Source organism: Uloborus diversus, chromosome 7 (genome assembly GCF_026930045.1).
Source record: "Uloborus diversus isolate 005 chromosome 7, Udiv.v.3.1, whole genome shotgun sequence".
In the NCBI taxonomy this organism is placed as follows: domain Eukaryota; kingdom Metazoa; phylum Arthropoda; class Arachnida; order Araneae; family Uloboridae; genus Uloborus; species Uloborus diversus.
This window is the reverse complement of record NC_072737.1, coordinates 149,805,035-149,949,213: the sequence shown is the minus strand read 5'-3', so window position 1 is coordinate 149,949,213 and position 144,179 is coordinate 149,805,035. Positions and strand designations below refer to the sequence as shown.

The window sequence follows — 144,179 nt, the reverse complement described above, 5'->3', positions numbered from 1 at the left end:
TAGAAGAAAGTTTCGTGATGGCCACAACATACTAGTTTAATATGTTGTTTGGGTCAGTTAGGTCAGTGTAAATCTAAGTTTGCAGTTTTCAAAAACCTGTGCGCGCTGCGTAATTCGCGAAAAACTGCGAACTTTTCGGACTTTTTTTTAGTTTTTCCTTTATAACTCCTAAACTATCCAACTTTTGATGTTAAATGTGCATACTCATTTAAAGCACATTAAAGTTTGAACAATTTAAGCTCAAGTGGCGTTCTGTACGACCAATAGTTTAGGATATTTTCAAACATATTTTTTAAATACTTTAAGCTGATTTCTAGGAATAAAATATTCCTCAATCATCTAAAAAAATTAAATGCGTAAAAAAAAATAGCAACAACTTTTAAACAAAGCAACTAATTCGCAACTCCAACGAACTATAGGGGGCACTGCAGTCACTGTTTAATGGCGGACGAAAAAACTAAAACAAACGCAAGGGTTACGAAGAAAATCCTAAAAGTGTTGTGATTTTTGTTCGTATGTATGATTTTTTTGTTTTATCCTTTTTAAATCAATATTTTAAGTCCTGAGGATATTTTGGCCCACGACGTAGAAAGAGATTAGAATTCAAGAAGCATTACTAAACGTCAAACATTAATGCAAACTACGTAGCTCGTAGTTCTAAGCAGCCATTTCCACAATTCGATAATTATAAATTCCTGATAAAACTAAATAATAATTGTAGCCTGACAAGAATAACAACTAATGCTAGAAAATTTAATATGGCATTACGAATTATTATCAAAAGAAGATAATACTTCTTTGCCTTGCTTGGCTAGCGCTTATTGTTTTGCATTTGTAGCTGAGTTATTTCTCTCTAATTCCCGAATCGGTTAATTTAAAAATTTTCTGTTTCGATGTTTCTAATTTCTGAGTTACGATTTAATTATGTCATGTTATGCAAATCATCAACAAAATTCTCACGGAAATATGGTAGTAGTTTTCTTTTCAGTTGAATGACCATCATTTCTTTTAACTTATCGAATTCTGTAATCTTACTACCATTTTATTCCACTCATGATAAAAATTAAAAATGGTTTAACTAAAAACGCGAAATCTCGCCACGGCTACTTTGCTCGCACAATGTTAAAACTATAACCCTAAACAAATTTGGCGAAACCTTTCAGCTGAGAATAAAAGGAATAAAGTAAATTCTTCCTCGGTTAAACATTTTTCATTTTGTTCTACGATACTATATTCAAGAAAATATTTTGCATACTGTCCATTCCAACTGAATGCTACTGTAAAATATGGTTAGTTAAATTAATTTAAGATTTAAAAAAAAAAACCATATTCTTACAAATTCATACACAACAATAAAAATTTTTACCTTGTATAACGTTATCCAAGTTTGTTAATCCAGAGTTTTCGCTTTAACCATTTCTCAATCAACTCACATTTTAGAAGGAAATAAGGAAAACTAACATTATTCTGAGAAGCTCGAGAATACTACTAAGGGACGAAACAATTTCTGTAGCTGAAAACTACAGAAATCGAACTTAATAAATACTCAGAACAAACTACCTGTGTTTACGTCAACAGACACACATGGAACGCAACGTGGCAAAGTTTTAGTTTTTCCGGCAGTCTTGTAAATCACCGCAAGGTAGCGTATTCGAGCTGCAGTTGCGAATACACTTTTTTCCATTAAAAAAATCTTTAACAGCTTTCAAAACGAAAAAGTAATAATTAAAATTAATAAGCTCATTAAAATAAATACATCATATCAAAAAAAAAAAGTTTCTTTTTCCCCTGTTGCCAAAAACAATTTTTTAAATGAATTAATGCACTTACCGAAATAAATAAAAACAATAAAATGTCAACTTAAAGAAATAATTTTCATTGTCAAAAAAAAAAAAAAAAAAATCGTCTGCGCATATTTTTATGTAGAAACATAAATGACTTCGAGTTTATTCGCCGAAAACTGAATTCGGAACTCCAGCGCTCGAATACGCTACCTTGCGGTGATTTACAAAACTGCCGATGGAACTAAAACATTGCCACGTTGCGTTCCACGTGTGTCTGTTGACGTAAACACAGGCAGTTTGTTCTGAGTATTTATTAACGCAATCGATGTGTCTTAGTTTGCTTTCAGCTACAGAAATTAATTCGTCCCTTAGTAGTATTCTCGAGCTTCTCAAAATAATGTTAGTTTTCCTTATTTCTTTCAAAAAAGTATTAAATGGTGGAAGCGTAAACAAGAAAACTCTGGATTAACAAAATTGAATAACGTTATACCAGGTAAAAATTTTTATTGTTTTGTATGAATTTGTAAGAATATGAGTTTTTTTTTAATCTTAAATTAATTTAACCAATCATACTTTACAGCAGCATTTAGTTGGAATGGACAGTATGCAAAATATTTTCTTGAATTTATTATCGTAGAACAAAATGAAAAATGTTTCACCGAGAAAGAATTTACTTTATTCCTTTTATTCTCAGCTGAAAGGTTTCGCCAAATTTGTTTAGGGTTATACTTTTGGTATTGTGCGAACAAAGTAGCCTTGGCGAGATTTCGCGTTTTTAGTTAAACCATTTTTAATTTTTATCATGAGTGGAATAAAATGATAGTAAGATTACAGAATTCGATAAGTAAAAAGAAATAATGGTCAATCAACTGAAAAGAAAACTACCACCATGTATAAACTGTGAGTACACATTTTATTTATTTTGTTCTGAGTGAATTTGAATAAATATCAGTTTTTCAATTCGATGAAAAAAAAACGAACTTAACAACATTGACTGGACACTTTTCCTTAACCTAATTCCACATAAATGATTTAAATAACCTTTGTTACTACAGTATCCTACTGAAATAGACAGTATGCAAATAAATTTTCTTGAAAATATTTATCGCAGAACAGATTGAAAAATCCAGAAAGAACGTTAAGAATTTGAACAATAAAAAATAAAAGTTCGCCAAAAATCTGTTTATAGGGTTATGGTTTAAAAATTGTGTGAAAGAATAATGTATCTTGACAAGATTTCGCATATCAGGTAAATCATTTCCATGACGAATGAATTAAATGCATGATTTCTTTGGATATCCAATCATATAGTCATAGAAATAAATTATCTAGTGTTAAACGTTACTCTTGACAGTCTGCCACGTGTGTGCACTATGTGACAAAAATGTCAACAAATGCCGGAAATGTCACGAAACTGAACTTAATATGTACTAATGTATAGAAAAAACGGTACAAAATGAAAATGCCGTTCGAAGCGAACCAAAAATTTATGAATTCCGAATTCAGCATCGTGAAAATGGCTGCTTCAGAACAACTTACTGTGTGTTCTGCATTAATTGTTTACTTTCGTAATACTTTTTGGTTTCTAATCTCTTTCTATATGAGTCAGAATAACCAAAAGACTGAAAAATCTTTTTAAATGAATAAAGCCAAAAATTCATACATACGAACAAAAATCACAACACTTTTAGCATTTTCTTCGTTACCACATGCGTTTGTTTTAGTTTTTAAGTCGGCCATTAGAGAGTGACTGCAGTGCCCCCTATAGTTCGTTGGAGTTGCGAATACCTAAATTAAAACTTTAGCGTAAAAATAAAAACAAGTCAGATCAACAATAATTATTTCACAGTCAAAACCATAGCTGCGGAGTCGGAGTCGGAGTCAATTTCATTTTGGGGTAAAGGAGTCGGAGTCGAATATCTAAGAATCGGAGTCAGTCATTTGTCCTCCGTGTATAAATTTTTGCCAAAGCTACGAAGTCGGGGAGTCGGAGTCCGATTAATTATCGGGCATAGGAGTCGGAGTCGGAGTCAAGTGCCCCTAAATTCTCGGAGTCGAAGTCTGTAGTTTGGCGTCAAGAGCTATTTCCAACAAAATTTGTTTGAAGAAAAAATCCGCCTTCAAGTACGGAATCTACATTGACTTTAGTATATGTCTGTTTCAATCTGTACGTCACTTCTTTTTCCTAAGCGCGCATAAGATTATCGTCCTTTGTTAGATTAAATCAAAATATTACAAGCATCTGCAATTAAACAATTCTCTTTTTGAATTAAATTAATTGTAATAACTGTGGATTTTATTTTTTACAATGGTGAAATGGAATTACATTTTACAGTTCACTTGATCAAATATCATTTAGTAATTACCTGAATTATTAAAGATACTCTTTTTAGTTTTTGCCAGTTTCTGCCGGTTTTTACCGGTTATAACCAGTTTCTGCCACCGGCAGGGCAAAAACCAGTTTCTGCGGGCAGAATGCCAACCCTGTCTTCTACTCTACATGTAATATTTTATTCAATACAATAATAATTTATACAGTAGCTCTCTCCCAAAAGTGTACGTAACACTTATCATTTTCAATGAAATATTGCTCTACCCATTAGGTAAGATTAATATTTTGAAATGGGTAAACAATAGATCTTCTATAGTTAATTCTTAACAAAACTACATGAAATATTTTAATAGCAAAATGAAATATGATTTTGAAGAAATTAATAATCAGAACGTATTAAGAACTTTATCTCACAAAAGTGTTCATAAAAATATTTTTTTAATAATTGCTTAGCAACCTTTTAAACAAGCCCACAAAAATCGAGGAAAAATAGCGCTTAATGCAATTAAAAATAAATGCAAACTGGCTATCAGCTTACTGTTTGGAAATGATACCCCCCTTCCTTTTTTTTTTTTTTTTTTTGTTAGGCTCGTTGACCGGACTTATTAAAGTCGCACCCCATGTTGTTTATGTAATGTCATCAGTGGCGTGCAGATCAATATTTTTTAGGGGACTAGTTGGTTACGTTAAATTACGATACACAAAAGTTAAAATATTTATAAATATATTATCTTCCCTATTATTATCAACTTCAGTGTTATGCTTCAAAGTTGATGAGCAACATTGCTCACTAAGATGAAAATCTATTCGAGTTTTACCAAAAGTTTTTAACTGAGTAATGGCTTGGTAGTGTCCTTGGGTTTTCTCGTGACGAATCGTTGCCTTGTGGAAATGGCTCATATCTGAAAATCCATTGGCATTCCAGACGCCTTTTTCCTTTTCAAAAAGGACGCAGGGCCAGCACAATATTTTTTTTCTTGACTTACAAGCAGTCAGCCATTTAATAGTCTCAAAGTAATCTTTTTTAAAATGCCGATTGTAATTTTTTAGCTTCGCAGATATTGCTGGGTCAGGAGTAGGCCTGCTCTGTGAAAGTATTTGAGCTTTCTCTTGGTCAAGTCAAAGCAGACGAAAATCCGGCACTACAGCGTATAATAACACTTGCTTTTGTGTGGCTTATAAACTCTTCTTTCTATTTAAAAATGGGAGGTTTTTTACGTTTTTAACTAAGAAACGTTGTAAAAGAATAATGAACGATTCATTTGATACGAAATACTCTCTTTATTATCGTATTTTCATGGGTTTAAGCCTCTTTGGTTTCTTATCAGAAACATGGTGAAAACTCGAATTCTCTTTTTATTTTCCCTGTTTCTCGGCATTTTCCATGCATTCGTAAGTCTTTTTTAGCCCTTAACATGTTCATTATGCGCATGAAGTCCAGTAATCCTTAAATAAAACGAGTTTTTTTAGCACTACTGACACTACGTAATTGGTCAAAATACCCACAGACGGACAGCTGATGGGACCGTTGCCAAACCGTGAATAAGGTTCATTCTCTTCCGAGCTCCGGGGCAGTCTGTGCTATTGCGCATGCTCCTCAACTACGTCCAGTTGGGGACTTGTTTTTTTGACCGAGTCCCCTTCCATTACAAAAGAAAACACAATGGAAGCAGGAAAATAACTTTGACTAGTGAATTTGTTGTTTCCTGAAGCTCACATAGAAACCTGTACACTAGGTACGGAAACAAAAATTTATCCGTTGGTTTAAAAAATGCATGAACTAATCAAATAAGCTTTCGAGCGAACGCCAAGGATCTAACAAAGCTATATGAGATCTGGGGAACAGGTTCTTAAGAGCTAGTCCCTCGGACAAGTCCATTTAAGACGTCGCACACAGGGGAGAAACGGAGGGAGGGGCAGTAAACGAAGTAGCGCTTTCTAATAAACTTGTTTTTCTGCTCATGTTTTTTCTTAATAAATTATTCTGCAAGGTAATTTTTTTGAAGGGTCAAATATTTAAGGGACCTGCCTAGTCCCTCTGGTACATGGGCGGCACGCCACTGAATGTCATCCCCTTCTGCAACTGTCTCTTGTTTATGTTGTATCAATACTTCACTATTTGTTGAGTCTGTTTCTTTCTTTTTTTCTTTTGAATGGTTTTACTTGCAAAATAAAACATGAAGTAAAGTAAGTATTAATATAAAACAAAGCATTTTAAGTTACAAAGAAAATATTAATTTCTATAAAGAACTATATCTTGGTGCTTTGCAGCTAAATATTTTCAATATTTTTTCAATTTTTCCCAAATTTAAAATAAGTTATTGAAGGTAACCTTGATTTAATTAAAAAAAGGTAAGTTAGCAGCATGTTTGAAAATAATAACAATTATAAAGCGTTCTTTGTTGTTTATTTTCACATTTAGTACGCTAAATTCTATTTTAATTTGTGTTACCTGATTTGTGATAATTATGAATTTTTCCATTATACATAGTTTCTACAGCTGAAATAAATGCAGCATTAATTTTATTGCCATATTTGCTGCCTCAAGGAATTATCTACAAAATAAAGGAAATTCTCTTCAGAAGCATTTCATAGATGAACTACTAGTAAGTCCAAATTTAAGTTAGAGTGATGGTTTTTGCTGCAGACAAAGTAAAATGTCTATGTAAAATTTCAATTGAAAAATTGAAAGAAAAATAAAAAGTATATGATAAAAACTAGTAAACTTTTCTACGCTAGTCACTATTTTCATTACATACCTTTGAATCTCTTACTTGCAGTTCTGTCTTAGCGTTGGCCATGGTTGCATTAATGCTTATGGAGCTATCTTAGTAAATCAGTAAAGTTCTAATCAATTATGTTATATAAAGGTACCTAATTTCCCTTGAAGTTCCAGACAGGTAAATATGAAGTATGTACCAAAGTACTTCAAAGTATAAAGTATGTACTGCATGCAATAATAAACTTCCTGTATTAAACATAAATTTTGCCAAACAAGCATTCTACATAGAAGCAAAATTAATAAGACAAATAATCGATTGAAAAAAGAAAAAGGTAAGCTTTTTTTTTTTCAAGATTATCTAATTTCATTTTCTGTATCTAATTTTCGAGCAAAGATATACAAATTTAAAGCTGTACATTTTATTGCACTATTTCTTTAAAATTTATGGTATTAGTTTTAAAAAAATCTTTTTTTTTTCTGGAATTTTTTATTCGATGCAATGAAGAAGTAAATCCAAAGCAATTTTCTCTTGAGCAAATATTGATGTAACTCTGCATAAAAGTAACCTATGTCTTATTCTTCCAGAACCCAATGTCTGCTGAGGAAGTAGCACTTCTATATTCCCAGTAGGACTGGACGATGTAGGAATTTTTACGTCGTGATGCATCGCCAAACTTACATCGCAAGTAGTTGAAGCAGTTTGAATTATTCTTCCCGCTATAGGTGGCAAACCCCCGATTAGGGGAGTTTTCCTTGCAAAAATCGAAGCTTTTGTCAGAATTTTCCAAAATTTGGCACGAAAACTACCCTATGGGAATTCACAAACATCAAAGGACAAATGTACCAAACTTGGAATAGATCCGACAAAAACCCACGCGGGGGATTCCCCATGCATAGCGGGACTAAAATGGGGGAACTCTCGAGCATCAAAGGAATTCTGTGCCAAATTGTTAAAAGATCTTATAAAAACTGGTTTTTGAAAAAAAAAAAAAAATAGACCCCAATAGCTGGAATAAAACTCCCCAATGAGAATTCCTGAGCATCAAAGAAGTTCTGTGCCAAATTCAGAAAAGATCCCACAAAAACTTGCTTTTTATAAGGAGAACCCTAATGGGGTTGCCCCCCCCCCCCCCCATAGAGGAAGGAAAACTAATCTGCTTGAATTCCCGAGCATCAAACGACATCTGTGCCAAATTTAGAAGAAATCCGACAAAGAAATTGGTTTTTATAAGAATAACCCCAATGAGGGGTTGCCCCCCCCCCCCTCCCATAGAAGAACGAAGATTATCCTGCTTGAATTCCCGAGCATTAAAAGACCTCTGTGTAAAATTTGGAAAAGATTCGACAAAAACGTGGTTTTTATAAGAAGCACCCCAATGGAGTTCCCCCCCCCCCACAATAGAGTTACGATAACTACTTTTTGAATTCCCGAGCATCAAACGACCACTGTGCCAAATTTAGAAGAAATCCGACAGAACTTGGTTTTTGTAAGGAGAAACCCCATGGGCGTTGCCCCCCCCCCCCCCCATGGAGGGACTAAAACCATTGTGTGTGCATTCCCGAGCATCAAAGGACCTCTGTGCCAAATTTGGAAAAATCAGACAAAAACTTGGCTTTTATAAGGAGATCCCCTATGAGGGTTGTCCCCCCCACCCCATAGCGGGAAGGAAACTGCTCAATGAGTATTCCTGAGCATCAAGAATGAACCTCTGTGCCAAATATGGAAAAGATCCGGCAAAAAAATAGATTTTTTGCAGGAAAATCCCCCTTATGGGGTTTTAGTTAGATACCATGGGGAGTTTATGGGACCGGACTAACATGCGGGTTTCCGTTTTTTTTTTTTTTTTTTTTGCTTGGATAAAAAAAAAAAAGCTTGGATGTAAGCAAACTTGTGGAGCACACCGATCTATCGGTTTAGAGGTTTTTATTCTAAACCGGTGTAATGATGTAGAGTGTACTGTACATCGGTATTTTACGATGCATCGATGCATCGTAAAGCCCTAATTCCCAGATATCATTTCACATTGCTCTTTAACTTGAATTTGCAATAATTATTTTTACATTTTAAAGAAATTGTCTGCTTGTATTTTTACATTAATAAAAAATTTTTTAACATCCCTTATGTGTCTCTTTTTTCAACAAATACTTACCTTTTGCTTTAGGCGGAGGGGGGGAGTGCAGGCCAGTCATTTCGGTTTTTTTTCCAATTGTGGAAAAAGGTGTACACTCTTCAAAATTTTTATAGAGAACCAACTAAAACCACGGCCTTTCGTACGTAAAGAATAAAAGTTCAAAAATCAAGGGGGGGGGGAAATGTCAACCCCCATAAATGACCCCCCCCCCCCCCCGTAAATGACGGGCCTGTGAGTGTGACTATGCGCATCAAAGTGGGAAATTATGGTGGTAAGATTCTGAAGTAAAGATTTGACTAAATCTTATAAGATACAGTCGAACCTCGTTAAAACGAACTTTAATGGATCATTAAAATCGATTACTCTTAACAGAATTCGTCTTATCCGAAAAACAAAAAACAATGGAACAGAGAATACAAAAAAGTCCGTTTTAGAAGTAATTCTTTTTAAGCGTGTTCGAATTAACGAAGTTCGTCAGTATCGTCAAAAAAAAAAAAAAAAAAAGAAAGAAAGAAAGAAAGAAAACTAATCAGCTCAAAAAAGAAGAAATAAAAATAAAAGAAATAAACTCAAAAAATTACGAAATTAACATGCTCAAATATGACGAAATTAGTTTTGACGAAACTAATGCTCTCAAAACTACGAAAATGATTGTCGATTTGACGAAACTAGAATGAAGAAATATTTCGTTACATTTGACGAAATTCGCATCTTCAAACCAGAGACGAAAGCAGTTTCCTCAATTTAACGAAATGTTCGCTCGGAGCATATCCCTGGAAGCGATTTCGTCAGAAACGAAGAAAATTTCGTCGAATATGAAAGTCCATTTCTGAGAGTGTAGGTGAGACGCTGTGAGTGGACAAACAAACAAAACATACATACGGTATGAACTGATAACCGCCTCCTTTTTGAAGTCGGTTAAAAAGAAATCGATCGGGACAGTCCCTAAGTTCTATCACTTACCCTAAAATCGCGTTTTTAAGGTTTCAATCTCTAGAAATTTCCACTGAGATCGTTGACCTCCCCCCCCCCCCCCAATATCAGCAAAGAAAGTCTAAAATTGCGTTTTTAAGACTACAAATTTTAATTTTTTTCTTGGGGAGAACCCCCTTTCATGTCAGATAAAAAACATTTTCAAATTTTTTTTTTCAATATTCCCCCTCTCTCCCCCCCCCCAAAAATATATTTCTAATTGCTCCACTGTACCAGGTTTATTTCAAATACATCCTGCTACCACAACGATTAAAAATATATATATTTACTCTTTTTTTTTTAATAACATGTTATTTTATTAATTTTAATAAATATTAGCTGATTATTTAAATCAGTATTTGGTTATTTATTTTTTTTAATAAATTGATTAGTTATTCAGTTTTAAATAAATTATGAAATATTTTTATAATTTATGTTTCGGAATATTAATATTTAATTAACGATGAATGTGAGCTTTTATTCTCTTTTTAATTGGAGAAGCGCTGGTCTTCTCTGGATGCCCGAACCGAATTTTATTCCCAGTCCGACCCTGCACTAATGTTACTAAACACGGTCTACATCTCGTTTTTAAAACTTAAATTTCAGAAAAATTTCAGGAAAGAGTCTCAGTACCCTTTCCTCTAATATTATCTAAGATTGTGAAAAACTATGCTTTTAAAACAATTGGATGAGACGCTTAGCACACCGTCCTCTTTAAATTAAACGAGCGGACGCTTCCATATAAAATCTAAAAATGAAAAAAAAATAATAATAATAAATTAAACATTTGAGGTGGAGAGTCTTGAAACCTTTTCCCGTAACATCACTTAAGATAGTCGTAAAACGTCGTGTTTCAGGACTTTTCTTTCGAGATGCTTCTAGGAGAGAGACGCAGAACCTCTCTTCCCGTAACATCATCAAAGTTTGTCTATACTTGCGTTTTTGGAACTTCAATTTCAAGAAGGTGTCTTGAGGGGGATCGATTTTGCTATTTTTCAAAAAATCGATTGGGGACATTTCTTAAGTTACATCTAACGTCAACAAATATGGCCTATAATCGCATTTTTAAGACTTCAATTCCTAAAACTCTTCAGGATCTTTTCTTTCCCCTACTATCACCAGAGACAGCATAAAACTGCATATTCAGGATCACATCAAAATTTTTCCTAGAGAATTTTTCTCCAGCTGCCCGTTATTTGATGGAGAAAACAGTTTTAAACGTGCTCCCCACCATAAAATTATTTTCTGGTCTCACCACTGCCTTGTTGTTCCGGGAATACCCCCCCCCCCTAAGATCCCTGTTATTGTTGCACCCCCAAAATGTTTGGCCTAAATCCACCTATGATGGATTTATAATTTAAAATGCAGTCTTTTTCCATTCTTAGCCAGTGATTCTCAACCGGTGATCCGGAACTGGTTTCCCAGACAATTTTGCTAGTCCGTGTTAAAAAAAAAATAATTACTTGAAATAAAAACAATTAAAAAAAACAAACAAACACACTGTAATAATGCCTTGTATAACGATTTTTGCCATTAATTTTCATTCAGTTTTTTTTTCAAATATTTATCTCAGGGGGTCCCCCCCCCCACACACACTTTGAGCACGGACGCACCCCCTCCCAAATTGCGAAGACCCCTTCCCTAAAAAAGAAAAAAATACCCATCAATACTTTCAATGGCGCAGTCTGCGCCATGACCCCCCCCCCCCCCCTGCCTAGGTGAGCACCCCTGTTTATCTCCTCATGTTTAATTGTTGCATTAATTACTTCTTTTTATGCAACACTTTAAGGGGTGAGGGCGACCTCAGCGGTTTGGAAAAGAAAATCACAAGTTTTTAACTGTCGGTGAGTCGGAAGTTTTTTTTTTTGAAAGAAAAAGGAAAGAAAAAAGTCTTTGGCAAAATTTTGCTTGAAGGTTTTGCTGTCCTGTGGGTCGTAAAAGCTAGAAAAATGTTGTTCTAAAGTTGTTAAAAAATATTTGAAGCTGTTACTTGGGAGTTTTATCAGAATAATTTAAATCATGTAGTTTTTATGATCATTTAAAAGATGGCACTTGAAATTTCCCTGTGCCCCTTAGTCAGAATTGTAATTTATTAGCATGAATATCATGATCATAAAATTCATTTTCCCTCCCTTGTAAATCATGGGTGCAAGTTTGGTGATGTGTTCAAGACGAAAAATATTTTGAGCCACCCTCCTCCCCCCCCCACATGCGAGCTTAAGGAAAAATGTATTAGCAATAATGTTGTAGTGTTTGACTATGGCAGTTTTGGAATATGTTTACTTTGAATTTTTAACCGACTTCAAAAAGGAGGCGGTTATCAGTTCATACCGTATGTATGTTTTTTTTTTTTTTTTTTTTTTTTTTTTTTGTCCACTCACAGCGTCTTACCCAGGGTTGCCAGACGTCCCGGATTTCAAGGGACAGTCCCGTATTTTGAAAAATTGTCCCGCGTCCCGGGGAACTTCCATACGGGACGGCTTAAGTCCCGTATTCTAGCTTATTACAATATTTTACAAAATGAGGCATTATTTTAAGGGAAAAAATTTAGTAAAGCAAAAAATGAAAAAAAAAAGAGCGAAAAGAAAATCATGTGGCAGCAAACGCAAAAATTATTTTCGTTTCAGTTTGGTTTTTGTTTTGGCATGGGCGGCAGACCAATGATTACTTCCTCTTTGCTCATTGACTAATGTTGGAAATATACCCCTGTGCATGTGCATGCGTCGGCAATCGCAATGAAAACGATTTTTCTGCTTTGATCGGCGACATTTTGTAAAGTTTAATGCTTTGATACGATTGAATTTCTCAAATTTTTCATAAAGAAACATTCTACGTCGGAAAGCACCCCTTAAAAATACACCATATCCAGTAATTGCCCTCAACCTTAAAAAAATATCGCCCCCCCCCCCTTAAACTCTTAGAAGCCTGTCCCGTATTTACTGTTCTGAAATCTGGCAACCCTGCTCTCACCTCGTGAACCGATTTTGATGATTCTTTTTTTAATGGATAGAGGATGGCTCAACTTAGGTCCCATTACTTTGCTTGACCATATTTGTTCTTTAGAAAAAAGTTATGGGCAGAAAACAACAAATTTCATGCAATTTCCCTATTAAATGATTAAATATAAAACCCATTGTTATGAAAGTTTGGTGCCATACGACAGTAACATTAATAGTAATTGTAGTGATAATTTTGAATGAAGGCTTCTCTGAAGCAAGCATCAAGGTTCTTCATGGGGATATTTCGATAATCGGGAATCTGGCGCTGTCGTCTCATTTTTGGCATAAATAATTTGATTTTGGTAACCCTGCTGATTTATAGTAAGCCTATGTGAATTATCGAAATCTTCCCTTCTTCAGTGCTATTGCTCCATAGTGGGGGTAAACCTAACCTAGAAGCGAGGTGATGCAGTGATTAGGATCTGCTTAGCCTTCACTATGCTACCATTTGGTTTGCCTCAACTACACAGTAGTATTTTTATCGTTATCATCTACGCCAATAACAGATGATCAGGGATAAGTAAGAAAATACAGGATTGCATAACAAGCAACTTGTATGCTGTGAAATGGAAACTAGTTAGGGAAAAATGGTTATAATTAAATTAACTGCACATGAATTCCAGAGAGGAACAAAGATAAGTTTTAAGTGCCAATCGCCTAAAGTTTAATGCGTGTTTATAGTTTTTTTTTTTTTTTAGTATGGAGCATTTTTATGAACAAAATAAGGCGAAGTTTCGTGATGGTAACTTCTTACTATTTCTGAAATACCTACATTTACACTAAAAAGAATGAAATAAAAAAATTTGAAAAAAAAAAAAAATAGAACCGACTTCAAAATTGCTCTAAAAAGTGAAAAATAATTTTATATTTTAAACACCATCGGTAATGCTTTTAACAGGGTTCATACTCTATTTGGATGAAAGAATTCCATGACTTTTCCAAGACTTTTTCATGACTTCAATGAAAGTTTTCATGACCTTGCTACACGAAGAGAATAGCACTATTCAATCTCAAACTTACTAATTTTTGGAAATGAGCATTAACAAAACATCTACATGAATGCCACAGCCTCATTGAAGCACTTACTTGTAATGGAAAAAATATAAGTGTACAATTAAAAAACTAAACTATTCTTATTTGTCTTCATCATATAAATTTAAGTAACGTAAAAATGAAGTGAAACGAACATGATGCTTAAATATGTAACTTTTTTTTTTTTTTATAAACAGGCAGAATGATATTGAATGCGACAAAGGTTGAATGAGTGAGTCATCACTAAGTTTCAATACATTTGCTTCAAAAGTTGCCTTTTAGTGTCAACAGAACTTTTAATCATAGTTTCGTGCTAGCACGAAACTGCAGTCCTCGGCTGGAAATGACTGAGCTGGCGGTGTATTTCACGTATTTCTGCTTTTGCCCTGGCTAATGGGCGGTAGTTTACTGAATATACCTTGCCTCGCGTTCAATCTTCGAGTTGAACCGAACCATTGCTTCGGTCACTCGTCTGGTCTGCTAATTCGATATTAGCTACCAGTTTGTTTCGCACTCTTGGCTTCCTTAAGAGGTTTTCCATCTCCAGCTCAGTCACTTTCCTATGCCGGGCTGATGAGTGCTAATTAGCACGAAACTACAGTCCTTGGCTGGAAATGACTGAGCTGGCGGTGTATCTCACGTCATTACTGAATGGTTTTTTCAATCTTCTCATTTAAAAGTATACTTGTTTTCAGGGGCGTAGCTAAGGGGGGGGTTTTGGGGACGAAACCCCCCCCCGAAATGTTTGTCCCAAAAAAAAGGAGAGAGAGAGAAAGAAAGAAAAGAGAAGAAAAAGAAAAGAGAAGAGAAAAAAATAGAAGAGAAAAGAAAAAGAAAAGAAAAAAAATCTTTTTTTTTATGAATAAGAGTGGTCAAAAATTCACTTTGCTCCCCCTCCCCCCCCCCCAGTGTCATTGAAAATCAGCTCAATGAGTGACCCTCAAGCGTAAAGACGCCTCACTCCTCACTGTGCTTCAACATTTTTTTGATAATTGAGTGAAATTTCACACTTCGCTTTAGAAATGAGATTGATTTGTTAAATCTACGTATATGTAGCCTTTTTTTGTCATAGATTGTGAAAATTGTTAAGTATGTATAATTTTATGAGCGGCGCAGTGGGAATATTACATACGGTTGAATTTGTATGTTTCGAATTTCATAGGAAGGAAAAACATCGAGATAAAGAGGTTTTAAGATACGGGGGCTTTAAGAAACTTTATAGAAATTTGGAATATGATGGTGAAAATTTGAAATCGATACTATAGACAACATGGGCTCTTGATCAAAATTCCTCTGTATTAGTTTTGTTAGGTCTTTATTCTATTATTACATTATTAAGTGCTTTATTGCCAGTTTAAGGAAACATTTTGACAGTAAAAGAAACTTTGAGCATATCTTTTTGAAGAAAACGTCTTTTATTGCTATTTGGTGCCTGATTTTTTCTTTTTCTTGTTTTTTGATTAATTGTTTATCCTCTTGAGGTTAGCAATTGCTGCAAATCTAACCTGGCCAATATTCTAGGATTTTCCTTTTTTCTTTACTTGAAAAAATCTTAAACTTTCTTTTCCCTCCTATCATCTTGGTTTTCTTTAAGGAATCATAATTTTAAGAAAGAGAGCGATCACAGAACAGTACTAAACCAGATAACAGAGCAAAATGGATTTTAACTTGAATGACCTTTAACCATGAACTTGAAATACTCATCCATAATGCAACTAATACTCAACATGTGAATTTCACCCCTTTACTCTTCTTCCAAGAAAGTGCTCGAAACGACTGTCCTTTCGTTAATCTTTAAAGTTTCACTTTAAATTAAATGGAGAAAAAGGGAAAAAAAGTTAAATTTTCCAAAACATTACAAAAAATAAATAAAAAAAAAATTCTTTGATTTTGTTTTGTTTGACACAAGTATCGAACTTTGGGGCACCCCATTCCAAAGTATGTAAAAGTTCACACACACACACACACACACACACACATATATATATATATATATATATATATATATATATATATATATATATATATAAAATAAAAGTAACCCCCCCCCCCGAAAGTCGGGTCTAGCTACGCCTCTGCTTGTTTTGTTTACTTATTTGCACATTTTCAAATGCATATAAATTAATACGTTCAGAAATTCCAGAACAAGTTAGATTCCTGACATTGAGCGTAGCAGTGGGTCGCATAGATTAGTTTTTGCGGGCCGTATGTTGGGCACTACTCTTTTCAAGTATTAGAATTCCTCTTTTTCTGTATTCTATCGCCTGACTAAAGTTCTTTATTTTCTAAAATCTTCAATAAATTAAGATCAACTCTGATAAATTTAATAATAAAGTTCTTACAAGTGATGGAACCTAACTCGGATGCAATAAAATTGCCTTTTTTGAGTGGGCGTGGCAAAACCAAGAACGTGCAAGTTCGCTAGTACAGAATATGAAACATAAGAAGTGTTGAAAATAACAATTTATTCGAAATCAGTGATGTCCAAGCAGAAAAATCACATCTCAAAAAAAGGCAAGCGGCTGCGACAGAAGTGGATGCAATGAGATTTTAAAATTCAGATATGATTTTGAGATCGTTCAGTTTTCCACTTTTAATAGCATTTATGCGCTACAGTGTTAAATCACTTCAGATTTCTAATGCTCTTTTAGTTACTGTTACTTTCTCTTTGTCCAGGACATTTTTCCATGACTTGAAATAAATTTCCATGACTTTCAATGAAAATTTCAATTTTCCATGACTTTTCCAGGTCCGAAATTTGCTTATTTTTTTCCCATGACTTTCCAGGATTTCCATGACCCGTACTAACCCTGTTTTAAACATAATTTTTGAAATTAGCGCTAAAACGATAGATAAAATCATTCACAGCCGTAACTCAACTATAACTATAAATTTAACCAGGCCCAGTTTCTTTACTATCACATACATAATGCATTGATGACAGCATATTTGAATAACGATATAAATCTTTCATTCGTAACTTTGGATGCTTTTCTGAAAAAAATATGAACGAAGCATGGTTACACTGGATTTCACGTTTTGTTTTTGCGCCAACTTCAAAAATTATGTTTAAAAGCATTATCGATGGTGTTTAAAGAATAAAATTATTTTTCACTTTTTAGAGCAATTTTGAAGTTGGTTCTATTTTTTTTTTTTTTTTTTTTTCAAAATTTTTTTTTTCGCTTTTGACTTTTCTAACATGGACCTAGTTTAAACTGTAATATTGAAGCGTTTTGATATCGTAGTTCCAAAAACCGAAAAAACTGCCAGTAACGGGGGGTCTGGGGCTCTCCCCAGAAATTTTTTCAAATTGAAGTCCAAAAAACGCAATGATAGTCCATTTTGATAGTTCATATTCTCATTAAAATCTTCAAAATCCCTGATAGTTCCCATTTTACCTGATATGTGAACGACCTTTGATGTGGCGTAAACATTTCATCCCGTCAGCAATCACACTCAACCGGCGATTCAGATTCAACTCTAAAGCATTGGTTTCCTAGGAGGGAATCGCCCACCTTCGGCGTCGCTTCTCGCCGAGGAAAACTCGATTCTTCTGCGCATGCGCGCCCGATCAAAACCGACGTTGTGAGTGGCACGCCGGAATCACTTGACTGATTTCAGCGTCACGCCGAGCAGCGACGTCAAAGCTTGGTGATTTCGCTTCTAGGAAACCAGGGCTTAAGACAATTATTTTCTGATTCTTCTAGTGAAAGTGATTTTCCTGAAGAAGAAACTTTAGATGATGCTAAGTCTGTACCAGGTCCGTCAGTAGCATCAAAGATCATTTGGGGGAAGAGAGATGTTGTGAAAAGCGAGTCTCATTTCACAAGTAGAACTGGTACTTCTGATGAAGTACTAGCCCTTGAAAACCCATCACCTGTTTCTTTATTTCTCATGCTGCTAAGCATGGATTTGATTGAAAGAATCGTCTCTCAAACGAATTTGTATGCCTCACAAATGAAGAAACCATTCAAGCCTCTGGAGCTAAATGAATTCCTCAAGTTCTTAGGCATTAATTTATTGATGGGAATGAAGCGTCTCCCTAGCTGTAGAGACTACTGGTCGTCTAATCCCATCCTAAACTGTGCATTTAGTTCAAGACAGGTGTCCGTAAAACATTTCATTTGGATTTCGTCCCACTTTCATATGAATGGCAATACCTTGCAACCAAAGAGTGAAGAAGATGGATATGACAAACTCTACTAATTGCAAACTATGATTTTGACACTGTCTGAAAATTTTTTATCTGTTCTTCACCCACACGAAAAGCAAGCAATTGATGTGTCCATTGTGTAATTTAATGTTCGAAGCAAACTGAAGCAGAGCATACCAGTCAAAAGCAACTTCAAAATTTGGATGTGCTGTGATAAAAGTGGCTTTGCCTGTCAATTCGACATCTACACGGGAAGAACAGAAGAACTGGCAGAAAAAAGCTTGGCTGCAATCAGGGGCGGCAAATAGGGAGGTCAAGAGGGGGTGGTCGCACCCCCAAATTTTATGAGCAGAATGATAGAAAATGGGTGAATTCAATTTATGTAAATCGGAAATCAATGTTCATTTTAATAAATCTCGCTGGTTCTCAGTAACTATTTGATGAAACTCGACGCATTCCCAGGCTAGAAAAAGTTTTTTTTCGTTATTTGGATGACGACTTAAATTCATGTATTTTCCGGCCTTTTCAGAACATAGAAAACTTATAGAGAACCATGGTTAAGTTTAACTAAAGAAGACATTTCCTCATTTTGGCTAAATATTTCATACTTGTGTGCCCAGTGTAACGATGGTATGTCCAATATGTAGGCTCGTGCACAGTGGTGTGGCTGTATGGTTTTCACAAGAACATTCCTTGATATTTTACAATCACTTTTACGCTCATTTTTTAAGTGTATATATATTTGATGAGTGTTTATCGCTTTATTCTGCTAGAAACACGCTTCAGCTGCTCAATGCGTTACAGTGAAACCCGTGTAAGTTGACCACTTGCGGTGCACTACTTTAGTGGTCAACTTACAGAGGTTGAATTACATGATATAGATCTAATTCTGTGACTGAAAATAGCGGTCAACTTAGGCAGGAGGTCGACTTACAAAGGTGGTCAACTTTAGGTTTTACTGTATATGCTTTCATAGAAACTTCTTAAAAATGCATGTGATTATTGAATAAAAAAAAACATATCAACAAATACCTTTTATGGAGCTCTGAAATTATGTGATCTCGGCGTGACAGAAGATGGTCTTCAAGAGTTAAAACCATAAAATTATTTCTCTATAACTTCAAAGCAGTGATTTGACGACTGGAAGAATTATTGCAAAACGATTTTTTCAATGGTGAAAAAGCTCATGCCCTTTACCATGTATGACTTCGTTTGAATTTTTATTAAATTTGTATTGAGGAAAGTTTTTGAAAAATGCTTTACTCTATCAAAACATCTTCAATCCACTACCCTTAGTTTTCGGAATATTCAAACCACAGTTCAATCTACAATTGAAACTGAAACTAGATTTTATATGGATGCATATTTCAATCAATCGTGAAACCTTTCAAAAAAATTCTTCCTTCGAGCAATTTTAAAAAAGCTCAAAAAAAAAAAAAAAAGTGACGAAAACCCACATGATTTAAAGTCAAACATTGTCTTTTTTTAAAATATTTTGTATGAAGTAATCAACTCAGTTTCGAACGAAATTAACACAAGATTTGATAATTATTTTTCTGCATGGTTGGCTCTATATTATCTGGATTGGATGTTGAAAACGAAAAATAAAATGTTTCAGTAATAAGAAATTTTTAGCATGAGGCAAGAAAAATTACATGCAATATACCGACAGACCGATTATCACATCCAGAGACTGCAGTTTCGTCCTCGTTATGGACTCATCAGTCTGGAATAGTTAATAACAGAGCTTAATGCAGATGACATCTCATTGAAGCTGAGAGCGCCGACGAGACTAGATTATTCAATGATGAAAACTTAAGCCCCTCACAATTTTTGAAGTTGCCTGGGTGATTTTGAAGAGCATGATATAAAAAGTGTTTTCATACATAACTTTGTTACTTCAATTATTTTTTAACTATTCTAATCAGCTCAGCTAGGAGAGAAAGATTTTTTTGTCTCAGGAGGTTAGAGAATTATTTTCGAAACACAATGGGCGAAAAAAAAAAAAAAATTCTATTTAGTTGTACTGGCAAAACAGCACGACACTAGGCACTGACAGATTAGTACTAACACGATTTCCTGCTCTTCCGAATTCCAAAAATCATGCATTAAAACTTATCCAAGAGGGATAAAAACTTTAGTATCGATATGATAACTTATTGGAAAATGAATCAAATTTTTAATAGTTTCCAAACACAAATTTTTATTCATAGTAAACCGATTTTATGACCACTCCCTGTTAGCTAATGTGTGTTTTGTACCGCACTGTGGTAATACATATTTAAGAAACTCGACCCCCCAAATGAAATGCTGAAATGCCGCCCCTGGCTGCAATAGTAAAAAATTTGTTTTTACCCATTTTCGGAAAAGGTCACAAACTTTTTATGGACGAATTTTTTACTTCGAATAACCTCTTCCTTGAAACTAAAGATATATCATGTTGTGGAACCCTCAATAGAAATAGAAAACACCTTCCAAGATACTTGAAGTTTAAAGTTATTAGCGTGCATCGTGTTTTTTTTTTTTTTCTTCAAATTGTGGGAGCTTTTGAAGCATGTTTTTACGTAAAATAGCATTTTTTTCGACAGCAATATTATTTTTTATATATATATTTTATTCTGACAACATTTCATTCATGAGAAAAGGTGGTATAAGTTTGAATCTCATCTTGTCAACTTTCACTTATAATTTTGAATTTCAACATCTCCTTGAGTTTTAGTCACAAACGTTACAATTTTTTTTAGATCAAACTTAGATTTCGTATTTTTCTGCTTCAAACTTTCAATATTGTAACACCTCCCCTTATTTTGACCATTTTTGCAATTGGAAGTATGCATCCAAAACAATTACACTGGTTACGAATATAGACGTCTTACAAGTAAAACGGGAGCACACTGTCAACTCTTCACATTTCTAAGTCCCAAAAAAACTGGCTAAAATCTTTGAGTTATGGTCAGATCCAACAATTTCTCAAGACTTTGGAACCAAGTGAAACTTTCTACATAATGGAATATTTGAGTTTAAGGCTTCAAGTAATCGTGAGTCAACTGTAATAGATACAATCCTTCTAAAGTGGGAGGGAAAATAATGACTTGATCATTCTTTGTTAGCTAGCACTACTGTATTGTTTACAAAAAAAAAAAACTTTTTAAAATAAATTTTTAAAACATGTTTCATTAGCATATCAGTTTAAATGTATATAAAAAGTTATCTGAAAGCAAGTGATAGAGGATAGGTAATAAAGACTTTCAACAGACTGAACTGCTAGCCTTTTTTCCCCCATGACACCAAAATTGCTAAGTTCCATTCCCTTCATTGAATGTACTTGATAAGTGTCGGAAAGTGTTGAAGGATTGTTAAGAAAACTGAAATTTCATTTACAAATTTAAGTATTGATGCAGCTTAACTGTAGGCACACATACATGAATATATACCCATTTCTTTTAAGTTATTAAAACTATTTATAATTACTTAATACTAATACAAGGAAACTGAAATCCACATCATGTTTTTTACATCAAATTTTTGTCCAAGTACTTTTTACCTGATGGAGTTGCGTTTTCTACTTTTCACAATGCTTTGTAGTTAAGATGGAACAGAGAATAAATGATGTGTAGAGAAAGTATATATATATATATATATATATATATATATATATATATATATATATATATATATATATATATATATATATAAACTATATACAGAAGCAAAATAAAATATTTCTATCTCATGTATAAAATGATTTATACATAAAATTTACTTCATTCAAAGTCAAAAAATTTATTTGTCAAGAAAAATATCTATACAGCATCACATTGTGACAAATATAATTTCAGATTTATTTACAACGAAGGTACTATAAATAAAAAAAATCCAAAAGTTTTTAACCTTATAAAGTTTACCACTGCAAGTTGAAACCTTTTAGCAACGTAAATGCGACTGAAAATTTTAAGTGTATATTAGTAGAATAGTTTGTACTGCTTTGAAAGCAAAAACTATCGATTGTGAAAAACCTAACATTAATTGTAGATCTGAAGATGTTTAAAATTTTTTTTTTTTTTTTTTAATTGAAATTTTTTTATGCTATGGTAAGAAATATGACACTTGGCCTTCGTATACAGTCGTATACCAGCACAAAATGCAAATTATTTTTTTAAAATCAAGTTATTTTTATTGAAGAATCCTAAAATTTGTTCACACTAGTCCTCTTCTAGAGGAAATACTTCTTCTTTTACAAGGAATTCTACAACTTCCTCCTCCAAATTTCCAGCTTCTGCATCAAGTTCATCAGTATCAACACCTTTAAAAACAAAGTTTATGCAAAATCAACTTTTTGAATTTACAAAGTTTAATAAATGGAAAAAGGAAATTAATAACCAAAAGTTGATAAATAATATAACACATGACTAGTAGTTGTTTTTTAAATTTAATTAAGTTCTCACAATTTTTAACCTACATTTTAAGTCTAAATTTGCAAGAGGGATTGTTCTGGTTTAGATTAGGATGCAAACATTCAACGAATTTATAAATTTATTGATTGAAATCAGAAGTTTCAAAATGAAACTACATTTATACCCATTTCAAAAATGTGAATAGCAATCCACGAACTTCAAAAGAAAAAGGAGACATTTTTTTTTAAGAATCATCTGGGGATCAAAAGTAGAGTTTACTTATAATAATATTTTCTTTGCATTTAAGTACAACAAATTGTTGGTTGTGTTTAGGGATTGCAATACAAGTATTTAGAGCGATTTTGTAATTTCGTAATACCGGTATTTGCTGAGGAAAATACTAGTATTTTCGGTATTAGCTGAAACTAATAAATAGTTTTAATTCAAGAATTTTCAATTTAACTTATTAAGTATCTACTTATATTTTAAATGTACATTTATTTTCCCATGATACAGAGCCAAAATTAATCTACTGATGTAAACGCGACCGCAATCGATCGCTTAAAAATGCTTGGCCGCCGGAAAATGAAAAAAAAAAAACAAAAAGCGGAAAATCGCGATCCGCGGCAGATTTTCATCCCTGATGACTAAAATATACAATATATTTTTTAAACTTAGGTACAGAAAAGTCCCCTCATCTGAATCAACACTGATTGACCTTTCCTTGCTGCCTTGAAAAAACATTATTGCACTTTGTGTTTTGAAGGTGATGAATATACATTGAAACAAGTATTCACACAGAAAAATTGTATGCAAAATTGCTTTTATTTCAATAGACCATAATACTCTCAAGGATTTTGTTATAATATTATTTCTAATAATGAAATTATCCTTTAACTCATGCTCCTGCAGATGTTATGGGACAATATTTGAAGTATTTAACTTTGACCCATGCTGACATCCTTTTCTTTCAGTTGAACTACATTTCCATTTGTGGTAAAATCTCTTTCATAATCAGAAAACAAACTTCACATTCTTTTGCAGTTAGTTTTAAATTCCTAAAAAACAATTCTGAGAAAAGAGCTTTTATGAAAATTGATAGGCAGTTGAATTTGAAACATTTTAATGATTTTATTTGACAGTTGATATTTTACGATAATACAAAAATGCTAAGTGATTCACAAGTAAAAAAAAAGAATATGTTTTACAATTGCCTTGTTATAAACCGCCGTTTTTCTAAATTGATAAATTTTAGAATATTTTGGTAATCCAAAATTCAACTGCAAAACTAGGAGGGGGAGGGGGGGGAGTATATGAAAGACCACAGGAAAGAAAGATCAAAGTCCCTTTTTTGGCCAACTAAGATTACCATGGGAACTGGTAGATCATTAGACAGTATTTAACTGTAATATCATTCAAGCACGAAAGATCATAGTCGCAAAGTAATTACAGGAGAAAATTGGATCTAACACTTAAAAAAGATTGGTGACAGTAAACTTAAAAACATAATACTGAAAATTTGTGTGTGGCAGATAATGATTTTGCTTTGCTATGGCGCCTATCATATATTTTGTGCAGAGATACAAAATTTCATTCATTTTGTGTATTTTAAATAAAACAATACCAGCGACCGAGCTTAGTCTTAGTTGAATCCTTGGAGTACTGGTTGCTTCATTAACATCATTAAAAATTTCATGAAAATGTTAAAAAGAAAAACAAATAATTTACCATTTCTTAGCTCTAGCCGCAACCTCTTTTTATTGTGAAATTCATCTATCCTTTTCTGGCGAATGCTTCTGAATTCATCCATTAATTTTCTCCTTTTTTCTACAATTTCCTAGAAGAAAAATGGTGAAACCATCACTTTCTATGACATCCAAATTTTATTAATATAACATTGGTTTAATTTTAAAAGTATGAAATAGAGCAAAAATAACTGAACAAATCACAGCAATTTACAGCAGAATTGCAATTAAACTTTAAGCTATTATAAAGTGGAAGCATATTTTGATTCAAATTGCTTCATGCATATAATTAAAAAAAAAATAAATAAAAAAAAACCATTAATATTCAAGTAAATAACACAGAAACTGTTATAAAAATGAATAAAGTGTTGCATTTAACTAAATGAATTCCGTTGGCTCTTGTTGTATTAATAATGTCCGAAGACATGAAAAAAAGTGATGAATTTAAAAAACGCCAGATTACTGAAGTCATTGAAAAATCTATTTATCAAAGGCAATTGTAAATCTTATATGCCTCTACAAAGATTTCGTTAATTTTTACATTATGATTGTCTCAGTAGCAAAATATTCTTTAACAGTCTGCGTATCAAGTTAAAAATCCAAAAATAATCTGCAAAATAAACCGACACTATTTCAATCATAAATGCTAAAAAATGAGATCAAGTCCATACAACTTACGGACAGGCCGTGCCAAGCCTGATTGGTGTCGTCGTGCAAATGTTTTTTGAGCGCAGCATGAGCTCAAAACGCTTTATGCAGTGGCGTTTGGGAAAAATCTTGTTAACTCTTGGAGTGCGGTTTTTTAGTCAAATATAATGCAGAAAAAATAAGTTTAAAATTTAATTTATTTAAAACAATGTGTAAATATTTAATTTTGGAATACAGTGCACGTTTTTACTTCACATTTCGAAGTTATTTCAAGTTCAGTAGCTCATCTGATATGCTAATGTGTTTTGGAAAGTAAAAAGATTTCAAATATCAAAGTTAACGTCACCCTATGGATGCAGAGCACTCTAAAATGTCAGCCTAGCTGTCACACACGGCAACAACAATGCCACTCTAAATGTTTCTCTAATCTCTAATTGATGAATAATTAACCAAATTTTATGCCTGTCATAAACAGCAGCAGGGTACTTACTGATTATATTTTCTAATTGAAGTATAATAATGAGGATTCCACCTTAAAACTTGAAACCCCCCTTTTCGGCAAAACCAATAACTCTAAAATGCGGAATTGTTAAAAAGGCATTGAATTTAATACCTAAAACAAATACAGTGAAACCTTCCAATAGCGGACACCACTAGGACCAAAGTTTTTGTCTGTTAATGGGGAGTGTCCGCTATTGGGGAGTCTGAATTTACAATGACATTTTAATTTTGTATTTTAAACCTACACTTAGTGTATAATTCTAAGTTAAATAAATTAGTAGTGTGAATATAAGTGAGCGTACTCTATAAGTAAACAATCCGCTGAATCTTTCAGGAAAATAAAAGAGGAAGGCATTTGTAAATTGTTTCCCTTAGCTGAACAAAACCAGTCAAGCACAACGGAATCAATGTCGTTGATTTTCAGTACCTTCTTTGTTTTAGATGGTAGCAAAATATAACCCAATCGGCTACTTTTTACTTCATCTGGCAATGCTGTGCCAATTCCTCATCAGCGTTTGGAGGGGGAGGACGCAGCGCCGACGCTCATCTCTCAAAATCTAGTGGGGGGGGGGGGGGGGGGGTACGGTTAAGTTGCACAAGAGTATTTTTTGTAATGAATACCTCTCCTATGCAGACTGATTAAGCAAAGTACTGTGTAAAAGAAAGATTTTTTGTCTTCTGTTTTTTGCTGAAATTTCATACATGAGATGGAAACAAAACTTTTCATAAGCTTCGACTTGAAAAGCTCCTGTTTTCGGAGAAAAAGGGGTGTTAAAACTTCTTATGGGTACTGGTTAGTCCCAGAACATCGTAAAGGAGTGGAAAGTGCTGAGCAAAATCTTACCAGACACAGAAAAATAAAACAAAACTCAGCTGATTTACTGTCTGCTAACGAGTGGAATACATTACAGTTGGATCCCGACTTACGCGAGGGATGCGTTACAAGACCCTCATGTAAGTCGGAATTTTGCCTTGTGGAACAACGTATGTTTAGAATTTTTTTATAAGCATACCCAATTATTTCAGACATGTGTTAACACCCCTTAACTTGTTTCAAACCATTTCTTAGCTATATATTACCGTACGTTTTATAAAGAACTGACTTTTTACTGTATTTTAGAAAAAACGTTACTGTTTAACATGATTACTCTGTTATGAAGCACAAAATCAATGATCAATAAGATACATGTACTTTAACAGTAGGGTACTTACAGAAAGAAAATTACTGCATTATAATAGCACTGAACAGTAGAAATCGTAATTTTAATTATAATTTTAAAATAATTGACTGTATTTATATTGATGTGGATGCTACAACATCAATGCTTTACGAGGGAATCCAGATATAAACAATAAAATTTCCTCAACTAATTATTACAACTAGGTGCAGTGTCAGATTTACAATTTTTCTGAACCACAGCAGGTGTTGAACCCTACCCATCTTTTTTTAAGTTTTCATATTGAATTTCAAAAAAAAAAAAAAGCTAAAATAGGGGTGAATAAGTCCCCCCCCCCCCCATATTCGGCTCTAGGTAACAGCAAACGTAGAAAAAATAGAATTCACTTTTATTGCAAAATTTGAAAAACATAAATACTTCTAAATAAATAAAATTTAGAATGGTAGTTAAATAACATTTAAATCAAGTCTTCACATCCCCCCAAAAAAATGTGAAAAAAATATTCAAACGGTGAGTTTTCTTCAAAGCACTATACTAAAAACTGGATTGCAGTTACCTACATGTAGCATTCACTCCCAATATGACGTTTATGATTTTTTAAATTGTTATTTTAATTATGCTTTTTTTTCAATTAAATACATTCATCATTATAACCACTTACTTTGGAAGCTTTAGATAATGACATTCGATCTTTAATATCAAACTGTGCACTGTATTTTTTCAAATTTTTCTTTATTTCCTGCAAAAATAATAAAAATGTTACAAGTTCAACTCTTAGATGTTAGTAATGAACAAGTTGATGTGCGCATCACATGACTTCCTTTTACACCAATTTAATGTCAATTCACCATTAATGGCATTTTTAACGCAATTCAATAGTTTACTCTCTAAATATCACCAACAGTGGCCAACTTGAAACCAGATTTGAAAAAAAAAAAATTCGCCAAATTTGTTGCCAAGTTAGCGACCTAAAGACTGGTGATATATCGCCAAGTGTCCGCTAAATTATTGCACCACTTGAGTTTACATCGAAATTAGCGATTTCCCCCCAAAAAGGGGCAAAAGACCAATTTAGAAACACCCAAGTGCAACCAAAAGAGGAGGTGCACAACTAGACCCCACTAGGAGTCTACGTACCAAATTTCAACTTTCTAGGACATACCGTTCTCGAGTTATGCGACATACATACGCACATACAGACGTCACGAGAAAACTTGTAATTAACTCGGGAATCGTCAAAATGGATATTTCGCATGTCTATACGCCACCGTGGTATCCATACGCACTTATCCATGTGTGGTCAAGTCGAAAAAAAAAACTCCACATTCATTCGGGGGTGAGTAAAATGGAAATTAAGGTCGATTTTTGAGTGAAATTTTTTTCGCAAATAAATACTTCCTTTTTTGTAAAAGGAAGAGAAAATCCTTTTTTGTAAAAGGAAGTGAAAAAGAAAATGACTAAAAATAAAATTTTTGAGTTTCAAATACAATTTTTCCAATATTACATTAATAAAATGGGGAATGGTACAGGAATGAACGCAGCAAAGTAGTTTTGGAGCATCTGGAAGGAGATAGACAAATAGGAGTAAAAGTTAATGGTTTTTAGAAGTAAAGGAAATTTTACAGCAGCAGAGAACAAACTGAAACAAAACGAAATTCCCTATTTAGGAGCCGAATATATTAGCTTTTGAGCAGGCATATCAAAATTTTAAACATTTAAAATTTCAATTATTCAACAAACTAATGAAACAAATATTAAATATTAGAACTAATTGGATTTCCTGAAAAATGCCAAAAAAATATATATTTACTTGAGTTACCTAAATAACAGAATACAAGATTTAAAATTCTTCATGTAAATTTATAAGATAACTTCACATTTACAGATATATAACTACCACAAAATATTAACCATTTTAAACTGAATTAATTGTAAAGTTGCTTTACAAAATGAATGGCTAATTCTTTTATTATTTTTTCCAGTTCAGGTGTTAGAATATTTTGCAGCCCTGCCATGCAGCAAACTTGCAATGGTTGTGAACAGGAAACAGTTATAAAATCACTAATTCTCGTAGGTGTTGGAGTTTGCTTTGAGTTATTTTGAATTTTAAACCAAATCTTTCACAAAAAGATAGAAAATAAGAATGGATCCATTAAAAGTCATAGCTTTCAATAGAATAAAAACAATCTAACAAGTTTCTTGAGCTCCCACTAGAATATCTAAATTGTAAATAGAACCTGAACTGGATGTTTTAAGTTCTTACATAACACAACAAAAAAATTAAATTAAAACAAATTTGTACAAGTAAAGACTTTTTGTTGACTGGTATTAAAATCAAAATATAAAGTTGAATATTGAAAATTCAATTAAAAATGAGAAAAGCATTAGTTTAAAGTATTTTTATCTAATGAGCTGATAAATAAATAAAATTCTAAAGATACAAAAGTTATTTTAAAAGGAAGTGTTGATGTTGAAACTTTGAAACCATTAAATTCAGACAGGAAAAAAATGAACATAAAATGAAAGTTATACTTTAATTTTTTCTTCTGACAGCAATGTTGGTGGCCTAGGTCGCCACAAAAGTTGACAAAATCGTTCTAAATCATATTTTCGTAATAGTCTACCTTGGAATGTCCACATCCAAAATGCATTGTCTACCTGCAAAGGATGAAAGAAAATAAGAAGAAAGAAATAATATTATTACATGGATGTCACAAAGGTTGAAAGTAGAGATGGAATGAAGCTTTGGCTTGGCCGAACCATGATCATGAGCCGCGATTTGACCTCTTCGGTCTCAAACAATTTATGTTGTGAATTTCTTTTTTATAAGATTCCGTCTATTAAATTTAAAATTATACTTATGATAAATCACAACAGAAATGTATGTTTGATTTTAAAATTTGTGTATATTGAACCATTGGAGCCAGAATTCATTCAGCAATTAATAAAATGTTTATTAATAATACATTCTATTGGAAGTTGCATTACCTTATATTTAGTTCATAATTTTATTTAAAAACTTAAGTTGTAAAATCAAGCTATATAAACATACTGGATTAAAAATTCTTCAAACATTTCTAGCTTTGAAAGTCATAACAATAGAGATTTTTTTTTTTTTTTTTTTTTTTGCATGGGCTGATATGCATCTAATGAGCATTCTTAAGTAATTTGTTTTAAAATTATATTTTACTTAACAGTGATAGGTAAAATATTTCAGGTTTTCAAATAGATGCATTAATCTGATAACATATTTTAACTTATTTTGTATTCATTGATCAAGACTATCAACAATAAACGAGGACTAAAACATGCAGATAATTGTCAATACATAAATTAAAGCAATATTTTTATTTATCTTTTTTGCAAATCAAAATATGAGGAAGGCATCCAGTCTATTAGTACTGTCCGACCATCACGAGAAAAGTCACCGCTGAAATGTCTGCACTTGTCTACTGCTATAGTAACGAGGCGCGTCTCATTTCTCCAAGGGAAGCTTAATGTTGGAAAAACCCGTACGACTGCACAAAGGCGAGCAGACGAGTGGCGAAATGCCGCCAAAAAGCCTTCCTGCTAAACCTTGCAGAAAATGAATGAAGTCTGTTTCTATGGTAGTAGACAGGCTCAGACTTGACGGCGGGAGCTTTTCTTGTGAAGGACAGACAGTAGCACATCTACTCTAGATCTACATTCTAAATATTTTTTGCAAATGATTAAAATCCAAAAATTTACTCCAGATTAGTTGATTAAGGCAAAGAAATTCTAGATTAATACTTGAAATAACAGATTAATATTTGATCATATCAGTTGGTTATTATAAACATTAACTTAATTGTAGAGAATGCCTTTAATAATTCTAAATAATACTTCATATTACTTATTCTAAAGAAAAATTAGAAATGTGATTTTCTGGTACTACCAGTGCAAAGCAAAAGTAAAATCTTAATTGGTGTTACGTATTAATTTAAAAACACACAGTAAGCTGAAAATGTTGAAAAGTCTAAGAGTAGCGCAGGATATGGAGAATTATAAGATGTTATATGCATTTATTGAGCACTTAATGCTAAAACTCAACATACAGAGCAGCCGAAGCATTGGTACTCGTTGCTTCGGCCTAATTGCGCTTCGTGCCATCTTTAGTTGAAAGTGTTGACTCTAAACCTTGCAAAATATTACATTTTCTAGACATAATGTGTCTAGGATGATGTGTATGGCTTATTCTACAGCTGAGTTTTACATTAACAGCAAAGTTTTTTGACCAAAAACTTACCTGTAAAAGCAAATTTCCTCAACGTAATAAAAGAGTGGAAAGAGGAAAAAAAAAGGAAGAATTGAAAAAGGTGAAAAAAAAGGTAGTTACTTTATGCATCCACCAGCTTATACCGGAGACCACGTATCGACCGGTTGGATCCCACTCGATGTCGGTAGCCATAAAATGTTCATTTTGTGCCATAATGGTAAAATCAGAAGTATCAATGAATTCCAAACTTCCACTCATTCTAAAATAGAAAAAAAAAGTAAAATGTTGTTTAAATTAGGAAATGCTAAGAGCATGCTCCAGAAATCTGTATTCATTAATTTATTACTAAACAACAATAGTTACTCACGTCCTTAATCCTGCTAACACAATGAATTGACCATTAGGAGACCAAAAGAGGCGATTACACTGCTTTCTTTCAAACTTTTCTACAGATAAAAAATTATTGTAAAAGAATTCTTTTTTCAAAATCTTTTCATAACAAAGTCAAAACTTTAATAACTTACTCAATAAGCTAACAGTTCCACCTGGTTTTATTCCATAAAAACTAACATTTATATGAGGATTATCTCCATGAATGACAGCAAATTTATTTCCAACTGGCTCCCATGCAAAAGCTGTTATATTTTCTGAAAAAAACAGCAAATTCATATCAATATTTTTCTATCAGTTCCATCAAACCTAAGTACTTATTTAAAAATAAATGAAAATTACCTTTGATTTCTGCACTGTCAACAGGAATTTGTTTCTCACGCATATGAAATATTTCAAAATTATAATACATGCCCTAAAATAAAAATGTAAAAAAAAAAATCATTTTCGTAATACACATTCCAACATAAATTCAAAGCAAACAAAATATTTTGAAAAATAATTTTAAGCAATAATTTCTCTTTAAAGAAAATCATGGTGCTATAAATGAAATCTCAATTTGAAAAAAAGAAAATGTTGATCACAGTCCTGGTTGTAATTAACTACAGTATGTTTTGCCCCTCAATAGTACATAATACATTCAATTTCTTATCAGGGTGGCGACAGAAACTGGAAAAAAAGTTCCCCGACTTTTCCGATTAAGTTCACCAAATTTCCCTGATTTACGTTACCAATGATAATAGTTTTCTTCCTTTGCCCTACCTGAAAAGCATTGCATATTAAATAAAATGCAGTGTTTAAAACGGTTTAAGCTGTTAATTAAAAATATATTTTGAAAAGATGTTCCTTTTTTTTGGTAAAAATAGTGTATTAAATTATCGACAGAGAAATATTGTAGGAAATCTAAGACAAATACTCTACTTCCAAGAACCAGTTAATAGAGGTGTAGACTGGTATTTTTCTTTGGTAGCCAGTGGCTACCAACACCAAAAACTTTGGTAGCCACTTCAAATTTTTTCTAGCCAAACATACACCCACACATATATATATATACAGAAAAGCACCCGTTTATACATTTCTCTTTGATACGTTTTTTGAATTGGTCCCTGCAGAATCCAATACATTTTAATGCATATACCTATTGTACGTTTTTCCCCTTATACACTTTTTTCATACAGTCCCTTCAAAAACGTATAAACTCTGCTATGTCTACTCATTTCCAAAATCTGAACAGTGTGGTCATTCCAAGCTCGTTAGCTTGCGAGATCGAGATTTTCGCTCACGTGATTGGTTGTGACGTAGAAATGTCGCAAAGTAGCATTTTAATCTACTCGAACTTAGGTTGCGGCTAGGTTCGAATAGATTAGAATACTACTTTGTGACATTTCTACGTCACAACCAATCGCGTGAGCGAAAATCTCGATCTCGCAAGCTGACGAGCTTGGAATGACCGCCCAGAACAGGAAAAAAATATATTTCAAAGATTTTAAATAATAAAAAAAAACATTTTATATTCTAGATACTACAACTGATCAAAACATTATTCAAATCTCTTGTTAAAGTCATACAGTAAAACCTCAATAAATAGTCAACCGTTTAAGTAGTCACTCCGCTTAAGTCGTCGTTTTCCTTTGGTCCCGAGAAGGTCTAATTCACAGTAATGTAAAATGATCCTCTTTTACTGGTCACCAAATTTAATTTTACCCCGGTTATTTAGTCACTCAAAAATTGTTTTCTAAAATTCTCTTTTCTTATCAGATCTTAGAAACTAGCATTAGACTTAGAATGCTGTGTGATAGTCATTTTTCCTTGAAATCTCGCTTCTCACTTCTGGTCATTAAAAGCATATTTCTTGCTGCGACTCTGTCTAGTACCAATCATATGAATCAAACTCCATCCAGCAAGGCAGACAAAATTTTAATACCTGGAGAACGTTTGTCAGTATTTAACATTCGTTATAGGTACAACAGACGCAGAATTTAAAGCTTGAAGCACGTTAAAAGAGTTATTTTCAGTAAGCAACAACTTCAATCAACACTGATGGATTATTTTAATGAACAGTAAGTACATTAAAATGAGTTATTATGATTAAGTAATGTATAAGTAAAAGAAAATAAAACTAGGTAACTATAATGAGCGTTTTTTCCTTCTTTTTAAAGTTTCCATTAATTCATAGACATAGATTACACAAGCTTTTGGTTTTTCGCACTGATTTTTACAGCTATTCATGAAAGTACTTAAGAGAAGTTTTTTTTCCTTCCTTATTTCCCACTCCACATAAGTGGTCAAAATTTTTTGGTCCCTCGAGTGACGACTTAACGAGGTTTTACTGTATATCTAATTTTCTGAAAGTTTGTAGATTGTACACTAAAATTCATACTATTCAAAAAGCTTAGTCTGACTCATTTTCTGCATCTCAGGGGACATACCAAATCAACAGAACAAACATGAAATAGTTTTCTACGTAATTTTTCCTACAGATTTTCTGTATGTAAAAAAGAAATCTAGAACATTTTTACTAATTCAAGTATTTCTCGTATTAATAGATACCTTGGTAAAGACATTGAGTTTAACTTTTTAAAGAAAAACTTTTAATTTAAAAAACTTATTGTTAAACTTTTAATAAGGACTGAACTAAAATATTAGTCAGCATCAAGATTTATCAATATAAAACAAAATCAAGAAGTACTTGCACAGTTATATGCCGTACCACCTGTCACATTTTAAGCTTGCTTGTAAGTACGCAATGTGACAAGGCCATATCCAGGGGGGGGGATCCTCCCCCCCCCAAAAAAAAATTGGTTTGACATTTAAATGTTCGTTTATATTCAAAATTTTCCAAAAAATATTGTTACAAAACTCAAATGTTTTTTATATGTATATTAATTGCATAAAACGCTTTCATAATAGATAACCCAACGACATGAACATTAGCACAAATAGGGCAAAGCTCTGCATGAAAGTTTTTAAACCCTCTTTTAAATAATTTTCTGGTTACGGCCCTTCAATGTGATAAATCATTGATTGCTATCTTGACAGCAAGATGGCTGCCTGTTCAAGCAACAGTAAATTCAGTTTGTTTCAGTACATTCTGCTCAAGTAGTCTCCCCGAACTCTTAGTTCTCACAATAAAACATAAGTTAAATTGTTAATAAGAGAAATGCTTACAATAGGCAAAAAAAAAAAAAAAAAACTTACACTGTACTTCCATTCATTTTTTTCTTTTTTCGCTTTGGTATACCTATCAACTTTTACACATAAATAACCTCCCGATTTCTGCCAATGCATCATACAATCAGCTACACTGAAAAGATTTTTTGCTCTAAGTTCAGTTCTACTTGGAATTTCAAGCAATGTGACTCTGGCAGGCACATCCTTTTCTTCAGCAACCCAATATGCAACAATATTTTGAGTAGGAGACCATGAAAAATTTCTGAAAGGGAAAATTTTCACATTAACTTAAAAAATTGTTCAATAACAATTAGGATCTTCAAAGCACAAGTTTTGAACAAACATAGAATCTTTAGAAACACATTATCAGTCTAGATGCATAATCTAGATATACAAAACTGTATCCATGAAGGAGGTCCTTTGATGCTCCGGTATTTATAAGGGAAGGAGCGGGAGATTGTAAAAAATTAGATGAGGTCTAAACTTAAATTTTGATGGGAAATTTTATACTTTTTTTCCCTCTCTCTCTTTCATTTAAGTTTGATTGCTGAACATGCCTCACTAGACAACTTTTATTTTCGAGGCAGACCTGCAATACCGGATGATGTAGCTAGCCTATTTATATGTAATGGATAATACATATTGGCTCTTCTGAGGTTTTTTAACAATAAAAAGTAAAGTAAGTATTTTTTAGGACTTTCTAAGAACCAAGGGAACAGTACCAAGACATTTGTATGTTTTGTAGAGCATGTAACAAATGCAACTCACATAAAAAAATAAATGTATTCGTAAATTTTAATGAAAAAAATCCAGTTTAACTTTTTAAATTACTTTTAGAAAAAAGTCAATGTTTAGAAACTTCACTGCAAAGATTTTTTTTCTTTTTTTATCAGATAGAAAAAAAATAAAAGTTATCAAATTATTAAGTAAAGAAAAATAAGTGTTAAAAAAACAAGCACTTACTTGATTCCAGAAATTTTAATGCTTTTTTTCCCCAGCAAACCAAAAGACTAAATAGAAGAAATAAAATTAATATGAAACAACAAAAGTTTAAAACTGTAGAAACTTTTAAAAACAGAACTTACAGGGGTCTCATATATGCTAAGCATATCTTTACCAACTTTAGCAAAGTATTTATCATCGTGACTCCACCTGAAAAAAAAAAGAGAGATCACAAAATGATCTTAATTTTAATTTTGTCCTAAGTGAGAGTTTAACACTGGATTATACATATTTTATTTATTAAAAACATACATTTCAATAACACAAAACAGAAAAATGTTGTAAATATCATCTCAAACAAAGCAATAAAGAAATGTAGTTCAAACTTGATTTTCAGTATTGATGCATAACAGATTGTACTGAAATAAATTTGTCTCAAAATGATCATATGCACAAGATCACAACAAATATTTGACTTAACATTCAAGTGGAATCAAACCCTAGTAATATTATCAAGTAGTTAATATTAGCAACTCGGAATATCTGAATTTTGATTTCAAGTTGAGTATTTTTTCCTCAAAAATATCTCATAAACCATTTTTTATAGTACAGTCGAACCTTGTAAAGGTGAAATTAATTAACATGAAATATTGTTTTTAATAAGATACTTCTTTGCTCTCGTGAGTTAACTATGACTTAATAATTTATTGGATAAGTAGGGCTAAGAAAACGCTTTCAAATTTTACATGCCTTGCCGTTCATGTTAGTCTACAAGATACATGCCCGAATTTTTACATGCAAAGTTTTCCTTATTGTTTATCAATAAAAGCATTTGAATTTGTCGTACAGCATTAATCAAACGAATTGTTTTTACATAAATCATAAAAAATAAATAAAATAGTTTGAATAAATAGAACATAATAAGCCATCATTAAATTTAACAAAATTTAAATTATATAACGGGAAGGATCGCTTCCACACAAATCAGAAACAGCAAACCATCTTAGCAGTAGGGCTTGAAATAAATGTTGAGCTTCAAGTAAGGATACCGTAATTTTTCAATAAAATACGAAATAAAATTTTAGGAAAAAATATTTGATCAAAAAATTACATGCCTGCGGACATGTAAGGGTAAAAGATTTATGCCCAATCAGAATTTTTACATACCCTAGGCATGTCGGGCAGTATAATTTTTAAACCCTGGGATAAGATGAAATTCAATTAACAGGAAATAACTTTCACGGTCCAGTGAACTTTGGGTTAACGAGGTTCGACTGTGTGTATATACATTAGATGGGGTCGAAAAACTGTTTTTTAATCAACTTCTAATAGCACGGAAAACTTGCCCATAGGCATCCTAATAACGGGAAAAAAAATTATAAACAATTTTTGAAACTGTGCAAGAGACCTCAAGTTGAGAAAAAATAGAAAAATCTGCAATTTTTTAAAAACATGTATTTTTTCAAATAATAATTGAAGGGCTTAGTGGATGAAGGTGTTAACTGACAAATCATTTGTTTTGAGAAAAACGCAGTCAAAGTTCAAAGGCTAGTATTTTTTATGCAACGGATAAAATGTTTCTCTTTTGGTAGCAAATGTTAGTTTTTTGTTTGAAATATCTATTATAAAATGATCAGCTGTGAAAACCATTAATTAATGAGTTTTTTATCACTTTTGTGCAGTTAACACCTTCATCCACTAAATTTCAGATCAAACTTTTCATACCATGTCAATGGATGATGGTAATAAAATACACTAACATCTATCGGAATCACATTTTTTGAATTATAAAATTAAGAAAACATCGCAATATTCTGAATTTAATAATCAAATAAAGTAAACAAACTTTTTTATAAGCTTTACTGTCATTTACATATCATTTCCATTTGTAACAGTGCTGTAAAACCATTGATGTTTCTCTGTAACAAACTTTTGTTGCTCTTTAAGATTTTGAGCTTTTTCCTTTGTTATAGTTCCTGTTTTACTCATTTTTCTAGGAAGACGAATACAAGTATTTAGTGGACTTGCTATTTTCTTGTTTCGTAGTAAATCTACTCTTTTAAATGATAAAGATTGATCATAACTTTCTTTGTATAGATAAGATTCATATTCTTCAACTCAAATCCATCTGATATCATCCCTAAACCTAACTTTCTCTTGTAGACAATTTTTCTTCTTGTTTGTCAAATTTAACATTGTTGCAAGCATTTCAGTATGGCGGAAATGGTTTGTCATATCAATCACTTTGTTTTTTCGAGATACACTCCGGATGATATCCCGATACTAGTCAGGTACATATATCGTTTCGTGTTTTCTAAGAACCTTCTCAATTCTTCCAAAATCCCGATCTGAATCTAGATATGTATGTCCCACTTCTGGAAATTTGTGGTCAATTGATTTGAAATAACCTTTCAACATAAGGAATTGATAGAGGCAGATTATTGCCGAGTTTTTGTTCTGACCAGCACTAGAGTCACTCCATACTATTAAACCGTCTTTTGTTTTCAGCTCATCATCTGTTTCTATTGCCGTTAAAATTGAACTACAGACTTCTGAGCTTCCTCGATGGGCAACGTCTTAAGTCCGTGTACAAAATGTGGCTTTGGCTACATTTTTATAAATTATATGTATTCCTAGATTGTAGAGCCACATCTGACGCAAGTAAAAGGCTTTGAAAGCAGCTTTGAAATTCTCTTCCATGTTCTTCATCATTATTCCCGGAATCACATGTGCTACATGTATCGCTTCTTGGTTGTGAAAAGGACAAGTTAAATTCGCTATTAAAAATACTTCTGTATGTCCACTCTTTGATAAAAAAGGCTTCTTGTTGGTGAGTTTCGTTACATCGTTCAATATATAAAGCATACATTTATGAGATACTAAGAAGAGGGGAAAGGTATTTTCTGTAAGGATTGCTGCACCTGGAATAATGTGAACTTTCTGCTGGGAAACTGTTTATATGCTACATTACATGCTAGCATGGAGACGCAATATTTTCATAATTATCTTCATTCTTGTGAAGTATGCTTTTGGCAATTTTGAACTAATAACTTTGCCCTTGACATTATTTCTCTTGACAAAATGTATCTTATATTAATTATCACAATAAAGCGCAAATGGCTATTACAAGAAAATAATAGCTAAATCACGTTCAGAAAGTAATGTAAGCAAACAGATCAGTCAGGAGGAATCAACTCAATAGCTGTTTGCTGCCATCGTTCGAACCAAAAACGGTGCTAACTCTATAAAAAACGGTGCCCTCTAGTGGATGAAGGTGTTAACATACGTAAACACTTTTAACCACTAGAAAATTTACGGTTTTATTTTAGATAACACCTTTATCATCTAGAATCTCTAAAAATACACAGAATAAGACTTTCAATGCTAGCTTATATGAAATACAATCATTTAAAATTTTCATCCATCAACAAAACTCGTTTTTTTAAAAAATGTCAGTTAACGCCTTTATCCATTGATCCCTTCAATTTACTTTATTCCTAATAGTGTCAAAAATACACTTTGTAGCTACTGTAATGTACATTAAAAACTTGGAGGCACATTGTAGATCATTTGAATTCTTGCAGAAAGTAAAAGACATATTATTTCAAAAAATCTTTATATAACATAAAGCTATAAAAATATACTATTAAACATCCGTTTTAATGTTTTACATATATTTCTCTTGCGCTGAAATGACTCAGGACTCACCATGGTGCAGGCCCGCCATTTCAAATTCTTCCAGTGATGGGGTCAAAGGATGCAAATACAATGGAAGTTTCAAAGGAAAACAGCAAAACTCACGACCACCTAAATGTGAATTTATTTCTCAAAGCCGTGGTGGGGGCAACCCTAAATGACGGGCCTAATAAGGTAGCGGTGGCAGCAGTTTAGGTCTGATTAAGGGCTTTTCACAAATAGTCCAACTAAAGAGAAACTCTTTGGTTTATTGAAAATGTCACAAAAACATTAGACTTACACTTTTTTTTTTTAATTCATAAAAAAAAGGTCCTGTGAAAAACCATGGAAAGATCCCTGACTTAAAAATCCAAATCAACCAATAGACAAAAAAAAACCTAATACTTTGATCCAAAAATAAAATATATACTTGAACATAGGCCACGTTGAGAGAGGATGAGATTCAGCATGAAAACTTCGTTTTTTGATGCCTGTTCTTATTTCCCAAATCATAACACAATGTGGATCATCTCTTGATTCTGGAATACTGCTGAATGTTACTAAATACCTGCAAAGAAAAAAATTTCCATTTTCAAACTGTTAGTGATACCTAAAAATACACATAAACCATCCATAATTCAAAATTAAAACAAAACTAGTTATGCACATCTCAAGTTTTACTGCACATTTGGAATTTCCAGAAACTGTAAAAAATAGATTTCTGTAATTTCACAGAAGTGTCTCCTGCCTGCTTGCTCCTGTTAGATTGTTAGGGCAATTCTTTCTGGTTACATTACTTTGACTGAAATATCAGTTCTTGAAGTCAGAAAAGTCATTTTGAATTGGATTATCCTCAGATCATGGTCAACAAGGGAGAATTGCCCCAGGGATGCAAGTGGACTCAAATAAAAAATTCTGAAGATTGTGCGAAGTTTTAGGAAACTGTAAGAAAGCTCCCCCCCCCCCCCAACACACTCTTCATGGTCTAAGGGGAGGAGGTCCAGTAACTTAATTGAGAATGAACCTGCTTCTGCTCTCGACGGCTCTGTCTACGATTTAATGGTTGTTGGTTGATCACATTATTTGGGTATGGTAAACATTAATTTGACTGCAAAACATGCTTTTAATAATCCAAATAATGCCTCATATTACTTATTTTGCAATTAAAAAAGAGAAATAATCGTCTTTTCGGCACTACCCGAACAAAACATGAATATAAATACAGTTAACTCTAAACTCCCCATGGAATAGGATAGAACAATAACCATGGATAAGCGAATTTTGTGGATAATTTGCAAAATAGGTTAAAACAATACTAATGTATGCAATGGCTTAAAAAAAATCAATAACACTCCGTTTACCTATAGCTAAAAACAATAACTGTATCTGTACAATGCATGTAAAACAAAGATTGCTTATTCTTGTAAACCAATTTGACACAAATGTGAGCAAATTGTGCAAACGGATTAACAACAATGCATCAAACTAGATTACAACGAAAAAAATACAGGGGAAGGAATAAAATTGTTTTGAACAAAACTGGTCTGGTCAATAGTTTTGTGCATAAGTAGTGTAGATCTAAAAAATCAGTAAACTGTGATCTTAAGTAAAAGGTAATATAGATCTAAAAACCTGGTTTCAACTAGTCAGGTTTAGATGATTTTGGAATGTTAAGTGTTGTTTGAAGAATGGGAAAAAAGAAATATGAATGTCTAAAAATAGATTTTTTTACTTGTTTTGCTTACATGGGTACATTTTTCTACAGTCAATTAATCATCGCCGGGAAAAAATTTTTTGAAAGCATGAAGGGCTGCAGATAAGCCACCCGTGGATAATTGAGGGTTTTCTGTACCTTAATTGGTGAAATTAGTTTTTCAAAGAGACTGTAAGCTGAAAAAGTATTACAGATTATATCAAATTATATGGTACAATATTATTGTGTTAATGCTAAAAAGATCATTATGCATAGCAGTCGAAGCATCAGCTATAAGTTGGCCACAGTTTCGATATTCAGCATTTTGGCCAAACTGTGCTTGGTGTCATGACTATTATTCCCATCAACAATTCACAGCAAATATTGGAAAAATATTTAAAATTGCTTTTAACAAAAAAGAAACAGATATGAAACAAAATTTTACTTTTCACAGGGAGAAAAACTGATACACTGGACATTGTTGTGACTGAACTTCATAAACTGATCAAATTTTTCACCAACCCAAAGGGCAACACCTCGTGGATGAAATGTTGCTAAGTAGGTACCTAAAGGAGACCACTCTACATATGTTTCTGTCCATGACTATAAAATAAATAGCATTTTAAACAGTTAGATCAGAACATACATTAATACCAAAAATACATGCAAACAAGATCCTTAGTACGTAAAAGAGAGCACACACAGCAGCAAAAATATCAACACAGAATTACTGTAACACAAATATCACTTTGATATGGAACTTTTTTTCACTTAGGGTGATTTAACCTTTTTAGTTAACTTTTTAAAGAAAAATCCAAACTTTTAATATAACTAAAACTCAACACAGAGTATCTTACAGTTCATAACGTAATGTCCCGTGAAGATGCCAAAACAATTTTTTTTCTCCGAAAGTTAAACAATGACATTCTGCCCAAGTGAACAATAAATTAACCAATATTTTTCAATCTAAATCACTATTTATAACATGAAATACACCGGCAGATCAGTCAATTCCAGCCGAGGACTGCAGTTTCATGCTTATTAGCACTCATCAGCCCGGCATAGGACTAACTGAGCTGGAGGTGGAAAACCTCTTAAGGAAGCCAAGAGTGCCAAACAAACTGGTAGTTAACATAGAATTAGCACTGACCAGACGAGTGACCGAAACAATGGTTCGGTTCAACTCGAATATTGCAGGCAAGGCAGGTATATTCAGAAAATTCAGTATTCTGAAAATACTATTTATAACACTTAAAAACACCGAAATAGCAGGGCTGTGGAGTCGGAAGCAGAAGGCTAAAATTCCAAGAATCTGTATTGGTCATTTTTCCTCAAAGTCAGTAACTCTCAGTACTTCCATAGTCTTTCCCTTAGACATCACAGCCCAGCTAATTAGAATTGAATTGAGCAATCCTGGAACAGCTTATAACACTCTACTGGTTGTAAAGCAAAAAGAGATATACTATTAAGGGGGCCTGACCCCTTCTTCCTCAATAAAAAGGTGGAGAGAAGCTTTTTTCTCTTTTGAAAGAAAATTAAAATTAAGGATTGCTGCAAAAGGGAGAAACAAAGGAGACAGAGTTGCAATGTTAAATGAAATCATAATTTTTGGTATGAGTTTTGCTGCATATACCACAATAATGAGCACTTAGCAGTTTTTTTGGGTACTTAAGTATTAACAGCACCACATCAGAAGTTGCGCTTATGTGCTAATAAAGAGCAATCATTTGGCGCAGTTGTTGTTCGCAGAAGTATGCAGTTATCGTTTGGATTCCTTGTTGCGTTTTTCGAAAACAAGAGAAAACTGCCAAACATTATAAAAACCAAACAATGTGGTATAGTGTAGGTTGCTTTGGCACATCTCATAAGAAAATTAACATTTTTAGAACATTATCCTTTTTTTAAATCAAGAAAACTCATACTCTACTTTCATTACCATTTGCTCTCTACAGAGCTCTAAACATTTTTCTTTTTAAATTAATTTTCAGATTTAAAAATATTCATTATTTGAACTTTTATAATTATCAATACTAATTTTAAATATCATCAAAAACATACCTCTCTTTCTTGCAGAAGACCTGGTTCAGGGTTGGAATTTAAGTATATAGCTGTTTTTGCACCACCATCATACATTACACTGTATTGATCACAAGCATCAGGCTCTTGCAACCAATATCTCAAATTACCCTAGAATAGGAATTTTGTTAATTATGCAAAATAGTACATACGAAAAAAAATTAAACATCAAACGTACTATCATACAACAGCTAACATGTTTGTTATTGATATAAAAATTAAGGGGGAAGTATGAACTTTTTTAATGTTCAAAAAATTAATCACTTTAATATTTTGATAATGAGTTTCTAAACTAAAACTACATGATATTCTGAAATGACTCTGAAGGAAAGGAAGAAGGGAAGGGTAATGTTTCCGTACGCAACCACTCATAAGGATAAATAAAAACGTCAAAAATAGCATTTCTCTACACCATGAATGAAACTAATGAAGTGTTTAGTGATGAATTATAAAGATTATCATCACTTTCTTTTCTCCTGCTCTCTCACTATAACATTACTTAAGAAACCAGTGATTTTTAGCTAATATATATTTATTAATTTCACATGAGGTACTAACTGAAGTAGATTGATCCCCACACAAGAACTTATTGTGAATTATGGCAGTTTTGTAGAATACCACTTTTGAGAAAAGTTGCTGGAAATCTTGGGTCAATCAAAGTTCAGCATTGAAAATAACGCGTCAGGTGGAAAAAAATTATATTCAGTATTTTGACTCTCTTGAAAAGAGCTAATTTTAACATTTGGTAGTTTAGCATGATGCTGATGATATGTTGTGCAACCTGTAATATGTTTCTGAAAAAGTCAAGGCTTTAACTTTTAAAGGAGAAAATTTGGTTGGACAGACAGAAATGAAGGGCTAAAGAAAGACAACCAAATCCCAATTCAGATAGTGAAATGTGTTTCAACACATACACAATTAAAAGTTTTGCAAAACATGAAGAAAATATTAGATAAACCTACAGCCCTTAACGATTCTAATTCAAAGAACTGTTTTGGAAAATCTTTTATAAGATTGACCTTACCTTAAATTAAATGCATTCAAAGTGTTTTTCGAGGGGAAAATGTTTTTAAAAAATATATTACTAGCTAATAATTGTAACATATTCAGTAACTTAAATAATTTTTACTTATTCACTAGTTATATATACAGAAGATAGAAATCAACTACTCTATGCTTAAATGAGCGATGTTATTAAAATCAAGACTAAAGATGCTATAGTCAACGCTCTTTAGAACGACCTTCCGGTACTGCAACCCTTCCGTTAGAGAGATTGATGCATGAAGTCCCACTTCCTATTCCATAATGTTATTTTACCGTCCAATAGAACTTCCAAACTGAACCATTCATTCCAATATAACATCCAAAACTAAGTTTTAATTTTTGTATTATCCTCAGGATTACTAATTCGAAAACTAACATTTAAACATTTTATGTTTCTGAAGGTAAAATATTTCCATTGAAAAGAATTATTTGTAGGTATAAGGTCAAACGATGAAAATCGCACACAAATGGTAGACTTTACGAATTACATTTTTTGAAAAAGTCAAGGCTTCTACAATTGCAGCATAATATTTTTAAAAAGAGAAAGAAACTAACAATTTTTTTTAAATTATTGTCACTTTGTTTGTTTCTTGGCTCTTTTAAAATGAACCATAACTGAGTAAATTATTCTTGAATTAAAAAAAAAATTACTTAATAACATGCAATACATCATAATGACCTCTCCTAACAGAGATCGATTTTGTTTGGACCACAGGGTTTGTTATAATAAGTGTCGACTGTATTAAATTTCATAAAAGTAAAATTTAATGAATAATACACTTATCAATCAACATTTGTTTATGAAAAATTATCATAAAAAATTAAATAAAAGAGAAAACTAAATCTTACATGATCTACATATGGTTGAGGTGTTGGGGGCTCCCACTCATCAGGAATATTCTCGTATCTAACAAAAATGATTACATTAAAAAAAATGTAATGGCATAAATTCAAAATTAAGTTAGAGCTGCTTTAACAAAATATATGCATACAGCTCATTTGCGCACAACTGCTATAATTCTTTTTATAATGCAAGATATTTTGATTATAACATTCATCAAAATTTACCTTCCTAACCTGGTGTTATCCGCCACCACTAACTAATGGCAGTATTTATTTTCTTCAATTTATTACCATTACATTTATTGATCGATTTTTAAATATTTATATAATGATAAATATCTTTTTAAATTTAATATGTAATATAATACAATTATACTTGATAGCTTATTCATTTTGTTAAATTTTATTACTTTGACAGCAAAAAAGTGAATAAAATTTGTTGAACTAAAGAACAAGATATTTTTGTTGAGTTATTTGATCATGATTAACCATACATCCTGTTTTTCAACTAAGTGATTTGTTTTAAATTATTTAATTTTTAATAATTAATGCAATCAAATTATGTTATAATTCTGTTACATCATTATAATAAATACTGTCAGCCTCACTTAATCAGGTAACATAAAAACAAATACCCAGCTTATACGATTAAAACCTTCTGGAACCAAATATTTCCTCACAGACGCAATGTTAAATATGCCCACTTAATCGAATAATATTAATCAGCTTTCGCAAACATTTATTCTGAAATTTTTTTTGAATAAATTAAAAATAAAGTAGGAACAATTAGGCCCTGTTTATGCACACTCCGGCTTCACCCCAAGTTGAAGCGGAAGGTGGATAAAAGGGGATTGCAGCCGTGTTGATGGGAAGACCCGTTTTTGTCAAATCAGGGATTTTCCTTTACATTCCCATCAGACCATGCGCTTATGTTCATCAAATTATTGTACAATTTAGTTTTTTTTGTGTGTGTCTTTTTTATATTTAAATTGAGCATTAAAAAAAAATTACAGAACTTTTCTGAAAATAATGTGGGGCATAATGGGTTAATTACTCATCACAACTACACTGTGAGTAATATTATATTTCAATATGAATATCCTATTATTTCATCCTTTTAATTTATTACTTGAATTTCATAAATTTAATAAAAAATAGCTTGACAAATGCAATAGCTTTTACTAATTTCGACAGGGGATCAGCACTGTGAGAACTAGCATTAATCAGTAAATTGTGTAAAAATATGCCTGGATCTTCTGAATCATTTCTAAATTAAAATTTTTGAATTTTGTGATTGTCAATATTATGGCCGCACTTAAGCGCTGGGTTTTTAGGGTTCCAACACCCTAAACAAAACTTTCACAACTGTTCCGAGATATGCTTTTTTTCTGAAAAAATTGTTTCAAATTGATTTATTTTTATTAATTTATTTTATTTCGGTTTTTGATTTCATTTAAAAATAAAATTTTTATTGACGAAACACATATACAGAACTTTATCCGCAGTAATTACTTCAAATTGTACTTCTTGTGGGAAAAAGCCGCCAATAATCCTTCAATGTAGGTGGTGGGAATTACCTCCTGCATATTGAACGCAGCTTGAAGCCGGGTTGGATGCATAAAACGGCCTTATTCCGCAAATCCGGGTTGAATCCAGCTGCATAAACAGAGCCTCATTGATTTAAAATTATTTTTAAATATTTTTTGCCAACAACGGGTAAAAAAACAACATTCCCAATCCATCCCAAAAGATTTCTATTTTTCTAATTTCTCTTAATGTTGCCATTACAAAAGAAAAAATAATAGATAGCGCTATCGATAATTAAACTAAATAATAAAAACAAATATAAACATTATAGAAGATAATAAATTGATGAATATTGAATGTAAAATATAACACACGAGAAGGGAAACAATGAGTTAGAAAAGTTTTCCCAAAAGACCTTGATGGAGCAATATTATATTATGGATCTTTTCAAAAAAAAAAAGTACTTAAAAATTGTGCCAAAAAACAATGATTTTATAACTCAAATTGTAAGCAGAGTAAGATAAAAATATAAAGTATCTGCGCACCAGAGCTCGAAAATTATACTGCCCGACATGCCCAGGCCATGTAAGAATCTCAATCGGTCATGAATCTTTTACCTTTACATGCCCGGCTGGGCATGTAATTATTATAATTTTTTAATTTAGTATTGGTAATTTTAATGACTTATGTTATTTATCTAAGCTTTTTTTTTTATATTTTATATTGAAATAGTTCTTGATTCAGATATATAGCTGTTGAATTAATTTTTTGTCTGATAATGCAATACGATGAATGCAAATATTTTTATTACTATACAAGAAAAAAATCTGAGCATGTAAAAATTTATTTGGGCATATATTTTTTAGAAAACCATGCCTGGCAGAGCATGTAACATTTTAAAGATTTTTCTAGCCCTGCTGCGCGCATAGCTCAAAACTATCTGCAGGAGCGAAAAATTAACACGCAGTGGGTAAATAAAAGTTTTAGTAAGAAAATGCCTTTTGCTTTCAAACATATATTGGTGAAATTATCGCCAAATTTTGAGGATAATAAGTGTTAATTATGGATCATTCTTAATAATTTTCAGCCAATGCACATATCTACAGCAAATGTATCTGCACAGCAGCATATGTATCTGCCCAGGGCGTGGGCATGGGTGCAAGTTTGGTGATGTGTTCAAGACGGAAAATATTTTCAGCTCCCCCCCCCCAAGCAATTGTGCTTAAAGAAAAATTTATGTGTATAAATGTTAAAGATTTTAAATATGCCAGTTTTGGAATCTGATTTGAATTTTAAGCTTTTGACTTTTCTAACATAAACTTAGTTTAAATTGTAATATTTAAGCATTTTGATATCGTAATTCCAAAACCTAAAAACTGCCAATAATGGGGGGTCTTTGGGTCCTCCCCAGGGTTGGCAAAAACCCGGGGTTTTTTAAAAAAGCCCATGGACCCAGGGTTTTTTGGGTTTTTTTAAATAAAACCCAAAAAAACCCAACTAAAGCTGGGTTTTTTGAAAGTAATGTGTTTTTTTTTTTGTCTTTTTTTAAAGAAAATGTGGGGTATTTGTAGCATATTGTAGCGTAAGCATATGGACGAAGTGCAAAAGTTTTCTTGGGGTAAAAAAAGCTAGAAAACTAGTTAAAATTCAGCGATTTCTGAAGAAAAGTATAAAAGACGACGAAACTTAAGAATGGTGAAGTTTTAGATTTTTTAGTTTCCATGATTACCAACAGTTAAGGCCAGGGTTCATACTCTATTTGGATAAAAAAATTCCATGACTTTTTCATGACCTCATTACAGGAAGAGAATAGCACTATTTTCTCTCAAACTTACTAATTTTTGGAAATGAGCATTAGCAAAACGTTTACATGGAATGCTATAGCCTGATTGAAGCATTTACTCATAATGGAAAAAATATAAGTGAACACTTAAAAAACTAAACTATTCTTATTTGTCTTCACCATAAATTTAAGTAAAGTAAAAATGCAGTGAAACGAATATGATGATGCTTAATTTTTTTTTTCTTTTTTTTATAAACAGGCAGAATGATATTGAATGGGGCAAAGGTTGAATGAGTCATCACTAAGTTTCAATAAATTTGCTTCAAAAGTTGCCTTTTAGTGTCAACAGTGCATTATCATCCACGTAACTTGACAGTATTTTGGTTCTTTAAAGTAAAGCCACATAGTTTAGTTTTCTGTTTCTAAACCAGAGCTGTTTTTGAAAAAAAAAACCATTTAGTAATGAATCAATCTTCTGATTCAAAAGTGTACTTGTTTTGTTCACTTTTTTGTACATTTTCAAATGCATATAAATTAATAGGTTCAGAAATTCCAGAACACATTTAATTCCCGACACTGAACGTAGCAGTGGGTTGCATGATTAGTTTTCCAGGTCGTATGTTGGGCACTACTGTTTTAGAGTATTAGAATTCCTCTTTTTCTGTATTCATCGCCTGACTAAAGATCTTTATTTTCTAAAACCTTCAACAAATTAAGATAAACTACGATAAATGTAATAATAAAGTTCCTACGAGTGATGGAATCGAACTCGGATGCAATTGAATTGCTTTTTTTGAGTGGGCGGGACAAAACTAAGAACGTAAATTTCGCTACTACAGAATATGAAACATAAGAAGTGTTGAAAATAAAAGTAAATTCAAAATAAGTGATGTCCAAGCAGTAAAATCACATCGCAAAAAAAGGCAAGCGGCTGCGACAGAAGTGGATGCAATGAGATTTCAAAATTCAGATTTGACTTTCGGATCGTTCAATTTTCCACTTTTAATAGCTTTTATGTGCTATACTGTTAAATCACTCAAGATTTCTAATGCTCCTTCAATTACTGTTACTTTCTCTTTGTAAAGGACATTTTTCCATGACTTGAAATTAATTTCCACGACTTTCAGTGAAAATCTCAATTTTCCATGACTTTTCCAGGTCTGAAATTCGTTATTTTTTTCCCATGACTTTCCAGGATTTCCATGACCCGTACGAACCCTGTAAGGCAGAGTTACTTCTGGAGTGATAAACTTTATTGTTCATTTTTAATTACTACATTTTTTATTTATTTAATTTTTTTTTTTTGCATTTTACTTTATTGTATTTTATTTTGTTATGCAAAACTACTGTAGAAGCTCAAGTAGTTTAAATCCCTATTTACTGAATTCCAGCTTAATCAAGACATTTCTTTGAATTTTATTTTGCCTGTTTTTCTATTTCTGTGCACAGAGTAAGAAATATTAAACTTTTTCATAAGATAATGAAAATACTGTACATCCTATTCCGTTTTCTGTCCGACTGTTTGTAAAACCTGTTAATTTCTAAAAAATATACCTAGTTTATTCGAGATTTGTGACACGTTGGGTTTCCGAAAATAATCCACATGAAAGCCTTTTTGCTAGAGTAGTTTCCTCTGTACAATATACAACTATTGAGAAAATCAGAAGTGACAGGACTTAGTCAAGATAATTTGAGTTATTTATTGACCAGTTAAAGAAAAAGTTAAATATATATTTTTTAATCTTTGAATTATTTTTTTAATGCCATTAAGAGTTAAATACTATTAAAGTTCAAAATTCATTTTTTATGTCCATTGTTTGTGGTGCAGAACAAATAAAAAAGAAGTTTAAATTGTAAAAGTATTTATATTAATTTTTTAAAAAACTTCTCAGAAAATTAAAAAAAACCCAAAAGTGGGCTAAATAATGGGTTTTTTTAAATGGGTTTTTTCAAAAAAAAACCCATTGGGTCCAACCCAATTGGGTCCAATCCGGCCAACCCTGGTCCTCCCCCAGAATTTTTTTTAAATTGAAGTCCAAAAAACGCAATGGTAGGCTATTTTGGTAAAGTTCAGGGAAAGGAGGGGTTCAGGGACTCCTACATCAATTTTTTCAAGCTGATGGTCCCAAAATCACAATATTGGGCGACCTTCAAAAACATTAGAGAAAGGGGGAGGCGCTCTGGACTCTCCCCGAAATTAAAGCTTTAAAAACGAAATTGTACTCCACCTTTCACAACGTTTATATGCTTTTTGAATGCATTATCGAAGGAATGGAGTTCAGGAGGTCTCCTTCGGCAATGTGTCGAAATTAAAGTTCCAAAAACGCAATTTTAGACGATGTTGGATAATGTTAGGGGTAAAAGCGTTCGGGGGCAACCCGCCATTAGTTTTTTGCCGATCGTAAACATTTTTATTGCAGCAATAAAATTGCTTGGGACATAAGATTTTCACTTTTGCAACATAATTCAGTTATGATCGGAAAGTCTGCCCAAGGTAGCGCCAACAAAACCAGAAAAGAAGGAAAGGTGGGGAAGGGTATGCGTGACTAATTAAAAAAAACTACACAGTCTTCATTTGAAAACGAATTCTTTTATAAAATAGCAGGAGGTGAAAATAGCCATAAAAAAATCTCTTCAGTGAAGTAGATACATTTTTTAAACGAGGTACAGTTTCCAATATTCATTAAATAGAAAAGCAAAAGGGGGACTGAATCCTCACTCCAGGTAGGGCCCCCAAATCACATCCCTCTTAAGGCACTCAAATATAGTCTAAAGTGGCGTTTTAAATATTTCAGCGTCAAAAAATTTTTGGAAGAGAACTTCCGAACCTCTTTTTCTGAATTCACCACAAATATCCTAAATTTGAGTTTTAAGGCTTTAGTTTCTAAAAAAAATTTTCTAGGAACAGTACCCTCCTTACCTATAAACATGACTTATGACCGCCTAAAAGTTTTAATACCATAATTTCGGAAACTTTTTGAAAGAAGCTTCCTACTCCCTTCCCCCTTAAGTCATCTAAAGATAGTCCAAAACATAGCTATTAAAATTTCAGAAACGGAAATATTTCGGGTTAGGCGGCGGAATACCCGCGCTCCCCCTCTCTTTGTGTTTATTAAGGGCAGTGCAAGTTTGTGTTTGAGATTTATTTTTCTATTGTAAGAGCAACTCCCCTCCTCACATCACCAAAGACAACCCAAAGTTTTAATACTTCAATTTCGAAAATGTTCCGAGAAAGACTCCCGAATTGCCCAACTCTTAACTCACTCAAATAACGCCAAAATAGCCTTCCAATACTTCAGCATGGAAAAATTTTCGGGGGAGAGAGCCAACCCCTCCCCCCGAACTACTTCCTCTAAGTTCACTAAATTTGACTTAAACTTGCGGTTCCCCCTTTTCATCACCGAAGTTTTAAGAATTTAACATCTAAAACTTATTGAGAGAAAGTCTTTGAATTCCTTCTTAAGTCCCTCAAAGATAATCTAAAGCTGAGTTCTGAATGCTTCAGCTTTGAATTTTTTTCAAGGGGGACCCCGAACCCCTAGATGATCTAAAGGTTCGCTTTTACGACTCCAAATTCGGAGTTTCGCCTAAAGAGAGCCCACTCCCCCCCAATCATTCGGGCCCTGAAGGATGGCGCTTAACCCCCCTCTTGACATTGCCAAAGACAGCCTAAAAGTTTTAAGACTTCAATTACAAACACTTTTCGGGAGAGGGTCCCAAATTCCCTTTCTATTAAGAAATTTAAGTTATAGCCTCAAATAGTTTTTTATACATCAACTACAAAACATTTTCAGGTTAGAGCACCAAAACCATCTCTCATCAATTCACCAAAGATTGCCTAAATTAGTGTTTTTAAGAATCCAGTTTACGATTTTTTTTTTAAATCTCCCACTTTTACATCATTAAAGACAGCCGAAACATTTTTGACTTTTAGCAGAGGGAAACTCCCGAACCATTCCTAGCTTCAAAAATGACTTTCAATTCAGTTTTTCGATATTTTATTATGAAGCCTTTGAGTAGCCCCACCTCCTCCCCCTCTTACATTGTCCAAATGACAAACTTTTTTGACCTCAGCATAATGGGTTAATTTGTGGACTAACCCTCTTTGCAGGAACAGCGTTTTTTCGCAAAATCGTGCTGCCGTTATTTTTCTCATTTCCTTTTCTCTCCCCCCCTCTGCCCCATATTTCCATTTTAGCGAATGTTAGATTGAAAGAAATTGGAATTCAGTGATTCCTCAAGTCTTAGAATATTTTACCAGAAACATGTCAAAAATGCAGGAACAGTTGCCCATCAGAGTTTCAAACCAGCTTGAAATTCCCACTTTTTATTAAAATCTTTAAAGTCCATGATAGTTCCCATTTTGCCTGGTATGTGGACGCCTTTTGCTGTGGCGTTAACATTTCATCCCGTCAGCAATCACTTTCAATCGGTGATTCAAATCCAACTATAAGACATTTTTTGCAAAAAAAAAAAATCCGAAAGGATGATCGAAAATAGAAAGAGAAAAGGCTATATTTTCAAATAGAGACGTTAAATTCGATAAATCAGGGAGAAGAGGGAAGTTGCAACCTATTAAATATTCATATTTTGGCTATTGGATATTGTTAATTGACCCTCAAAACTAAAAAAATCACCATCGCCGAATTTTAAAACACGTGGTTGATTTTTAATGAATTTTTAAAAATCCACGCGCAAAAGTGCGCTTTTCTGAAACGTCACGAGCCTACGTACAGGGCGCGAATGGGCAGCCTTCCGCCGAAGATCCCTTGTTTTCGCTAGGGACATTTTGAGCGCGCTGATATTTTTATTTTTTAGAAATTCAATAATCCTTTTGAACAACTATGGAGACCGGATTCGTTAAAGCACAATCTAAATGATCTTCCTCATGTAACATCAATGATGATATTCGAATATTTCCCAGAGGATGAGAGGTTTAATGTTCTAGAAATGCGAGTTGTTAAAATCGAGAAGATAAGCCTTTTACGTTTCGTCTTCGAAGTCGAATGCGTGACCTTCGGCTTCTCCCCTATCGGAAGAGCGCATGACGTCACTTCCTATGCCATTTGACGTCACAAGCGCTTGAACTTTAAAAATTAATTAAAAAAAAACTACTTATCGTATCGCAAAAATTTTTTCACCTATGATGTTCATACATGTTACTCTATCATATAAAAATAAAATTGAAAAATCGAAAGCAGTGAGTTAGAAATAACAGAGCAACCTAAAAAAAGTTAAACAGCGCGAGTCTAATAGCCACTCCTACAAAAGCACGTTGCAAAAAAAACAAGTCTATGTCCGAAAATCGAAAGAATGTCGATGCAATTTTGTGGTTATGGAACGGCGCAGCATAAAGCATATTTTTCAAACACCATTTTTCTTTTTTGAGTAAAAGCTGAAGGAAAGTCATCGAATTTCTTTCCGTCCTGACCTCCGTCTCGAAAATTTTGTCCAAGACGGAAATCCGTCCTGAGACGGAAGGTCTTGCATCCATGGCGTGCGTCTATATTATCTAGCTATGGTTGTAAGTTTCTTTTTTTATAGTTTTCATGTATATTTTGTACTTAATTGTATTATTTTTTTATTAACTTAGCTTTTTTCTAAAGTATTTTACTAATATATTAATTACCTTTGTTATATACTAGCTATTTATTATTATTAGTTTTAAGAAAAAATGTAGTCAATATGGAATGGTATAGAAAATTTCTCCGCTTAATCAATAATATATCTTCGAACCGACGGTATTCGTTTAAGCAGGGAGGACAGTAATTGTACGTATCAACATATGGTAATCGGAGGGACTTTCATTTCGGACAACTTTTCTGCTGCTCTGGCAGACTTGCTAACTTTTCAAAACTGGCATCAGTAAAACTTTTTGCGAGCATTTAATAAAACCGAGACAAATTGATGGAAAAACATTAGATTATGCATGCACAATGCTAATATATGAATATAAAATTTATTATGTAATTGCAAATTTAAAATAAAGCTAATTACTGCACTTTAAATAGTAAATTCACTTTTAGTTTATGGAAAATATACAAAATCTAATTAAATATAAAAATGAATATTCATATAATTTTGCCAATAGTATTTAATTAAGCCAATATTATAAGCCTTTTAGAAGTATATTATAATAACTTAAACAGTTTCACTTTCTTGAAAGATATTTACTTTTTCAACCTCTCAAAAGTCAAAGTTTGGAGTAAAAATTTGTTACAAGCTCAAGTCCAATTAATAATGCAGCAAATATTGAAATCACACATCAATTTACTATATTTAGCAAAATTTCAAAAAACAAATGCTAGTGTTACATGATACTTCAAATTTTAAAAAATATATTTATTTACAAGGTATACTACTATTTGTAATTTACAAGATAAAAAGATGCTTTCATATTTTAAAAATATTTTCATAATCAGCAACTTCAGCATATGCAGAAAATGCAGCTGAATTTAATAATTTTTTTTTTTTAAATTCATTAAACTCTCTTCTCGGCCACTTCTACATTTTTCAAATGGAGCCCTCTTGTCACATGGCGATCTACATTGTTTCGACTGCCGTGAGAAATCATAAAATCACTCACACAAATCTTGCAATATACATATTCTCCCAATTTCTTTTTCGACTTTTCATACATGGAAATTCAGCAGTATAAGACTTTTTGTCCATTTGAAAATAACTATTCTTCCCTTTGAACCCACTCCATTTGTACAACGAGATTCGAAACAGACACACGTTGTGTTTCAAAACTCGTTCTGCACCGCCTCGTTCTTTACCCATGGATCGAAAACCGTCCTAGAGTAGACCAATGAGCCTACAGAAATAAAGCTGCTAGTGGCTAGGATTGCCAGATTTTTCCAGAGAGCAAGCGGATTGAAACGAAACAGCCACCAGCAAGGGGGGGGGGAAATTACCTAGTGGGCGATTTTGACGCAATCTGGCAACACCGTAGCCGCATAAATGCTCTGAAGAAAAGAAGAGGCAAAACAGCCAGTTACATTTAGGAGATAGCTTGGGGGAACAGAACCTTTATTTGGTTTCTTTTCAAGCAAATCAAATAAATTTTCTGTTTCAAAGATTCTTTTGAACAAATATCTATAACATGATTGAAAACACGGTTTTAAAGCAAATCGTAACTAAAAACCATAAAAATCAGGGGTCTATGGGTAAGCCCATAAAGTTTAAGGGACATCCATAAATTTTACAGATGATCCATAAAAGTTAGCAAGTCTGCTTTGGACATTTTTCAAAAAAGTGGACAATATAGCAACTCTGGCAAAAACATTTCTATCACATTCATGATAAACAAACTGTAAAACACAAATACAAGACATGCTTCAGAAAGAAAGAAAAATATGATTACTTCTCAAAATCTGTAAAAAGATTTACTTCAAACACATGATGCTTGTCTAACTTGTACCCATTTGTTGATTTCACAGCTTCAATAGCATTTTCTGGAGAGGCAAATTCAAAGAAGACGTACCTGAAAACGCGTTATAATGAAATTATCAAAACTAGTGATTTTTAGAAAGTAATGAATTCAAATGAAGAAAAAGTAGAAAATTGTCACAATATTTCAATTAACAGATCAGCATTCATATTTCAGTGATAGTTCTAATGCCTGTTTAATTGTTAAAGCCAAACAGATGAAGAATATTTAGAAACTTTCTTGATTTTGAATCAACTATTTCATTTGTCTGTCTTATGATACTGCAAACTTTTTTTTCTCATTATTTTTTTTCATGTGTTATTATTTAAATCTCTACAAAAATATACAGAAGATTTCAGTACTAATATTAGAGAGCTGAATTTGTTAATCTAAGGACCCTATTCTCAAGGAAAAAAAAAACAGGGTAGCATTCCTATTCCACATCAGATTGACGTCATACCTCCTTGCTAAAATAGTCTCTACTTGTGGAATTTCTATATGGATAAAGGTTAAGATTCACGGTCGCCACTCGCCACGTGGTGACCTAGTTTTAAAAAGTGGCAACCTAAAAAAGCGTCTTCAGTAGCTATTTTCCTCCCTGTTGTTCCTAAGAAAAAAAATCTTGGGATGAACAGGTATTATGCAAACTAAGAGAGTGGAAGAAAATAAATCGCTTTGGAAGCATATGCCTGAGAAAAACACATCAAGGAAGATGGTTTTTTGACCAGAACGGCAATACTTTTCAGTTCGTGAGAAACATAGACGCCATGTTTGGTCACTCACAAGATGGAAGTAGGCAAAGTACTTAAGTGCTTAAGTTTGCAAAAACAAAGCAGAATTTGATGTTTATTCAAATGCAAACTAATAAAAACAACATAAAATGTTTAAACATAAATGTTAAAACATAAAATGTGCTGTAAGGCATTTTATTTATTTTTTATTATTCAAAACAGTTTTCTCAAGAAATGAAAAATTTTGTATTTAAAGTTTCATCTTATCCTTATTGCATTGGATGCTAATGCGCTAAAAGCTCTAACAGTTACATTAAATTGATGTTTAATGAGGATTTTACATTTTATAATTATTTTTATGCTACAAATTCAAAAACCTAAATCTTAAATTTTAGTGCATTCGCTGTGTTTGATCATTTGCAAGGTGGAAGCAGACAAGACTATTTAATTGCTTAGGTTTCCAAAAACAGAATTGGATCCAATCTCAGTGCAAAATACTGAAAATAACATAAAAAGGGCCAGAAAGTAGGTTTTTTAAAAAAATTAGTTATTTTCAAGAAAAGTGCAATTTTATCAGCAAAGTTATATTTTTTGCAAATTTCATCTAAAATGCAATTTTTTACCGACTTTTCATTGATTTACATTTATTTATCTATTTATTTTTGGGCGAAAAAACATGTTTATAGCTTTAAAAATGTAATTCTGTAAAGTTCTATTTGTTTTTTCGTGAAAGTAGTACTTCAACACTCGGCAACAGTGGTGGCTACCAAGTTTTTTGTGTCTAGTGGCCACTGCTCACTTAGAAATTTTCTGAATCTTGACCTTTATATGTGGAGACACTGGTTTTGACATCAACTCGACATGGAATACTACTGATTTTTCCCTCAGTCTTACACAACATGTATTATGAAGTGAATCATTTTCCCATTTCCCACAAGGTTATTTTGGTTTGCTTTAAAATGTTTGCTAATTTTAACTCATAGCATAATTTGCATATGTACCTTTAACTCCTTTGTACAATTCTCACTTTAGTAGAATTTTTATGAACATACAGGCAATGTTTGATAATAAGTATACTCCTGAGACAATGATTATATTCTCAATCACTGGTACTGTCAACCCAAAATTCTCACAACCAGTTTTACCAATATTTAAAACATATCTCGAACAGGGATTCTTCAGCCAAAAGAAAACAAGAGCTCCATAGTCCCCACAACTTATTTTCATGGGGAAATATACCCAATTTTTTTTTCTAAAATACATTTAAAATTGCATAAAATTGAAAAGTAGAGGAGCTCAGCTCCAATGAGCACCTATCGAAACTAAGCCTTGATCAATGCAGGCAAAGATATCAGTAAATACTTAATGTTTAATATAAAATACTTATATCTACATTAAAGTCTCCAAACAGCATCTGTGTGTTTAAACACTCAAAACTCGAGAACTACCCGTCCAATTTCCATGAAATTTTCAGTTTGTTCTTTAACTCCGGAAAAGGAAAAGGTTTGCAGCCTGGTTTGAAAAAAATCGATGATTAGTTTTTTTTTAAAATTCTAATTTAGGCCCAATTTCCACATTAATTACCGAATATGGGGATGAAAAATTACCTGCACATATTAATATTGTATATCATTGGAAAGCGACCGCGTTCTACGCAAATTATTTTAATGTTATAACTTAATTACGGCGAAAGTAATTTGCATTTTTAGCTTGAAATTTTTTAGTCTTAGCTGAAATTTAAGCACTACTTTTTTCATTAAATGTATTGATAAAAAGTGAACGAATTGTCCCACAGTTTTCTTTTTGATACCACAGGAAAAAGCAACATTTTTACTCCAGATGTATCTCCACCTATGGTCGAAAAACTAAACTTCTATCTCCCAAGGAAAAAAGTTACAAGACTTTTTAAATCAAGTTTGAAAAATCTCATCTCCATTCAAGTTAACTATTTTATTTTTGCCCTTCCACTGTTACGCTTTTTTACCTTTCTCATTTTAATTGCTAAAATTTGTTTTATTTCATGTTTTCCATGCTTACGCTTTTTAAATCCATCTTTCTCATAATAATTTCTTAAAAGTATTTTAATATCTCTCGTCATTTTTTGCAAGGGAAATTTTGTATGATTTTTTTTTTCTTTTATTCAAGCCTGATTGTTGAATATAAGTCACTTGATACAGTTTTTATTTTCAAGGTAGATCGCGCAAAGCCAGGCAATGTAGCTAGTGTAACATAATAAAATAGCACTGGAATAGAACAATAATAAAATAATATACCCTTTAGTAATTCCATTTTCATCCAAAGGATAATCAACAGTTACAATTTTCCCAAAATTAGAATAAAGCTTATGGAGCACATTTTTAAGTTTTTCCACTCGTTCTGGTCCAACTTTTGGGACACCATCAACAATTATGACAGATTCGACTCCATCAGTTTCCTGAGGCTTGTTTTTCAATAAATCGCCCAACAATTCTGTGAAAAATAAAAATTATTTTAGCATAAATTACAAAATTTAAAACAAAATTTTATTGCTAACATACTTTTCTGGGTCATTAAAAAACTAAAAACAGAACATGAAAAATAATTTTTTTTCAAGGAAATTTCCTTTTTACTTCCTTTTACAAAAAAGGAAGTATTGTATTCGCAAAAAAAATTTCACTCAAAAATCGGCCTTAATTTCTATTTTGCTCACCCTGAATGAATGTTGGGTTTTTCTTTCGACTCGACAACATGTGGATATATGCCTAAGGACGCACAGACACCCAAAATATCCATTTTGACGATCCCAGAGTTAATTACAACAAGTTTTTTCGTGACGTCTGTATGTATCTTGCATAACTCAAAAACGATATGTCCTAGAAAGTTTAAATTTGGTATGTAGACTCCTAGTGGGGCCTTAGTTGTGCACCTTCCCTTTTGGTTGCATTTGGATGTTTCTAAGGGGGTCTTTTGCCCCTTTTTGGAAATCATTGTTAATTTCAATGTAAACTCAAGTGGTGTTATAATTTGGCGGACACTTAGCAATATATCGGCAGTCTTTTGGTCGGCAAGTTTTGTCACCAACTTGGCGATTTTTTTTTAAAATCTGGTTTTGATTTGGTCACTGTTGGTGATATTTAGAGAGTAAACTATTGAATCACATTAAAACTGCCAATAATGGGCAAATGACATCAAATTGGAGTAAAAGGAAGTCATCTGATGCACACATCAGCTCGTTTCAAAAGAAAATTTTTGAAAAATAGATATAAAAATCTGTATTTTGAGGCCTTATATGCTCATATCGGCATTTAGTGTGGTTTGTTCTTGATCACTTCCCCAACCTCCCCCCTCCCCTTTTCATCAAATGCCCTAAAGTATAAAAAATGTAAAAAATGGTTTAAAAGAAATGGTGTAGAAAATAAGAACGAAAGAGTAATGTTCTGGCTATTTGGACAATTCATACTTTATACCGAGAGCAAAATTACGCATCCAACTATTAAATGTGAGTTGAAAAAGTTGTTGTTAAAATACTTAATGAGCACTAAACGTAAATAAATATCTCGAAGTACACATTACACAAGTTGTAAAAATGTTCTATTATATCTTCCATTTTAAAATTAAACTTTATTGTCGAAACTTATCAAAATTTCGGTTATGGTCCAGAATTTGAATATTCACTAAGTTCAGCTAAGGATTCAGCTCTGAATGATAGAAGAACAATAAAATATATAAACTAGGTACCACTTCAGATAAATCATAAATTAATGTTAACATTTTATATTTTAAAATTAAGACCTTTCACATAATTTCATTGTAAAAACAGTTTATCACTTTTAAGCTCAACCAATTCCTATAAAAGCAAGACATCAGTAGAAAGAAAAAACCTCCAGCTTTCAAGATATTCCAAGATAAGTTCTGAGGCCAAAAGAGTTTCAGATTAGATTTGTGAGAGTTAAATAAATATGCCAGGACAAAATGACAGGATTCTTACAAGAAATATGTTTAAAAACTATATTGTCGACAGATACATGTGTATTAATAAACTAATAATGCAGAGCTGTAGCTAAATGTACGAGAAAGTATTTTTGAAACAGATTTATTCAGCTTTTACCAAATTAAAGCTTGCAAGCATACACTTGTTTATTTACACTTCGTTACGATTGTTTACAAAAACAAGATTTTCAACGAAACACCCTAATATATTTAATTTCAAGTTCATTTGCTTTTAGAATGCAATTGAGGATGAACAGCAATTACTTAGACATGTTCAGCTTAATTCTTGAATACAGATGTTACTGCACAAAATTTTACCAGGATCATCAGACTACGCGGTTTTGTGTGAGCAGATTCAAAAATTGTACAAAATAATGCGCATTTATTCATATACAACACAACATTCAATTTATTCTTCAAACACATAGAACCAAAATATGTCATCCCACAGCCTTCTATAATAGTAGATGAAAAGATAGATTTACCGTGTTTACATAATTTTACCTAGATTTTTTTGAAATACGAATTCAATACGCTTTGACTGACCCACAAAAATGGGAATAGAAATTACACATTTTATTGAACTTAAAAAAAGGCAAGAATATCATCTGGTAAATAGGGTTAAAAATGTGTCACGACTTCACTCGTAATTCAAAACAAATGCCATTTAATTTGATGCACTGAGAGAAATGTCACCTTCATCAGACACATCGTCAACAAAGTCCTCTGGATCACTAAAATTCGGTTCGTCTTCCATTCCGTTTTCAAAAGTTGTTGCATTACTTTTATCTAAAATTTTAGATTCTTCCGCTGGATTCAAATCACTTTCTTCCGCCATGATGGTCATGCTCAAATTTTGTGAACACGTTGGTTGCCGCTACATAGATGATAATATTAAGAGAAAAACTGCGCTGTTCCTAGCGGACAACAGGTCGTACTAAATGACCACGTCTTTTTTGAAACGAAAACTGCCCCCAGTTTCATCAAACTGTAACAGTAATTTTTTTATCGTGTTTATGGAGGGAGGGTTTCTTTATTCTTCGAATTTGTATTGCACCATAAACTGTCTGAAGCCTATGTTTTACTGCAGTGGAAAAACTTGGGAAGGAATATTTTACCTCTTTCGGTAGTTTCTTAAGTCACAGAAGGTATGTAGTTTATTCGCAACTCCAGAGCTCGAATACGCTACCTTGCGAATATTAACAATACTAAAGAAAAAGGTAAAACATTCCATTCCACGTGTTTTTTATGGTTGCGTTCGACGAGCTCAACCGGTCTACCAGGGACTAACCGGTTACTAACCGCAGCGTTCTTGAGAGCTACGTGCCGATTTACACGATTCCCGCTTTCGGACATCTGACGTCATTTTGAGCTCGAAAACCAGTTTTCGCGCCTCCAAAACCTGCCTGACTTCGTCGGGAATGGGTTGTGGATCGTCCACAACTCCAAGTCAGAAAAGCGAAGTCCGACGTGCAATGATTGGCTATTGATGTCACATGCTTTCGTTTCTATAGTAACAATAAACCTTCTAAAATCAGGGAAAAGGTAGCCATCTTTGTGTCTACGGTAATGATTTTGATAAAGTGAATTTCAAAGTGTAACTTCGAAATTGAACAAAGCTACGTAAATCATTGATAATCGCGCGAAATGAATGAGCCTCTTTTTTATGAAGGACCATCATGCACTGGAAAAAAAAAGCGATTTTTAACATGCTAGGAACTGCAGCGTAGCATCTATACGAATTAGTTGGGTAATTCTTATCGGCAGGATCATTTCTGTATATTCTGTCATAAGAATTATCTTGCTGGCAAAAAGAAGATATTATAATTTTATTCTTGCTTATGGAGGCAATGAGAAGATTTACTAGATTTTCAATGTTACACCTGAAACCTTTTCAAGTAAGTACCATTGTGATTGTTTATCATACAAATACTTTGTGATATTACTTAGATTATTATGTAATAAAAATAATGACATTGTTTTCATTAGTAGCTAGAAGTGTTTAAACAATGTTTTACGCAATATTGTAATAGCTTCATTTCATAACAAATGAAGAAATCTTTAAATAATTATCAATCAAATGTTGTAAAGTCACTTTTTTCATAGGAACTTCCAAGTAGGTACATATTCTCAATTATGGGACCGCTTATAGTGCAATGGATTCTTTTAAATTTACTGTGTTTTATTCTAGGGCAGAATTGTTCGTAACTTATTATGGGACATAATACTATGTGTACTAGTTATTGTAAAAAAAATATTCACGACAAATTATTATGTGCTGAATCAGTTCATGATTTGGCTGGGCTGAAGCTCTGTTCCACTCCTATTTTTAATCAACAATTGTACTAAATGTTGAAACAACAACAAATTTTGGCAAAATATTCAGTATTCAGCTTAAGATAAGGACAGAATTTTAACTTAATGTTCGGTATTCAGTGCATCCCTAGTTTTTGGTTTATGCGGTCTTTTAAAAAAAATTTGAGTTTACGGAAAAAACACACACAGGTATAAATTTTACATTTAATGATAATGATAAAAATAAATACAATGTGTACAAGTTAATTACAACTTTTTCTTTAATTTCCTGATAAATATTTTCGATGAGCATTCAACAGGAGTTGAAAAGAAAGTTATTATTCATTAGTTGGCTACATAATAAGAATATTAAATTCAAAAATTTTGTTCGATATCTTTCTTTCCAAAGTTACATCAACATTGGAAAAGGATAGGCATTACTTGCGAGCGTCAAACTATAGTGAAAGGTGGGTGGACGAAAGGAAAACTATCTCAATGCATGTTACGCATGTTCATTTTAAGCTATATTTATCTGATTTTTCTGTTTATATACAGGAGGGGGTATCTTCAAGGGGTTTTTTTTCCTTGCCATCATTGAATAAAAAATGACCATAAACATCTTTCATCTGACTAAAATTTCAATGTTTAAAATAGTTTCCTCTCACATCCTTCACAATTAAACCTCTGGTTTTGCTAATCAACTTTAGCTGAGGGTAAAATATTTATCTTCGTGTTTGTTGTTTCTATATTCATTTCCTTTTGTGCTTGCAAGTAGCGAGAGTCAAAAAAATAATAATAATTTGAATTTTGACATCTTGAATTCAAATTATGTTTTTCGCAATCACGAGTGTGTATGTAGGGGTGTGTGTTTGTGTCCAGGCATGAATGTGGGTATATATGTGTATGTATGCGTGTGTGTATATGTCTGTGTGCAGGCATGAGTGTATGGGTGTGGGTATGTATGTCTGTGTGTGGTGTCTGTGTGCAGGCATGAGTGTGTGGGTATTTGTGTGTGCATGTAGTTGTGTATGTATGTGCGTGTGTGTAGGATATGGATGAAACCTGGAGACGGTTTTGGCTAGGGGAGCAGCATCGTGAAGAGCCGGTCGACGGTGATGCTGCAGAGGGTGCTGGTGGGAAAATAAAATCATAGGACATCAAAACAGTCAAATGAAAGCAATAAGCAATCATGATTGCTCAAAAAAACCGTAAAGATACACTTCTGAACATTTCTATGGTCCAGACTGCGTCATGCCCCCCCCCCCAGTAACTTCCCACCCATAGTCACTTCTTTGACCACCAGACAAGGCGGTTGGTAAAACTAGCATTTGTAAAAACCCCAACTGGATTTTTAAAGGAGCACCTGGATTTTTTCAGGTAACTTTTAAATTTTGGTTTCTTTCAAAATTTAAACTGATTATTTTTCAATTAAATCATGGAAAAAGTTAAATAAACAATAAAAGTAAAATCTATATATCTAAACAAAATATGATGTATGTTAGTGATTGTGTGTGCTATGTAGTTTATACAAATCCACAATTAAGGCCAGATTTTTGCCAAATTTGTCACAAAGGTCCTTTGATACTTGAGAATTTACATGAGGAGTTTCACCCCACGGTGCACAACCATGGGAGGGAGGGGGGTTCCTTACACAAATACAGTTTATCAAATCTTGTGCAGAGGCAGTGGCGTAGCTACATTTTCTGCCGCCCAGGACAATTCCTCAATTTGCTGCCCTTTGGTTGAGGAACAGTCAAAAGTATTTAAAGGAAAAATAAGAACTTAATTACGAAGAAAAATAAAGAATATGCTCTATTCAGAAAAAATTTCTAAATTAGCCCTAAGAATGCATTTTAACCTTTTGGTGACACTAGGCAGGAGCTTAGAGGCCGGCGCTCTGCACAGGAAATTTTCCTAATTTAAAGATCTAGGTATGCAATTTTATGGTTTCTTTGGTCCTTTCAAAGGGGGTAATGACATCCTTTTGGATCCGTGCTGGGGTGCCTGTCTTAATGTTGAAAAACTCGGAAATTGCCGCTTTCCTAGATCCAATACTGCCATATTACAAAATTTGGATGGTTTTCTTTTTCACTGATACAGGGTGATAAGATTAATGAGCCCTATAAGTTCGATTAACCATACTGATTCATGAGAAGGAAAAGTTGTGTATTGAAAATCATTACTTTCCATGTGAATGTGAAAGGTTTACTTAGATATCAATTCACTATTAATTAAAAACCTTCTGCTTAAATGAATGTCTCAGTTTGAAACTTGCTGTTTATAGGAATTTTACTGATATAAAGCAGTAAGATTAGTCGCAGTTATTATTTGAGTTGTGAGTAAGTACTTTTATAAGATAAACATAAAATTAATTCTGGTCTGAATAAAAGTTTTGTAATAAGTGACCAATTAAAGCAATTTCTGAAACAGATAATGCTACCCCAAAGATAAGCAATTAATTGCCCAGACCTCTCATTTCTTACTCTTGTTGTAACTTTCCTCAAAAAAATAGTTTTTTTTTAATAAGGTAGTTTTCGAGTAACTTTCTTAAAATCAAGTGCTAATTTCATATTATAACGAAAAGTTTTTTTTTTTGCCTCCAGTAATTGATCAGAAGCATGATTTCCCTATTAGCAAATGTTGAACTTTTTTCACATCAAGAGCATGAAATTGCCACCCCCCCCCAGCAAAATACTGCTCGGGGCGGACCAACCCCTCCGTCCCACCTTAGTTACGCCACTGTGCAGAGGTCGTGCAATGCTTAGGAATACACATAGGAGGGTATTCGTCTACCTATGGGGAGAACGCCCCATAAGGAGTTTTCCTTATACAGCTCCATAACTTACAACAGATCTTTGCAAAATTTGGCGTCTTTTTGCGATTTTTAATTTGTGGTAATTCCTCTGCTTCATGTTATCATACATAAAAAATAGTTTGCTCATATGTATATTATTTAGATGTGCGTAACATTTACTGTCTGGCCACGGATTGTATGGAAAGACAAACATCCGTTTTACAGCTGGAAATGGACAAATCTATTATTTTTTATCGATGCCAGCTTTTGCAGAAGCAGAGTCTCATTCAAATGAGTGGAATACGGGCATCAAATTTTTACTTTTCCCCCTTATTCACATAGATTCTTCTTATCTGGACGTATAAAAATTCCATGCAATCCGTGGTTGGACAGTATGTACTTCGGACAATAATTTAGGTTAACTTTTTAGTTCTGAAAAGTAATGACTTGACCATAATTATTCAATTCCCCTCCCCCTCCCTTTATTTCTTTTACTATTTGTGTATTAAAAAAAAACTTTGGAAGGACTACATATTTGCTTTAGATATTAAATTCAATGCCTCTTGTAACAGTTCCGTTTTCTTGTAACGGCTGCATATTAGCCATTTCCCATTTTTCAAAAAAGTACTTATCAGACTAAAGTAAGCAAGAATTATTTCAATCAAATTCCAAGACGTTTTTTTTTTTTTTAAATTGTTGGGGGGAAATGTTTTGATTAACTGAAAATGGCCATCTTTCTTTTAACAACAGCTCGATGCAAGGTTTCCAAGAGAAAAAGCCATAATTCAAAAGTCAATTCCGATCACCCCTCCCTTACATCCACCCTTACTCGAAACAACTTCGAGATGAAGAGATAACTAACTCCTGCTCAAAGGTAAAAACGTACACTGTGTTCAAAATGAAATATATATACATTACTTTCCTTTTGATACATCAAATAAATGCCAAACGTATTTTTTCAATACTGCATTTGTCTATAAATCCTCACCCCAGGAGTTAACTAGAATTTTCTCGAACATTAATGCATAAAGGCGCTCAAAAGACATTTGCACGATGGCGCCAATCAGGCTTGGTGCGGGCCTGCATACACGTAGATTTGCACATGTGTTAAATGTAGCCTCCCCCCCCCCGAAAAAATATTTCAACACCACTGTTAGTATTATTCCACAATAACATGCAAAGCAGTTCTAAAAAAATATACATTTTGATACATCACTACAAGCATTTTATTATACAGTGAAACCTCTCCGAGAAGCCACCCCTTCGTTCAGTGAAAATGTGGACACAGAAGGGGTGGCCATACTTAAGAGTTTTCATTATTGAACTCGAGCTGTACTATGAATTATATAATTTAACACTTTTTAATGATGTTTCAAGAAAATAAAGGGATCAACATACACAGGTTTCACTGTATCACTAAATGAAAAAATGCTCCTCATCGAGTTCTGAAAATGTAATAGCAATAACACAGCAAAAATTATCAACTGTTGTTTTCCGAGCGGCTATCAGAAAGAGAAACTTTTGCACACTGAGAACAGTGGTATTCCCATAGGGTACATTCCATGTATGTCGTATATTCTCAAATATTTTTTAGACATATAGCGTATACCTTCAAGTTTCAAAAATTTCCATATAAACACATATTACATATATCGTTGCCTCAGAGCAACACTAAGACATCTAATCCCCGAAATAACATTAAGATATCCTACTGTTGCTCTGAGGCAACGATTTGATCGCATACAAATATTGTGCGTAATGGATTACTGGGAGTATACCCTCAGAAAAATAGATGGGAACATCACTGTATGAGAATAATTTACACAAGCCAAAAACCTCATTTTTGAAATTGATTAAAATAAGCAAATAAATAAATATATGTTTCAGTATTCTAAAAATTATTTTATTTATGAAATCCTTGTGCAATTTCATTTTTTCATGCATACAACAGCAGCATGATGTAATAAGATCCTAGAACATAGACCATTCTATTTTTTAAATTAATCTTTGAATTTCAGGGGGGGGGGCGGGAGGGAATGCTTGTTCGATGAACCCAGAATTATCTTCTATTTATTTTTTTAGCCTGGCTTAATTGTGCACATGTTATGTATTGAATATGCACACAGATTCAAAAAAAAAAAAAAAAAAAACATCGGTAAACCATTATCGCGAAACACGGGAAAGCACTGTTTGGCAAATTTAGAATTTTTTACTTCTATTTTTAGCGTGGCTCAAAAAAAAAAGATTAAAAAAAGCGCTATCCAAGACATGTTTTCTAAAAAATAAACCTTCAACATTTACGGAAAACACTTCAATTCTTTAACAATTAAAAAAAATAGTAGGAAATAACAGAAGATTCAACGGAAGCAAATATAAACAAACAGGTGCAGACGCCCTGTCAAAACATCGAACCGGTTACGAAATTTGCATACGCTTCCCGCTTTCCGCCTTCGTGTAAATGAGCAACGATTTTCCTCTGACTTGTGACGTCACATGTCTGCCGTCCGATGTCCGAAAGCGGGAATCGTAAAAGGGTTTACCGGTTAACTGGTTACTTCCGACGACGTCTTTCTATGAGCCTCACCAGTTGATCTACCGCTCGACCGCAACTTAAGTTGGTTGATGGAACAACGTGACATTTGTGACCAATTATAAGTATTTTTCACCTACGTGTTATTCGTCTGCGTCATGTCTGCGCAAGTAAACGGTGATCAACCGAAAGCGTTTGATGAAATATTAGTTGGTGAACAACCGGTTAATAACCACTGACGTCATTGCTGTCACGTGATCAATGAACCGGTAGCTACCGGTTGTGTTCTTAGAACGTTAGCTTTGGTGTAAACTACAGGCTTCAGACAGTTTATGATGTAATATAATTTCAGAAGAATAGAAAACAAAGTTTCCCACAAGCACATTAAAAAATTACTGCCATTCACTAAGCGTCAAAGCAAGTAATAAGTTACGGCATTTGTTTGTTTTACCTTTTTCATCCGCCATTAGACTGTGGCTGCCGCGCCCCCTATAGTTGATTGCAGTTGCGAGTAAGGCATATATACTTGGATCCACTCCTCTCGGATGAAAAGGCATCTGACAAGGCTAATCGTACCCTCCTGACGGATGGGAATCTAATCCACGACCTCCAGCACAAAAAGGGCTCTATCCTGCACTGTACACAAAGACGACCTTTATTAATTTTCACTTGCGCACACTTTCAAAGGCTACGTTCGCCGATCTCGACCGGTGGTTGATCACATGACAGCTAATGACGTCAGGCGAATAACACGCAGTGAAAAGATACTTATCATTAGTCAAAACAGTCACGTTCTTCAATTTAACCAATCAACAGCTTAAATTACGGTCGACCGGTACAGGGGTGCCCCCCCCCCTAATAAAGGGAAAAATTCCACTCAAAACACCCCCCCCCCCAGAAGCCACCCCTGAACGCCAAATCGTTCTGAATTTCATTGCAGTTTTTTTTTCTCTCCAAAGTTAAGAAACAATTAAACAATTTTTTCTATAAAAAACTTAGGACCTCCCTGTGAGGAGCTTGTAACTAGTACTTTTCCTTCTTCATGCTAAAGGGGCGCCAAATTTAGCCTTATCGTTTTGAATTTCATTGCAGAATTTTTCCCAAAGTTAAGAAACAAGCATGAGTGTGTTTCAATTTTGTTCCGCCGAAAAATTCAGTATCTTCCGATTGTTCAAAGTTTAGAAACAAGCATTTAAATGCTTTAAACATTTGTTTCGCCAAAAAACTTAGGATGTTCCTCTTAGAGCTCGTAACTGGTATTTCCTTTTCCTTTACCACGTCAAAGGTGCCCCAGTTTTTTTTCTTATTCAAAATTGCAGAAAAAAAAATAAATAAAATAAAAATAAATAAATAAAAATAAAAATTAATTTGAATTTTGACATCTGGAATTCAAATTACGTTTTTCACAATCACGAGTGTGTGTGTGAATGTAGGCGTGTGTTTGTGTGTGCAGGCATGAGTGTAAGGGTATGTGTGGGGGGGGGGGGTAGGTGTGTGTATGTTGGTTGGTGTGTATGTGCAAATTGTGAGTGTATATGGGTTGGAGTGTATGTATGTGTGTGTGCGCAGATATATGTATGTATGCATGTCTGTGCATAGGTTATAGCACAACCTGTAGACGGTTTTCGCTAGAGCAGCAGCAACGGCAGGGTCTGGTCGACAGTGGTGCTGCAGTGCAGAGGGAGGCGGGGGGGGGGGGAATTAAAATAAAATCAAAGGAACATCAAAACCATCATGTGAGAACAATAAGCAATGTGATTGCTCAAAAAAAGAAAAGGGAATTTGAATTTTTGCATCTTGAATTCAAATTATGTTTTTCGCAATCACAAGTGCGTAAGGCATGTGCGTGTAATTACGTGCAAGTTTGCATGTATGCGTGTGTGTGTAAGCATTTGTTTGTTTGTAGGTGTTCATGTGTGTGTGTGTAAGCATTCATGCATGTGTGCAGGTGTGTGTGTCTGTAGGCATGTGCATGTAGTGTACACATGCATGATACACTACATACACACACACAGGCCTACATGATGCTAGTGTAGGCCTGTGTGTGTGTAGGATATGGACACTACCTGGAGACTTTGCTCGCTAGAGGAACAGCATTGGGAGGGGCCGGTCGACGGTGGTGCTGTGGAGGAAGGCAGGGGAAAAATCAAAAGACATCATTCAGCAGTCAAATGAAAGCAATAAGCAATTGGTGATTGCTCAAAAAAAAAAGGGGGATATAGCCAAGAAAAGATGAAGGGAAGAGGCAGTCAGAACCTAATGCTTTCCCACTTCTACGTCACCAACATGCCCTACATGAGTATTTAGAGTTCTCAGTTTCTTCCAAAATTCCAGGGAAGAACCACCAACATTACCAAAGATGATCTGCAAATGTGTTTTAGGAATTTTGATTACTTAAAGCTTCCAGAGGAGAGTACCGATCATCATCCCTTCCCCTAACGTCATCAAAGGTTGCCTACAACTGCATTTTTTAAGAGTCCAGTTTCAAAAATATTCTGGAAGAAAGTCCTGACCCTGAACCCAATCTTTTTAACAAACATATCTTGAAAGTAAGAATGAAGGCTTTCACGGCCAGTGTCAATCATGTTGTTTGATTCCAGGCCGTTGTGTCGTGGTCTGAGTGCTGTTTCCCCAAACGTTTCGCCTACATCTGCGGCGTTCATCTTCAGTGTTTACGTGGTCGAAGCTTCCCGGGAAGTGACTTCCTAGTAACAAGTTCTAGATAAGGACACTCTGATTACCTAGCGTTATGAAATATACTTTACGACCTGTTCTCATATCTACCAAATACACATAAAAAATTTGTCGAGCCGTTTCGGAGGAGTTCAAACACTAACACTGTGACAGAAGATTTTCATATATTAGATTAAAAGGTTCAGAAAATTGAGTTAACCTGAGCGCAATATCTTAGGCATGTCGGTTACTGGTGCTGATACCCTACTGAATATTTTGAGTCAAATTTTTTGTCTTCTATAGTTTATAAGTACACTTTTAAGTTTTTAAAAGAGATATTTAAAATAGACAAGATTTTTTTAAACAATAAAATTATACAAACAACTTAACAATGAAATAGCAATAGGATGAGAAAAATATAAAACAAGCTTATTAATTCAATTCTTCATTCTTTAAACATGTGAATCGAACAATTTATAATTTTGAAACCAATTGTTAATTTTGAACTTGAAAAAGTGGAGGGGCATTGCCATTACTTTTGAAAGTGAGGGGGTAGTTGCCCTAGTACGAGCAGCCTATTTGTTCACAGGTTGATAGCTGCTGCTATACTCAATTATTAATGAATACTTGACAACCCAACCCAGACCATATATATTCAGTGTGCAGGATCTTTTATCTTAGCACTGTTTTTGTCTTAATGAGAAATGGAAACCAAGGTTTAGATTCTTGCACCCCTTCAGCATGAAAAGGTGAAATTATGTACCAAAACAAGATTTCTTTTTCTCTCTTCTAAGAGTGTATCAAAAGCGATGTAATATACATTTTGTAATTTCTCCTGCTTCTTTTTCCCCCTTGACTCTTCATTTCGAAAACTGCCTGATTCAATGCGAATTAACTGTTAGTGTGTCTTCTTGCGCTTTTTAATTAATAATGATCTGTGGGTATCTGATCTCAACAATCTCATAATTGAGACCCTTGCTTCGCTGTTTTTGTTTTTGGAGGGGGGAAAAAAGGTTTTTCCCTGATAAGAGAGTGGCAAAGGGGAGTTGAGCGACGGCAAGCAGCCAGCAGCGTGTACAGCAAACTGCTCAGGTGCTCACAAAGAAATCAATTAACATACAATGATATGTGAAATGATTATCTCAGAAGAGATTTTGTAAATACGTACTAAGTATGCTGGGTAGTAAATTAGTTTATTTGTGTTCTTGGAGTATTTCTCATTCATTTGCAAAATCGGTTTAAAAAGACTGCAAGAACTTACAATTGTTTAATGTGAGTTTTACACAACCAAATCTTAAGCTTATATATTTCTATATGCTATAGTTTTACATGATAAAATTTAGTGGAGGGTTGGAATTGCTAATTTGGCTACATTTTTAAATTTGCATTCACATATCGATTTAACTATTTAACAAAAATGTGTAGCACATAAATTATCCCGTATAATTTATTCAGCATCATAATACATTGTTATTACCATTTGACTACAAATCTGCAATCTTTCTTTTAACAAACTTTTATTATTGTGAAACTGAAAAGTATTAAATTTTTCCCACAAATAAATTTTGGTTAATATGTATTAAAAATTAAAAAAAAAAATCATTATAGAACTTTTACACACCACCAAAACAGTTTTGATCATTAGCATCATTTTCAACTTTCCTTTTTCTTGAAAAGGGCACACAACAGGGAAATTAACACTTTCAGTGTTATTTTGGTTGAAATGGAAAAATTATAAAAAAGTGTATAGCTAGTTTTAAAATCAAACATTTAGAATTTGAAGAAAAAAAAAGTATTTTTCAAAAAAATTCAATCATTTTTAAACTACACAATAATGAAATTTAACTGTCAAATTAAAAGCAGAAAAAGAAAGGATATTTATTTTTAGTTTTTCGTTTAACACCGTCAATAATGTAAACAAACTTCATAAAATATTCAGTACTATACAAACATTCCTTGCTTAAGCAGTGATCGTAATTTACTAATTGTTCATATATGTACATACAATTCAATTAAACTTTACATTGAATTGCATAGCTAAAGTTTTTTTTTACAAAATAAATAATATTAACATAGAAACATTAATATAAACATATGTAAATACAAATGCAATACACAGGGTGCCTTCTACTCCACCAAAGTTAACCATGGAGATAAATAATGCAGGAAAAAAGAGAAGAAAAAATGTTAACTTTATTTTTAAGAGTTCAAATGTTATTAAGCTTTAAAATAGGTAAAAAGTTAATTATCAAGAACTGAATATATTGGACCTTTTTTTTTAATCCTAAATAGTTTAAAAGTAAACTTTTAAAATTTGGATTTAAATCAGACAAGATTTTTTTTAAAAAAAAATTATGAAATTATAAAAACCTTAAATACTGTAAAAGCACTTAGTTTCGTAAGCTCATCGTATAAATACAAAAATTTAAGCCTTGGGAAATAAATTTTCGCAACGGATTTTTCAGCTGTTGGTTTTGTTCATATACAGTGATCACGGTTAATGTTATCAGAACCACGAGGTCCCGGAACACTTGTATGTTAACAAATGTTAAAAAAGTCCGATATTGTTAATCATTTTCTTCGTTTATTGTTATCACTTTCTGGTAAACTTTCAAATTTTTCCCTGTTTTTGTTCCTCATTAATGGAGCTACAATGACAAACCCTGACAAAAGTTTACTTTCTGTGAGGCATTTTGTGGTTTTCAATAGCAGTGCAGACTTTTCAGGAATGAAATAACAGAAAAATCGTTCTCAGTGACCACAGACTTCCCTCATAAGATAGATTCCTTTGGTTAGCACACGCAAAAATTCAGTCGCTGGACATGTTGCAGGTATGGATGTAGGGCCTCCTGATGGTTGCAGATAGTGATCTCCTCGTACTTTAAAGGAATTAATGTTGCTTCCGCGAATACTAGTTCCCTTCTTATTAGTAAAGCAGAAGAATTTTTCTCCCTGTGCAGTTACCTTAAAACTTTACTCTAAATGGTCTAACATTTTAGCCATGGAGAAAAAGCGCAATGATTTAACTGTCAAGGAAAAAACTGACATTTTTAAATGCCTTGATAATTTAACTATGATGAGTCAAAGAAATGCTACAAAAGAACTAAACATTTCTCAGTCATTACTTTGCAAGTGACTATAAAATTGCGACGAGATTGAAGACAAAGTGAAGCTAAATGAATATTTAAAGAACAAGCGAAACCGTGCTGGAAAACATGGAATACCTGCCAACATCTACTGAAAAAAAATCCAGTAGATGTTTAAGAAATCCAGTGGATGATTACGATAGATATTTTAATGTTATTTAGGGAAGAAAAGGGATTTCTTATGATCCTTCTTAGTGCAACCAAATGTTCCTTACATCATATACACAATCAAGAGAAATGATCAAAATTCAGGAATCTCCAGGAAAAATCAGTACAGTTGGCAGGTATGAGATGGTGAAGTTGAATCTGCTCTGAAAATGTGGTTTACGAAATTTAGGGAAAAGAGTGAGCAAGTAAACGGTCATATTTTATTTCACCTATTACTATGTGTTTTAAACATAGAATATTTCAATTCAACTTTTATGATTTAGATACTTCCATTCTGCTAATTTAGTAAGTTATATTTAAAGCTGCGTTTAGTTGAGTCATTGAAATTTTAATTTATAGTTGCAAAAATAACTGTTCTTATTTGAAAAAAATCATTTTATGTGTGCTGGATTCTTTTCGGTTATTTTTATCAGTTGGTGATTGTTCTCAAATCGTATTGGTACCCAAAGTAATCACAACAAATGGTGCCTACTGTATAACTTTTTTGTGAAGTTACTGATGTCTTCCTTTTTGCGAAAATTAAGGCTCACAAAACTGAGGCCTTTTACAGTATTTAGGGCTTATGTATTTATTAACGGCACAAAAATTTAGAGTTTGAGGTTTAAAGTAGAGTAAAAGGTAAAGTATAAGCTGACCTCTTAATAGGACAGTCACACCCTGCTATAACAAACCCACAACTGACCAACTTGATACATTGCGATAGCCGAGGGTTCTCTACATTCAATTTAAAAAAAAAAGTCAGAATTCACTAAGATACTTTCGTAATGAACATCTGAATAACACAATGTTTCCATTAGTAATTAGGGTAGTAAAGTGAAATGTTTTAATTATATTGTACTTAATAATAAATAAACTTTAAAAATTGACTTAAAAAAAAATTCAATAGCATGGAAGAAGGGTATTACTTTCGTTTGCAAGCTTTTGAATTATATATACATTTCGCCAATTTTTTAGTCAACTGTTGGAAACAAATCCGCAACATGTTGATCTAAAATTTCAGCTGCAAAAAAAAAGGGGGGGGGGGGGGTTCAAAATATTGGCAGCTGCTTTTAGAGCTGAAATTGAAGGTCCAGCACTAATATCTTCTGTTTCTTCATCAATATCAGAAGATGAGTCCACAGTGAAGTCGTCCTCGTGAAAGGTTTTTAAATTGATCAGAAAATAGCAAAGCTCATAAAATCAGCAAAGCTTCTTTGTACATGCTCAAAGTCAAAAATTCTGTCCGATAAAATTTTATTGAAGTAAATCCACTTTTTAGATCAGGTTTGTTTACCAATGATAGGATCTGTTTCTCCAAATGATGAAAAGCTTGAAAATTTTAGAAAATTTTTGATCGTTATAGCTGATTCTTTTTTATTTGAGGATCGTTACAAATGTCTGATATAGCATTAATGACATAGGAGTTCAGTTTGAACCATTTAAAAGTTCGCTGCAACTATAGGATCGCTATACCCCAGGTTCACTATAGCGGGGTTTGACTGTATAACCTGGTTGGTTTTTTGCTTGTGTTTTAATTTAGCATGCAGAACTTCAAATAATAAAGTCTAAATTCATTGACTGGGGGAGGGAAAAATACGTGTAAGAGGTACAGCTGAAAGTTTGCAACATAAAAAAACAGCAAAAAGTTTAGACTACAAGATTTTAAATATTTCTAATAACTGAAAGATTAATTCCTTTCAGAAACTGAAAATAGAACTCAACTAAGCTTTCAGGATTTGTTTTGAATTAGTGCAGAAAATGTGAGATCAAACATTAGATAAGTTTTTAGTTATTAAATTCTTTACTCATATTTAATGTATGTAAAACCAATACAAAAGTTTATAAAAGCTGTTGTGTAAAACAATATCATTTAAAATAAATTGCGGATTAATTTTTAGGGTAGGTATAAGTGATCTGATCAATCAATCAGTGCTATACAAATATTTTAAATTCCAGCATGGAATAATGAAAAAAAAATAATAATAAAACGGTAAACATAATGAAAGGTATGTTATGAAGAGAATAATTTAAAATCAAGTGTGATTTTATTATTTACTATTACTGTTTGTCTTTAAAATAATGAGGCACACATTATTATTGCAAACAACTATTGTGTGCTGCGATTTCAACTGATTTAAAATTAACTTTTTCAAAATGCTAAAAAAATAAGAATAACAGACCATCATCAGTTCTTTTCAATAGCCAAAAAAGTAGTATTCAGACCCCGAAATGTTTTTTTTTTTTTGGGGGGGGGGGTAGGAAATAATTAATCAAAAATTAAAAAATGTGGGAAAGTAGGGAAAAAATCACTTTAAAAAAAGGAAAAATTAGGAAGATATAGGACTACACACATCTCAAGAGGAAACAAATTTAGCGTAAATTTTATTTCTAGCGTAAAATAAAGTAAGTGTTTTTTTTATTTAAAACTGTCACAAAAATAAACTAACTACTTTTGAAGTAATGAAAGACCAAGTTGAAAAAACAAAATGAAGAAACAAATTGACAATCATCAGTACGAAATATAATCTGGTGGAAACAAAGGTTATTAATTACAAAAATATGAAAATAAAATCCAAACAAAGAAACACCTTTTAAACAATACCATAATAAAACTCATATTTTGGTGCGATAAAACCATTTTTGTTAAAGATTTGTTTTGTCAAAAACGAAAACATTCCATCTAGAGCATCAATCGTTTGAAAATACTAACTTTCAGCTCCTGTTGTCATTAACTATGACACAAAAAGCAAAACAAATATTAAATTAGTTTCATTTAAAAATAAGCAGCTAAAATGCAATCTTGTACAAACAGGGGCAGATGTTTGAATTTGAAAATAAAAAGGAAAAACTCTGAAAATGCAGAGCTTAAATAAATTTGTTCTTAAATATGGGACATAAAATTTATAATAAAATAATTAAACTAAAGAAATAACAAAATAAGTAAACTAGAGGGTTTGTATTATGTTATGCATTTTTAGCATTCAACATAAACTTTTGTTTCAGGCACGACATTTATGGGCGTCAGTAGGGTCAATTTCTCCCCTCCCTGGCTTTGGAAAATTAATGCTTAACTACACAAGTTCCTGCAGTTTTTGTTGTTTTCAGATAAAATTTGCATTCAGTATACATCCTCGCTAGCCCCCCCCCCCCCCAGGGGAAAAAATCAAAATGATGGGTCAGTTTTAATTTTAATCAAGCAACAAAAACGAATATTTATTTTATAGGTTTGATGATTTTTACCTTCTTGTTCCAAAATTTATGTCACAGGAAAAAAAAGGAAAAATCCATGCATGGTAAACATAACATTTTTATCAAAGACAGATCAGTTACTAATATTTCTCTGTAGGATAAGGAAAAGGGGCATGTAGGGCATAAAAGGGAAGGCATGTAGTTCCTCTCAACCCTCACCATGCAACAAAAAATTCATTTGGAAATTGTTCACGAAATTGAGAATGAGAGTTGAGCAATCAGCATCAAATGCTTGCATATATCTCTCCCCCCCCCCCTTGATTAGGCGCCCTGAATACAATAACTTGCAGTAGATACGCCGCATTCGTATGATTGCCGCACCCCGAAAAGAGTAGGAGTCTGTCAAAGAAATTTTAAATGTTCAGAAACGCCGCATTGCATTGCTATAAATGCAGCACATAAAAATGAGCAACTCCTCGACATGGATGATATACCCGAGTAGAAAATATCCATTAAAAAGAAAAAAAATACAGTACATATTTGCTTGTGGCTCTATCCCCCAACTTTTGAAAATGTGAAGAAATAAAAACGGAATCTCACATTTAAATTAATTTTCGATTTTGCTCCAAAAATTGGGAACATTTTGCCCATCTAGGTTTTGCCTTTTTTTTGCGAATACACTCTTTGCAAGGAAAGAAAATGAAATTTTATAAATTTTATAATCATGTTTCTGATTTAGAATGAACAATAATCATATTTATGTATGAAAAAAGTTAGTTTCCGCAATTACTTTTGAAGTGGTCCGTTTTTGCAAATTTCTGTTATCTGTAGCTTTTATTTTGTACTAACATCAATAAAATATGCAGTGTACATCTTTTTCCTTTTTTGCTTCCTTACGTTCTTTTTAAGGTTTTACATTGCCTTTCTGTTTAAATAGAGCTCCGTCTCACTTGTAATCATCTATACAAAAAATTGGCGAATAGGAAATTAGGCTTTTCCTGCACTTTTTGAACAGTTGGCCATTTACTTCATTAAAAGATTCTAATTGTCGGGTAAATAATATAAAATTGCATCAAAATGTACCAGTATCTATTTCTTTATTGTTTCGTTAAAACAGTAGGACTGAAGTCGGGGTAATAAGAAAAAAAGTCGATCATAAACGGCGCAACAACAAAAAAGTCACGAAAATTTAACTTTTAAACACGCAGACTCTGCGACATTCCTTCCAGAAATTAGTCAGTCAATGAAAAGTTCAATATCTGCTTGTTTCTTTTGCTTTTCAAAATTAAAACATGCAGAAAATTATCGATGCGGCATTTTAAAAATGCCATGTTTAATTCTAATGAGAAACCATATCAGATTCTCAATCAATAGAACTTTATGAACACAGTGGAAGCTGGTTAATTGAATTAGTGGTTAATTGAATGCTTTAATGAATCAAACTGTCAAAAACAGACCAGAATTCAGCTTTATTGAATCAAAATTGTTTAAACAAATGTGATTCTATAAGCGGCGGCCACTGCATTCATATTTTAAGCAATATTCCTTATTTTGTTAGGTCTCTGGTAAAAATGAAATTTTCAAATAAAGATCATGACATTTTAAGAATTTATTAGCTCTGTAAGTTTTGGAAAGTACTTATTCTTCACTAACCAGTATATACAAAAGTCCCTTTTCTGATTCAGTATTTCTTTAAAAATGCTTGGACTTATACACAAGTAATCTAAGTATGTTTTATTTTCAAAGTTTGCAAAAATACTGTACCTTACACATTTGTAGATCTAAGGTGATCAAATTCCAATTGAGAAATCGGTAAAGATGTAGTTTTCCAAACATTACAGTACAGGATCCCACATCTCGAACATTTGTGACAATGACATTTCCAGATTTTAGAATCTTGACCCAAAAAACAGCAAAAATTATCGTACTGTGAGATATCAGGCACATTTTCTAAATGTCTTTTCTTTTCAAATCAATTTCAAGGAAAGCATACTTTGGTATGCTAAAAAAAGTCGACAATAACTTGCATTGGCGTAAGGTCCGGGGATGTTGCTTGTCATAACAATGGATTATGTACACTATTATAGGATATGGCAATCGATGCAATAAATTAATCACATTTGAACCAAAAATAGCTTTGGATTTTAAATGAATCTGCTTTGTAATGCATACAAAGAAAATAAAAAGTAGTAGTGTAAACCAAAAAGCGGATGTTAAAAGATTGCTGCACACTCACAGCAAAATGCTAATTTTACGCATGAAATGTAGCATCCAAGCATTAAAGTAAGCTGTAAGTGCAATGTTTTGGCTCTTCCTGATTTTGGGATACTCTGAAATTGGAGTCCTATACTGTACATGTCTGTTTCTTCATCCAAAGCTACATCTAATAAATTGACTCTCAGCTGCTTACTTTGACCGCTAGGGGAACAATAGTTGACTTCAGCTGCTGATTGGTTCTTAGTTCAATAAGTTTATGTAGCTCCCTTTCCCGGGAATAATTTTATGCTTGAGAGCTCTTAAACACTAACTAGATGCCTTCTTGAAGTGAAGACATTTATATACCACTTCAACGTAATGCGTTATCGTAATATTTCATGCATCAAGAGCTCCACTTCAAAAAGGATATTAAGAAAAAGCTATGTTGATTTAAATTATAGAAATATCCTTTCATGTATATATCAGCCTAATCCCGAAAAGTTAAGGTTATTGGAGTTTTTCTAACTGTAACCTGCAAAACTTATGTATAAAGCTTCAGTCTGAAAATTTAACATAAGTAGCAACAAACACTGGGTATGTACATCCATATTTCACATGCATTAAATTTTTCAGTAAAACCTTCAAACAATAAAATTACAGCAATTTTCAGTTCCTACTCCCAAATTATTTACTTCAGCAAAATAATTTTTACATAACCACTGTTTTTATGAAAGATGAAATGAAATTACTTTGCTTTGTTAAGATTCACATTAATATACAAGAGGCAAAACTTTGTTTATCAATTATTGTTTTGTCTTTAAATAAAATACTTTAATATTTGCTATGTTATTTTAGCCATGTTATTTTTGCATAGAAATTATCACAGATTAAACTCACCACCATGCGTCGCAAACAAAACCATATAATAGCAACGCTTTCTTTCCCTTTTTAAACATTCCAAAATTTATAGCTCTAAAATACAGGGTCGTGACCAGAAAATAGTTTCGGGGAGGGTTTAAAAACCTTCACGCGGAGCTTTGCGCTATTTATGCTGACATTCATGTCTTCGGGTTCCCTATTATGAAAGCGTTTTATGCAATTAATATACATATGAAAGACATTTTGAGTTTTGGAACAATATTTTTTGGAAGTTTTTAAATATAAACGCACATTTAAATGTCAAACTGAACTTTTTTTTAGGGGGGGGGGGTGAACCCTGGCATACGGCCCTACTAAAAAATATCCACTTGAAAAAAAAGTCCTCTTTTTGGAACTTCTTTTGTCAGTTTATGAAGGGGAGTTTGAGAGATTTCTTCAGCATGAAAATATATAAAACAGCTGCAGGGCAAAATATTTGTTTTTCTTCATAGATTATAAAAGGAAGTGTCTGCGTGTGTATTTAGACTTGTAACACTTGGAAAGGACTTCAGACTGCAAGTAGCTTGATTTCATGCAATTTGGAGCCGAAATTTTAAAATTATAGATTTTTTTAGAAAATTGTATGTATTTCTTTATTTTTAAATGGTTTTTCGCACGTATTTGCTTTCAGATGAATGTAGAAAAAAAAAAAAAAAACTTCTATGAGCAAAAATAAATGTTCGATATTAAAATGGTGTCCAACACAACATAATATAGTAGTTCCAACATAGTTTACAGGGTTCACAAAAATTCAAAAAAAGTTTTGTTGAAAACAATCAAAAACTGAAATTGTAACTCCCAGCTTCAAGCTTTAAATTTTGTTCTTTACTAAACACATTTTGTGACTGCCATTTTTTAAAAATGATTTTCAATTGATCTTATTTTGGTAAGTTCGAAGATTTTACTCTTAGTTTTAAGAGATTTACCTTTCCTGAGTTTTTATTCTTAAATTTATTTACAGAGGCCATCTAATCTAATTTCTTTCTTGGGTAATTTTTCATGCCCCCTCCCCCCCCCCCCCCCCACTTTTTAATGTGTTAATATTTTGTCAGTGCATTGTTTTTATTTATGCACTAATCCTAGCCTTAAGCGAAATAGCATACACTCTAACTCCATTTCTCATTAAAAAAAAAAAAAAAAACTAGCCATGGATGTATATTATCGACATTTTTTTCTTTTTAAAGGCTGGTGTTCTAGTTACAGACTAATTTCATTTAGATGACACAAATGGTGATGTATCTTCAATGCTCCGGTATGCCCCTCAAGAAACAGGCTAAACCTTAACCTTGGCTAGGTACCTTTTCTCCCAACAACTCCCTACCTTTAAGCATGAAGCCTTAGGATTGCAATAGAGCACAAAAGAGGTAGGTTGTTCCCATGATTCTATTATGGGAACAGAGTTCAGAGTGCCATGGTGAAAAAAGAAGCATAGCTAATAGACCCTAAGAGAAACCCAGTTAAGTTCCTCTCCCCCACCTAATCTCTACCTTTTAGCATGAAGCCTTTAAGATGGGAATGCAGCACAAAAGTGGTAAGTTTTCAACTAAATACCTGGTTAAAAAATAAAAAAAAAGATTTTTGCAGCAAAGGATAGAATGGATATCACCCTCTTAACTGGTTTAAGGCCTCAAGTAAGGGAAATCATCCATAATGAAACAGGCAGAAAAGACAACGCAAATTGTGATAACAACCCACCCAGAAAGTAGTTTTGATAGCATTTTATCTCAAATAAAAAAGCTGTCTACTTGAGATTGTTAAGAGCTTAAAGCAATGAAAATAAATATTTTGTTACTTTGCAGATTCAAAATTAATGAGTGAAAGAAAAAATTTACATGCAAAATATTTTGAATATTGACTTACAATATTTATAAATAGGCAAAACCCCTTTGGGATTAACAGAAGAAAATAACATGAAATACACCGCCAACTCAGTCATTTCCAGCCGAGGACTGCAGTTTTTAGAAGTAGACTGCAGTTTACTGCTAACAATGAACTTCCAGGGTAAGAAAAACAATTTTTTAAAATCATTTTAGTTATTTAAAATGAAATTTTGTTTGTTTCTTTTTTGCATTTTGAGAAAATAATAGTTAATTGAGGCTCTGAGAAGCAAAGGGATGTAAGTAAACTATTTAAAGTTTTGAATAAATTGCATTTAAAGTTCAGATCCTAGGTTGGCTTTTTTTTTCTAAATCATGCTGTACAGCAGCACCTATTAAAGCTACTAGTACTATCTCTTGTCCTAAGACAGAGGAGAGGTTCACCAACCATTTGTACTTTTTATCTCCAAATTTTTAATTTTGTCACTCACATCCCTTTGCTTCTCACTGCCTTAATTGTACAAGTCAGCATAAACAACTTATTAATTATTTATTGAGGTAATATACCAAATTTCAGCATTAATATTTCAAAAATATTTTTTCAGGTGCTTCCTATAAGGAACAATATCTAATTAGGAGGAAAATATAGAAATCAGCTTTAAAATAGAAATATGGGCTCAGCAAAATTATAAAACATATTTGAATTCTTTATAAATAGTGAACTATTAAAAATCAGTAATGAAGAGGATTTTCTTTTAAAATTAAAACAATAACAAACCTTATTTATCTTCTGTTTTATGTACACGAAGCAAGAGAATTGCTAAGACCCCATGCTAACTTTAAAAATAATAACAATTAACAATATACATTATGAATCGAAAAAAATAAACACCAGGAAGAGTTAGATTGCAGCAAACTAAAAGTTTTATGCTGCGGAAAGCAAGTCAGTCTATCACGTTTGCTTCATGATATTAGTTGCATATTTACAAAGTTCAGAATGAATACAATATACAGGAAGATTTTTGGCAGATAGCAGACATAACTGAAAATCACAGTCATCTGAATTTTTCAAGATTATCGAAATTCATAAATCTGTATGCTATGCTCTGGTACATGAGTTAAAGTAAGGGACTGGTACCTGGAAGGTAAGAAAACAAACATTATTATGCAGATTGCATGCCAAAATTGAATGCTTCTACAAAGACAAATCTAACAACATAGAGGGTGACAAATACAGCACATGCACACAGAAGAAAATGTTTATAAAATGTAACATTTATTTAAATGTTTCATAAATACGAGATGTGGCTATTAAATGAACATTTGAGTTTAGACTGTTAGAAATTTTTAGGCAAAAACCCAAATGCTCACTAATATTAAGCAAAAAAAGTATATATACTTGACGAATCAATCAACTAATGTTATATAGGTCAAATAAAAGAATTACCATTCAGAACTCCTGTGATAATAATAGCCTTCAATAGTTGATGTAGATTTTTGAAAACAAATGTAGTAAAACCCAGCAAAGGATGCACCACTAATATCTTTTATTGTATGGTCAGGTACAAGAAAATGTTCCTAAATTTTAAAACATATAAAATATAAATGAATTCTTAATAAATAAAAATTTTCAGAAATCCAAACCGAATTAAAGATAGGATTTAGGAAATTAGGATTTAACAGTAATTTTATCGGAATAAGATTTCATAATACTAGTCAAGGAATGAAATAATAGAGGTTATAATTAAAAAGTAATGCTCAAGATTAGCAGTCACTATTAGCTCAATGGCAACTAAATAAAAAAATAAGAGGGCACTTAAATATTTTACTTTCATTTGTAATATTCTCCACCTTTGGTACCACATCTTTTTTCTTTTTTTGAATTGTACTTACTTCAATAAGTTTGTAATGCATGCTACTGAGAAGATAATAATATGGGATTCGACCAAATCAAAAGCTGATGTAAACACCATTTCAAACTGTTTGAAACCATTCCTTAACTATACATTACCTTTCTTACATAAAGCAATGAATTTTAACTGCATTTTTTAAAAAATGCTGTTTTAGTGAACATAAAATATTGTTATGCTGTACAAATGATCAATGGGAAAGAGAGATATAAAATAAACCAGTACGGTGCATACAGTATGTAGTAATAATTAAATAATGCACTATAACATTAATGTACAGTAGATCCAGTAATAATATTTGTAACTTTAAAAAAATGTTGAAGAGGATGGTTGTGATGCGTAACTAACCCCCTTCTTCTAATATATATCTTATTACAGTTGCTTTGCTAGTTCTTTTATAACGTCTCTATCAATGGCCACATCCCTCTTCCTGGTCTTTTTAATCCACAATATGAAAACAGCTTCCATTTTCATATTTTTTGTATTTTGCTTACTCTGCGAACTTTTACCAATTTCTTTTTCTTGACTTTTAATTCTATATGTGAAAGATTCTCTTGTACTTAATTGTCGTGCTACCTTCAACACATTTTTTAGTTGTTCAAGCTTATTGAGAATCTTTAGCTTTTCTTTAATGGTCAGAAACTTTCTATTTTTCTTTCTATCTTCACAAACTGTAGATGAAACAGCATTTATAGGTGTCTTTATATTTCATCAACGTTTTGCATTTATAATGAAAAAAAAGAAAAGAAAACTGAGGAGCAGCTATTTGTATATGCACTAACAAAGCAATGTTCAGACTAGTACAGGCCGAGGACTGCTGATGGCCTTTGAAAAAAGTGAGAAAGGTGACAAATTTGAAAACAAAGGTGACTAACAGGTGACAAAAAAGTACCTAAAAGGTGACCAAAAGCAATTTGTTAAGAACTCAAAAAACAAAAAAGGATTATCCCTTTTTACTGACTTTTACCAAAATAGCCCTATATGCTTTTTGTAAAGATTTCTACAGTTTCACTTTCAATATATGTTTAAATTTTTTCCATTTTCTTAGTTTCTTCTTCACAATCCTTTCTTTTTTGCTCTTCTTTTTGCTTCTGTTTCAATTCCAAATCCTTTTTCCTTTCACATTCATCCAAGTATGTTGTGTAATTTATGTGTGCTTGTTGTGCACATTTAATTATTTCTGGACCAATTGGTAAAGAAAGCAAATGAGGATATTCTTTTTACAGCGTCTTTAACTATAAGTATGCTGTTTAAAAATCTTTCAGTCCTTGTTGTCTTATTTTCACCAAAAAGGTGCTTTGAAATAGAAAACAGTCTTTTAATGTCAGCATTACCATGTGATAATGCAAGTGAAGCAGGGTTGGCAAGGTTTTGGACACTACGGTAAAAACCATGGAAAAAACCCTGGTTTTTACCGTCCTGTCCAAAACCCTAGTGTCCAAAACTATATTTAAAAAAAAATAGTATTGTGTGAGAAAACATCAAAAAACAGAATAAAATGTATCAAAGTAATGTTTTATATTGAACATTTATTCAATGAGAACCTTCAACTTACTTATGCAGCTGATTTTAATCTAGTTGCATAGGAATTGAATTCTTGATAAAAATTTCAATTTTTATGCATACGTTTATTTATTTTTGATAATAGGAACGAAATTTCCCTATGTTTATGCATGTGTGCAAATGAAAGCAGGGTTGGCAAGGTTTTTACCATCTTGTTCAAAAGCCTTGTGACCGAAAATGTCCAAAACTATTTTGTGAGAAAATATCAAAAACAGAACAAAAAGTGTCATAATTATTTTATTGACTATTTAATATATTTATTCAATGTGAACATACAGGTGTAAATATATATGTAACTTATTTATGCTGCTGATTTTAATCTAGTTAAGTAGGAATTAAATTCTTCATTAAAAATTTAAATTTGTATGCAGGAGTTTTTTTTTTTTTTTTTTTTTTGCATAAACTAAATTTTTTTTTCCATTTATGCATGTGTGCAAAAGAAAGTGTTCAAAATATAGTGCAATAATTGACTTAAATGCAATAAATTACAATTTTTTTTAGTAACAGAATGTATATTAAAAACGTAAACTAAAAAAAGAATAGCACAAGTTTTATAATATAAGTGTTTAATCATCAATTTCTTGTTCTTTAATCTAAGATTTAAAAAATGATTTTTGTTAAAAAATCATGTAAAACTTATTTGCAAAAACCATTTAAAAAATTTAGCTTTTTTCTTGCACCTAAATATTGTACATTTAATAATATTCCTTTGCGTTATGAATGGAACTGAAATTAGTTGTCTTGGTAGTGTTGTGAGTTTCCTTCCAAAACTCTACCAACTGTTAAATAAGTTTTTGTAAAAAAGTTATTGGCAATTTTTTTTAAGTAAAATGTTTTTTAAATGAACATTTTGAAGAAAAATATTATCAAATACTGATTAATTAAACCTCATTAATATCTTTATTTATGCATCATGAATGCTGCAGTGAAAACGAATTGATTAGATTACACCCCTTTAACTTTAACATAGTTTTGGACAGTTTAAGGCAGTTTCAGACACTTTTGGACAGTTTTAGACGGTAAAAACCACTTGTCCTGTCCTAAACCAGTTTTGGACAGTCCAAAACCCAACCCTGAAGTGAAGCTTTTATCACCTTAGAAACATTAGATTATTGAAGTTGAGTCCTTTTTTGAAATGTGCTGCTGCCAGTAGATATCAATGGTTTTGTTTTCGGATGCTTCATCATCTTTTTCCAGCTGCAAAAGTTTCCATTCATCTTGCAACTTATCGAGTGGAACATTAAAAGGCATGATTTTGGCAACCTTTATCAAATCCTTACAGCTTCTAGATTTACTTCTCTCTTTTGGATCCAAAAATTTAAAACTTTTCAGTAACCCGTTTGATATGCAACTTTTTTCCATTACATACTTGCATGTAGTCACACAATGCTTTTTAACAGCTCTTAAAAACATAACCTTTGCATTTTCTTTCAGTTTTGACAGTTCATCTGTCACCTCTCCACTAACAACAAGATCTTCCAAGAGGTAGTCTGTTACCAACTGCAAACAGTTTATCCGTGTCTACATTTAAAAAATCAACTTACTTTATGACAAAGGCTTTTATAACCCGAGCCATAAAAGTCTGAACAATGGTCTCTATTTCTTGGTACAATTTATGTATCATAGGTGCTTGGCATTGAAAGCGTTTCGTGAACTGCATAAACAAATCAGCAGATGAAAAGATAAAATGCAGCTCAGCTTTCATAGAAGGTCTTTTTAAAATATTTGCAACAGCTTTATATGACCTGCATTGCATAGCTGAATTCTTTTTTAAAGCACATGTTTTAAAAAATAATACTGAAGAGCATCCCACTGTTTCAGTAGTCTGTTTGCTGCAAGTCCAAGGGTAAGCCAATGGGTAGTTGTGTTTCAGGAACTTGCGATGAGGTGTATTTAGTTGAGCTTGCACTTCTTTGAAGTCCTCCTAACGGGAAGGCCAACCATCAAAATAGCTATAAGTACTAAGAAGAAGTTCAGATGCTCCTTCACCTAAATATTGCAATGCTTTGACATACGCATTACGCATTGTATGATTACTGCAAGTACCAATATTTATTAGGCTTTTTTCTTGTGTCTCAAGGATAATAGTGTCAAACAGCCTAAAAACCTTTTTATTAACATAAGGACCATCCAAAGGAAAGCATGAGACATTTGTTCATGGATAATTACTTTCGGTAAGTGCTTGATAGCGTCTCAATCGAAATTTCACCAACTGCCTTGCCCAAGAAGTAAGTTTTGAGATGCCTCGTTGTGATGCAACATTGGCTTTCAGACCAATATTTTATTGTTCGTTGCAGTTCTTTTTTGTCTTTGACATTGGTAGTTTCATCAAAGCTCAAAGTATAATAGGATAAACATGCTTCCTTTAACATACATTCCCAAAAATAAGGAGCAAGTCCATCTGTAGAAGGGATAGAAAGACTGGTTCTGCTCATAGGGTGCAGTTGCAAGCGATAAAAAAGATTCCCCGATTTCCCGGTAGCATAGCTATTTTTCTTAAACAACAACAAGGTGGGGGGGGGGCATATTTAAGGCTATTTTTTAATTAATTTCACTGTTAAAGCTATCATTCAGATACTTTTCAAAGATTTAATTACTTAAAAAAAAAAAAAATCCTAAGACACATTTCAAGAAAGGTGACAAAAGTTGCAAAAGGTGACTAAAAGTAACCAAATTTTCAAAAGGTGACTAAAGGTGAGAAAGGTGACTGACTCCTCGGCCTGCTAGTATGATGTGAGGAACTTCTGGTGTCGATGATGCTAAAGGGATGAAAATCTTTTCACGTAAAAATATTTTTAGTAGCCAATAACAACACTGAAACATACACACTGTGATTCCTTTCCAAAAATTTTTTGTGTTGCAGGTGAGGAATGCGCGTTAGATCTAAAATTCGATACTGGTGAAAAACTCGCAGTATAGCTATTTTGCGTAAGTTGAATCGCATTGTAGCGCAAGTTGACTGTATTACAACATGACATAGGGCAGCGCTGAAACATACAAAATAAGCCAAAATTATAAACAGGTTTCTAGCAAAGCTGGTTTTAAGGCCTGCTAAAATCAAGTTGGCCAAAAAGTAACAGTTTCTTCGAATGTAAAGCAAATCTTGTACCGGAAAAAAATAACTCATTTCACAATATACTGTCCATTTTTTTTATCGATCCAAGTTTATTACTCTTAAGTCAAAAAAAAAGTTTCAAGAACAGCTTGATATTTTCATCAGAAGTGAAGATTTGACCATTCAAAAGCATTTTGTGAAGAAAACAGATGGTAGTTAGGGCATGTGAAAGTGGTAAAAAAAAGTCCATTCATGCTGCAACAATGTGATCAAACTTGAATTTGTGGTCTGGCATATAACAATGAACACTATTATTTGTGATTCCCCTATTCTGGTAATGCTTCTCCTAAAATACATCATTTGATTCACTCACTTTATGATAGTAGTACAGTGTTATTTACAATGAATGGGACAAAAAGAAAACTTCGACTCTGAACGTTGTAATTAATATATTTAGATAATTTAAATTTACCTCAAAACTATATTTATTCAAGTTTCTACAGGCATTCAATAGGTGCCCCAACAGCAACACGACAAATGTCTACATGGTAATCAAGCTCCTGCTACACTCGTGATAGCTCTCGTTAGCCCCTGTGATGGAGTTCAACACTGAAGTTATCTGCTGCTTCAGTTCCTCTAACTCGTGAGGAAGTGGAAGCACAAACACCTTGTCTTTAACCAAACCCAGAGAAAAAAACACAGGGCGTTAGATCTGGTGATCTCGGCGGCCAATGAAGACATGTCAAATCCTGTTGCCCATCACGGCCAATCTAGCAATGGGGTAGACGTTCGTTCAAGAATTCATGTATGTCGTGATTGGAGCACTATCTTTCTGCAAAATGAAATTAGGAACAGCTTTCTCCAGCATGGATGATTTTGTTTAACAGCGCATCTAGTGGCGAGTTCGTCACTCTATGATTTTTCCCTGTTGCCAAATAGAACTTGTATAATTGTACTTGCAGAATAAATTTGTTTCGGCTCAATAAATCCATTATGGCAGTCACACTGCGCTATTCTTTTTGACCCATTCATTATGATTCAGCCTGTATATACCAAAACAAATGATTTAGTTCCTTGGGAGTATTTAAAATACGCAATATCTTTCAAATCCCACCAAATGTCATCATAACTTTGCTTTGAGCAGGTTTGTTTCCCTTTGACGTTCTTATTTTGCTAGACTGTTATTAGACTTTTCAGGGGGGGGGAGAGCTCTCTTTACATTTCAAGACTAAAAGACAGGCGCAATTATTTGATATCATGTCCCATTTAAATGTTGAGCCTTATAACATATGCAAGTTGTTTTAAACAGTATCTAACACACAATTTTGACATTAAATATTGATTGAATTCGGTTAATGCCATTATTTCGTCGTTCTGAACTTTAATCAGCCTTCCCAAGTGCAGAGATTCTTTAACATCTAAATTATGTGACTGAAAGCTAACATTTTTGGGAAGTTGCAAAATATTCCTATTTTTTCCGAAGTAATAAAACAAAACATTCCATTTGATTTTCCATTTTGAAATCCGATTCAGACATCCTGTTTAGAATTTTACAGGCAAGCAAAAGAATCGAGTGATTTTTTTTTTTTTTTTTTTTGATTTATTATTTTTTTTAATAGTTATATTTCTTTTTTTTTTAAATGAGTCATTAAACTTTATCAAATGTTAAAAGAAATGTTTTAAGCAAACATTTTTAGTAAAAATATTAAATATATTTGAATGATGTAGTGGATATGAAGAAAAGCATTTGATTTTTGTGAGTTTATTAAATGAAATGAAACGTAAAGCATAAAATTTCAGTAAATAAGAAACACATAAAAGCAGTTACTCACTTTCCATCGCATAAAAACATAATCTGTGTTTTTCAGTTCATCATAATCAAAACTATCTGAATTAAAACATTTCGCATATTGATAAAATGAGTGAAATTTGTTCTGAAAAAGAGCAAACAATATTAAAATGTTGATATCTTATGCCAAACAGTGAAAGTAACAAAATAATAATAATCTAAAACTATACAATACCAGCAGTATCCGCACAGCGATGTTCGTGCAAAAAACTTAATGGAAGTCCGTTGAATAAAAATATTGACCCCCCTCCCCCTCTGATGTGAAATGATCATTTTTCTTTGTATAAAATGCGTACACACCTTTTCAAAAAAAAAAAAAAAAGTTTCTTTGGAATTTAAAACTTTTCGCCAAATCATTAAATTAGACTTACAGTTGCTTTAAAACTCTATTTAGCAAGTGAAGCGGTTTTTACTGCAATTTAAAATATTTTTCCAAATAAACAAAAAAGACATCAAATAATATCTTTCAAATGTAAAAATAATTCCACAACTCTATTATTTATCGCCAAATTTGCCCAGCAACCACGCTATCATAATCCATCTATCTAACGAAAAAGAAACATAATGTGGAACATTCAAAAATCATCGCCAGAAATGTGTCGTCGTGTATAAAAAGCATACACATCTTTTCCAAAAAACCCTATTAAAGTTTCTTTAGAATTTAAAACTTTTCATCAAATCATTAAATTAGATTTACAGTTGCTTTAAAACTCAATGTAGCGAGTTAAGCTTTTTTTATTGCAATTTAAAATATTTCGCCAGAAAAAGAAGCAAATCACAAATGCTACAATCAATTCAATCAAGATTTCACTCAGATAAAAAAAATCAAAAGTTTCTTTTCTTTCAAAACAAAGCAACAAAACAATGAATAACATTAATTGTTGCTTTGAAACAATAATCCTAGACTGAACTGCTCAGCGCCTAACGAGTCAAGCGACCACGCTAATGGAACCCAGCCCTTTTGGGAGTGAAGCAGATGTTTTTTCTTTGGCAATAATAAATGTTTCACCAAACAAACAAAAAAGTATAAAATCACATTAACAGTAGCTTTCAAATCTTTATATATTAAGAGCTGCATTGCCCAATCGAGAGAGATCTGAAGTAAAAAATGTCTTTCTTTCCAATGGTGTCAAAAAGAAAACTGTGGGACAATTCCTTCACTTTTAATTGACAGATTGAATGAAGAAAGTAGTGCCTAAATTTCAGCTAAGACTAAAATAAATTTGAGTTACAAACGCAAACTACTCCCGCCGTAATTAAGTTAAGAGCATTGAAACATTGTTTAGGACGCAGAAAATTCTACTCTTTTCAACGGTATAGAATACTAATATGTGCAAGTAATTTTTCACTCTCATATTCAAGAATTTATGAAATTTGGGCCTAAATTGGAATAAAAAAAGAGCTATTTATCGGATTTTTTCGAATTATAGCCTATGTCACTCAGTAGGAAAGCACCTTTCATATAGTTTAGGATTTTTTCAAATAGATACAGTGGTTCCGGAGATTACCTCGAACATATAAACACACAAAAATCTGCTCTCCTTATTTATAATATTAGTATAGATTTTAAGCGCTCAAATAAATGATCCAACAAAATTGGCAGATTTAACATTCTCAAAGCAAAGCTCTAAGAGAACTTGTTTCAAAGAATCACATGCATATGTCTTTAAAACCAAACAATTACAGTCAAACCTCCTTTAACGGACACTCCCCGTTAGCGGACAGTTTCTTAATCCCCAGACCCTTGAGATGGGCGTATAATGTATTTAACTCCCTGTTAGCGGACAGTAAATCAGCTGAGTTTCGTTTTATTTTTCTGTGTCTGGTAAGCTTTTGCTCAGCACTGCTTTTGTGGCAAGCATTTTTTCTACTCCTTTATGATGTTTGGGGGTAACCAGTACTGATAAAAGGGTTAACACAACTTTTTCTCCAAAAACAGGAGCCTTTTAAATCGAAGCTTATCAAAAATTTTGTTTCCATTTCATGCACGAAATTCCAGCAAAAAACAGAAGAAAAAAATATTTCTTCTTTTACACAGTACCTTGCTTTATCAGTTTGCATGGGAGAGAAAATATACTCTTGTGCAACTTAACAGCATCTCCCCCCCCCTTCCCACTATATTTTGGGAGACCAGCGTCAGCTTCGTGTCCTTTCCCACCAGATGCTGGTGAGGAATCGACACAGTATTGCAAGATTAAGTGAAAAGTAGCCGATTGCACTACGTTTTGCAACAATCTTTTACTATCATAAAAAATACGACACATAAATTGGTCTTGGTACAAATAATCAAAGAAATAATTTATTGTGATAGTTCAGACATTATTAATTACAAATAACCAAGAATAAATTCTTGCAAATTAATTTCCTCATAATCATAGCTACCTACTATAAATAAACCTATTAGAAGTAAAATTAAAACTATGTAGTCTTAAACATGGAAAGTATTTGGCAGTATCTACAAATGAATCATAAGTTGGATGCACATTATACAACTTTAAAAATCGAAAGATTAACCATATTTTGTTTAAAGATTTTTTTAAAAAGTTACAAATCATATAATTTATTTACCTATAAGTGACAATAATTTTTGAAACAGGACAAGTAGATTTTAAGAATATCATTGTTTCTCCTCGTAGACATTTTTCCTGGTTTAATGCATAGAAATAAAAAAAAATTGTCAAAGAAAAAAAAAATCATTTTAATTAAAAGCTTCAGTACAAACTTAAATGAAAATACTCTTAAGATATTTTAATAATGAAGACTGTCATAAAAATTACTGTTAATTGGTTCTTCGACCATTCATACATGAGACTTCTTTTATGAGAAAATTTGGCTTTTTTTTTTTTTAAATAAGAGGAGAATTACATGAATGCTTTCTGTTTTCATAATTTTATTCATTTTCTTTTCTTGCTCTGACTGCATCGTCTATCATGGTGCAAAAAATGTGCAGGTATAAGAGCAATTTTATGCCTACTCTAAGCATTCATGGACTTCTTTAGTTATTTTTTTTGTCTTAAATATTCTAGTGTTAAGATATTTTTACACTATGCATCGCTTCAATGGTGCATAATCTGTTTAAATAAATCTTAAGCAATCAAGCAAATTAGGTAGTATACGAAGTTTTGGTTAAAATATGCTTTTTGAACTATTTTGAAATGCAAAAGACTGAAAAATAATAATTAAAAATATCAAAAAGCTACTTGGATCTTTTCCCATGTAATTTTAGAAAGACTTAGTTGGTCTGCCTTGTATATTTATGTACCTAATAGAAAAGTTGCATGGATTTAAAAAAAAAGAAAACAAATCCTGTACTGCCTTAAAAAATATGTTTCTAAATTTATAAAAACTGTAATGTATCTATTAAGCTTTGCTAGTCACTTTGCATTAATTGGATTTTACTCTTCGCAATAATATGTAAAATTAATGAATATTTGGGAGGAAACAATGAAATTTTTTCAAAAAAAAATGTTTGAAAAAAACCACATGGTTTTAAAAAAAAACACTAGGTTTAAACCATGATTTAAACCAACATGGTTTAAACCAAACAACACTGGTAGTGCTGTGAAATTATTTTCACAACACTACCAACTCTTATATAACAAAGTTTTATATAATAGGTTTATTGGCTTTCTTTTAATATAAAATATTTTTAAATTATCATTTCAGAGAAATCTAATATCAAATTTTCATTAACTAATTATTATTATTTATAAATCACCAATATTGCAGTAAACAGGGGTCTGTCCAGGATTTTTCACAGGGTCCGTTTTTTGTGAAAAATAAAATAATTTTGTGAAAAATCAATTATTTTTGTGAAAAATCAAATAATTAAAATAAAAAAAATTTCTTGTAAAAACAAAAGTTTAGACTCTTCAGATGGTGGAAACTGCATCATTGACACTTAAAGTTGAGTGTTTTCTCTTTTTCCTGTTGAGAATATCATTCTTGAGTGTTTTTCTAGTATTTGGGGAGAGGGGGGAGGCATCGCTCCCTGGGAGATGGGCACTCCTCAAGTATCAATATTTATCTACCATTCTACATCATGTTAAATTATACTAGAAATGTTTTTTGTATAGTATTTAAAATAACTGTAAGAAAAAAAATTAGGCAGGGGTTCAGCATTTAACTTTTTAACCCAAGACCCTGTTTAAGAGCACAGAGTTTCGTTCAAACCTTATAAACTCCGTGATTTTCACAAAAACAAGAAAATATTTTATTTGTTTACCTCTTAACTAAGAGTACTACACATCGAAAATTCGAAAAATCAGATTTCCACAGCGGATGCAAAGAGATTGCAATCCTCAAAGTGAAGGAATCAAAAGTATAAAAACGGCTTGTAAAATAAATATTTTTGATAAAATTACTTTTGAATTGCATTTTAGAGTCCTATGATAAACATATAATTAATATTTGGTCACAGTTAAAGCAAAAATAAATAAATAAATAAATAAAATAAAAAATAAATCATCGATTCCGCATTTTAATTATTGACTCATAAAAGAAAATAGAATTCCCCTTTAAAAACTTGAAATAAGCTTTGTTACAAAAATAAAGAGACTTTTCATTTATTTGCATCCTAATAAAGCGAAGTTAGCTTGAAAAAAAGAATAAAATATGATTCTCATATCGGATGTAAAAAGATTGCGTTTTTCAAAATGTAGGCATCTATAGAAAAAAAATAACGGTAAATAAATGTTTATTTAAAGTTAATTATACTTTTTAGTATCGAAAAACCAAACCCATATAACTTTCTCCCAAAATAACAGTTTAACATTGCACCACCAGACACTAAGTGGCGATAAGTTTGAATTTTGTAACCCTATCTGAAGCGATCACATCCGTCCCACCCGGTGGTTGGAAGTAGCGCGCTACAAGTAGCGACGCTACTGTAGTAGCTACATTTTGAGTAGTTTGTAGTGTAGCGCACTACTTTTTAAAAAAAAGTAGTGTAGTGAGTAGTTAACTACAAAAAAATAGTAGTTTGTAGCGATTTCTGGAAACTACTTTTAAATAAACTGAAAACAAACAAACAAACAAAAAAAAAAAAAAAGGTTCAAACGAATTTGATTGGCTTAAATTTTACACAAGTACATCAGCGGATGCAATGAGAAATAAGACTCATAAAAATACGAGCTGACCTGAGGCATTTCATTTTGACGCCATACGTTCTATCTGTTTGACGCCATTAGTTTTTTTGCCGTTGTAATTTTCATATTTCACCAATATTCATATTGCAAAAAGCACTTATTTTCGCGAAAATAAAGATATCGGTGATTTCGCGAGTTGAAAATTTGGTGAATTTTATATGAACTGACCGAAGATTAAAAAACGAAAATATTTTAGCGAGGCTTAAATTTTTGACAGTATTCACCAAATAAAAAGAAATTACTTAAAATGTTATAGAAAAGGATGAAATTGAACTGTTCTGGATTACTTACAATAAATACGAGCATTACAGTGTGTGAGAGTATGATAACGAACATTTTTCTTAATGTCTTCTGATGAGCTAATTTATCAATCTTTTTTGTTAAATTCTCTTACGGTGTGTGTATCAGGATCCCCCCCCCCCCCCCAAAAAAAATCGAAAGTTGATTTTTCAAGTCGCACACTCTCTTATATTTTATCCTTTTACATTAAAAAAAAAAAAAAAAATCATAATTTGAACAACGGCAGCAAGTGCCGATTATATCTGAAGGTGTGAATCAGCACTTGTGTAATGCTAGGCCAAATTGAAATAAAATGTTTTTTTAGAAACTCAAAATTTCTGTTGATAAAACGTTGCTCTTATACCCACATATGCACCACAAAAACATTTATTCAAATTAAAAACCATTTAGATATCCCACACGTGCCTAACACTTATAATTTTCTTCAAAAAATTAAGTTTTTGATACATATTTTCAGAAATGTAAGATTTTACGAAATTATCAAGCTGAAAAATATAAACAGTAAAGTAGAAAAGTAGGTAATTAGCGTTAAAATAGAAACGTTTGTTTTCCTGCAATTTTTAAGTCTCCCACATAGTACTCAAAGATCTGGTTTTTTTCCAGGTTGAGTTAAATTTTTCATTTAAAATATATTATTTTTTTATTATTCGTTTGTAATTGTTGATCTGTAAATGTGTTCGTTATTAATTTTTGAACTTGATATTCTATTTAAATTTATATGTAATAAATGTTCTTGTGGTACATGTGGGGTGTTTGGTACAGGGGCAACGTTTCCTAACAGAAATTTCAAGTTTCTAAAAAACGTTTTTTTTTTTTTTTTTTTTTTTTTGCGATTTGGCCTAGCATACAAGTACCGTTTTATACTTTCAGGTGAAAGTCGGCACGGGTTGCCCTTGTGCAAATTATATGAAACTTTTTTTCACTATTGTTTTGACACAAGAGGAAAAATACAAGAGTGTATGCGACTTGAAAAATTGACTTTCATTTTTTGAGGGACAACCTATTGTGTATGCTTTTTATTTGCTTATTTTTTTGAAAGTAGCGAAGTAGCGACTACATTTCAAAAGTAGTTTGTAGTTACTTCATTTTGAAAAAAGTAGTTGTAGCTGTAGTTAACTACATTTGTAACAAAGTAGTTGTAGTTCGCTACAAAAAAAATGTAGTTTTTCCAACCACTGGTCCCACCCATACTATCCTTTGCAGTTCTAAATCCATTTCGCTGTATATTATTGATGATTAAATCATGAGTGGGGAGAAAAGTGCTTCCTACGCCTATTCAGAGAATGTTGATGCCTTTCCAAAGAAGTTTACAACAACACCGCAGCATAAAACGAACAAGCAAAATTATAAACCAAACTGACTTTCAGCTGTTAATTTCTTTCAGAGAAACCAACAACAGATATTTATTTGGCGGTAGAATTATTTATGGCTTGCAGGAGCATCACAAGAGTGCTGTTTTTTTTTTTTTTTTTTTTTTTTGCAAAATTAGCTGATTTTGTATAATACCAGAATTTTGTGAAGGGTCTGTTGTGGTTGATCGGATTTTTGTGAAGGGTCCGTTAACGAACCCAAATTTGCTCTGGCCAGACCCTTGGTAAATACAAATTGATTTGCTTTGCACCCTTTTAGCTTAAGAATACTTTTGGACAGTTTAAGACATTTTCGGACTCTTTTAGAAAGCTATGGACGATAAAAGCTACCTGCCCTGTCCAAAACCTGTTTTGGATGTCCATAGTCGCTGGCTACCAAAGAAAAATCTCAGTGCACACAATTATTTCTGAAGTTTTTTTTTAAAGCGTATGGACCATGATAACAACGCACTTTACATGTTGAAAAAAAATGATTTAACAAGCAAATGTTCAAGAATTTTAACCACTTACCCAATGTTTCTTGTCAACTTCCTCATCTGCATCCCATTTCCGTGTTAAAAAAGGATATTTTTTACTAATTATTTCTCCATCAAAAAATGTTGTTAAAGTGGGGTATTCTTCTGTCAAGCCTTTTATTTTCAGGTATCCACAAAGATAAGCATTCTCTTCATCAACATGCTTTAAAAGATATCAAAAAAACAATTAAAAGAATTTCAAGTTTTAAAACTAAAACACAACCATTCACTAAAATTAAGTTCATTCATTTATAGCCACAAGTATTCTCAATATCAACATGCTTTAAAAGATATTAAGAAAAGAATTAAATATAATTCCAGTTTTCAATTTTCAGTAAAATTGTATTGTGCTGAAAAAGGGCTTTTTCAGTTTGCCTTTTGTTTTCTATTTAACGTTTTTTTCCTTGCTTGCCCAAAATGTTTTTTCACAAGTTAAATATCAAAGCAATATAACTCTTAGAACATCAAGCTTCATTACCAATTCTCATAGTAATAAAAATATATAATTTACATTTATTAGCAACCTGAATCAACATGCTGCATCAAGAATGTCTAGCGTCATTGTTAGTTCTCACAATATTAAAAAAAAAAAAAAAAACATATGTACACAAACTAACACACAATTGACATTTTCTAGCATGTTGATACATTTCTGATCTTATTGCAGTTGAGGGAAAAAGTCTAATGAAACCCTAATGAACCTTAGGATAGTATTTCAGATTTTAATGTTACTGAAAGCTCAAAGTTTAATATTTTAAATTAGCTATGACAGCCTGATCCATTTAATAACTTCCTGAAGCTTTTGATCAATTGAGAAATTTTAAATGCTGATTTGGTTATTCTCAATTCCTTACTTTCGACAGCTAAAAATGTTCATTTTCAACTGGAAGCTGCCTTACATTTTCATTAAATAAATTGTAGACTTTATTATTTTTAATCTATTTAGAAGCATTTTTGTTTCATAAAGGATAACAATGCATAAAGTCAGGCGCGGTTCCGGGGCTGAGCAGCTGCGCAGATACTCATTTATACCAACGTTTTATGTCAAGAAATAATTCTTTTGATAATTACATTTTGTCATTTAAGCTTCTTTAGAGAGCAAGCTTAATTAGGCTTAATACTTCATTGAGTGCGAGGCTCCTTATAAACTCAAGATTGCCAAAATGTGCAATTGGTGGTTGTAGAAACACGAAATCAAAATTTTTGAATTTTAACCTGCAAGCAGTCATGTATCAGGCTATTCCTCGCCCATAGTCAGATATTTCACTTTATGCCACCATCCCTTATATTGATAATAGGGCCCATCTGTATAGCTGACCTTGAGTAGCACCCCAACCCTCACAGAATTCCGATAATTTCTTTCGATATTTCAAGGTTGCACAGCTTTCGGAAATGTAAGTTGACATTTAGACCAATAGCATGACAACTTAGTCAACTTCCCTGACAGCTATTTTCTTTCAGCCTACACTGTAAGTATTGTTCTGCATTATGCTTTCATATAGTAAATGGTATCAATTATTTTAGCTGAAATAAACACTAAAAGAAATCATTTAAAATTCTCTTCCATCTCAAGGAATGCTAGGGTGGGGAAAAGACAAAACAAGAGCATTAACATATCACAAAGCGAAGCAACTACACCCAGGTTAAGTGACTTGCTTACTAAATTCAACTACATAATACAAGGGCATACGTTCAGAGTAGGATTCCAGCTAAAATTTTTCAGATCGTATCTGAAAATACTTTAGAGGAGCAAAAAAGATTCCCACCTGAAGAAAATTTAAACATGGATTCACAATAAACTGTCCCTTGCTAGTTTATTCCAATGGTTGTCTTCCAGCTTTGTCAAATTGAAAATATATAAACAAATTTAAATTTTCCTTTTTTTATCTTTGGCTCTATTGCTGTGTACTCCCAGACCCATCCCTGTGGAGGCCATGTATTGATCAAAACTTTACAGATTGAAGTAAAGTCACTAATGCATTAAGGGGGATATTTCGGTAATTGGGAATCTGGATTGGTCGTCTCATTTTTGGCGTAAATAATTTCATTTTGGTAACCCTGCTGATTCATAATAACCCTGTGTGAATAGATGTTTCCGGTCTCTTTGTTTAGATTTGCAAAGAAAAATACCTTTCACGCACAGGCGCTGGAGCCAAAAATTGACGCCAATGAAAATAGCCGGAGTCCCAATTATTGAAATATCCCCACATTGAGAATCCATGCTGATGTAAAAACGTTGCTTAATTTCTCAAAATTTGGGATAACAATGTGCTTAGTGGAGTAAAATTGGCAACTGTTGGGAGTTTTGTCCTCAGTTGTGGAGAAAAAAGTACGACACTGAATGCAAAATTTTAAAATAAAGGAATACAGGATAAAAGCGTAAAATATTGGAACTTGTGAACCCCTCCAGACATAAAGCTTTGAGGGAAATCTCCTCTACACGGAAAATGCTATCGCCTCTCTAGTACACACGTCAATGTTAATATTTATTACCCATAACTGGTGTGTTTTTGATAAACTAGGATGCTTCGAACGATTAAAAATATAAATCTAATGTTGGGAAGTGAAAAGGTATATTTAAAAAAAAAAAAAAAATCTTATGACTTTGATTTCGTGCCATTTTAAATAAGCCACACTACAAAACTTTTGACGCATCCTTACTTGGAGAACCACTTCTACGTCGTAACAGTTTCCTTTGCTTTTCTGATGACCCTGAAATTTTGACCCATTGTACAACAAAGATCTCGCAACACCAGGTTGACATGAATTAGCAGGAGGCGGAGGTATAATTTTAGTTTTTCCAGGCATAATAGTAAACACGGCGGTTAGTCCATAAATATTGAGGACGAGTTTAGAGTAATAATGGTGAAGTGAAGTAAATATCATGACGCTGAGCTGTATTACTAACTGGAATGACAGGCAACCCGTTGGAGAGATAAATGTTCCCCAAGTATTCCAACATTATCGAAGAATGGTCTTCAATAGTTTAGAATTTTTAGAGGTAGGGGGGTGCAATTTGTATCGTACAGCAATGGTGTAAGATCCACTCTTTCTTTAAAACAAAGGGCATGAGCTGCTAGTCACATGTTTATGATCTAGAGTCCCTTATTATATGGACCCTAACATGATCAATGTTGGTACCATTGGACATTTATAGACTAATAAAGCGCTGTTAATCAACCTGCCCTTTAAAAATATCAGAAAACTGAAAGGTAAATACCGCAGGACGAAAAATCTACAGAAGTTTATGAAATAACGTCCTGTAATTAAAAAGAACACCAGCGATGATGTAAAGGTTGCGTTCGACGAACCTCACCGGTCGACCGATAAGTAACCAGTTACTAACCGCGTCGTTCTATGATCAACCGGTTACTGCAGTGGTTATTATTCTAAGCAGTTGATTGGTTGATTGGAGCACGTGATCATTAGTTGTCACGTGATTAACTAACCGGTCGCTCTCGGTCGTGCTCGTCGAACGCACTCAAAATGTTGCCACGGCGTGGGTACATATTCTATCCCGCAGAATGACATCTGACAATTTATGCCCTAAAGTGAAGTGAAGAAGTTTTTTATTTTGTAATCAAAGTTTCGGGCGTATGAGAAAAAAGTGATGTTGATCATGAAAAACTAATTCGCTATCTTTTCGTGTTTCCTTTTCAATAATTATTAACCATAATTTACGCATAATTTTGCTTCCAGACACTTTTACGATTAGGCAGGTAAAAAGCATTTTAATGTAATGCAGAGCAACACGTTACGTCTCAATATGGATCAATTTCTTAAATGTTCTCAGTTTTAGGAATGAGAGGTTTTTTATCAAATGTATAACTTACATGCAACAGAAATAGATTAAATGCATAGCTATCCAGAACAGAGGATGAATTTCAGAAATTTATTGTTTTGGAAGTTTATACAATGAAGCTTAAAGTCAGAAGAATAAATTTTGTTTGAAAATTTATATTTCCTTCAAAATACCTTAACGTTTTTTGCTTGTGTGCTAATAACCTTTAAAATTATCTAGTTGTACGTGAAGTGTGTGATCAATTTTTGAGTAGAGTTTAATGTTTTGTATTAAATTATTAAAATTCCTTTTTCAAAATGTAGGATCAGTAGGTTGTGTGAACTAAAAATAGGATGGAAAATTCTTTCTTAATACTCTTCAAGTATCCTGTTGGGTAATTTCTTGAGTCTCTTGTGTAAGATCCACTTGCAGGTCAGCCATAGCTTTGTTCTGCTTAAAAAGTACAAAATGAGATAGTATACATGTGCTACATGGAAATATGCCCTTTGATATTTCATTTTCTCTTATTATAGGATTGATCAGTGGCTGCACATTCAGTCTTAAGGGGGAATTACTATAACGTATGAAACTTGGTTCATTTCCAAAATTATTCCCCAGACTAAACAAACCTGCTTATTGTTCAAACAGTGACAAAATTAGAATTTTATTTGATTTTTAAACAAAGCAAGACTAATAGTTTTCATGTAATGCAGCATGATTTTTGCCTGAGGAGTTCATGATCTTCATTTTTTAACCATCTGGAGCAAAAGAGCTATATCATGCTCATACAATTGTAATTAAAGGTTCAATGTGTAATTTTATAAACAAAAATTGAATGTTGAATCTTTAACATAGTGCTGCAAATAAGCAAAGGCACTTAGCACAGATTGTCCCTTTAAAATTTTTAGGGGGTGTTTACATTCTCTCTAGGAGGGCAGGTCCTCTTTCTCGGAGTACTTTGTAGTATTTAAGGATTTTGGGTCACAACTTTGATCCAAAGTTCTGTACAACTTTGAAAAAAGATGAATACCTCTGAAGAAATGTTACACAAGGCCCAAGGTGATTGCATATAGAGTTCGAAAGGAACTTTCAATGTCTTTTCAAGTTATTTTCAATGCTAGATCTACAATTTTTCCAAATTGGTTGAAAAACTCGAAATTGCCGTTTCTACTCTGTTTCTTTTAAATTTATATATTTGGTTTCAAACAAAAAATATAGAAACTTGGTGAATTTATTGCTCTGGCAAGTACCCTCCCTGCCTTACTCCCCGCTAGATCTGGCACTGGTTATTGTAAGAAATTAAACTTGTTTCTTTATGTTTTACGTGCAATACAGTTTGTTTATTTCATCATATTGTACATCATATTTTTGTAATATTCCCCAACTTTCTTGGTTAATCAAGTAATTCAGGATGTCCCAAAATTCCTTGACGCACATTAAAAATTCATAGGAAATCTACAAATTGTCATTTTTAATAACTTACTATGACAGCTATATCGTTGCAATAGTTTGCAAAACAAACATCATGTGAGGTGTTTAATCATTTTATGAAACAGAAACCAATACCATAGTTCAATGTGTGCCCCAATTTTTGCTCGAACCACATCTAAATGGTTCTCAACTTCATCCCTTTTTCACAAACTATGCACACATCGAACTCCGATTACCGAAGGTATTGCTTTGGGTTTAATAAAATGATAAAACACCTCACATTACGTTTGCTTTTTTTCCTGCAACAATACAGCTGTTATAGTAAGTAAGTTACTTATAATTCAATGTCATACAAAATTCTTAAACCTGTGAAGTATTCTGGAGCAAACCACATATTCCTACAACAACTTTTTGGACACCTTGTGTTACAATGTTAATTGCCAAATCAGAAAAGGTTAACTTGTTCCTGGTTTGCTCGCTGCAAATAATGTTTACAAAAATTTTCTTTTCAGAGAAATATCTCTTGAAACTTATTACAGGGTTCGTACGGGTCATGGAAATCCTGGAAAGTCATGGAAAAAAATTACAAAATTTCAGACCTGGAAAAGTCATGGAAAATTGAAATTTTCATTGAAAGTCATGGAAATTTATTTCAAGTCATGGAAAAATGTCCTGGACAAAGAGAAAGGAACAGTAGTTAAAGGAGCATTTGAAATCTTGAGTGATTTAACAGTATAACATATAAAAGCTATTAAAAGTGGAAAATTGAACTTTCCAAAAATCAAATCTGAATTTTGAAATCCCTTTACATCCGCTTCTGTAGCAGTTGTTTGCCTTTTTTTGCGATGTGATTTTACTGCCTGGACATCACTTATTTTGAATTTTCTGTTATTTTCAGTGCTTCTTATGTTTCATATTCTGTAGTAGCAAAATTTCACGTTCTTAGTTTTGCCATGCCCATTCAATAAAAAGCAGTTCAATTGCATGCAAGTTCGATTCCATCACTCGTAAGGACTTTATTATTAAATTTATCAGAGTTTATCTTAATTTGTTGAATGTTTTGAAAATAAAGATTTTAAGTCAGGCGATAGAATACAGAAAAAGAGGAATTTTTAATGCTCTAAAACAGTAGTGCCCAACATACGGCACGCAAAACTAATCCATGCGACCCACTACTAAGTTCAATGTCGGGAATTAAACGTATTCTGGAATTTCTGAACCTATTAATTTATATGCATTTAAAAATATGCAAATTTGTAAACAAAACAAATATACTTTTGTATCAGGAGATTGATTCATTACTGACTATTTTTTTCAAAAAAGACCTGGTTTAGAAACATAAAGAACTAAACAATGTGGCTTTACTTTAAAGAACCAAAATACTGTCAAGTTACGTTGATGATTAAAGGCACTGTTGACTTTAAAAAGTAACTTTTTAATGAAATTTATTGAAACTTAGTGATTACTCATTCAACCTTTGTCCCATTCAATTTCATTCTGCCTGTTTTTTAAAAAAAAATCAGATATTTAAGCATCATCATATTCGTTTCACTGCATTTTTACTTTACGAAAATTTATATGATGAAGACAAATAAGAATAGTTTAGTTTTTTAAGTGTGCACTTATATTTCTTCCATTACGAGTAAGTGCTTCAATGAGGCTGTGGCATTCATATAGACGTTTTGCTAATGCTCATTTCCAAATATTACCAAGTTTGAGATTAAATAGTGCTATTCTCTTCATGTAACGAGGTCATGAAAATTTTCATTGAAGTCATGAAAAAGTCTTGGAAAATCATGGAATTTTTTCATCCAAATAGAGTATGAACCCTGTTATTATGTACATATCTATGTATTCATTTATGTTCATTTTATAGATATGGCAGGTCTTCTTGCTAATCTAGGAGGCAATCTCTGAATACTCCTGTTGGACAAAAAATAGGTATGTATTTTTAAATAAATGTTCCAAGTATACAATAGGTTATCAACTGATTGTCATATGATGTCAATACAGGAGTGCACACCAGAGTTGAAAGGGCTTATGTGGTGCAGACTGGGCCATTGAATTACTTAAGTGCTTGTTATTGGAGGCGGTATGTTGTATTTTAAGCTCTATCTATTGCTCTATGGAAAATGACTGGCATCCCTGGCTAAACTAACCTGTGTTTGGTAACCCAAAGACAGTTCAAACTTGTTTACTTGTTAGCGGTCCATGTTGGATAAATTCTATTTTTTTCGTGCAATATATACCTTATAGGGAAACTTATTTTGTGTTGGTTTAGATTCAGTAGTTGTGATGATTCAATATTAGAAAATACCAGTATCATTAAACTTGACCGTTGATGAAGAGTAAAAATCCAACTTCGGGTATGTCTCGATAAGGCACATTGTTTCATATGTTGTGTTTCAGACTGACTGTGAGGATTTATACAATAAAAAACGTAAGTTTTTATTTTAGAATTAAAAAAAAAAAAACTCCCCACTTCCGAAATTCTTTATGTTTTTATAAAATCTGGAGGGTTTCCTGTAGTTTTTAACTTGATATTTACTGCATATAAACTTATTTTAGAAAAAGAGTACAGTTATTTTATTCTAAAAGTTAATTCTTATCGATGCAAAGAAACTATTCAAGCATATTCTGTAAATGTGCCTCCTTTAGGTACTGCATTTCTGAAAATAAGGTGACTCTACTATTTTATAAAAATATAAAGGTGTTATTTTGTGTAAAATATAGTAGATATTTTTGGTAGGTATTTTAAAAGCATTTTTGGATAGTAAATTAATGTATGGTATTTTTGTATTGTTTATGTTTGGGATGTTCTGTCAAGACACTTTTACTTTTCATACATGGAAATTTGAATAACTAAGCGTTTTTTTTTTTTTTTTTTTTGGCTGAAATAGTTATATTTTGGGGATATTTTTCTGCTTTAAACAACGCATATTGAATCACTTTGCTCTTTTTTAGTAGAATATGAGAATTGTTTTTGTTTCGATGAAATGCATGTTGGAAAAAAGCTTTTATTTGTATAGGTACATATTTCTTTGGTGAGCTGTGATAGTAATTTGTTAATTTAAGCATTTTAAATACCTACTAGTAATTTTTCTTTGTGTACAAAAATTTTCTAGTATCTGGTATTTTTAAAGCAAATATTCCTTATTTTTTGCTGTGGTTTTATTTTTTATATATATATTGTTTTCTAAAGTGCTTTGATCATGTTTTTTTTAGCTGAATTATTCCTGTTGGCGCTAAAAAAGCATCGCTAAGAACGATGTATGACATGTCCATCATACATCGTTTTCAATGGTGACACTTTCTTCGTGCCAACAGGAGAAAGTCGCCAAGGGTGGGGTATATTACATTAGTTCCAAATGACTTTTAAAAGGCTTATAGCTTGGGTCTAAGAAGATTTAATTTAATTATTTAAATTTATCAAAATGAAAGGTGTTAATGGTTTAATTTTTTTGCACAAAAAGCATGACATGGGGCCTTTGTTTTAAGCTATTCAAATTTCAGGCTAACCTGGGAATTAGAAAAAATTACTAAACTTTAGTAAGTTGTAGTAACTTGAAACAGCTTACCAAAAGAGGCTGTAATACTGAGCAAGAGGGTCGGTAACTTAAAGAGCTATTGATCTTCATAGGGGAATCATAAGCTGACTAGGACCAGCATAGTCAGGACCAGAGCCTGTTGTTGGTTGTCACATTTGTTATTTGATATTATCATTAAATTTATAAATCATGATATAGAAGAAATTAGTATTTTTTGAGATCAATTTTGAATTTTTAGGCATAAATTTTCTTTTTCTGGTTATTGAAAATTTTAAAAACTATAGAAGTGCACCCCTTGCACTCCCTTCCCGGCTGCCATGCATACTGCCTAGTAACGCATACTAGAGTCAAGCTTAGTAGTCTTTCCACTGTATCTGTTCTACCTCGCATATATGTTAACCATAATGCATCTGAAAATAAAAAGCAAGTACGCTGACTTTTAACTTTTATAGAGTTATTTTTTGGCTTGACTTAAAACTGTACCATCATTGTAATTTGAATCAGAGATTAGTTCCTAAAAAGGGAAAAATAATACACAAAGAAAGCAAAGTCAAAAACCTTTTTGGTAAGAAATCATAAAAAACCTATTTCTGTTAAATGGTTAACCATAATAAACTGTGCATATTCAAATTCATATGTAAGTCACTAAACTGTTTAGATGTGTGAACTTGTTGTGCCAGCGTTAAGGTCTTGAAACTTACTAAAATTGAGAACGATTTAACAAATTTACTTTTCTTCTTCTTTTTAAAGTTTGAAGTTTTATATTTTGTTTTTTAGAGCAAGCTACAGATGCATCATTACCATCTGAGAACTGGGCATTAAATATGGAAATCTGCGACGTAATAAGTGAAACAGATGAAGGGTAAACTATTTTAAATTATATATTAATTACTTGAATAAATTTAATGTTATTTGAACAAATGAATTTAGTTGCTTTAATTGTAAAATGCTATTTTATAAACTTTTCTGTTTGTATTTTAGTCCAAAAGATGCTGTTAAGGCTATTAAGAAAAGATTGCAGCAAAATACTGGAAAAAATTATACTGTAGTTTTATACACTTTAACTGTAAGTATTTCTTATCAATAAAACTTATTATATACTTAGTATAATCAGAACTGTTACTTTTTTGTAATAAGCAGGGTCTAGTGGAGTAAAGTGGTCATAAAATCGTAGGTTTTCAACTTTGGTGGATAATGAATACAACAAATTCTTTAAACACTTCAACTTTTTTTGTTGTTATTTTACATTGCATTATTGAAGAACACAGTACATTGAATTTTAGGAAGAAAAATATTGATTTTAGTAGTTTTATAGCAATTTCTTTTCCCTATGTTTTTATGACCACTTTACCTCATGGGGTGGGGGAAAGTGGTCATAGCATGAGGTAAAGTGTTCATAGTTAAAAATAGATGCAAAACCATTATAAATAACCCTAATATTTGTATATTTCGGTTGTTTTTATAGTTATAAATATATTTACGAGTACATGCGTGTATACGCAAATATATTACCTACAGGAGTTTATACGTGTCACGTGTATATATGTGTAACGTGTATACACATGTCACGTCTATATACAAGTATATACGCATATAAACGTACATCATATGCGCGTATGCACTTGTATCTCAAGAAAATACGTGCATACTTAAGTATATATTTGTATAGTAGACGTATATACGCATATATAAGTGTACATACATATGCGGGTATACACAAGTTAATTCGTGGATACATCCAGTGCGTCTTTGTACGTGTCTACTCACGTATGTATGATATGGAATCACAAATATATACGCATATATACGTGTAAACATGATTATATGCTTGTATAAACATATACATGTACATTTACATGTATACACCAGTACACGTATGTATACACGATAATATACGCTTATATACATGTTGGCCTACAGAGTGAATCTAAGATCTTGGGCAAAAATCAAAGGGGTGTGAGAGGGGAGGATAAGAAGCAAAGAATCATTTGGAAGTTATAATCACGGACGCCTTACATGCACACAAAGCTAGAAACTGATGGATGCAAAGCAGGGCACAAATTTGTTGCACAAAAATGATTTTACCTAACATTTTACTTTTTAAGAAATATTTAGAGCAGTTGTTAAAAGTTAAGGCCTGTAGTAGCTCTAATACATGCATCACAACAAAGGCGCAGCGGCAGATGTAAGTTTTTCAAAAGTCTCGGTTTCCAACAGAGAGTGATCTGTGAATGCGACGCATGGTATTACAGCTAAAGGCCGCAAATTTCATCAATCGCTTTAAAACTTTCTTAAGACCTAAAATGTTGTGTAAAACTGTCTTTGTGTAATAAATTTGTGACTTTTTTTTGCATCCATCCATTTCTCGTTTTGCGTGCATGTAGTGCGTTAGCATTGTGTTTGTGACCATATGTTCCTTATGATTCTTGCTTCTTATCCTCCCCTCTAACACCTTTTAATAATTTGCTCAAGAGTTTTAAACTCACCCTGTATACTTGTATTTCTTATGCTTGTATGTAAGTGTTTACTTGAGCACGTACGTGTATATACGTGTCTACCTGAGTATATAAGTGTTCTTATATATACCAGCATAAGCGAGCATATAGGTGTATAGTAGAATGTATAGCTGTATGGATAAGAAATTCTTGCAGATACCCATATACGTATTTATTGGCGCATTTATGTGAATACGTCTATGTATGTGCCTACACGAGTATATATGCGTATGTATATGCATATACTCGTATATTTAACCCCGTTTACTGTAAAAACAATACATATTAAGTAAAATTAATATTTAATTTGTATCTGCCCTTATACTTAAAGATTAAGTGACATTAGAAGATCCATATTCGTTAAGCCTAATACTATGACCACTTTACCCCATCTTACTTAAGTTGTTCTAAAAAATTATCTAAAATAGATTCAGCTAACTGCTAATGCGTAAGAGTTCTTGAGACATGGAGGAAGCTTCCTGTACAGTCAATTTGTTCCTAATTCTAACAAACAAAATTTCCCAAGGAAGTTAAAATAGGTGTTTAGATTTTAAATTTTTTCATATTCACGCAAAATATTTTTTTTTACCAAATAAAATTTTGCCATTCATAAAATTTTGTATTCAAAATGTAGTTTCTAACTGCTCTACTCTAAAATAAAATTTTCACATTCATTCGAATATTTATTTCCAAACTATAGCCATCTATTTGACGTATGACCACTTTACCCCCATTGACCACTTTCCCCCACCAGACCCTATGTCTTTTAATCTTGTCATGATTGTTTTATTCTTTGCTGCCTATTTTGTCTTTTTCATGAACTTTTAAACAAAACATGACATTAAACAAGGCTGAAAGCTCAACCACTAAATAGTTAAATTAAGTCATTGAAAGATAAAATAATCCACAAAAAAACAAGCTATTAAATAACATGAAAGGTTTGATTAAATTAATCTGCCAAATGAATAAACCATCTGAAGCTGCATTAAAATGTTAAATAATCTACCAAATAAATACATCAACTCGTCAATCAAGATTTAGAATTCTATTGTTAAATCTGAAAAAAATGAGCTTAAACAAGAGGCCAGGTAAACATTATTTTTCTGTTTTCTGCAAGGTAAAAAGCAAATTGCCAAGCCAATTGACCATACTTATAAGGGAAAGTATTATAATTTAATATAATAATTTCCCTTATAAATGATTTTATTTTTTAAAAAATTTCCTCTGCTGTTCAAATGCTTCCAATGAACTGCACATCACTTAATTTAAAAAAGAGAACAAATGCTAGTTTTTTTCTGGCCAAGTTCAAGCTTTAAGATGAGATTAAATCAGATGCATCCACAGAAGAATTTTTGAAATACTAAAGACAAAAACAGGTGTCATACCTTACCCTTCTACATATGAAACTTGCATTAAAGTAGAAATTGACTTGCATGACGATTAACTGAAGGATTATTGTTTTCTTCTGTTTTATTGGTTTCTACTTGTTCTGTTTTTTTTTTTTTTTTTTTTTTTTGTGTGTGTGTGTGTGTGTGTGTGTGTGTCAGAGGCCATGTCAGCCTAGTTGAAAACTCGAGGCCCAACCTTTGAAGGCTCAAAGCTTGTAATCAGAGTTGTATGAATTTATATGTTTTATAGCTGGAGGGGAGCCCAACGGCCAAGCTAGCAAGCAACCCGCCTTGACTTTCAGCAGCTCTGTCTCTTGTTATTGTTCCAAATTCAGTATTTATTAGTGTTACCCTTGTTCATAAATTATATAAGTAGTTATCAATGAGGAAAAAGATTAATATGCTTAATGAAGACTTTACTAAAACTAACGGAGGGCTCTTGATTGAGCAGAATCTGATTATCTGGGTCAGAACCTTACTAGTCTAGGTATATCTTACACTTCCTGGTTAGGTTTGCCCCCACTATTGAGACAGAAAAGTCTTATTAGAAGAGTGCTGTAGCCAACAATTTATACTTTCCAAATGTTAATCAAACTTCAAATTTCAGTTTATTTTAAAACCGTCTTAAGCAGGGTTGGCCGGATTTGGACCCAATTGGGTTGGACCCAGTGGTTTTTTTTTTTTTTGAAAAAACCCATCTAAAAAAACGCATTATTTAACCCACTTTTGGGTTTTTTTAAAATTTTCTGAGAAGTTTTTTAAAAAATTAATTAATTCAAATACTTTCACAATTTAGACTTCTTTTTTATTTGTTCTTCACCACAGACAATGGACATAAAAAAATGAATTTTGAACTTTAATAGTATTTCTTAACTCTTAACAGCATTAAAAAAGTACTTCAAAGATTTTAAATAAATATATTTAACTTTTTTCTTTAACTGGTCAATAAATAACTCAAATTATCTTGACTAAGTCCTGTCACGTCTGATTTTCTCAATATATGTAGATTGTACAGAGGAAACTATTCTAGCCAAAGGCTTTCGTGTGAATTATTTTCTGCAAACCAACACGTCGCAAATCTCAAATAAACACACACAAGGTATATTTTTTAGAAATTAACAGGTTTTACAAATGGTCGGACGGAAAACAGATAGGATTGAGTATTTTCCTTTTCTTACCAAAAAGTTTAATATTCCTTACTCTGTACACAGAAATAGAAAAACAGGCAACATAAAATTCAAAGAAATGTCTTGATTAAGCTGGAATTCAGTAAAAAGGGATTTAAACTATTTGAGGTTCTACAGTAGTTTTGCATAATAAAATGAAATACAATAAAGTAAAATGCAAAAAAAAATGTAATTAAAAACGAGCATACGAACAATAGATTTCATGACTGGAGAAGTAACTTTGCCTTAACTGTTGGTAATCATGGGAACTAAAAAATCTGAAACTTCACCATTCTTGAGTTTTGTCGTCTTTTATACTTTTATTCAGAAAACGCTGAATTTTCCAGCTTTTTTTTACCCAAGACAATTTTTATGCTTTGTTCATATACTTACGTTACAATATTCTACAAGTACCCCCCACATTTCCCCCCTAAAAAAAGACAAAAAACCCACATTTCTTTTAAAAAACCCAGCTTTAGTTGGGGTTTTTTTTTTTGGGGTTTTATTTAAAAAAACCCTGGGTCCATGGACTTTTTTTTAAAAAAACCGGGTTTTTGCCAACCCTGGTCTTAAGGTGCTAAAATTTCAATCATTGCTACATATGTACCCATGAATTTTTGAGTGTTCAAACAAAAGCTGAAGAAAAAAGAAAATTTTTCCAAGAAAGAAAATTACATCAATTTTTGTAAGAGGATTAGGAATGGAGAATTACTTTTGGTGTGAATGTCAACCTTTTACAATATTCGTACGGGTCATGGAAATCCTGGAAAGTTATGGGGAAAAAATAAGCAAATTTCACACCTGGAAAAGTCATGGAAATTTTATATTTTCGTTTAAAGTTGTGGAAAAATGTCCCGGACAAAAAGAATAACATTTGCTAAAAGAACATTAGAAATTTTGAGTGGTTTAACATTATTGCTCACATAAGCTATTAAAACTGGAAATTTGAACATCCAAAAGCAATCTGTTATAGAACTAGACTTTAATCATTCTGTCTTATATTTCTCGTTCACTTGTCCCTTGGTTGGCTTAGGTATCCATTTCTTTTTCCATTGATTAAGGAGTTTGCATTCATAATCCTGAAATGGCTGTTTGCAGTACTTTCTAACTCATTTTAATTGTTTTTATTTGTACTGGTATATACCTTGTCACAATTTTACACATTCAAAAATCTGAATTTAGAAATCTCATTGCTACCACTTCTGTAGCAGCTCCTCATCTTTTTCTGCAATGTGATTTTATTGTTTGGACATCACTCATTTTGAATTTGCCATTATTTTTGACACTTCTTTTGTTTTATACTCTGTAGTAGCAAACTTGCATGTTCTTGATTTTGCCACTCCTTCTCAAAAAAAAGTAATTCGATTGCATCCGAGTTTGTTTCCGTCACTCGTAAAAACTTTATTATAAAATCAGAGTTTATCTTATTTTGTTGAAGGTTTTAGAAAATAAAGATTTATCAGGCAATAGAATATAGAAATAGGAGAATTCTAATACTCTTAAACAGTAGTGCCCAACATACGGTCTGTAAAACTAATCCATATGACCCATTGCTATATTCAGTATCAAGAATCAAGCAATATGTTCTGGAATTCTAAACCTATTACTTTATATGCATTTGAAAATATGCAAATAAGTAAACAAGTACATTTCAATCAGAAGATTTATTCAATACTGAATTGCTTCTTTTTTAAGAATATCTGGTTTAAAAACATGAATTTACTGAAACAGGTGACTTTACCGTAAAATCTCAAAAGTACCCCCCCCCCCCTCTATTTTCAAAACAAAACTTGTTAATTTCAGAAAAGGGGGGGGGGGGGTATAATCAAGATGTTTAGAAAAGTTTGCCAAAATAATTGTTTTAGTAGTATTAATTTTAGAGTCCAGAAAAGAAATAAGTAAATAAGAGTTAATATTGATGAAGAGTGAAAAATTAATTAATAAAATCCTGTCATAATTTTCTAGTAGTGATAAATTGCACATGGATGCCACTTTTTTTGGAAAGAAAGGATTTTGCACCTTAAGTTGGCAAAACCCCTATAATTTATTGCTTGAAAATTCATAATGTACTGAAAGGTTACAGCAAAAGATCCAAAATCTTAATGTTCTTGTTTCAGAATAGAAGCAAAAATCGCAATCACTGCGCAAATTTGTTACGAAGATCGTAATTTTGAAAACTGAGCTTTACAAAGTTTGCGAACGTAAACACACACAAATCTCTTATTTGATTTTATGAAATGTATATTTCTGATGATCGTAAACTCGTTCAATTACTTTATTTCTCCTTTAAAAAAGGTTATTTTTAAGCTTCGCGCTACTTTTTAAACAAGGCATTTCCAAAATGGTGCCACGCTTTCAAAATGCTGTGTCGAAGATTCTTCATTTTCACGAGTCAGAACAAAAATGCTCCTTCCAAAATGAATAAAAAGCTGAACAATCATACAAATTTTAGTTTATAATGCATATGAACAAAAAAAGGTGCCCTTGTATCAACAGGAGTCTAGACATTTGGGAAGGAATAAACCATGGAGACCATTTTTTTTTCTTTTTTTCAAATCATTGTGTTTTCTTTTCTTTTCTTTTTTTTAGAAAAGAAAACCTGCACATGGAGAGGAAAACTAAACTGCTGTAAATGCTTTCCACTGTAACGCTGTAAATGCTTTCTGAGTAAAGCAGAAAATGTTATCCTTTTTTTTTTCCGGAGGAAGTGGTAAATGAAGATGATCAGAAAATTTTTAGATGAAAGGCAGAGGGGGGGGGGGAGTATATTCAGGATTTTAAAATGAGTTCACTTTCCATCAAAGGAGGGAAGGGGCTATAACAGGGTGGCGACAGATCAGGGAAAAGTCAGGGAACTTTATTGATCAGGGAAATATCTGGGAATTTTGAAAAAATAATAAAAATTCAGGAAAAATTGATCAAATGAAGAAATTTTTTTTTTTGCTTTGCAAAGTTAAACACCCTTTTTTTCCTATTCATTTTCTGCCAATTATTTGTTTAAAAAAAAGTAATATTAGTGAGATGTGATTATGCACTGACACATGTTTGTGCATTTTCCCCCCTTAAGGTTAAAGTATTGAATCTTAAGTTATTAACCACAGGATGAATTTCTTAAGCTTCTGTGTCTGTAAAGTTGTTTATTTTACGTAGTTTGAATTTTTCTGCTAGGCGTTCCATGCTACGTAAAATAAAAAAACCAACAGGCAAAGAGGAAGTTGCCATTAAAGACTTTGCTCCATTGCCTTTACTCATTGTCTTGAAGTAGCTAGCGTACTGTAATCACGATTTCAAGTTTTTTTTTTTTTTTTTACAATTGATACTCTAAGAGCTTAAAAGGTATTTTACTTGGCATTTTCGATTTAATTGCTAAAATGGAATGTTAAATGAAAATCAACTTTGTTTTTTGCCATCTTATTATTCGCTGTCGCTTTAGATTATACAAAGGTTTTTTTTATTTTTTATATACATATATATATTTTCAGACTTTAAAATTCTTTCATTTTTAAAACCAAGTTATATACTATACAATTTGAAATCAATTATTGTTTTTTTTACATTTCAATGTTTGTTAAAAAAGATTTTTTTTCCGACTAATAATGAAATCATTTGAAATTGAGTTGTGTACATAAATAAATAATTTTACTATTTTTTAATAGTTAAAATGCTGTATTCCTTCGTTAAAACCTAAGTTCTTGATTAAAGAATAGCTCAATATGACTGGTTGTTGAAAGATTCCAATTTGTTTTACATAAATATATCCATTATTTATGTAAGTAAAACTGCATTACTTCTATACTTTCACAATTACTTGTTATTCTCGCAGCAACAATTATGCTGCTTAAAAATTCAGTTCAAAATTATTTCCAAATAAACTTTTCTAGTTTTATGATGATTAGGTATTTCTTTATGAGTGGTTTTAATAATTTCTTAGAATTCTTATGTTTACAGGATACTGGAAGTAAAGCATTTGTTTTAGATTTCCTATAATATTTCTCGGTAGATAATTTAATGTACTATTTTTACTAAAAAAAAAGTTTTTTTCAAAATATATTTTTTTAATTAACAGCTTAAAATGTTTTAAACACTGCATTTTATTTAATATGCAATGGTTTTCAAGTAGGGTAAAGGAAGAAAACCATTATCCATGGTAACGTAAATCAGGGAAATTCAGTGAACTTAATGAGGGAAAAGTCAGGGAACTTTTTTTCGCCGTTCCTGTCGCCACCCTGTATAATCAATAGGGGGGTTACTTTCGGGATTTTACGGTACTTTAAAGAACCAAAATACTGTCAAGTTATGTGAATGATTAGATGTACTGTTGACACTAAAAGGAACTTTTGAAGCAAATTTATTGAAACTTAGTAATGACTCATTTAACCTTTGTCCCATTCATTATCATTCTGCCTGTTCATAAAAAAAATATTATACATTTAAGCATCATATTCTGTTCAATACATTTTTACTTTACTTAAATTTATATAATAAAGACAAATAAAAGAATAGTTAAGTTTTTTAGGTGTACACTGATATTTTTCACAAATAAGTGCATCAATGACGTAGTGGCATTCACATAAAAGTTATACTAATACTCATTTCCAAAAATCGGCAAGCTTGAAATTAAATAGTACTGTTCTCATCATGTAACATGGAATTTTTTCATCCAAATAAAATATGCCCCTTTCTTTTTAAACAATTGCATGTGTTAATAAAAAATGCTAGACAAAATATTCATGGATGTAGCCAGGATCCCAGGAAAAGAATTTTAGTGCCCCCCCCCCCCAGTACAGACTTCAGAAATTGCTTAACATTATAGCCCTCCTCTCCCCTTAAAAAAACATTTTATGCTCTTTTTGGTCAGATGAAGGCTGAAAAAGTGGTTATGTGACTCTCCCCGGGAAATTTTCAAAATTGAAGTCTTAAAATTGCAATTTTTAATTATCTTTGGTAACAGTTGGGAAGATCATGGGAGTCAGAGGTTCTCTTCTACGGAGGGGCAGTTTCCCCTTCATACCCCCCCCCCCCCTCTGGCTATGCCCATGAAAATATCTATGACCACATATATATATTTTTTTTTTGGAAATTTAAATGTTATCTCAAAGATGTTTTATTGATTTCAATAGAATTTGGCTTCAAGTACGTAAATGTTTCATATTAGTCTTAAAGTTGTCAGTTTTTGGGTGTACAAAAATTACACACGCCTCCACAACATTTTGCCTTCCAACATATGTGCATGTATCTGGTTTCAACTGTATTACAATTGAGTTATTTTAGTGTTTCTTTATGTTAATGTATAAAAGTTTGTTTTCAACATTTAATATTTTGACATTGCCATCATTTGTTTTATGTCCTTATTTTAATTAAATTGAAGACACAGATGATGTTTTATTTTTGTGAATAAATTATATTGTGCTTTTAGCCTATCATATTTTACATCAATTATAAATACTTTGTGTAGGTGTTAGAAACATGTGTTAAAAACTGTGGAAGAAGATTTCATTTACTTATAAGCCAAAAGGACTTCATTCTTGAATTAGTTAAATTAATTGGGCCAAAAAATGATCCTCCTACAGCTGTCCAAGAAAAAGTATTGAGCCTGATTCAGGTATGATTGCTTTTCATATGTGTTAAAAGTAGAGTAACCCCTTGTTATCTTGGGCTTGTTGGTAGACAACAAAAAGGTGAGATGTATCCAAAACTGCAATATAACCGATGTTATGAAAAATGCCTAATCATTAAACTTAAAAGTAAAAGATATGTATACCTAGAAAATATTTCATTTGTTATCTTATTAGAAGACTTCTTAACACAAAGTACAAAAAAACATTAGTTTACAATTGAATTGATTATTTCAGAAAGGGCATACGTCACATTTTTTTCAAAATTGAGTTAGCTGTGGTTTTCCCATATTTGTATATAGAGACATCGACTAGTGTAGCAGGGAAGTCAATCCTTGTACAACAAAGCACTTTATTTAGGGGTCACGATTTTTATTTTGTACAGAAAGGGCATAAGTTCCGGACTTATGCCCTTTCTGCACTAAATGCAAAGGAAGAAATAGTAAGACGCTATGGCAAGATCATAGAAGAATTATATTTTATTGGCATAACGTAACTCCTTTAATCTAGCTTAATTTCGGTAATGGTAGGTTCGTCAGTTTGGGGGGTTAAGGGTAGACTTGAAATCATGGAATTGGAATGAAATGTGCTAATTTCTCTGGAGTTTTATTAACATCACACTAGGAACTGCGAAAAAACTTCATGCTTTCAGTGAAATATACGCTGGTCAAAATAAGAACAACACTGCAGGAGACTTTTTCTAGAAGTGACACTGGAGAAATTTAACTAGATTACCGATGACTTTCCTCTGAGAGGACATTTTTTCCATCATGACCGGGATTTTAGGGCAGTAAAATGAAAGTCAGACAAATATAACAGATTATTACCATGTGAAATCCAATCTCTTATAAATGAAATTCTGAAATTACATTAAGATTCACTATCACACATCTGTTGAAAACAATGAAATCTGTAACTGCTAAAACAGGTGCCCTTTATTTTTTAAGAGGACTTATCCCCCAAATTGAGATTTTAGAAAAAGATTCGACGGGGCAACAAATGTTTTCAATTGTCAGCATTCACAATGCTTATATATTTGATAGAACATCAAAGGAACGATTTCAGTCTAGCTATTTTATAGACGGTTTTCAAGAGAATATTGCAAAGTAACACTTGTCGACTGAACTACCTTTGCCAACATTGAGTATAAAGGGTAAATTTGCACATTGTTGAAATAACAAATATCAAGATGATTATTCAGTGCATTTTTGAACATAGTCATGTACATCAAACTTGGTGCACAAAACTAGACAAGAGAAGGATAGAAGAATTTCATTGAGGATGTATTTGATTAATATAAATATGATTATATTTTTATACACATGTAAAACTTTTGCTTTTTATCTCAGTTTGTTAGTTTTTGTATTTTTTTTACGCCAGACTTTATTATTTCACGAAATCAAGATGAGAGAAAGAGGAAAATACACAATGCAATTTCTTAAGATAATAAATTTATAAATACAGACTTCACTGATTATTTTTGTCACTTTGTTATATTATTTTTTACTGTCATAAATCAGTTTGAAACAAATCTGTTTCACTTGGTTTACATTTTCATCACTGTAAACTAGTCTTTCAGGATATTTATTGCAGAAAGGGCATAAGTCAAAATTAAAAAACAATTTATAACTAATTTCAGTGACGAAATAGAACCCAATTTAAGGTGAGGTAATGATCCCTCTTGTGGCTAGATTAGTCATAAAAAGTTTTGTAGAATTTAGTTCACTTTTGAATGAAATAATTACTTTTTATTGACTACTGAAAAGCTTATGCCCTTTCTGAAATAATCAATTCAATTATTCTTTTAAAATAGCAAAATTAATTTTAAATATTTCAACTGTCTTTTGGTAAAAGGAAGTTATAACTTAAAGTGCAGCAAATTTAAATGAATGAAACATATCAGTTTTGTTCATTTATTTAAAAAAAAAAAAATGTTCTTTATTTTTGTGGTTTTACTTTTTATTTCTTCCCAAAGTAAAGCAAGGTTTTATTTTGGGGATCCTGTTATAAAGGGGCAGTACAGAAAAACCTGTAAAGTATAGCACCCTTATAAGTTGATCCTCTGTCTGTTTTGACCACCAATATGCACCAAATTTGGCTGAAAGTCTCGTAAAAAACCCTTTGTAATTTGTCCATCTGTCTTAGTTGACCACTAAAGTACTGCACCACAGGTTGTCGTCTGGTATCAGGTTTCACTGTATTTCCAGATGAGTGATGTAACGAGGCACAATGTAACAAGGGGTTGCTGTATTTATTATTGCATTTAAAATGTGATTTGTAAATGCTTTTGTCTTCTACAGAGTTGGGCTGACGCTTTTCAAAATAACCCAGAAATGCAAGGCGTTGTTCAAGTTTATCATGACTTGAAGCAAAAAGGAATTGAGTTTCCAATGACAGATTTGGATACAATGGCTCCAATACATACACCTCAACGTGTAAGATTTAATTATTATTTTATAGTGAATTAAATTTATGTAGTTTATAATGTTGATTCTTTAATAATTATTTATGTTCTCATTTTTGTACAGAGTGTTCCTCTTAGTACATCTCCCGCATCTCATCCACCAGATCAAATTATGCAAGCAATGCAAGTAAGATGCACATATTTTTTTTAAGGCAAAGTTAATTATGTGTGTTTTTGACTAACTTCATAATTGTTACTTTATACTAATTACTTTAATGGCTTTCTTCAGGCTTACTGACAAATAATAATAATAATGATTTCTGTGATTAATAGTCAACTTATATTAGTGAAGGAAATTTAATTGCCATTTTTGAGATATAAATTATTCATTCAAAGGAACAGGCGAAAAAATCATAGCATCAAAAAAGGCACTTTAAATTGTATTCCCTCATAAGAAAATAATAAAAAAATCATAGGAGAAAACAACAGGCCTTTTGTAATTCACTTTCCGGATTTTAAGCATGTTTGCAGTACCTGTACTGCAACAGCCTTAAAAAAAAAGAACTGGGGAGAGAAATTCCGCAACCTCTTCAGAAAAATGGTTTTCCTCAAGCAGAGAAGAATAAACCGGGACCCAGAATCTTTTATCTTAATTAATATCTCTGCTAATTAAAGTTGTGCAGATTCAAATTAGTCAAACATGAGGCCCAAAAATTAGGATTTTTTTCGTATCTAGTTCGAACCTCAAATCACTACCTTTTTTAAGAAGTTAGGAAGACATACATCCATAGATACAGTGGTATACGCCCAAAATGTCGCGGCCAAAATGTCGCGGGCCAAAATGTCGCGGCCAAAATGTCGCCGTCCCAAAATGTCGCCAGTCCAAAATGTCGCCAGTCCAAAATGTCGCCGGTCCAAAATGTCGCCGTCCCAAAATGTCGCCGGCCCAAAATGTCGCCGGCCCAAAATGTCGCCAGTCCAAAATGTCGCCAGTCCAAAATGTCGCCAGTCCACAATGTCGCCGGCCCAAAATGTCGCCGGCCCAAAATGTCGCCAGTCCAAAATGTCGCCAGTCCAAAATGTCGCCGGTCCAAAATGTCGCCGGCCCAAAATTCGCTAGTTCAATTGGTACGAAAAATTTAAATGTACGTCGATGCTTTTCAGCATAAAAGTTGCGAAAGAATATTAATTGCCTTTCAAAGTAAGTTCCTTCAAAAATTCCAAACGTTTTCTCCTGTCTTAATTCGTAAGCATCAGATTAATTCCAGAAAATTAGTAGTTTTCAGAAAAACATACGTTTTTCTGTATACTATTAAGAACGTAAACATGCGAAAGGCTGCTGCAACGGATTTCTCTTTCTCGTTTAATCTGATTAATAATAATACTCAAGATGTAAAGCAAAGGATCAAGATGTAACGCAAGGATTCAGACAAAAAATTGGTATGGAAGTAAAACTAAACTGTTCTAAAGGCGAATGAAAGAATAGTGAGGCGCTATGTGAATATGGCAAGAGAATAGGCGGTTTGTATTTTTTGGCGTAATGAAGTAAAAACAAATAACTCCTTCACTCTAGCATATTATTACCTTAGCGACAAGTCAGTAATTTAGGGGATCAGGCGGAATGGCCCCCGACTTTGAATTTTTTTTTTATATATACAAGTGGAAGTGCTTTTTATAGCAATCCTATAAAATTTGCATTGGTTATATGCCCGTTATCCTCCCTCTCCCCTTTCACTAGAAAAATTCGAAATCACGGGCCAGGGTGGAAATCAAGTAGAAAGGTATCTTAATGAAATTTAATTTTCTCATAGATTTTTTAACATCACCCTAAGAACTGTAAAAAAAAAAAAAACTGTACTCTTTCAGTGAGATATACGTTGGTTAAAGTAAGATCAAAACTGTTCTGAGACTTTTTCTGGAAATGAAACTGAAGAAGTTTAACAAGACTGCTCGAGACCTTCCTCTGAGAGGACATTTGTATGTCCTTTGCGACCGGGATTTTGGGACAGCAAAACAAATGTTTAACAGAGATGACAGATTATTGCCATGGAAACTCTGTCTTATGAGTAAAATTCTGAAATTACGTCGAAATCATCACCGTCAAATCTTTTGAAATCAATGAAACCCGTAATTGCTAAAACAGGTGTCTTTCACTCATATTTTTGAAAAACGACTCTACGCGATGACAAATATTTTCAATTCTCAACATTCATGAAATTTATATATTCGATAGAACATCAAGGGGGACAATTTCAGAACAGCTATTTTATTAGAGGTTTTCAAGAGGATACTTTCATGCTTGCGAAGTAGCGCTTGTCAGCTGAATCACATTTTCCAATTTTAAATAGAAAAGAAAAAATTTCACAATGTAGGGTGAAATAACTGATATCAATGAGATTATTCAGATCAATTTTGACCTAGACTTATTTTTAAAATGAGTTTCAAAAAGTAATAGTTCTAGCTCAATATAGCTTGGTAATTCAGAAAGAAAAGAATACTGATAATAATAATAATAAACAAATAAGTTTTTCCCTCTCAGAAAAAAATGCTGTTTTAATTATTGAATTTTTACTACGCAAATTGTATAAGAATGCAAACTCAGTTTTTATTTAACACCCACGCTAGTTAAAGTGCTACAAAAATGAGAGGAATACACGGCTAATTTAGATTTTATTGATATCTTGCTCAACCTCTCATATTTAAATTCAGTATATTTTTCATTGTTTATTTAATTACACTGACTCACGTAAACGATTACGAAACTCAACTTAGAACGAAAATAAGGCTTGTTTTCGTTTAATTTCACTTGCATACTACATTTTTGTATGAATCCTCGCATTACTTCTTGAGATATAGCAGTCACATAAAACGATTAAAAATATTCGGTGATCCATTCTTTTGGGATGACTGAAGTCAAAAATAAATGAGCAACTCGCCCTTTAAGATATACCTGTAGCTCAAATTTTGTCTTAACCCTTGTACAGTAGACCCTCGTTTTACGCGGGTGTTATGTTCCACGGAAATGCTGCGTAAATCGAAACCGCGTAAATTGAGACCTAATATCAAAAATAGGGAATGGGTTCAAAATAGGGATTAGGTTCCGTAGATAAAAAAATACTTCATTCTAGTGATGACTAATTGTATGAAAAGTTTAATGTGTACTTATATCGATTTTTATGCATAATATGCATAAAGAAAACAAACTAATTTCGTGTTCTGTTTATGAAGAAGAGCTGTAAATTGAGACCTTATACTAGTGTTAAAATAGGGGTTTGGTTCCGTAGATAACAAAATACTTCATTCTAGTGATAACTAATTGTATAAGTTTAGAGTGTACTTATATCGACTTTTATGCACGACATGCATAAAGAAAACATAAATTAATTTCGTGTTCTGTTTACAAAAGGTTATGATAGTCTTTTGGTAGTCATTAAGAATTTTTCCTCTAATTCTTTGCTGAGCATTAACGCATCCATGACCACTTGCGTCATTTCCTTGATAAAATCTTCCTTTACTAACAAATCAGAAAAAAGATTATTTCTATTGTCTACGAATGGTTCAAAATTTTCAATGTGAGCGTTTTTGGTTGTGTGTCACCGGAGTCGGTATCCTCGTTGGTTTTGACCTCCTTTGTCACTCCTAAAAGCTCTTCTTCCAGTGAGTTCTGAACTGTGTGAGTTTAATCACTTTACTTCTATAATGGAAAAAGCTCTGGAACCAATCGCATAAAATGTCTCCAAGGACCCAAGTTCGATTATTAGGACGCCAAAATGCAGTTAGTTACGAGTAATCTGCAATCTATAGGAGCTTGGGTTTTGAAAGAGAGGAAAATGTTACCTGTTTGCATTGCCGCATCAGCGTAAAACCGAAACTCATCTGCGTAAATAAAATAAAGGTGTCAAATCTTCAACCGCGTATAATCGAAACCGCGTAAAATAAACCTGCTGAAAACGAGGGTCTACTGTATTACTTTTTGAGATATATCAGTCACAGATTAAAAAAAAAAGAAAGGAAAAAAAACATTCGATTGCTCCACCCTCTGGTGTTATTGGCCCCAAAATCTGTCCCCCTGCTGCTTCCTAACATTTCATTTGATTCCGTTCATCATTTTTTGAGCAATGACAGTCACGCATATCGATGAAAACGTTCAGTTACTCCACTATTTTGAACGAATTGACGCAAAAAAACCACGCAGCCCTAAATCATATATGGGTACTTGCGGGTATCGTTCGAATTCTTACCACAGGTTTTGACGTAGAATGGCCCCAAAAAATCGGTCACATACAAACGCACACTATTCTTGAAGAAAAGTTTTAAAAAATTTATCGAACGTCAGAACTGAACGCCGTCAGAACGTTTTACAGAGTTGGTAGATAGCGAGTCACAAGAAATAAGATAACGTAACGCTTGTATTCTATTTGTTTGCTGAAAAACAGCCGAGAGTTGCGAATCAAAACGGAATAATCTTTTTAGAATTCATCAAGAAACTCAGTTAGTTCAGTCCCATTTCTAACGAAGACATTCATTAAAGGCAGTAATCATTTATTCTGCAAATTTGGTGCTAAACAGCATTTTTGTACATTTGCATTTTTCTTACCAACTGAATGAGCGAATTTCGGTTCTACGACATTTTGGACAGGCGACATTTTGGGCCGCGACATTTTGGACAGGCGACATTTTGGCCCTGCGACATTTTGGCCCAGCGACATTTCGGCCCAGCGACATTTCGGCCCGGCGACATTTTGGGCCGGCGACATTTTGGACCGGCGACATTTCGGCCGGCGACATTTTGGACCGGCGACATTTTGGGCAAGCGACATTTCGGCCCGGCGACATTTTGGACCGGCGACATTTTGGCCGCGACATTTCGGTGGCGACATTTTGACCCCAAACCGATACAGTTGGTGTTGCCCTTTCTTCTTTGAAAAGTCCGATTTTAATATAGTAGATTTGATCTGGTAGAATTAATTTATTACCATAAAAAAAATCACTTTTTCGATTAGTTGTGCAGTTAATTGTAAAAGCTTATTTTCAACTTAAAAAGTCCTTCAGAACATAATTTTTATACAACATATTTGAAATTATTATTTAATTTCATAATAAGGCTATTTTTTATGGTTATTTATTTTTGCTTGCTTTTTTTCTTATATAATGTTTTTAAAATACGAAAATTGATTAAACTGTGCTTTAGCATTATAAATTTCTACTAAAATGTTTCACCTTCCGTATCTTTTCAGCATCAGTCACAACAAGTTCATTCAAATCCTATGCCAGATGTTTTGCCTCGCCAAGCTACTGGTCCCATCAGTTTAAATTCTGATCAACTAGCTAAGTTACGTAGTGAACTAGACATTGTTCAAGGAAACATGAAAGTTTTTGGGGAAATGCTTACAGAACTTACACCGGGCAAAGAGCATCCACAAGATTTAGACTTGTTGCAAGTAAGTTCTTCAGTGCTTTATAGTAGAGAATGCCTTTTAACCACCGACTTATAAATCACACAACTTTTCAGAAGTGAACAATAAGTTGTGAAGTTAGGAAATCTAGTGGCGGCTCGTGGAAGGGGGCCCGGGCCCCCTCACTTTTTCAAACAATAATTTATAACTTTCTCTTGTCCCCCCCCCCCCCTTTTTTGTGCGTATGTGCTTGAAATTAAAAAAAATGGATTGTAATGTTTTTTTCTGCATATAATCCATGAATTATCTGTTGAAAAAGCGTAAAATTAATGAGGTGCGGATTATACGCTGCTGCACCACCTTGCTGGCAATCATGCGCATAAACATGATACATGATATCTTTTTTTTTTTTCATGATTAAATAAACTCCATTCTTCTCATGATAAATCATCATATCTTTCAGGATTTACTTAGTAGTTTGAATGTTTTGTAGCTTCTCCTGTGTTTAAAACTAATTTAATTTTATATATTTAACACAAATAATCATTTAAGTTTAAATATTAAAAAATTATTTTTAAAAAAGATGAAAAACCGGGGGGGGGAGGCGAGTGCACAAATGATCCGGTCCCCTCACTTTTTCAAGGCACGAGCCGCCACTGAGAAAATCTATAGTTTTTCCACTACAAACAAAACAGCATTTTTTGACAAAATAAATTTTGAAACAATCTTTCATCTTTTTTTCATAATTTAAAGCTTTTAAATGAAAAATAGGGACCGATCGGCTCATAATCAATGCTTTTGGCAGAACCATACAATCTTCAGAAGTTGATTTTAACTCTTTACTCATGTATTTGAATCAAATTTAATAGCAAACTTCAAACTTACTTGGCTTGTATATATGCATTTCATTTCACGTGTTTTCATTTTGGTTTTGCTCTGATTTCATGTCAATTATAAACTAATTTCACTTTTGACGTTACTTTTTAGCAAATTGTTTAAAAAATGAAAATTTTACATTTTTGCTCTGAACTTGTTTTGTCATGAAGTAGCATTTTGCTTCTACTGGTAATGCAACTTTTTTTGAAATTTGAAGTTTTGATAATTTAGCTTCAAAACATACATTGTCAATAACTCACTTTTTAATATTTTTTTGATATTAAATTGTCTGTTATTACATTTATTTTGTGCCTAACTTACTGTTGTCAGTTGAATGCCATTCACAAGTTAGAGTATCTTATTGAACTTAAAGTTTGATATGTAAAAAATTCTACCTCCATCAATATAAAATTCATATTATGTAACATTCAGGTAATTGAACTATTTGTCCTTATTTATTTATTTTTTTCCTTTGTAGGAGTTACAAAAAACTTGTTATGCTATGCAAAACAGGATTGTTGATCTAATTGACAAAATAGGTGTCGAAGAAGTTACAAGTATGTATTAAAAGTTTTCTTACGGACTATAAATATTATTTGCTATCTTTGTTTTGTCTAAGGCAGCCACAATCAACTTGCAATCTCTAATCCCTGGTTTTGACAGGGCTTACTATCCAAAACCGGGGGGGGGATACAATTTCCGGGTTCAGATAAGGGGTTGGAACAAAGTTTTTGGTTTTTGAAGTATAGTTCTTAAAATGAACATACAGGCATTATTTTGTCATGTGAGGGGAGGGGGGGGGGGGAGTCGTGAGAATCAGCGCCTGCCCTGACCTTATATGAATGACCCAGCAGTTTATGGGGCTGCTTTTACAGTCCAGTAAAAGCAGTTTAAAAACTAGGCAAGCAGTGATTTAAACTTCTTACTGTGCTGATACATCGTGGAAATTCACTCCCCCTCCCCCTTTTTTTAAACATTTGCAGATTATTTTGGCATAACCCTATAGGAAAAGAGCTGTTTGTTGCTTATAGACACTTTATGAAGGAATATTTTTATGAAAGAAGGTTTTGCCAAAACTTGAACTTACGTGTGTGTGAGGGGGGGTGATGCTTTGCTCTAAAATATTTGGTTTTTTATTGTAAAAACAATGCAAATTAGTTTCAAACCACCTTTTCCTTTAGTGCATTCTTCCAAACTTCAAGATTAATTGTTTCAAATATTTTTTCCCAATTACAGCCCTGTTAGTAACATGCTCGATCTATTTGCACAGGTGTGACACTTTTGCACATATATTTTCACTTGATTCTCAGAATTTCAAACTTTGTTTTTTAACTCTCAAATAATCAAATATAAGGAACCATAGCGTATCTTAGTACGAAGTATCAACTTTCTAAAAATTCATCTTGTATTTAAAAGATAGTGATTTATGGATCGAACAAATCATTATTTATCATGTAAAATTTTTTTTAGAAAGTTGATGCATCATATTATGTTACAAAATGCTTCCTCATATTCAAATATGTAACAATTAAAGGCCAAATTTTAAAATTCCGGGAATTAAGTGCAAATATATATGTAAAAATGTCTCATTTGCATAAAGGAATGGAGCAAACACATATTGATTTTTACGCCATATCCCATGTGAAACAATTGTCATGTGCAACTACTTCAGGAAAAATAAGGTTGAGTAAAGCTAATCTAAGAAATAGACACCAATATAACATCGTTTAAAGGATTTTCTGTTGCATACATAGAAGACTATATTGCAGCTTTTGTCTTGTCATTAGCCATTTTTTAAATAAAATGTAGGCTAGATGATAAATAAAAAAGCAGTAAGGATAAATAATGATCTACAGTTTATTAAGATCCTGTTATCTAATGCTCAGGAGTGCGAGAAGCTTATAAAAATGAAAATAAGGTTTGGTTGTTTTTGGCTTATAATTTTTCCCCTTTAAAATTTTTCCGTTATAGATTATAGCATCTGCATTTTTTCTAAATGAATTTTTCCTCATATTTTGGGTGCATTTGCTCCCTGCAGCTATACAATGCTTATTTCATCCCCCCCCCCATTGTTTTTCTTGAGTAAACCTTAAAGCACATACTTAGAGCCTCAATTACAATTTAAGTGCATGCTGCTAACGTTAAATCAAAGTCAACTCTCATTTATTCAAAGTCCTAAGGGATCGGCGAAAACATTCGAATGATCGGTAGTTCAAGTTATTGGAAGTTTCTTTCCCAGCCTTTCTGAAGAATAATTTTTATTTTCTTTTTCATGAATAGTGCATAATTGGAAGACTATAATACTTAAAATTTGAACATAATTAATTATTAGTATTTGGTGTAAATATCTTTAGAAAATAAATTTCATTTAGATATTTCAATATAGGAAACGTTATTTTTGACTGCTTACATTTTTTTAATGTTATTAAGTTTCCATGTCGTAGATCAAATTTCTTTTCTTTTAATTTCAGTTCATATTGCTTTAAAATGCCTTTTTGTCTTAACAGCAGATTATTTGAGTCACTAAAAAAATAAAGCTTACTTTTTTTAAATTTTTGCCAAAATTTTAAGTCTCACAAAGATAGCAATAAAATGTTAGTTAGTTGCCATGGGAAAAGTAGACTGATCGGCTACTTCTCACCTAATCTTGCAACACTGTGTGCATTAAAAAGCTCTATTATAAATAAATTATCCCCTCACACAGACTAGTAAGCAAAAAAGGAGAGGGGAACTTTTTTCTTATTTTGGCTGCATTTTTATGCATAAAATGAAAATGAAACTCTTCCGTTTTGACTCCTCCAACTTCGACTTAAAGGGAGTACATTCGAGATATCGAGACAACTTTGTATTGAAAACACTGAGTTATCTTGGGACCAAATGAAAACTTTTAGATAAAGGAATATTCGAGTTATAAGGCTTCAAGTAACCAAGAGTCGACTGTATTTTTTTTAGAATGTAATTAACCTTTAACCTTTTTACGTAATGCTCCTAAAAGAACTGAAGACTTGTATTAACAATGTTTTTGTCACTTAAAGTGTAAATGGAGCAGCAATTTAATTGAAGCAAAATTTAAGTCATTTTTATTCAATATGCACCTTTTTAAATTTTGTTGAACAAAAATTTAAATAAGTAAGCAATAATTTCCTTTTTTATCTGTTTTATTTAAGATTTTCTATAACATTTTCATTGTTCAAAATCTTACTAAGTAAAACAGAAATAATATGTTACTTCTAGTTTGGTTTAGTATTTATATGTTGCATTTATTTGCTCATTTCCAAAGATGATTTGCTTCGAATTAATGACGAACTGAATAATCTGTTCCTGAGGTATGATAGATATGAAAAGAAACGCTCAACTCTGTTAGCATCCTTAGAAGTACCAGCTCAAAAACCAACTGATGAGGTATGTTTCATTTATTAGAAATTCATTAATAAAAATTCACTTGACTCAACCTTTAATTAAATGGTTTTTGAAACAATCTTACTTATTTTTTCCCCCACAAATAGTTTTTCTTTTTTGTTCAACTGTAACTGGAAACATTCAAAATTCAAGCTCTAACATGTATACAATTTCAAACATGACTTAATATAGCTCAAACTTTAGTTTCTTCAGATTCCCACCCATATACCAAAACCTACTTTAAGAATAAGATGGTAAAACTCATAAATCAAGATAGCTAATAAAGTGCACAAAAAATATGTCACCTATAAGAGAACTATTTTACTATTATAAAAATAGTAGACAGAATTGAAAACAAAATGAAACAATATATAACTAACAGAAGCCTGAACAAGGAACACACATACAATTTTACTCTGCAACTAAGTTTAGCATCCGAAACATGGTATTGTGCGAAAAAGGTTTGGAAATCCAGCAGCACCCATCTTTTGCAATGATAACCTTTTTTATCTCTGACAGTTGAAAAATAAAACACAAGTTTTTGCCAACTTCATATTGGTCTCAATTGCAGCCCCATAGATTTCATGCTTCACTTACCATATAACTGCAGCTTTTGACAGTGACACATTTGACAAAGAACACCATAATGTCAATATTTTGGTATTGACATTATTGTGTTTGTTGGTTGTAATAGTGTTGCACCTTTTTGTGCAAGGAAGTCTATTTGTTTATTTCTAAATATGACTCTGAGTCCAGGAATCCTCTGTAATTTAATACTCTTGTTTTTCTGTGGTTGGTTATTGGACTGCAGAATGGACCCAATGAAAACTTTGAGATAAAGGTGTATTCAGTTATAAAGCTTCAAATTATCGCAATTTGGCTGTATACTGTGTAGATGCAAGCATTTATATGTACACAGTGGCTTTGCCATGAAGGGGCGTGCGGGGCAGTCCTCCCCAGGTGTCACCTGTCTGGGGGGTGGCACCTTTGTGGAATTGCAAGTTTTGAAAAAAATGAAGCTAAAATGCATTTTTAAGACTACAAGTTTGAACATTTTTGACCTCTTTTATTTCCACCTCACATCATGGAGTGAATACTATACTCAGGATTAAGTTCATATTGTCAGTACTTAGACCTAGTAGTGATTTCCTTTTATACCGAAAAATTCCCCATTATCTTTCCCTGTGTTTGAGATATGTTTTAAATAATTAAGAGGCCATCAATTTTATTCACTCCCTACTTTTATGAGCTTGCGATGGCTCTGCACATATGTATCTTGGGCAAGATATATAAAAATCATTCATAGTTTTCATTTGTCTGTTGTACATTATGTTATTTAAAGTTTTGTTGTAACACAAACGCAGTTCTTTCTGAAAATTGTATGAATTTTATGTTTACATGAATGGAATGAATGAAATGAAAGAAAGGGGGGGGGGGGGGGTTCAACCGAACCAAGCACTGCGACCAAAGGTCTATTGTACTAGTCCCCAAATAGAAGTCTTAAAACAGACCTGAATTAAAATTCAGCAAACACTCAATAGGAATATCATGAATCTCTCACAGTTCAAGCAAATGATGAACAAAGTGTTCAAACCTATAGGCAGAAAACACTTTGCAGTCACACAAGGTGTGAGAAATAGTTTCCTCATTAAAAGAGGTAACCTGTGCTAATTGGATCATTACTGATGCTCAGTCATTATAGCACGGTGTCGCTTTAAGGTGTAAATACCAGTAAAAAGACCAGAAGCCTTCCCAATACTAGTTTTGTTAAGAAACCTTTTGTGTTTTTGGCATGTGATCACCAGAGAGAATCAGGTTTGTCCTCCTCAGAATGACAAGCTGAATGTGTTCAATGTCATTGCGAGATGACCTCTCCGACGGGATGGTTTCTCTCACACAACAGCCATCTTAAACATACTTACTGCTTGAGCATAGTTAGGACTGTGACTGACTCGTTCTTTGTTAGGATACAGCAGTTAATGAGGGGAAGGTATTGAAACCTCTTGACGACTGAAGACGTTTGTTTCTCCTACCTTCTCAGGAATGGTTGGCCCAGTGGATTTTGCCTTCAATACCAGCCTCTTCCTCTCCTGCCTGCACCAGTGTCTGTTGCAGTTTTATGCATAAATGAGTACTCCCTGCCTCCCTACTGCAGAGTCAGTTGGCTGCAGATATGCACCCCCCCCCCCTCAATCAGTTAGCTGAAGACCCGCACCCTCACCTCCTCCAGCAGCAAGGTTGCTGGTTCTCTCCATCAAACCAGTAACCAGCTCCAGAGGAGCTGGGAACTGGGAGGTGGTGAAAGGAAAAAGGTCAACACCCGCAGAACCACCCTGTAGGAATACAAGGCAAATTACAACAAGTTTTCGCCTGGTTCCTCAAAGGGACCATTTACACATCATACAACCCAGATGTCATCCATCCATCAGCACGGTGACTCACACCTGAGATTTGGTATCCATTTTAGTCGTCTCTTACGACACTCATGGACTACGTTGGGACTAATTCTGCTCCGGTCACCACACAAAGTTCATGTTTACATAGAATATTATAACCTTTTTTTCTTTTATTTTGATTTTACATATGTAGGAGGGGGGTGAAACTACAAATTACTGCCCCTGGTGTCACCTATGCTAAGTACGCCGCTGATGTACATGTCATCATCAAAACTTCTACCGTAATAAATCTACTGTGAAATGAAAGTGTTCAAGTTTTTTTAAGTACTGATATCTACAATTTTAGGTTTCTAATTAATTCCTACAAAAACCTTTAGTTTGTCAGGCTGTCTTAACTGTCAAAACTTTCTTGAATATTTGGTGTAAATGGATATGGTTTTATGTGTGTGCGTGTGGCTGAAAAACAAGCTTTTTCATTTATATTTCAAGTAATTTTACGCTTATATATATATATATATATATATATATATATATATATATATATATATATATATATATATAAGTGAATATGCTAACATCACCTTATTGCTTCTTTACATTTTCAGAATCCAATAGATAAACCTTTAATTGATTTTGGTGAATCAAATGAAGAGTTAGATCAAGCTTCTTCTCAGTTATCTAATCTAAGTAAGTTACGTTCTTGAAACTTAGCATAGTTTTAAACAAGAAACTATATATATATTTTTCAGTTAATAATTAAATGTTTAAAAAAAATGAATTTGAAAATACAAAACACCTAAACTTTAATTTTCCAGATTTTATGTAAATTTTAAATAAATTCCATTAATAAAATGTAAAGACTGAGTTTAAATTTTATTTATCAGGACTGATTATTATCCTTCAGTCAGTTATTTTCAAATGCTAATTAATGATTGACAATTAGCTGAAATTTTATTCAGCTTTGTGTGGAGCATTTCACATACACACATGCAAATATGTAGTACTAATGAAAATTTAACTTCCACTCTAACTAACATTAATCAGCATGCAGACGACATATACTCATATTTTATGATAATAATTTTAAGAATTTTAATGCGTGGTTCACTAGAAAAAAAATTTTAACTTTTGTTAAAAATTTAGGAACTACTGAAAGAAGTAGATGTTTAATGAATATTTTTTCCTGTTGTAGAATAAATCTCTTCCACAGAAATTCAGTAATTTTCTTAGGTATTTGTAGATGATACTTTTTTTGCCTCAAAAATTCTTGCATCTATGTTCATTATTCAGGATTATATTACAGAATATCTTTTAAATTGGAAAAGCTTTCTTTCACAGAAACTCAGCATTTCTTATGTATTTTTTATTTACTTTTTTTTTTTTTTTTTTTTTTTTTTGCCTTAAAAGGTCTTATATCTGTATGTTCATCATTCAGGATTGTATTACAGAATTTATCTGCTTGGCGTATAACGTTTAATAATATAGGGTACAACTAAGAAAAATATATAATAGTTTATTATATATATTCATAGTTAAGGTTTTGTTGCTATAGTAAAAAGAAAATCATTTTTACAGAATTACAGCCAGTGGATACAGCTAATGGAGATTTCACTAAAAAAGAAGAAACAAAAAATAATTCTGTTACAGATGAATTTGATATGTTTGCCCAGTCAAGAAACACTTCTTTTGAATCCAGTAAAACAAGGTAAGTTAATCATTTATTGTTACTTAGAGTTTTGTTCTGCATGGATTTTTTTATTATAATTATTTTATGTACTATTTTTCTCAAATGAAAGTTAGATATTTTTGTCACATTAGCTATTTTTTACATTCTATTGAAAATTACCAAGTTGTTTAAAATAATTAAATTATGTTTGTAGCAGGGTCAGGAATAAAACCTGTTTTTTGTTTAAACCAAAAAACTTGTTCCCCCCCCCCCCCCCCCCCCCCCCCCCCCCAAGTTTAAACCAGTTTTTTTTTTTTTTTTTTTTTGGTTTAATTTTTTGAAAGTCATGAAGGTTTTATGAATTAATTTTAGAATTTTTAATACTCATATTTGTACCTAATTTCTTGATGATCAATTTGATGATGAGTAAATTCTTGTAATTTCATTTACTCAAAGAGTTTTGTATCTTTGTCAGTATAACGTCGATGTAACGATTTACTCGATTTAATGATGCATTTCACTGGTCTGGAGCTGACTGAATTGAATGTCTATGCTCCTCGATTTAACAATATCCTTGATTTAACGACAACTTTTTCCAGTCATTTGGTGATCGTTAAATCAGGATTATATACTGTATATCAAGTTGTTGCATGACTATCTATCTATGTCATCGCAACTCCTGGTGAACAACAGAAAACTGAGCATCAAAGCAGGTATCTACGTGTATGTGTAGTCTGTCTGTGGCACTCTAGCGCCTAAACAGATGGACCAATTTTGATTTTAAAGAAAACTGTTCAAAAGGAGAGTTGATCGAGAGTGTTCTTAGCTAGGTTGCTTCTTCCGATGACATTAATTAACGAAGATACTAATTAAAAATCTCTTAAAGATTTTTTGCCGTGGAAACACATTTAAAATTTCAAAATTTAGTACCAAAAGAAAAAGTTTTTTTTTTCTCTGCATCTGATAGATCGTGTTTGGAACTTCTATGTTATATAGAATTCGAGTTATAACTCTTTTTTAAATCAGATTTTAAAAATGGCTAATCCTTTATTCAAGCAATTGGTAACCAAATTCATTGTTGGCTAACAATGATTTAAAATTTTTATCTGTTGCCAGTTTCTATGTGTTAACAAATAAAATACTTGTAATTGATTTTTAATAGCATAAGGCTTTTAAAAGGATTTTCAATTTTCCTTCTTGATTCTACAATTGCAACTCGGTCGTTTTTTTTTTTTTTTTTTTTTTATTTTAATTTAAGACGATCACTTGTTTCAACATAAGTATTGTGCATGTCTTTTGATTCCATGCTTGAATGATATTTGATTAGAATAAAAAAATAATAATAAAATTAAAATTGCAAAGCTTTATACACCAACAGCTCTAAAAAGTTGTAACTTTTACTTATAATTTGAAGTTTTTGGAGTTGACCATCAAATATTGCTTCTACATCAGTATTGTGCATGTCTTTTGATTTCATGCTTATGAATGATATTTCATCTGAACTTTGAAAAAAGAAAATGTCCAAAGACATGTAATTTCTAATACCTCGCTTAAGAAATTGAGTCAACCTAAAAAAAATGCGTACAGTACTCCATTTAAATATAATGATGTTTTTTACTTTGTTTGTTCATTTATTTATACATTTTTCATGCAAGATATGTACTGGAGAATTAAAAATATGAAAGGATTATTTTCATGAAAAATATTGTTCTATTACCTTTTAATTGTTTAAAAAATTTCCTATTTTTGCATTAAAATACTGGTCCTATATTTCCCTACTTTTTTGTAAAATTATCCTACGTTTCCTACTTTTTCGAAAAAATATCCTACTTTTCCTACTTTCGACCGTTAAAATGCGCTATGACCCCTGATGTACCATATCAATTGAAATACCATATCGTTGAAAAAAAAAATAGATGTTACTTTTTTTTATTTTGTGATCCCATAAGGTATGGTAGAAATGGTAAGAAATTTATTACTAATTATTTGGCAGTTTTTGCTCATCCAAATGCAAAACTTTGGATGATTTGATATATATACTTGCACTTATTTTATTTAAAAAATCTATTTTTCACTTCAGAGGCAGCAGTTACTCAGATAACACAAACCTAGACCAAATAGAAGGAGGTCTTGCTTCTTTTACAGTCAACAAAGGAAATCTGAATGCGGTTAGTTCTTTTTTAATCATCTTTTAATTAAGTTGCTTTATTTTAAGCTTATTTTGTTGTTTTTGGCAAATTGCTTTATATTGGAATAGGAAAGGAAATTAACAAGTAACTCTACCCAAGTGCCAACTGATTATCTTTCCTCCGTATTTTGTTAACAGACAAAATCAAAAGTGATTTTATGTTTTACTAGTGGCACCCGCACGGCTTTGCCCGTAGTAGAAAATTAAAAAGTCATTTGGTTCGCCTGTATATTTACAATAATGGATGATGAATTTCTCTCCAATTTGCTGTGTTAAATGGCTCGCCTATGTTACGGTTCCACGTTATGATAATTTCGTAATTTACTATTCCACGTTGTGATAATTTGCTCGGTAAAATTTTCTTAAAATTGGAATAGAAAAAAAAAACAAAATCAAATTTTCGAAAAATCGCTTTGAGGTGCACACCCTCATGCTACAAACTAACTTTGTGCCAAATTTCATGAAAATCGGCTGAATGGTATAGGAGCTATGCGCATCATAGACTTCCAGACAGACAGAAATCCCTACTTTTAGCGTTATTATTAGTAAAGAAAAAGATATCCAGCTAAAACTTTGACAGTAAAATGATTCCTCACCATCTGCATTTGAAAATTAATTGTCCTGTAACGATGAATTGTATCATAAAGTTGAGTGACTTTTAAAAATTTTGTACACTCTTCCCATAATATATAGCACTTTCTTGACTTTGAGATGGCTAAAAACATTCTTAAACTGTACCATTCATAATGAACATTTAAATGGTTTTGCATTGCTAAATTCACGCAACGTCACCATCACACCTGAGAAAGTTATAAATGGAATGGGGGAGGAGGGAGCAAGAGAACTAGATTTTATTATATGCCTATTTGCGAACCTATAGAAGCAGACTAGTGACTGTAAATAAAAAATAGTTAGCATCTTTTTTTTTTTTGTAGTTACAAATCAAAATAAAACTTCTTCTATGACTTTGTGCTTCTTATAGTGATGAATTTGCTTTTTTTTTTTTTAATTTTTGAATAATGAGAACATTAAAATCATAAGTTCTTTGCTTTGCTTAGATTGATTCCACTTATAATGCTTAGCTTAATTAATAATCTCAAGTAAATGAGAAACAGAAGGGACGTTATTTTATTTTTTAACTTTATTACAGTAGAAGAAACTGATGGGCCTAACTTCTGTACAGATGGCAACACCAGGGGTCATTCTTTTAAACTTTTCAAATCCGAAACTAATTTTGAAACTTGCAAAAAATTACTAATTCAATAGGGTTGTGGGCCTATTAGATTACTGAATTAGATTACTAGGATTGGATTACTTAAGCTAGCAGTTACTTGCAATGGGGTGAATAAGTTTTTAGTGGGCTTTTGTTCTTCATTAGGCACTGATAAATTGACTAGGACATGCCCATTTGAGCCAAGACGATGTTGCTGAATGCTACTTTGGTATTTGTAATTCTTTATAAAATTTGTTAAATTGTGCGTCGCAAATTCAAAACAAACATTATTTTATTTCCAATTGTTTTAATTCTAGAACTGCATTGATTTCTTTTTTCAAACGTCGAAAACTGCTAGGTAGGAATGTATGCAGTAAAACCTTGTTAGCTTTAACCATATAATTTCACTCTCATAACCTGATATAATATTCATAACCTGATTTGTGGTCATTTGCAGTGGCGCAGCAAAGCGGGGGTTTAAGGGGTTAAAACACCCTCCAGAAGCATTAATTTTAACATAAATGGGTATTCCAATACAATAGTTCAAACATATGAAAGGACTGTTTTAATAATGAAACACCCTTAAAAGAGTATTTTTGACCTAAAAAAACCCCTTCAGAAGGTATTTTTGATCAAAAAACCCCCTCCAGAAGGTTTTTCTGCCTGCGCTAGTGGTCATTTGCAATACAGTAGACCCTCGTTTTACACAGGGGTTACATTCCACAGAAATGCTGCATAAATTGAGACCTAATACTAGTGTTTAAATTGGGGTTTGGTTCCGTAGATAACAAAATACTTCATTCTAGTGATGACTAATTGCATAATAAGTTTAATGTGTACTTATATCGACTTTTATGCACAACATGTATAAAGAAAACATAAATTAATTTCGTCTTCTGTTTATAAGGAGGAACTGGCTATGATAGTCTTTTGGCAGTCATTAAGAATTTTTCTCTGTAATTCTTTGCAGAGCATTAAGGCATCCATGATCACTTGTGTCATTTCCATGATAGAACCTTCCTTCACCAACAAATTGAAAGATCATTTCTATTGTCTAGGAATAGCTCAAAATTTTCAATGTGAATGTTTTTAGTAGTGCGTCGACGATGTTGGTATCCTCGTTGGTTTTAGCCTCCTTTGTCACTCCTAAAAGCTCTTCTTCCAGTGAGTTCTGAACTGTGTGGGTTTAACAACTTTACTTCTGGAAAGAGCTCTTTAACCAATTGCATAAAATGTCTCCAGTGGCCCAAGCTTGATTATTAGCACGCCAAAATGCGGTTGATTACGCGTAAGCTGCAATTTTTAGGAGTTTGGATTTTGAAATAGGGGAAAGTTTTTATCTGTTTGCATTGCCCAAAACCGAATTGCATTGCCGGTTTGCATCCGTGTAAAATAAAATAAAGGTGTCAAATCTTAAACCGCATATAATCAAAACCATGTTTAATAAACCTGTGTAAAACAAGGGTCTATTGTAGTTATTCCACAGGCATTAGCAATAGCGTGAGTATATTGACTTTTAAATCATTTCATTTATTTGAGATATCCACTATTAAATTCAACAAAATTCAAAACTGTTTAAGGAAAGAAAATCTGATTTATGGGGAAAAGGGGGGGGGGTTCCATCTGGCAAATTTTTATCATTTTTAGCATAAAATAGTGAATTTAGAAATTTATATCTACATTCTAACCCCTCTTTTTTAATATATATTTTAGCAGCGCACATAGAAACACTAATTCTAATATAGCAGAAGCTATAAAATGACTCAATTTCTCTGCACATCAAGTATTGTGTGCTACTTTTCTCATTGAAACTCAATTTAAATGCAGGACAGAAGTATATTACATTTAATAGGGGAAATACTAAATATCTGGCCACTTAATGTGTGTATTTATTGCACATGTATAAATGCATGTAATAAACTGAAACAGAAAATCAACTTTCTGTTTAAAAATTTCAATTTATAATGAAAAAGAAGAAAAAAATCTAAATGACTCAAAAAAAAAAGAAAAAAAGAAAGAAAAGAAAAAATGATTTAACAACTTACGAAAATCACACCCTATCGGAAATTAATGGATGAGAGATAACTTAACCTAAACCACTTTGTTTAATTTTCGGTGCTGAAAAAAAACTAAGTCGTGAAACTGAAAAGTTAACTTTTTAAATAGTAAATGTTTTATATATATCTTTTTCAAGAAAGGGAAAAATGGATTGCATGGATTTTTTAATTTTTAACACTCTATATGTTTTTAAAAAATAACCATTTAAAAAAGCTAGTTTTATTTGAAAAAAAATCCAATTTTTTCCAGCAAAAATGTGAAATTTTTTTTTCCACCACTTTGAAATTTCAGGAAATTTTACATCTCTACTTAGAAATAAAGTTTCAAAAAGCTGTTACTAAAAGTTTAGTTGTTATGAACTGTATTCAGACTTTTCAAAAAAGTCATTTCTGATTTTTGAAATTTAATTTTGATTTTTTTCCTTAGTCAAATTAATACTACTGCTTGCCAAAGATTTTTTAATGTTCATTTAAATGCACATTTTTGTAATTTAAATATTTATTTTATGTAAGAGCAATTTTAGCATAAAACTTGAAATTTTGATTTTTTTCAATTATGGTTTTTTAGGCTGCAAGTAATGCAACATCAAATGATAGTCAGCCCAATAATGGTAAGATATTTTTACTAAATTATATCTGGCCCATTTTTCATTGATAAAATAAAGTAGTTATTATTATAATTAAACTGTTTTACTTCAACATCAAAATATTTAAAATTCTAGTACAAATTGTTTGATATTCAATATTTAAAAAAAACTAAATGCCTTTGGTATTTGTTACAATGTCAACACATCGTTCTAAATACATTTTGTAAAACTTCCGATTAGGTTATGCAGTGGCGCACACAAGGAGGGGGGGGGGCAGGGGGTCTGGACCCCTCCCATTGCCCTTGAGTTTTTTTGATTGATTATAATCCTTTGTATGCAGTACATAAAATACCAAGCGAAAGTAACAGTAATTTCAGATTGAGCAAATGAAAAAATAAAATTTATTTTCTCTCTTTCTTTCTCTGCAATATTGAACTGTATAAGCATCGTTCATAGCAATTCATAATAGAACATATAAATTGTTCTATTATGATGATTTTGCTTCGCTGTTTTTACTTTTAATTATGAGAAAAGTAAGTATATTCACTCTTGTGCTTTCTGGTATTTTAATTATTTGTTATTAATAAATTTGTTTTAATGCCAAGTAATAATTCAGCAATTTTCTGAAAATATTTTTTTGTGTTTCTGACAATCGATAAAATAATAAAAACGTGGTTGAATATGTGTTGGAGTACAAAATGAGAATGGTAAACCTTCAATCCTACTCCCCTCCCTTTGAAAAATTCCTGTGTGCACCACTGAGGTTATATATGTTCCATTGTGATGGTGTGTAGGCACATGCACATATATTTGATAATTTAGAACAACATATAAATGTTCTAAATTTCAAAAAGTATTTTTATATATGTTACCATTAAAGTATATAATGTAGTTATTTTATAGAATACCTAGTTATTCCATGAAATAACTGATTGTGTCCGTTAAAGTGTGTAATATGTTATTAATTTGACACTTTAAGTAGTTATTCTATGAAATAACTAGGTATACTATAAATTAACCAATGAGAGACAGTAAAAGTGTAAAATAAACAATTTATCTAAAATGAAATAACTAGGTATTCTATAAATAAACTAATGATAAACAACTAAAATGAAAAAGAAACAATTGATCTAATTTGTGCAGCGTATAAATGCTATTTATGAAAACGTACCATAAATCATTTGCTACAATAAAGATTACTAAAATGACACTTGGAATTACAAAGAGCATTTTTTCTAAACAAAAACTGGAGCCAACACGCTAAACAAGTTGGCCTGGAATAGTTCATAAATGCAATAGGGGTGAACCTTCAATCCACTGTATGTATGGTAAATGTATTTGTTGAGCAAGGTATATGATATAAGATTATTTTACACTTTAACGGGCTGCAGATCGTTATTCTATAAAATAACTAGTTAAACCATGAAATATAAGAGAGTTTTACACTTTAACAGACACGATCAGTTATTCCATTAAATAACTAGGCATTCTATAAAATAACAGATTTCATACTTTAACGGTAACATATACATAAAATATGAAACTGATGCAAATTTAATTCAGTATATATATTTTTCTTTTAGATTTTTCAAGATTCGTTGGCGATAGATCAACTCTTTCTGACAGATTATCAAATCTACCGACTGTTCCGGGTGCAACAGCAGCCTCAAATCAAGCAAGTGCAATAAATAATAGGAGGCAAATGGATAAAGATGACGCGGACAGTTCTCTATTTGCTTTATAAAGTAAAACTTTTGGAAATATCTTCCTAATTGTACAGCACTGTTTTTACGTAAGGTATCAAGCTTAAAATTTTGTATTTGAATGTGCCTGACTAAGCATAATTAGGAGGGCAGAATAAATGACTTGGGGTTGATTGATTAGTTACTGCTTGTTATAAATTTCATTCCTCAAGTTGATTTTGAAAACTCTAAATCCTTAAGGGTTAACTAAGCTTCAAATGTTTTTTCTGAAGTATGTTTTTAGTTTAATGTACTTTAAAAACCTCAAATACTACTTATCTTTAAGATAAAATAATGTATACAGTAGAGTCTCAAAAAATCTAAGAATCTCGAAATCTGAGTCTCAAAAGTCCAAGGCTCCATTTAATTTGAGATGCTTTATTCATATTTAAAGGTTCTTTTTTTTTTTTTTTTTTTTGCTGTGGAGATAGTAACGTAATACAAAAAAAGGACTGAAAATTATCATTGTTTTGCAACAAAGAACGAGTAAACAGCCTTTTTGAAATATCCAATAGCCATCTACAAGAGAAGTGTAATTTCTTGAATGTGACTAGACGTCGTATGAGTTGTGTATGCGAAATTTTAACCTTCTATGACTAATTGTTTTTGCGTTATGTGAGGTTTCGCACACTCATACAGATGTCACGGAAAAACTTATAAAAATGGGTTTAGAGATAATCAAAATAGTACTTTTAGACTGCATTCAAGTGATAACACAAACATATGAAAAGACATCATGAAACAAAATCTAATAAGATTTCGTTTAAAGGCAAACAAAATTTAAATTTATGTTGAAATTTTAAGTGACAAATTTTTTTGTGCAGATAATGCATCCTTTCCACTTGACAGGAAAAGTATGAGGTGCACAACTTTATGGCATTAGAATGGTGGCAAATTTAAATCGCTGAGAATTTTCTGGATAGTCCGAGTTTTCAGTGATCCGAGGTAGGGTGAGCACCAGTTAGCTTGGATTTTTGAGACTTTACTGTAATACAAAAAAATATAAACAACTTTTGAAAAATTTTAAGTGTTACTCTAACTGTGTCATCATAAGGTACATTATGTTAAGCAAGGATGCAAGGAGGGCTTTTTTTTTTTTTTTTTTTTTTTGATCAAAAGCACCTTTTGAAGGGTTTTTAAAAATCAAAATAGCTCTTTCATATGCATAAACTACTGTATTAGAATTTACAATTATGTTAAAACCAATGACTCCAGAGGATGTCCCCCCCCCCCCCCTGCTACGCCGCTGCTTGACATACATCCTCTCCTAAGCAGGCTTATAAATACATCTTTGTTTTTGAAACCAAAATGAAAGTTTGAATGCAAATTGTGTATGTCTATCTAAGTGCCAATCGCATAACAAAAAATTCCTTTCTTACGTTTTATGTTTTGTTTAACGTATTTTAATAATGTGACAAGTTCGTCATTTATAATTATGAACATGTGTTTTAAAAAGCATAAGCAAATTTATTAGTTGACTGAAAAATATTGACTTTCTGTTCTGTAACTGTAATCTATTAAAATATGTACCATTTTTCAACATTAAAGCTTCAGCTATATATATATATATATATATATATATATATATATATATATATATATATATATATATATATATATATATATATAAACATCAAGAGAACAGTAAACAGACAAGGATACAAGACAGATAAATGACAGAGATGAAACCAGTACTCTTCAGCAGTGGAAACTTCATCCTATGGTCAAAAGTCCAAAAATTTTAATACTGAAACTAAGAATAGGATGTCCAATTCCGAAAAAATCAACATTCAGGATTACATTGGGCAAAAGCACCACATGTGAAAAATGAATGCAGATTTTTGGAACTAAGACCTAAAACTAAGCACTGGGGTTTCGTCTTGGACATTAGAAGCCAAGGCTATCAATAATGTCCCTCCATCGTACCGCCAGCAAAAATCAAAATTCTTACCTATGTGTCCGGGTGTAAAAGTAAAATCCACGTCCATCGGGGCCATTTCCGTGCCAGTCAATAAAAATAAAATCAAAATCAATCCAATAAGTTAAAAACTAAATAAATAAAAACTTCCAAAGACATTCCAGGTCGACCAAAAAACTTAATTCATAGAAACATCATAAACTGGAGTCCAAACATTTGGTTTACTCTAGAAAAAATCATACATATGACAAGTAAGACCTTTGCAGTGAAGCGAAGTGTTGGTTAAAGGCAATACTAGAGAAAATATTATTTGCTAGATTATTTGGGAAATGGTTTTCAAGTAGTTTATTTTTTTAAGTAGATTAATTTCTTGGTTGAATACTGTAACCATGTTGCAGATTCTTTTAATTCTGATGACTTGCAAAACAATGATGCCAATAAAAACTTTTTTACTATTAATACATATTTGATGCAAAAATAAAAGCAGAATAATAATAAATACATTAGTTTACCTAAAACTCTTTGTTTGTATTAGATATTTTCTTTTCAAACAATAAATTTTCAACATTGTAGCGATATCATTCTGTTCCCTGTCACTTAACACAGTTGGACAAAAAAAGTTCTTCGTTTGTTTCAACTATTTTAAGTGTTTCAGCGAATATTCAAACTGCTGCTTTGTTGATTTGCCCAATTGAATTTCATCGGCATCATCATTGGAATTTTCGTTTTGTGTGACTATTTTATTTACGCAAATCAAGTGACATGCCAAAACTTCTTCATCCGTTTAGGCACGATTGCCAAAGGTTGTAATTACTTTGTTTTCTTCTTCATTGTTAGCACCATCTGTTACTTGAATTCTGTGATATTCCCCTGAGTATTATTAAGAGTCTTGTATAGTTAATTTTTTTTCTCCCTAAGCATTATAGTAAATGGATGAATTTACCCTCTTTTCCCAAGGCTAGTGAAATTCTTGAACAATTTTTGTGTAAAATAAATTAATAACTTTGTACTAAAAATTTAAAGTAAATTAAACACATATTTGCCAAAAACTACATAATTTTTGGATTTTTGCATGTACAGGCTTCCCTTGTATAACACGGTTTCGATATTACGCTGTACGAAACTTGAATTTAATACTTCATGGTTTTGATATAGCTCAAAAGTTATTTTTTTTAAAAGATGGAATTTCATTTTTGTTTAATATATTCTGTTAATGTTTGATAAGAAGTCTAATGAGTTTTTACTTTGTTTTTATGAAACTTGGTTTTGATGTAACACAGTACACATGATTCACATTATTTCTAATGCATCCTTCAGACTGCATCCGTACAGGATGTTAGCTCCATATCTTTCTCCCCAAAACCAGTTTCATACGAGGGATGCCTGTATAAGGT

At 32.4% G+C, this 144,179-nt stretch overlaps 3 protein-coding genes across 3 annotated transcripts; 1 reads left to right on the top strand and 2 right to left on the bottom strand.

The window, feature by feature from the left end:
• Positions 1-21,909: 21,909 nt before the first annotated feature.
• LOC129226438 (eukaryotic translation initiation factor 3 subunit B-like) lies at positions 21,910-60,977 on the bottom strand. The gene is made up of 18 exons (XM_054861040.1): positions 60,802-60,977; positions 58,410-58,605; positions 55,340-55,459; positions 44,670-44,727; positions 42,759-42,887; positions 41,146-41,303; positions 39,438-39,575; positions 35,476-35,542; positions 35,354-35,400; positions 34,418-34,652; positions 31,562-31,634; positions 31,354-31,476; positions 31,197-31,275; positions 30,950-31,088; positions 29,125-29,250; positions 27,254-27,331; positions 24,249-24,357; positions 21,910-22,429 (listed from the first exon to the last, which is right to left on the bottom strand). The coding sequence occupies exons 1-18, from the start codon at positions 60,950-60,952 to the stop codon at positions 22,329-22,331; spliced, it is 2,127 nt and encodes a 708-aa protein (XP_054717015.1). The 5' UTR covers positions 60,953-60,977; the 3' UTR covers positions 21,910-22,328.
• A 14,689-nt stretch (positions 60,978-75,666) lies between these two features.
• LOC129225800 (glucose-induced degradation protein 4 homolog) lies at positions 75,667-100,367 on the bottom strand. The gene is made up of 5 exons (XM_054860310.1): positions 100,181-100,367; positions 97,515-97,682; positions 90,171-90,272; positions 83,258-83,388; positions 75,667-82,948 (listed from the first exon to the last, which is right to left on the bottom strand). The coding sequence occupies exons 1-5, from the start codon at positions 100,325-100,327 to the stop codon at positions 82,885-82,887; spliced, it is 612 nt and encodes a 203-aa protein (XP_054716285.1). The 5' UTR covers positions 100,328-100,367; the 3' UTR covers positions 75,667-82,884.
• A 4,242-nt stretch (positions 100,368-104,609) lies between these two features.
• LOC129227026 (TOM1-like protein 2) lies at positions 104,610-141,900 on the top strand. The gene is given in 15 exon segments (XM_054861661.1): positions 104,610-104,640; positions 104,643-104,672; positions 107,057-107,141; positions 107,261-107,345; positions 116,784-116,930; positions 119,244-119,378; positions 119,472-119,534; positions 124,585-124,788; positions 126,098-126,176; positions 128,900-129,021; positions 132,020-132,101; positions 132,990-133,119; positions 135,161-135,248; positions 139,107-139,149; positions 140,709-141,900. Coding segments are annotated over 15 exon segments (1,485 nt in total). The 3' UTR covers positions 140,870-141,900.
• The last annotated feature ends 2,279 nt before the right edge of the window (positions 141,901-144,179 follow it).

What these genes read in the sequence shown, in the direction of transcription:
- LOC129226438 (XM_054861040.1), bottom strand. Translation starts at nt 60,952, where the DNA reads ATGACCATCATGGCGGAAGAAAGTGATTTGAATCCAGCGGAAGAATCT. An exon ending in TCAACGTGGCCTATGTTCAA is followed by an intron (nt 35,543 to 39,437) that starts GTATATATTTTA and finishes TTTTTTTTTCAG; the next exon opens with GTGGAGTCACGATGATAAAT. An exon ending in AAAATGAATGGAAGTACAGT is followed by an intron (nt 31,635 to 34,417) that starts GTAAGTTTTTTT and finishes TTTTTATTTTAG; the next exon opens with GGCATGTATTATAATTTTGA.
- LOC129225800 (XM_054860310.1), bottom strand. Translation starts at nt 100,327, where the DNA reads ATGCCTGGAAAAACTAAAATTATACCTCCGCCTCCTGCTAATTCATGT. An exon ending in ACGTAGAAGTGGTTCTCCAA is followed by an intron (nt 97,683 to 100,180) that starts GTAAGGATGCGT and finishes TATCTTTTAAAG; the next exon opens with CATGTTGATGAAGAGAATGC. An exon ending in AAGTTGACAAGAAACATTGG is followed by an intron (nt 90,273 to 97,514) that starts GTAAGTGGTTAA and finishes GCTCTTTTTCAG; the next exon opens with AACAAATTTCACTCATTTTA.